The sequence below is a fragment of the Rattus rattus genome, chromosome 5, assembly GCF_011064425.1.
Source record: "Rattus rattus isolate New Zealand chromosome 5, Rrattus_CSIRO_v1, whole genome shotgun sequence".
Classification (NCBI taxonomy): domain Eukaryota; kingdom Metazoa; phylum Chordata; class Mammalia; order Rodentia; family Muridae; genus Rattus; species Rattus rattus.
This window is the reverse complement of record NC_046158.1, coordinates 143,488,675-143,632,096: the sequence shown is the minus strand read 5'-3', so window position 1 is coordinate 143,632,096 and position 143,422 is coordinate 143,488,675. Positions and strand designations below refer to the sequence as shown.

The window sequence follows — 143,422 nt, the reverse complement described above, 5'->3', positions numbered from 1 at the left end:
CCCTTCAAACTCATACCCCAAGTTTGTGTTTAGCATACAAGGAAGAGCCCAGTGTTGACCCCAGCATTTAACACACCATGTATCTGAAATGGACCAAATGAGACATGAATGAAGTTAATTCTGTAACCAAGACTACCAAATACACTAACTATTCTATTATCCAAATTAGTTATACCCAGGTAGGTTAAATTTTATAGTTTACCTCAAGTATGAATGCCAAGAAGGCCACAAAAGGAGTTCTTACCATTCGTATCTCTCTATATCTTCCCAAAGCTAGATGCCTCGACCTAGTAATTAGAATATGCAGATATGGGTGCAAAATAAACCCAGAACTCTCTCTAAATAATCCAAGTAAATATGGAGGCTCACAAATTCCCATAATCCCTCAAAACCATCCAATAAATGTATATTCCAAGATGGAGGCTTGCTAGGCAAATAGAAGACACTCCAGAATTCCTATAATTTTCCAACCCCTCTAATAGCCAATATAAACATTCAATCCAAGGGCCTGATGTGCACACAATCAGAGCAGAGGACAAACTCCCACAATCCCTCCAAACCATCCAATAAACACAATCTAAGATGGAGGCTCAATATGCAAATAGCAGGACCTCTTCAAGTTCCCATAGTCTTCTAATAATCCCCAGTAAACATAATAAATAGCCCAGTGACATGCTGTCCAAGTAGTAAAAAACACAGGACCCAAAATGGAGGCTTGATATGCAGATGGGCAGAACACATGCCCACAAATTCCCGCAGTCCTTCAGGTATCCAATAAAATGCACAATCCAGGATGGCAGCTTTTATACAACTAGCAAGAAGACACTGCAATAAATTCCCATGATCCTCCATTGACCCTCCCCCCCCAAATAAACATACAATAGGAATAAAGATGGGTCCTTGCTATGTCTAGCCAGAAGACAAGCCCACAAACTCTCAGGATTCCTCAAAACTACCGAATGCATGCACAATCTAAGAGAGAGAGAGAGACTTCAGATGCAAACAGCTAGAAGGCACACCCACAAAATCCCATAATCCCTCAAAGCTTTCCAATAAACATGCAACCCAAGATGGACGGTTGGCATGCAAAGAGATAGAAGACACACCTACAATTTCCCATAACCCCTTCTGGACTATTCAATAAATGCATAAACCAAGATGGTGGCTTGCTATACAACTAGCCAGAAGACAGCTCTCCCAAATTTCCACAATCCCTCAAAGCTATTTAATAAATGCACACTTTAAGATGCAGGTTTAATTTTCAAACAGCTAGAAGACACCCCCATAAATTCCCACAATCCCTTAAAACTATCCAGGAAGTGTACAACCCAAGATGAAGGCTTGCTGTGCCAGAAGAAACCCCCACAAATTTTCAAGGTCTTCCATTGACACCTTTTATTAACGTAATAAATATCTAATCCTGTGACTTGCCGTGCAAACAGCTGGATAGTCGGCCAACGAATTCCCATATCTCTCAAAATTATCCAATAAACACATAATCTAAGATGCAAACAGCTAGAAGACACACCCACAAAGTCCCACAATTCCTCAAACTGTCTGCTAAGCGTACATTACATGATGTTGACTTGCTAAACAGCTAGATCGGTCTACAAATTCCCATAATCCCCCCCCCAAACTAGACAATAGGTACATAACCTAAGATGGAGGCTTTCGATACGAATTCCCAGAAGACCCCTCAAATCCCATAGTCTTACAAAGACCTCCATTAACTAACACAATGAACATTCAACCTAATGGTTTGCTATGCAGATAGCCGAATATACCCATAAATCTCATGATCCTCCACCGACACGCCCTATTAACATAATACTCAGTCCGACGACTTGCCCTACAAATAAATGAAAACAAGCCCACAAATTCCCACAATCGCTAAAAATTAAAGTCTAACGTGGAGATTTGCTACGCAAATAATTGCCAGCCCCAAACTCCCGAAATTCTCCCGTAATAAATGCCGAGCACAAGGCTTAGACGCAAATAACCGGAGCAGCCCACGAATACCCACAATCCCTCACAGCCCCCAAGTAAATTCAGACACAAAACTCATCCTCTTGCATTCACCTGAAAACATAAAACCACATAGACAGCTAACGAGAAAGCTAAGGTTGACCCCTCAGATCCTGTCCCAAGTTGGCTTCCTGTAGTCCCCTCCTCCATAGAAATTCACGAGCCTCCCCTGGACAACGAACCAAATCGGCTTCAGAATGGAAGTGCACTTTTCCAGGCCATGGGGCACTTTTGTCAATCGATTCCCTAGAATCCCACCTTAATGGTTAAGGCTGGCCGAGACATCCGGGATGTTCTACAAGGCGGGCAGTACAATTACACCTCCTATACTGTCAACACTGTTCAGTAGGTGATTGTTTGGCGATGGCCGCCATCTTATCCAAGAGTAAGGGAGGCTTAGAGAGACCCCGATGAGGATCTACTGATGGATTAAAATCCTGCTGCTTCACCACGGCCCTACCCTGTTGCCTTAGAAGAAGCAGGAAGACAGGAAAACATTTCCCAGTGTTCTGCCACAATGCCAGTTGTCAGGAGTCCAGAACATGTGACTCCAAGGGGAAATCCTGTAGGGTACCATGGGATTCCAGGATCTGGTGGGAGGGAGGATTCTCTTCCCTCAGAGACTGGCCTTGGCTCTTTCCTCTCTTGGCCGTGGATTTGGTCTTGGGACCCCTTCTCTTTCCCCCACCTTAGGAATCTGCTTAAAACATTTAAAATTCCATTTGCCTTTTGCCCTGGTACTGGATTTACTAATTTGCATTTTAGCAGTCTAATGGAAAATTAATAGTCATTTTCCCAATCTATCGTGACTACATCATACGTGTACTTTTATGTGTGTCACAAACCTATCTGAAATTAGAGTTTTAATAATTCAAAAAGGGTTCAAGGATTTAAGAAGGCACTGGTTTTTTGTTTGTTTTGCTTTTATATATTTTTTTCCAGTGTATTTGTTTCTTTTTGTTCTAGAGCTTTTAGGTATATTGTCAAGCTCTCTCCAGTTTCTTTTTGAAGCCACTCAGAGATATGGGTTTTCCTCTTAGACCAGCTTTCGTTGTGTCCCATGAATATGAGCATGTTGTACCTTCATTTTCATTAAATTCTAAAAAGTCTTTAATTTCTTTCTTTCTTTGTTCCTTGACCGAGTTATCATTGAGTAGAGCGTTGTTCAACTTCCATGTATAGGTGGGCTTTCTGTTGTTTTTGTTGTTATTGAAGATCAGCCTTAGTCGTGGTGATCTGATAGGATGCACGGGATTATTTCAATCTTCTTGTAAAAGCCCTAGAACAAAATACAAATACACCCAAGAGGAGTAGAAGGCAGGAAATAATCAAACTCAGGGCTGAAATCAACAAAGTAAGAACGAAAAACTTTACAAAGAATCAACAAAACCAGGAGCTGGTTCTTTGAGAAATTCAATAAGATAGATAAACCCTTAGCCAGACTAATCAGAGGGCACAGAGGCAGTATACAAATTAACAAAATCAGAAATGAAAAGGGAGACATCACAACAGAATCTGAGGAAATTCAAAAAATCATCAGATCCTACTACAAAAACATAAAAACATACTGAAAAATCTGGTGGAAATGGACAATTTTCTAGACAAATACCAGGTACCAAAGTTAAATCAGGATCAGATAAACCATTTAAACAACCCATAACTTCTAAAGAAATAGAAGCAATTATTAAGTCTCCCAACCAATAAATAAATAAATAAATAAATAGCCACAATTATGCTTATACCTAAACCACACAAAGACCCAACAAAGAAAGAGAACTTCAGACCAAGTTCCCTTATGAATATCGACACAAAAATACTCAATAAAATTCTCACAAACCAAATCCAAGAACGCATGAAAACAGTCATCCATCATGATCTAGTAGGCTTCATCCCAGTAATGCAGGGATGGTTTAATATATGAAATCCATCAACATAATCCACTATACAAACAAACTCAGAGAAAAAAACCACATGATCATTTCATTGGATGTTGAGAAAGCATTTGACAAAAATTCAACCCCCTTTCATGATAAAAGTCCTGGAAAGATCAGGAATTTAGGGCCTATACCTAAACATAGTAAAAGCCATATACAGCAAACCAGTAGTCAACACAAGCCTAAATGGAGAGAAACTTGAAGCAATCCCACTAAAATCAGGGACTAAACAAGGCTGCTCATTCTCTCTCTACTTATTCAATATAGGACTTGAAGTCCTAGCCAGAGCAATCAGACAGTGAAAGGAAGACAAAGGGATACAAATTGGAAAGGAAGAAGACAAAATATCACTATTTGCAGATAATATGATAGTGTACTTAAGTGACCCCAAAATTTCCACCAGAGAACTACAAAGCCTGATAAACAACTTCAGCAAAGTGGCTGGATATAAAATTCACTCAAGCAAATCAGTAGCCTTCCTCTACTCAAAGAATAAACAGGCTGAGAAAGAAATTAGGGAAATGACATCCTTCACAATAGCCACAAATAATATGAAATACCTCAGTGTGACTCTAATCAAGAAAAGAAAAAGATCTGTTTGACAAGAACTTTCTGTGAAGAAAGAAATTGAAGAAGATCTCAGACAAAGGAAAGATCTCTCATGCTCATGGATTGGCAGGATTAATATAGTGAAAATGGCTATTTTGCCAAAAGCAATCTACAGATTCAATGCAATCCCCATCAAAATTCCACCTCAATTCTCCATAGAGCTAGAAAGAGCAATTTCCAAATTCATTTGTGATAACAAAAAACCAAAGATATTGAAAAATATCCTCAACAACAAAAGAACTTCTGGTGGAATCACCATTCCTGACCTCAAGCTGTATTACAGAGTAATGGTGATAAAAACTGTATGTTTTTGGTACAGAGACAGGTGGATAGATCAATGGAATAGAATTGAAGACCCAGAAATGAACCCATATACCCCTGGTCACTTGATCTTTGACAAAGAAGCTAAAACCATCCAATGGCAAAAAAAAAAAAAAAAAAGACAGCATTTTCAACAAATGGTGCTGGTTCAACTGGAGGTCAGCATGTAGGAGAATGCAAATCCATCCATTCTTATCACCCTGTACAAAGCTCAAGTTCAAGTAAATCAAGGACCTTCACATAAAACCAGATTAAACTAATAGAAGAAAAAGTGGGGGAAGAGTCTTGATCATATGGACACTGGGGCAAATTTCTTGAACAAAACACTAGTGGCTTATGCTCTAAGATCAAGAATGGATAAGTGGGACTTTACAAAATTGCAAAGCTTCTGTAAGCAAAGGACACTGTCATTAGGACAAAATGGCAACCAAGAGATTGGGAAAAGATCTTTACCAATACTACATCTGATAGAGGGTTAATATCCAATATATACAAAGAACTCAAGAAGTTAGACTCCAGAGAATCAAATAACCCTATTAAAAATGGGGTACGGAGCTAAACAAAGAATTCTCAGCCAAGAAACATCGAATGACTGAGAAACACCTAAAGAAACATTCAATATCCTTAGTCATCAGAGAAATGCAAATCAAAACAGCCCTGAGATTACACCTCACACCAGTGAGAATGGCTAAGATCAAAAACTAAGGTGACAACAGATTCTGGGGAGGATGTGGAGAAAGAGGAACATTCCTCCATTGTTGGTGGAATTGCAAGCTGATACAACCTCTCTGAAAATCGGTCTGGAGGTTCCTCAGAAAATTGGACACTGCACTACCTGAGAACCCAGCTATACCTCTCTTGGACATATACCCAAAAGATGCTCCAACATATAACAAGGACACATGCTCCACTATGTTCATAGCAGCCTTATTTATAATAGCCAGAAGCTGGAAAGAACCCAGATGCCCTTCAACAGAGGAATGGATACAGAAATTGTGGTACATCTACACAATGGAGTACTACTCAGCTATCAAACACAATGACTTCATTAAATTCATAGGCAAATGGATGGAACTAGAAAATATCATCCTGAGTGAGGTAACCCAATCACAAAAAAACACACATGGTATGCACTCTCTGATATGTGGATATTAGCCCAAAAGCTTGAATTACCCGAGATACAATCCACAGACCACATGAAGCTCAAGAATGACGACCAAAGTGGGGATGCTTCAGTCCTTCTGAAAAGGGGAACAAAAATATTCATAGGAGATATGGAGACAAAGTTTAGAGCAGAGACTGAAGGAATGGCCATTCAGAGCCTTCCTCACCTGGGGATCCAGCCCATATAGATACAGCCACCAAACCTAGACAATATTGCTAAACCCAAGAAGGGCATGCTGACGGGAGCCTGATATAGCTGTCTCCTTAGAAGTTCAGCCAGAGCACGACAAATACAGTGTCAGATGTTCTCAACCAACCATTGGACTGAAAACGGTGTCCCCATTGGAGGAGTCAGAAGAAGGATTGAAGGAGCTGAGGGGGCTTGCAACCCCATAAGAACAACAGCCAACCAACCAGAACTCCCAGGGACTAAACCACTACCCAAAGAGTACACATGGACAGACCCATGGTTCCAGCTGCATATGTAGCAAAGGATGGCCTTGTTGAGCACCAATGGGAAGAGAAGCCCTTGGTCCTGCCAAGGCTGGACACTCCCCCACCCCCAGTGTAGGGTAATGTCAGGGTAAGGAGGGAGGAAGGGAGGGTTGGGGATTTAGCTCAGTGGTGGAGCCAGCTTGCCTAGAAGGCAAGGCCCTGGGGCGGGGGGGACTTAGCAAGGAGGGAGGAGGGGTGGGTGGTTGGGGAGGGGGAACACCCTGATAGAAGAAGGGGGAGGGAGGATGGGATAGGGGGTTTATGGACGGGAAACCAGGAAAGGGAATAACATTTGAAATGTAAATAAAAAGTAATAAAAAAGGAAGAATTTAATGAAAATGAAGGCACAACATATCCCGCCCCCAAAAAAGAAGTATTTGGGCTCGATTTTAAGTCTTCACTTGAATGTAAAACAACATACTTTCTAAAGGTAAGGATTTGTGCCACATTTTATTCAGGGATCTGGGCCATGAATTCCACGCGATGGTTCAAAGACCTTTTGGACTCCGAAATGTAAAAGTAGACAGAGAGTTCTTCGATGGAGGAGCTGGAACCCAGCAAGCCCTTCTGTCCTGTGTCTGTCTGTCCTCTTTTGGCCACAGTTATGGGAGAAGGAAGGACAGCACCCACAGAGCCCATTTAGCCTCAAGCTCCCTCAAGCGGCTTTGGCCGCTTCTCATCCAGTTGATGTGCAAAGTCATGGCACATCTATGCCAACCCCTTTGCTTTTGTGGGGTTTCTGTTTTAGCAGGGGAGAGAGAGGCCTTATTTACCCAATAAACAAGCGAAACATTTACAGCCTCAGGCAAAGCCTCTGAGGGGGTTTAAACAATAGGGGAAAAGAAGAGAAGCTCAGGTGTAGGAGTGTTTGGCTTGCGTGTATGCATGTGTGTGCACTGGATCCTTTAGAACTGGAGTTACAGATGGTTGTGAGCCACCTTGTGGGTGCTGGGGACTGATGCTGGGTTTTACATTCAAATACAAGAGCAGCTAGTGTCTTAAACCTCTGAGCGTCTTGCTGGGCCACAGGTGAGGGTTTTAAAAACAGGAGTGTGAAGGATACGAAAAGGCTAGCCACCCCAGCTCTGGCACTGGGTCACCGTTAATAGCATTGTCGTTATTAATTGCTATTGGATTCAATAGATATTCTTCAAGTACTTGACCTTTGTCGTGGACTAGGACTCCCAAAGGTCTCGAAAGAGCATCTCACTGCCTTTTAAACTCTTGGGAGGGTGTTAATTGTGACTCTGATGGCAGGCCATGTCCTATTATACAAGCAGGAGTTTGAAACTCAGAACACATATATCTACTGTGATGTGCAATATGGACTGTCGCGAAGTCTCTGTTACCGCGTTTCTGCTTTAGAATAGACCCCTGTGTCTCCAGATAATTTTCCTCTATTAAATGTTCAGATTCTGTGAGCAGCTAGAGTTTCCTGGGCCTCGCTATGTACGGCCTTATTGATTAGGGAAGTGTTCAACTGTAAACGAGAGATCGCTGCCTCAGAGGGGCATGGTCAACCCGTCTGTGTCTTGCTGAGCATGAATTCCAAGGGGGCAGGGGGCTCCAGAAGTTCCTCAGCAGCCAGCCAGAGCAGCCCAAGCCTCCACATCTGATAGGCTCACGTGACCGAGAGGAGAAGGAAGCGGAAGTGAATAGGCGGGTCAGTTAACGCTCTTTTCTGTCTTTCTTAGATGCCATTCCTTTCTTTCCTTCTGTGTGAAACACGTAGACCAAGGCGGTTAGATGAAGCTGGCCGGACACCATGATCACGTGTTCGTAATGTGCGGCTGCGTGTACCTTAATGCAAAGACTAGTGTCTGCAGGGGAGCACAAAGCCCACTGACTGCTTACCAGTCCTCAGAGGCTAGTTTGCATAACTCAGTACAAATAATTTAGACGCTAAGAAGACATAATTGTTTAGGAGAAAAAGAGTATCTATCCAAATTGACCCCCACAGACACAAAAATCTAAGCAGAACAGTTCCCGTAGTGGGGGGAATTCCTGATTAGAGCACTCTATGACAGACAGGCTCCTGGCTAGCGCTAGGGTCGGAGCACTAAGGAATGCTCTGGGTACGTATAGCTTCTGTTTATTCCTATAAATGCTAATAGCAGAGAAATTCTGCTCAGAAAACTTACTGAGCTGTATGCTATGTGTATTATATTTAATTTTTTTTATTTAAGCAGGGATGTGGTGCCAGCCACACTTATAATCCCAACACTTAGGAGACTGAGGCAGGAGGATTGTGAATTCAAGGTCACCCCGGGATATCAGAATGTATAGAAATTCCAGATTAGTTTGGCCCATGAGATCTGGTTTAAAAAAATAAATAAAAACAAACAAGGAAAAACAGAACAGTTTGGTTTGTTTTAAAAGGCACCAGGACCATACAGTTTTACAGGAGAATTGTGCTAAGCCTTAAAAGATCATATAATCTGAATGATTCTTAACTTATCCCTAAGTTTGGCAAAAAACTTCAAGTTTAGCTTTATACAGTAAATAAAACCTTGTCTCTGAAGCACACTGTCCTCTATCTTTGTTATGAGTATCAATGTAAATATATTAAAAACACTAGCAAACAGACTCCAAAATGGTATAACAAATAAAACACATTGTGTTATAATACAAAAGTAATAGGAATTCAAGTTTGGCTCAATATTAGTAGATATAGTAATATTTGCCAAATTTTAATGCTAGTTTGTACTTTATAAATCAAATAAAAATAATATTTTCCTAATATATAATGACTGTCATATATATTACATATGTAAAATCCTTAAATACAATATATATATATATATATATGTAAATGAAATATCCTGAAGTCAACATATTAGTTAATGAAGAATCTCAAAATGTTTTTCCACTAGTGTCAGGAACAGGGAACAAGGAAGATTTGCCTCATGCCCCAGGCTATTAATATTATTATAGAGAGAATATAATTAACATTGGACGGATAAAACAAAACAAAGCAAGGAAAAGCTTGAGAACCCAAAAGAAAAATTTCAGACTTTTTTTTTTTGCAGATTATTTAGTTAAATTCTAACTTCCCTCTCCCAAGTACTCCCTAGAGAATAGTTATTAAAATAAGAGGGCCAGTGCCAGAGAGCTGGCTCAGTGGTTACAAGCACTTGCTGCTTTAGAAGACCAGAGTTCAGTTCCCAACACGCACATTGAGCAGCTCAGGGTGGTCTGTAGCACCGCTGCCTGTAACTCCAGGCCAGGAGATCTGACGCCCTCTTCTGGCCTCCTCAGGCACTGCACTCATGTGTGCAAACACACTCACAAACACTCAACATAATTAGAAATTAATAATGAAAGTCCCAGAGAACTGGGATATAAGAGACTCCTGGGACTCCACGCGGGTGACCTTAGCAGAAATGCCCAACAGTGGGGAGAGGACACTTGAAGAGACTGTCTCCAGTTTGATAGAGGTGGAGGGAGGGAGTTACCTTCAAAATTTCTGACCCAGACTTTTTCCTGTCTAAAAGAACTGCAGGGACAAAAATGGAGAAGACGCTGAAAGAAAGGCTGTCCAGTGACCAACCCAACTTGGGATCCATCGTATGGGGGGGCGGGTGCCAAGGCTTGACACTGTTACTGATGCTATGCTGTGTTTAGAGATGGGAGCCTAGCATGGCTCTCCTCTGAGAGGCTCTGCCAGCAGCTCGCTGAGACAGATGCAGATACTTACACCTAATCATTGGACTGAAGTCAGGAACCTCTATGGAGGAATTAGGGGGAGGATTGAAGGAGCTGAAGGGGAGGGCGACCCCATAGGAACCAGCAGTTTCAACTAACCAGGACCCCTGGAAGCTCCCAGAGACTGAGCCACCAACCAAAGGGCATACACAGGCTGGCCCAAGGCCCCAGCACGTCTATAGCAGAGGACTGCCTTGTCTGGCCTCAGAGGGAGAGGCTGTGCCTAATCCTGTAGAGACTCGAGGCCCCAGGGAAGGGGAATTGGGGTAGGAGAAGGGGAACATCCTCTCAGAGGCAAAGGGGAAGGGGAATGGGATGAGGGGGACCAGGAGGAGAGCAATGTGTGGGATATAAAGAAATAAAATAATTAATTAAAAATAAACATTAGTATTAACATGCTATACAAATTAATAAAGGGTCTAGAGAGAGATGGCTCAGAAGCTCAGTGTCTTTCCTCCATGGCAGAGGACCAGAGTTCAGTCCCCCAGACCAACATCAGGCAACGTACAATCTATAACTCTGGCTCCAAAGAATCCGATTCCCTTTTCTGGCTTCCTTAGGCACTGCACTACACACATGCAAACACACACACACACACAAACACACACACACACACACACACACACTTAAAAACTAATAAAAGGACTGGAAAGGTGACACAGTGGCTAAGAGCATTTACTGCCCTTGCAGAGGACCTGAATTCAGTTCCTAACACCAATAGCATGTGGTTCACAATCTCCTATAACCACAGCTCTAGAGGAGCCGATGTCCTCTGGCTTCCATGGGCATTGGATGTATGCAGTGGCCATGAACTCTCTCTCTCTCTCTCTCTCTCTCTCTCTCTCTCTCTCTCTCTCACACACACACACACACACACACACACACACATATACACGCATGCAGACAACAAAGGATCAGAACATGCTAGTGTTCTCTCATCTACTCCCTGCTCCTCTGCTCTTGAGTTACAGCTTAGGGACCATGAGCAAATGGGGTCCTTACAAACTGTACTGAGCAGTGGTGGGGCGGGGCGGCAGTGGTGGGGCGGGGCGGCACTTTGAAGACAGTCCTCAACGTTGTCCATGTATCGGTTCTTAAAGAACATTGAAATGTCCTCCCGGGTCATACGACAGTTGGAACTGGAGCTGCTGGTTAGGGTGTTTGCCTATCATGCATGAAGCTGGGATTCCATACCCAACCTAAAAATAAAACAACCAAACCAAAACAAAACAAACAAAAACAAAACCACACACCATGGTGCATCTGGTAAACCTGAAAGCATCCATATTTCTCCCTTGGTTTTGGTTTTTCTTCCCAATAATCAATCACCCTCCTTGGTTAGGACCCAGGATTCCATTTTCTTGATCGCTTTTCTTTCCCCAGTTGTGAGGGCCCATCTCGGGCCGCACAGTAAGCAAGTGCTGTACCACTGAGGCTCTCCTTCACCTTTAATTTACATTGTTTTCATTGGGAAACAATGTTTCTAAGTTGCGGGGCTGGCCTTGAACTCACTCTGTAGCCCAAACTTTGAAGTTGTAACCCCCAGCCTCCGGTTCAAAGGGCCAAGGTAAGAGGGGAGAAATGACAGGAAAAGCTTTGGGGGCTGTGCCCTTTGAAATGACCTGGGCTCCCAAAGCCCAAAGGGTACTACTCCGCAGAGCCAAGTTTGGCTAATTCTGTCCTAATTTTCCTACCTCACAGCCCCAGTTTCATGATTTTGCAACAGCGCAGCAGTGGGCTGGTCACTCCTATGCCAATAGTAAAGCCAGAAACCCTAGAAATAGAGGCTCCCGCAGACAAATGGTCGGAGGTGAAGGATGAATCTGGCTGTTGGTGTGCGCTGGTATGAGGACTAGAGTGTGTCTTTACCGTCTCTAAGAGAACGGTCAGGATGGCTCCCATCTTTAAGAACAAGAACAAACGCAAAGATGGCCGAAATCCCCCCTTCACCAGTCACCATGAATCTAAAAGCTAGTAGGCAATGCAGGTTAATTCAAAGGGACAGTACAAGAGAGCAAAGTAGTAAGTCTTCATCCGTAAAATTGTTACTTATTGTGTCAAATATTCTTATAATAGATTCAGCAACAGATTGAAGTTGCAGTGGTTGTCATCCCTTGCCCTAAGGCTTATGTTTTCATTAAACGGGACTAGCAAGTGGGAGCTGTCTGGGGGAGCTCAGGGGCTGTGCCTGGAATGATGGTTAAACCTCAGCAGATCCAGTTTGCACAAGGACAAAGAAAGAATCCAAGTTTAAGAGCCTCGTGTCTCTGCGCGTGTGGAGAAAGACTTCGTTCGGTCCTGTGCACCTCCTTTCATGGAGGAAGATGACACAACACGGATGACCTGCTCCTGAGCTCTGTGGAAAAGGTTCACCACAGACTCGAAGGGAGAGTATTGAATCTGCTGACACGGCTGCCACTGAAACTGGTCAATAGAGAGGACGTGGCAGGTGGTTTAACAAGATCTTCAGTCAGAGTGAGGAGAGGATTCGGTGAAGAAACAGTTGGTGTACAAGATAGGAGTTTGGATCCGTGGAGCCCACATAATGCTCAATGTGTTGTCCCCAAATCTGTGTGTACGGTGCTCAGAAGGTGAGGTGGGGGGCGTAGAAAGGAGAGAGCCTGCAAGTTCCTGAGCCAGGTGGCCTGGTTTACACCGAGGTAAGGACAAGAGACTCTGACTCACAAAAGGTGGAGAAAGCCTGGAACCCCAGGTTGTCCTGTGACCTCCACATGCGTGACGTTGTATGTCTGCATCTGTACTCACACACAGAGACCTGCACTCGTTCCTCAAGCCAGAGAGACAGATGTCAGTCATTGTTTTCCTCCTAAGTTACTGGTTACAATCGGACAGAAACAGCGATTTAAGAATCTGATAAACACAGAGCCAGTTCCTGGACAGCCGGGGCTACACAGAGAAAACCTGTCTTGAAAACCCAACCCATCATCCAACCAACCAACAAGCAAAAGACCACGGTGGTAGCGGTGATGCACACAGAATGCAGAGGCAGGAGTTTGAGCCCATCCTGGGCTACAGAGTTCTAGGATAGCCCAGGCTACACAGAGAAACCCTGTCTCAAAAAAAAAAAAAGTGATATAAGGCTGGGTGATTGTTCATTGGGTAGAGTGCTATATCCTAAACACAAGGATTCAGACCCCCACAGTCCACAAGAAAAACGGTTCAGCCTGACTATAACCTCAGTCTGGTGGAGGGACAGGGGTCCATGGGTCTCCAGAGTGCCCTGAACAGCCAGTCAAGTTCAGAAAGAAAGATTCTGTCTCAGAAATGTAGTGGATAGTGGATGCCAACCTCTAGCTTACACACCCTTATGCCACACATATACTTACACCACATACACACATGCTAATACCACACACACACACACACACACACACACACACAAAGTTACCTCTTCACATGTATTTATACACAAACACTTACACCATATACACACTCATACCACATGTACACACACACACACATACACACACGTGCTTACACACACACACACTTACACTACACGTGCACGCACAACACCCACTGATGTACACAAGGCATAGACTGCAGAGGGCGTGCTTGGGGACATATTATTTACTTTTCCTGTTGGTGTGACAATTACTCTGCCAAAAGTAACTTAAGAGGAAAGGGTTCATTTTTAGCTGACAGCTCAACAGGACAGTCCATCATGGCAGGGAAGACACAGCGGCAGGAGTGTGGGGCAGCTGGAGGAAGCAGAGGGAGGAGAAGGCTGCTTTCTGTCTTCTCTGTCAGCCTCCGGCTTAAGCTGTGGATGCTCTACCGTCCATTAGAGCATCCCTTCTCACCTCAATTAAGCTCACCAAGATAGTCTCTACACACAAACCCAGGGGCTAGCCTAGTTCGAAAGGTCCCTCCGAGGAGTGCCTGAGGGCTTGTCTCCTTGGTGATTCTAGACTTGCACAGTTGATATCCACATTAAGCATCATACTCTGCAAATAACTGGGCCTGCTGTTGTGGCCCAAGGGCACCTTACTGACTCACTCCTTGAGTCTCTCTGCCACAAGGAGCAGCAGGGCAAGAGTCCTCCAAGAGCCAAGGCCAAAAAAATGGAGGGAGTGTTGGGGAGAGTTACAATTGGTGACACATCACAGTTGACATTGAGGCACAAGAAAGAGTCTTGGAGGTTTTCTCAGAGAGATATGATTGGTGTCAGAGGACAGAGATTCACAACTTGATTTAAACACCGAAGGAAGAAAGCTGAGTTTGGGAGCACCACCCACACTAGAAATATGTATCACTTTTCTGTTTCATTATACTTAATTAAAATTAGACTAATTAGAATTAAAAATGATATAATCAAAGAAATACCGAACTGTTAATTAAATGAGGAAGAGGTCAGTGGCTCTGGGGACAGGTGGATTTGGGGAGATGGGGGAGCAGAGGGGGTCCTCCGAAGCTGAGGACGTTTGGTCTCATCTGGGATATCACTAGTGAGATTTGCTATGCGAAGATGAAGAAAAGTGAAAGTGCAGGAGCGAGGCAGCTCGGAGGGTAAGGGCACTTGCTTCTGAGCCTGGTAACTCGAGTTCAATCCCCAGGACTCATACAACAGAGGCGGAGAACAGTCTTCTCCAAGATGTCCTCTGACCTTCCCACATAGCACATGGACCCTCCTCCATGTGTAAACTTACGGAATAAGGAAAGACATAATGTTCCATCTAAAAAGAAACAAAGAAACAAAGAGACAAAGAAATTAAGAGACAAAGAAAGAAAGAAGCAAAGAAAGAAAGAAACAAAGAAATAAAGGGAGGGAGAGGGAGAGAGACAGGGGTGAAGGAGGGAGGGAGGGAAGGAGGGAGGGAGGGAGGGAGGGAGGGAGGGAGGAAGCCTAAAGCTGTGGCAGGGAAACCCTGACACTACTTGACGGAAGAGCAGATCTGCTGGGGGTGTAAGAGAAGATGGAGAATTAGGGGATACTGGTTGCTGTGGACGTTGTGTTGCTTCGTGACACATTCTTGTGACACACTAAACCATGCATGACCTATAACACTCCTCATCCCAGAGACACCAAATTTGCCCTGGGGCACTGGGAGAGAAGTTCATGCCTGCACACAGAGGAAGCCACAGGCAGCTCGGTCACTCTGCTCCCAGGACCTGGGGTCAGCGGCCCCGACCTTTTTGCCATTCCTACATCCGGTGTTGCCTTTGCCTTCGTAGCCAACGTAGACCACAATTTTGTTGATTTGGGGGGTTTGTTTGTCCTTTTCGTTACTTGTCTTTACAAAGCTCCAGCTCTTGGTTTTTCCAGTGGGTTTATTTTCTCGGACGGTTGGTCACTTTATTTTTAATTTTTATTTTTTTGAGACTGGGTCTTATGTAGCCTACACTGGTCTGGAGTTCATCATGTAGTCACGAATGACCTTATCCCCGCCCCCCCCACCCCCCAGCCTCTTTGCTTCCACTTCCCCAGTCCTGGAGTTCCTGGTGTGTTCCACCACACCCAACTGGTTTTATGTAGATGATATTTTAAACCCGTTTCATTTCTTTCTGCCCTGTCTTCTTCCTTCAGCTCTCTTGGACTTTCCTTTATTTTCCGCCATTCCCTTCCAGGGCTATGGCGGGTCATGTATTCCGGGTACTGCAGAAAACTCTGTAAGCTTACGGTGGCTGCACCCGCACATCAGGTGGCTTCCGTGGGTCTCAACGGAGTTTGTAATTATTTCTGTCTATTGGTTGTCCGCGAGTGTGTCGTCTGGGTCCCACACCCGTGAACTTTCTCAGATGTCTCCTGTCATTGACGCCTGCTTTCATATCATTGTAGCTGGCAAACATCTTCGCTATGATTTCCATTCTTGCTACCCTTCATGCGGTCTTGTGGTCTAAGGCGGTCTATCTGGTGAAGGTTCTGGGTGTGCTGTGACAGGGGGTTTCCTGCTGCTGTGGGGAGGCGTTTCTCTCTCTCTCTCTCTCTCTCTCTCTCTCTCTCTCTCTCTCTCTCTCTCTCTGTGTGTGTGTGTGTGTGTGTGTGTGTGTGCCTGGAAAGGGGTAACAGCACTTTTCCAACATCAGTACGAAGTGAGCTAAATGGGCCAGAACTAACAACGGCAACAATGAATTGTGCTGTCAGCCAAAGTCAGAATCATATAATTATAGAAAGTGTTAAAACATCTGAATGTGTGAAAATATTCATCAATGGCATGCTAGTTAAACAGAATATGATAATTCCCAACAGAACAGAATCCTACACTGCCAATGGCCTCTGTGCGGGCATGCAGGCGTGTTCAAATGGAAATGGTGGGGTTCTGGCACCGTCTTCTCTGGCATGAGGTAGGAGTCTCTGAGGGAGGGAGGCCACTGAGAGGGAGAGAGTGGCTGCCTTTGTAGAAGCTGGAGGACCTTGGTGGCCAGTTTCAGGTGTGCATAAAATGAGCACCTAGCCTCCCAGTTGCTTGAGTCTTTATGACTAATGAACTTTGAATGTATTTCTGAGGGCTGGAGAGATGGCTCAGCCGTTAAAGGCTAGGCTCACAACCAAAAGTGTAAGAATATATTTCTGAAAAGTCAAGTGAACAAATTCTCCTAAAGTGTGAGTGTTTATTTATGTCCCTTCCCCGAGCATCCGTGTCCCTGCTGACATGGTCCTAGAGAGTCGCCTCCTGTTCCCATCATCTGAGGACACATCAGAAAAGCGCTATCTGTGAGAGGTGATCCTAACGAGACCCAGCACCTTGGCCATGATCTTCCCGACTTTGGAACTGTGAAGAATTAACTTCTTCTGTTGAGCACGGTAGACGTTGAAGACAAACACGAGGTGTTGACGGAGAAGAGCCTTAGGGTGTGGTCCCAGCTGAGGTGACCAAGGTGGCCAGGGAACACCATAAAGCTGGCATTAAATATGACAAGCTGTCCTCTGAAAACTTACTCGTTTGATCATTTAAGTCGGAACGTAAGGGAACAGACAGGCTGGGGAGTTGGCTCAGTGAGTACGAGCTCAGAGAATCACCCGGTTTCGATCCCACACCCATGTAAAAGGCTGGGTATGGCTGCATGAGTCTGTAACCAACCACATTGCTCTGGGAGGCAGGGGCAAGGGGTGGCTGGGATTGTTAGCTTCCCCCCACCTCTAGATCCAGGTTCAGCGAGAGACCCTGTCTCAAGGGACTAAGGTGGACAGAGGTAGAGGAGGACACCTGACATCCGCCTCTGGCCTCCACGTGGGATAGACTCCCATACCAATATATGCGCACGTGCGCGCGCACACACACACACACACACACACACACACACACACAGAGTCTCTCTCTCTCTCTCTCTCACACACACACACATACAGTCTCTTTTTCACAGACAGAATTACACACACAGAGTCACACACGCAGTCTTTCACACACACAGAGTCTCTCTCTCTCTCTCTCCTCTCTCTCTCTCTTTCTCGTGTGTGTGTGTGTGTGTGTGTGTGTGTGTGTGTGTGTGTGAGAGAGAGAGAGAGAGAGGGGGGGGGGTTTGGTAGAAATAGACTTGTGGCCAGCTAATAAGTTGCTCCCTTTCTTGCTGGTACTCTGGAGGACTTCTCCTCTATGGGACAGTCCCAGTAGACCGCAGCATCTCCTACTACCAAGACACTGGACATTCTCCTGAAAGATTTTGCCACTGTCCCTTGGCCACATCTGCAAGTATCAGTAACATCCTTTCCCATGGCTGGAGATATGGCTTGGTAGTTAAGATCACTGACTGCTCCTCCAGAGGGTTTCCACTCCATACACCCACGTGGTGGCTGGTGACCACCTACAGCTCCAGTAGCAGGGGACTCATGCCCCCTTTTGCTCTCTAAGGACACTGCGTGCACATGGTGCATGGACACACATGCAGGCAAACCACTCTCACATATAAAATAAAAAATAAAATGTGAATTATTTTTTTAAAAGGAGATTCCTTTTATATTACTCAGTGTCTAGTGTCTGATTCTTGAATTGTTTCATTCGTGTTTGGGGGGCATTTAAAATAAAAATTCCAAAGGATGTTTCCTGGCATGACTTTCAGGTCTCTTTGATTTCAGAATCCCCCTTTCTTCCTTCCTCATTGCCGTCTGTGTGGATTGTTGTGACTTAATTCCTCCCATGTAGTCTAACATACTTTTCTTCTTCTGTATTTCTTGGAAGCTCAATGTTGGACCTAGAGCGAGTAGGTGACTCTGTCAGGGAAGCTGTGTGGCCTCTGGAAAGGTGTGGATGCTGCCCACCCCACATTTGAAGACACATGTTGGTGCTCAGGCCCGTGGTCGTGAACTCAGCATGTGTAAGAAAGGGTCACACCCAGTTTCCTCAGTCCCTTCCCTTTCTTTTTACTTACTTTTAATTTTTTTAGATTGAAATATAATTACATCACTTCTCCTTCCCTGTCCTCCCTCTGATCCCTCCTACAACTGCCCCCACTCACTCTTCAACTCATCACCTCTGTTTCTTTATTATTGTGATGTGTGTGTGTGTGTGTGTGTGTGTTGTGTGTGTGTGTGTGTATAGATGTATAACCACAACCTTTTGGGTCCATACAGGGTTGCTTGGGTGTACATGATTTTGGGGCTGGCCACTTGGTATTGCATAAGTAAGTAGGCACCTCCTCATCCCTGCTGATGGCTTTCTCCCTGTCCCAGCATTCCTAAGTTGCCTAAAATTTTTTGTCTAGGGTTGTGGCCCTGTGATGGTTTGTATATGCTCAGCCCAGAGAGTGGCACTATTAGAAGATGTGGCCCTGTTGGAGTGGGTGTGTCACTGTGGGTGTGGGCTTAAGACCCTCATCCTAGCTGCCTGGAAGCCAGTCTTCTCCTAGCAGCCTTCAGACAAAGATGTAGAACCCTCAACTCCTCCTGCACCATGCCTGCCTGGATGCTGCCATGCTCCCACCTTGATGATAATGGACTGAACCTCTGAACCTGTAAGCCAGCCCCAATTACATGTTGTCCTTACAAGAGTTGCCTTGGTCATGGTACCTGTTCACAGCAGTAAAACGCTGACTAAGACAGGCCCCTTGAGATTTCTGGCTTCCATGTTGCTCAGGTCTTATGGAGGCAGTCATACTGGTGAAGTATCGAAGGTGAGGCATCTCTGTCATTTCTGGGAGACACAATTTCCCAGTGGGTAGGGAACCTACTTCTGGGTCTCACAATATTCCCTGAGCCTCAAGTGCAGGAGTTCTGTTGTAAATACATCAATTAGAGCTGGGCATCTTCTGGTCAGCTTTTCCTCACATTGTGACCAGTTTTGGCTTTCTGTATTGGTCTCCATCGGTTGCAAAGAGAAGCTTCTTTGGTGAGGGCGAGAACTTCATTTTTCTGTGGAGGTAAAGCTAAGAATTCAGAATAAAGTTAGGAGTTATGGCAGTTTAGTGAAGTGGTAAAGATGCTAGACTTCACTAGGCAACTGACTAGGTTTCCAGTCCCAGGCATGATTTCCCTCTTGTGGACCGGGCCTCCAGTTCAATCGGAGATCGGTCGGTCTCCGCAGTGATGTGTGCCGGTCCTGCGCCCTCAGGTGTATCTTGCCATGCGGTCATTGGCCTTGAGTAGCACCTTCTGGTACCTTGGAGGTTATGACTCGGGGAGGAGGCTCTGGGATTCCATCTAACTTGGAACTTCTGAGTCCAGTGTCTGAAGTGCACGAAGTCTTCAGCAACATGGTCTTACCTTCAACCTCTGGTGGGGTAACCAATGGCAACAAACAGCAATAGCCTAAATTGGGTAGCCGCTTAGTGTTCTCATGACGGGTACTGGAGTTGGCTAGTCTACGGTTCTTGGGGAGGAGCATTGTCTCTTTCCTTCTAGGTGGTTGCCAAGGCTTCTGTAGAAAGTCCCCTGGCATCTGCTCTCTCCTTACTAAATAAGTCAGGGAAAGCCCAGTGGGAGCCTGACTCTCCCCACGTATCTGCTGCTTTTCAAAACAATATATCCGGGATGGCAAGATGGCTCATCAGGCGAAGGTGCTTGCCTTTAAACCTGATGATCTGAGTTCAGTCTCCAGGTGGGAAGAGAGAACCGACTCCAAAAAAAGTGTCTTCTGACTTCTCTATGTCTGTGATTGTATGCTTACACACACACACACACACACACACACACACACACACACACACACACACACAGAGACACAGAGTGAGTGTAATTTTAAAATTAAAGTGATAATATATCAATTCTCTTTGATCCTTGCAATGTGGACTATTGGTTTCCGCTAACATCCTTATTACCACCGTCAGTTCTGGCCCGTTTAGCCTCACAGGGATATCGGTCTTGATCCGTTGCAAGCTCACCTTGTACTGATGGTCAAAGAGTCTTGTTACTTTCCAAAACACTCTCCCCACAACAGCAGGAAACCCCAGTACACCCAGAACTTTCTCCAGATAGACTGCCTTAGACCGCATGACCAATCTCTCGTTTAGCAAGGGTGGAAATCACAGTGAAGATGTTTTCCAGCTGTAATCATATGAAAGCACAAATCATGGATGTGGGACACTCGTGGACAACCGATAGACAAAAATAAATTACAAACTCTGTTGAGACCCATCGATGTGGGAGAACAGGGCACCTAGATGAACAGGTGCACCCAGGCACCATATTCTTACAGAGTGGTCGGTAGTAGATGAGCCTGATGAGAGAAGAAAGTCCCAGAACATTCGCTTCTACAAGCTGTCCTCTATAAATAAGCAGATGTGATAAAAACCTTTTAGTTAGGTTAGGTGAAGAGAGGAGTGACAATTGTATTTCCTACTGCAGCAGCAACAACAAGAATACTAAAGAATTTATGTACGTAACCAGAGCGAAGGATCTATACATCCACAGCCATAGAACATTGCTGAAAGAAATGGAAGGGCCCAGTTGGAAAGAATGTTTCTAAATTATCTGTTCCACTCAAAATGATGCAGAGATCCTGTACAACAACCCCTATCAAAATCCCATGACCTTGAGAGGTAGGACCCACACAAGACCCTCAAGGTGAGAGAACAGAGTGAAATACCGGAGTTGGAGGTGACGCGTGAGCTGACATCAGCATCCAATCCGTGACCCAGCTTTAGTGATAGTAAAGAGTCGCAAAGACATCGGATTTAGCAAGACCGGACACGTGAGCGGCAGAGCGCGGTTGTAAGAACAGTCACGTGAGCGACAGCACTGCCGTAAGAATGGGCGCGCGATTCCACGAATCCCACGGAACCCGGAAAGCAAGTCTTCCACGGTTATTAGCTGATTTTAAAGATGACAGAGTGCCCCAGGTGGAAAGAATTCCAGGAAGTGTAGAACTCATAGACAGAAACGGAGGAGGAAACTCTGTGACTTTGGTCTGAAGAGTGAGGTTTTACAGGTTAACCGAAACCCAGCAGCCCCAACAAACAGAAGGACCCAGGAGCCCATCAAAGCGGAGGCTCCTCAGAGCCGAGGAATCACAGAAAGAAGACAGGGGCAGACCGGGAGTGGGTGCAGCCATCACAGCCGGGGAAACCCCAAGCAGCTCCGATAACTGAACCCAGACCAGAAAGACTCCAGTTTAAAAACGGGCAACGCGCCCTATCAGCCACCTCCCAGATAGACATTGGAACGCAGTGGGTAGATACATGGAAAAATGGTCACCCTTATTCATTAGTCACTGAATCCCAGTCCAAACCCAGGGACACATTATACTTCCTATTGGCTGTTGGTCATTGGTCATCGGAAAGGTGACAGGTGACAGGGAGGGGAAAGCCTTAGAAGGATCGGAAAGTTTGCTCTCCTTTGGCAGGGATGTCAGTCAGCATGGACGGTCTGGAAAACAGCACGGATCTGATTAAAAACAAACAAACAAACAAACCAGTCTGTAGGATGGCTTAGGAGTTAAGAGTTCTGGCTGCTCTTCCAGGGATCCCAGGTTTGGTTCCCAGCACCCACACGGCAGCTCACAACTGTCTTTAAGTCTAATCTCAGAAATCAGATGTCCCTCTTCTGACCTCCGTGGGCACCAGGCACACATGTGGTGCACAGACACGCATGCAGGCTAAACCATACGTGTAAAATTTTAAATGTATTTTTAAAAAATGAAACAGGACAAGTGTATGGCCAGCAGTCACATCTTAGGGTGCATTCATAGCCAAGGGAGATGAATCAGTATATTAATGATGTCTACATTTCTGTGTGTATCACAGTATTGGTCATAAAATCCAAGCAGGAGGGTCAAACCTAACTGTCACACAGCTGGCAAATTAAAAAAAAATAAAATAAAGAAAATGGGTTCAGAGACATGAGGGAGTATCATTCACACTTAAAGGTCAGTGTGATGGTTTGCATATGCTCGGCCCAGGGAATGGCACTATTAGAAGGTGTGGCCATGTTGGAGTGGGCGTGTCACTATATGTGTGGGCTTTAATACCCTAGTCCTAACTTCCTGGAAATCAGTATTTTGCTAGCAGCCTTCAGATGAAGATGTAGAACTCTCAGCTCTGCCTGCACCATGCCTGCCTGGATGCTGCCATGTTCCTGTCTTGATGATGGACTGAACCTCTGAACCTGTAAGCCAGCCCCAATTAAATGTTGTCATCTATAAGACTTGCCTTGGTCATGGTGTCTGTTCACAGCAGTAAAACCCTAAGACAGAGGGTTTCCTGTGCTGCACAACAATCTGGATGAACAGAGGTGTCATATTTCCTGTGAGACACACCACCTCCAAGCAGGTAAGTGGCCACGTGACTTTACTCATGAGTGGACTCAAACTCACAGGTACTGAGTGTATTACCAGGGATAGAGAGTGTGGGAGTAGAAGAACAAATTTTCAGTTAGACACGAGGAACAGCTTTTGGAGATTTCTTTCCCAATGGTGGATTGAATTTAGCTACAATATTCTGCATACCCGACTTCTGCTAAGAGGGGACTTTTAGCAGAAGTGCACACTGCCAAAACTAAATAAATGAAGTGAGGCTTACTTGGGAACTGCTCGTCAAGCTAACATGGGATCCTCAACGTAGATCCCCATCACTCAAGTAAAACCTGCACACAGTGTGGCAACAATCCTAGCTTTGAAAAAACAGAGACAGAAGGATCCCAGGAACTCATCGGCTAGCCAGACTTGTGAATCAGCAAGTTCTGGGTACAGGGAGAGGGAGGTCTTGTCTCAAAAAGTGAAATCAGAGTGGCTGAGGAAGGCACTGGATGTCGGCCTCTAGACTACACAGACAGACAGACAGACAGACAGGCAGGTAGGCAGATAGGTTACACACACACCACACCACATAGGGGAAGAAGATGAGGTAATAGAATGTTAGTTAACTGGAAGTATGTATTTATACTGTGGTCTTGTACAATGAATCTTTGTATCATAGACTCGTGCAACATGTCTCTATGATCGTGTTATATAGTAACTAACAGTCGTGACTGTGAGGAGCTCACGTGACACATCCATTACTATTATGGAGTCACATGACCTATCTCTTTGGAATGCAGACTCTAATGTCTCTGTTTGTAATTTAGACTCACTACTTTTCTGTTTGTCTTGTGAACTCATACCCGGTCTCTCTGTGCCGTTGAATTGTAAAACGCATCTTCTTGTATTGTGGAGAGGCACAGTCTGTGGTCTCATACAAACTGCCTTTCTGAGTACACGCCGATTTTCATTGTGCCGATTTTGGGCATACACCTTGCCTGCCTCACACACCACCTTTCTGCTTGTGTTGCAATCGCACACTAACTTGCTAGTTTTGATTATGCATACAAAATGTCTTAGAACATGCATGTTTACTTATGTTTGAGCCAGAGTCTCACTGTGTAGGATTGGCTGGCCTGGAACTCACTATGTAGTCCAAGCTGACCTCTAACTCATAGAGATCCACCTGCCTCTGCTTCCTGGGTACCGGGATTAAAGGCGTGAGCCACCATGTCCAGAAAACTTGTTTGTTTGCATTGTGGTTTTTGTTGTCAAATTGTACAACTTAGCCATTTGTACCATGGACCATACAACCTATCCATTAGTATCACAGAGTCAAGCAACATATTTGCTTATAATGAAGACTCATGAAACATGTGTGTTTGTATTTTGATCTCGTGCATAGTATCTATTTGTATTGTAGATTCATACAATGGCTATTTTTATTGTGGATTCATACAACACATCTGTTTGTACTGGAGGCTCATGCAATGTGTTTGTTTCTACTGTAGACATACAACCTGTCTTATTACAGACATGCCTGTAATTATCGTGAATTTATATAACATACTCACTAGTATGGACTCTTAAAACATGTCTTTTTGCATGGCAAACACATACAAAATGCCTGTTTGTATTGTGGAGTAATAAGTCCTATGTGTGCATTGCAGACTCATAATACATGCTTATTTGTATGAAGACTCACATCACATGTTTGTTGGTATTGTAGACTCATACAACATGTCTGTCTCTATTGCAGGCTCATACAACATGCCTACTTTAATGTAGAATGGTGCAAAGTTTAGCGTGCACTGTGAACTCATACATGCACTTTATACTGTAGAACATATGACATGTGTGTTTGTTTTCTGGTGTCATACAACAGGTCTCATTCAATAGGTGTTAGCCTGTCACTTGTCTTTTTGTTTTCCAGATCCATACAAGGTGCTGGTTAGAATTAGAGAGAGGGTTATACAACTCCTCTCTTTATAGTTCAGAGTGATACAATGTATATATTTGTTTTGTAGTCTCTAATGACTCATCTACTTACATTGCAGGTTTATGTATCATATGTGTTTGTGAACCCATGACACGTCTGTTCACATATCAAGTTCATAAGACTTGTTGGTATTGTGGACTTGCACAGCATTTTGTATTGTGGATTCATATAATACGTCTTTATATAACACATTTCTGTATTATAGACTCATACGACATATCTGCTTGTATGTAGAATAATACAAATGTATGTTTGTATTATGAACCCATACATGTCTGATCATAGACATCATCATTTATAGACTTTATCCAACTTTATTATAGATCATACAACATGTTTCTATTGCAGGTTCACACATGTCTGCTCGTGCTGTAGAATGATAAAAATTGCCTTCTTCTATCATGGATTTATATATTATATCTGTTTATATAGAGACTCGTCTAACATGTATGTTTGCACAGTATGTTCTTACTACCTCCTTCTTTGTGGACACATAAAAAGTGTATTTGCGTTGTGAACATACATATGCTTGTTTGTATTGTAGGAACACTTGGTGCTTGTGCTTGTATTGTGGAGTTAAACGTGTCTGTAGCTATACTCATTCAGCATGTGTAGTTTAAATGCTTTTATTTAAAAATGTTTATATGATGTATTTTGGTCATAGTCTTCTTCTCCTCACCCCTTCTCCCAGATACTTCTCAACACCACACCTACCCGATTTCATGTTCTCTGTCTCTGACCTTTGTCTTCTCTGTCTCTCCCCATCCTGAAGCCACAAGTAACCTGAAAACACACACACACACACACACACACACACACACACACACAGAACAAGAGAAACTCAATAATGAAAAAAATTAACAAAACAAAAAGCATAATAACATACACACAGACACACACACCAGACACACACACCACACACATGCACACACACAGACACACACACACACCACACACATGCACACACACAGCACACACACACACACCACACACATGCACACACACATACACACACACACACACCACACACACCACACATACACACACACACACATACACACCACACATACACACCACACACAGACACACACACACACACACACACACACCACACACATGCACACACACCACACACACCACACACACACACACTCACACACACACACCACACACATGCACACGCACACACACACATACACACACACACCACACACACACACACACACACACAGAACACACACACACACAGACACACACACACCACACACATGCACACACACCACACACATGCACACACACACCACACACATGCACACACACACACACAGACACACACACACCACACACATGCACACACACCACACACATGCACACACACTGCACACACACACACACACACACACACACACACACACACACACACACACTGTGGTGGTTTGAATGTGCTTCATGCAGAGTCTGGCACTATTAGTAGGTGTGGCCTTGTTAGAGGAAGTGTGGGGCATGTTCTTTAAAACCCTCGTCCTAGCTGCCTGGAAGCCAGTCGTCTCCTAGCTGCCTTTGGAACAAGAAGTAGAAAAAAAAATCTCAGCTTCTTGAGCGCCGTGCCTGCCTGGATGCTGCCATGCTCCTGCCTTGATGATAATGGACTGAACCTTTTCACCTATGAACCAGCTCCAGTTAAACGTTGTCTCTCATAAGCGTTGCCTTGGTCACGGTGTCTTTGAGTCTGCTTTTGTATTGGCGAACTACTCCTGAACTTGGGCCTGCCCTGGAGTCTGACTCTTCATTGGCAAAAACTGCTTATCCCTTTCCCAGTAGATATCAACTGCAAATAGCGTCTTGGTTAGAGGTGGGACTCTGTGTCCACTTTCCCTTCTCCATGCTGGGATTTTGAACCTGTGCAGGTCGTGTGCGTGCTACCACACACTCTGTGAGTTCGTATATGTGTTACTCCTGCTGTGTCAGGAAGATGGTGTTTCCTTGGAATCATCCACCATCTCTGGCTCTCACAATCTTTCTGTCACCTCTTCAGCACAGAGCCTCGAAGGGAGCAGCTGGGTGCTCCGATGTCTCTCACTGTCTGCACATTGTCCAGCGTAGGATGCCTTTGATCCCATCTACTTCAAGAACCCTCTCTGATGAGGGGTGACTGGTACACTGATTGCTATAGGAGTATAGCAGTATTTCCCCAGGAGTCATCTTGTGACTTTGCTCCATTAGCAGAACAATAACAGGTTTTCCCCGAGGCCCATGACCTGTGTGGTCGCAGATTCTTGGACATTTCAGCAGAGTCAGATATGGGTTCCAGCTCATGGATTGGGCCTTTTAAAGGAGTGGTTGGTCACTCCTGTAACATTTGTGTCATTATCCTACGGGTATATCTTACAGATAGGTCACTGACGTGGGTCACAGGGTTTGTAGTTGGCAGATAGTGACGATGGGCGAAACGTCTAGTTGGCCAGCTTGACTTTTCCATGTTTGATGTTATAAGTATGTTTTATATTTAGCATAGGGCCTTATCATCAGGTTGCAGAGAGTAACTCATAGATTTGGCAACAACAGCATGTGATTTGGGGGGACAGTATATGGGACCCCCTTTGGCCAACAATTCAACAAGATATATCTTCTTCTACTATGTGAGTTTGTGTGGTGCATTCATTCAACATATGTGTTCATACTGCAGACTCATGCAATATCTGTTTTGTACCAGGCTCATAGAACCCTTGTGTTAGCACTGTCGACTTATACAAATGTGTGTTTACACTTTGAGTTCATACAAGAAGTCTGTTTATAGTATAGAGCCGTACAATGAATTTGTGTGTAGTCATATGCAATGTGTCTGTTTGAACTTCAGGCTCCTAGACGTGTCTGTTTGTATCGCGAGTCCACACAACGTGTATGCTTTCATTACAGACTCATACGACATACACACACATGGCATATCTGTATTGCATATACAAACAAAACATATCTGTGTTATTGTGGTCTCATGGAACATATCTGTTCACTTTGCGGGTTCATATAGCATGCATGTTTTTACCGCAGCCTCTAAAATCCTTTCTGTTTGCACTGCAGACACATAGAACACATGTGTTTATGTTGTAGGCTTAGACAGCCTGCCTGTCGAAGGCTCAGATAAGCTGTCTCATACTGTATGCGTGGTTGTATCACAGAGTCACACACTGTATGTCTGTTTATATTTCAGGTTCATATAACCTTCCTGTTTATGTGAATTCAGACTCATTCAACACGTGTGTTTGTGTTGCAGACTCTCTGCTTGTGTTGTGGTCTCGTACAAACTATCATTTGTATGTCATGTTCGAACAACAACCTTGTTTTAATTGTGGACTCCTATAGCACGTCTGTCTGTACTGTAAGCTCATAAAACCTGCCTGTGTAGCATACACTCATACCAGTTGTCTATGTCTATTGCAGACTGTTACAACATGTCTGTGGTCACTGTGGCCTCACACGTCTTCTCCATTAGGATTAGAGGCTCTTACCGCATACCTCGACTTCAAGGTAATGCAATGTATATGTCTGTGTTTTAGATACACCTAACGTTCATATTTGTCATTATGAACTCGTGCAATGTTTCAGCGTTCTGTATCATTTAACGGGTCTGTTTGTGAGGTCAGCTCATAAAATCTGTGTAGTGCAGACTTACACAGCCTGTGTGTTTGCACTGTGGACTCATACACCTGTAAATTTGCGGAACTGACTCATACCAATGTCTGTGTGATCACAGGATCATTCAACACAATCGTTCATATGGTAGTCTCATTCTACATGTAAGTTTGAATTGTGGACTCATATGACATGTGTGATTGCATTGCAAACACATATGATATGTTTATCTGTATTGCAGATGCATAGGACACATGTGTTTTTATTGTGGATTCAAACAATGTGTCTGCCTGTATTGCAGGCTTATGCAATCTATCTGTGTGTTTCAAGCTGACACATGTCTGTTTGGACTATGGACTCATATTACATGTCTGTTTTTATTGCAGAGTGATACAAAATGCATGTTTTCATTGTAGGCTTATGTAACATGTCTGCTTTATAGACTTGTGCAATATGTATACTTGTATTGTGAACTTACATGGTGTGTATGTTTGCATTTTGGACTCTATGACATGTCTGTTTTTATTGCAGTCTCATACATATCTGTTTATCTTGTGGATTTATACAGTATATCTGTTGGTATCACATGCTTATACAAACCATAATGCAGATTCATATAGCATGCCTGTTCATATTGTAGACTCACATAACCTGTCTGTGCGCATTGTGGATGAGCACAATACATGTGTGTCTGTTCTGGCCTCAAATATCTGTTTGTGTTGCATACTCACACATACTGTATTGCAGAATTATAGAACATGCCTGTTTATTCTACTGTCAGCTTACACATGATATCTGTTTATAATAAAATATGTTTTGTAGTATGGATTCATATGTTATATGACTCCCACAACATGTTTGTTTTTATTGTGGATACACACAACATGTGTGTTTGTGGCGTAGTCTCAGACAACTTATTCACATTGCAGACACATACAGCGTGTCTGGGTTGTGGAGTCCTAGAGCATGTATTTTACATTATATAATGGTAGGATTTGTTTGTTTCTATCACAGAATGAGAAGAAGTGTCTGTTCACAACGTGAACTTGCAACAGATGTATTTTTACTGTGAACTCCTATGACATGAATTTATATTGGAGAATATGCATGTATGTTTGTGGTATGGACACATGCAACATGTTCGTTTTTCCTTCAGACTCATAAGACACGTCTGTTTAAATGGTGGACTTACATAGTATTATTGCCAGCTCAGACAAATTGCTTGCAATGCAGAGTCCCGCAACATCTTAGTGGATAGGTTGGCTCACACAACCTATCCATTTACATCACAGAATCATGGAACATGCCAGATTAAAGACTCACAGGGTGTTTCTGATTCTGCTTCAGATTCATGCGATATACCTATTTGTATTGTGGATGGATTTACAGCACACGCCTATTTCTATTGCAGAGTCCTATATCATACATGTTTGTGTGGCAGAGCCACACAGTGTGTCTTTTGCATTGCAGACTCATACAACTGTGTACTGTTAGTTCGTATTCATTGACATGTTTGTTAATATTGTGGATTAATACCAGTCTGCCTGTGCACAGACTCATATAGCATAGCTGTGTTCGGATTCATATGTCCTGTGTCTGTACAGCAGAAACATCCAACCTGTCTGTGCTACATTCCACTTGTACTGTAATCTCATACAACGTATCTTTTTTATTCAGAGTCCTATTTTATGACTACTTGTATTCCAGACACACGCAACACGTCTGTTTCTATTATTAAGCCGCACAACATTTCTGTTTGCGTTATGAACCCACACACCACGTGTTTACATTGTCAGCTCAGGGGACATGTGTGTTTATATCGTAGACACAGCACTTGGCTTTGTCCTGTGGACTCATCAAACAGGTCCCTCTGTGCTCACACTCACGAGACACGTCTGTGTTGTAGGCTCACGCGTGCATGTTTATAATGTGAATTCGCAGAACATGTCAGAGTATATTTCAGCTTCATACAGCACCTCTGTCTGCAGTGTGAGTTTGAACAGCGCATCTGTTTTTATTATAGAGTCACACGACATGGAAAGTTGTGTAGACCCCTGCAACACTTCTGCTTTTACTGCGTGCCCCTACATTCGAATATCCATACGAATGTTTGTATCATTTTGTATTGCTGATTCCTAGAGCACATGTATGTATCTACACGGTGGCCACAGTGTGTTTTGCTGCAGAGTCATAGAATATCTGTGTTTGCATCACAAGCTCACACATCATGTCTGTATTGATAGCTCATACGAACAGATTCATATAGCTTTTGCTTTTGCATTTTGGACTCCTACTATATGTCTGCTTGTATTGAGGACTTCTACAACATGCGTGTCTCTTTACATGGGACCCAAACAACACGTCTGTATTTTGTACTCAGACAGCCTGCCTGAAGACTCACATGACATATTTGTCTGTATGGAAGATCCGTATAATATGTCCGCTCCTATTGCCTATCTTCTCAGCACGTCTGTTTGTGTGCGCACTCAGACAACGTGACCGTACATATTGTCTCATGCCACATGTGTGTTTACATTGTAAATTCATATGACCTGTGTGTTTGTTTGTAGATTATACACAACTTGCCCATGTGTATCGTGGAGTCGTGCGACATATCCGTTTGTACTACAGATTAGTATTGCCTGACTGTTTCCAGCTTCAAGCTGTTTGTGTTACAGACTAACACCAAGCTGTTTGTGTTACAGACTAACGCTAATGCCCTTCTACGGTGAGCTCACACACATGACCACTCTCATTGAATTCTCATGCCTCTCATCTATTTGTCTGCAGATTCATATAGGATGTCTGTTGTATTTGAAAACTCAGACAACCTCTTTATATGAAAGTCTAATGCAACCTATCTGTATGCATTGTGGACTCATTGGACATGACTGTATTGTGAGCTCATATGACATGTAGTGTGTTTTGTATATATACACAGCATGTATGTTTTTATTGCAGGCTGACACAGCATGTCTGTACTGCAGGCTCATATAAACTGTGCATAATGCAGTTTATGTAACAGGTTTGTATCATAGGGTCATGGGATATATGTATTTGTACTACAGATTCATATTACACGCATACATTTCAAGCTCTACTTTCTGCTTGTATTGTATATTTATGTAACATGTTTGCATTGTGTATGGAGTTACCCTACATGGTTTTTTTGTAGTGTAGACTCTTAGGTCATGTGTGTCTCATACAACTTGCTTAAGCATGCTGCATCCTCAGGTAAGCTGTTTGCGTTGCAGACTCATACATCATGCCTGCCTGTATTGCAGGCTTCCTCAGGATGTCTCTCTGTGTTGAAGACTCGCAAACATGACTATGGGTGTAGAAACTTATACACTTCTCCATTTGTGTTGAAGGCACAAAACGTACCCTGAGTTGCGGTCTCAGAGGACATGTTTGTTTGTGTTGGAGACTATATAACATGGCTACTTGTCTTCCAGAGCCATACAATGTATCTATCTGTGACCCAGATTCCTGCACCATGTCTGTTTGTGTTGCAGAAGCAGACGGCATGTCTTATTAACTAACAGTCCAGACTCACACAACATTTTAGTTTGTAACGCTGACTGATCCAAACAGCGTGGCTGATGGCATTGATTGAGCTGCAGACCCACGTAACATCTCTGTATTGCAGACTCAGAGATTTTTCTCCCATGTTTTTATGAGAGAGGGGGAACAGAGGGAGAGATCCTCATTTTTCAATTGGGGATGTCACTCAGTGTGTTTTGATTGTGTTCACTTCCAACTCCTCCAAGTTCCATGTCCTTTTCTTTATCCACCCAACTCTGTGTACACACACACACACACACACACACACACACACACACACACACACACACACACACACACTAAAACCTAAGTCCAGTTTGTGCTTCCCATATTCTCTTGGATGTGTGGCCTTGCACTCAAATGCGGTTAAACCACCACAGTCTTAGAAAGGAAACAGACTTTCCCTCTCCTGGCAGCTATTGAATGCTGACAGCTATGAGTGGATGCTATACCCACCCCTCCCTCCCCTCCATGCTGGTATTTTGTCTGGCTTGAACTTGTGTGGGGCTCGTACTGTCACAACTGTTGTGTGTTCCGATGTGCAGCTGCTCAGCTGCATCTGGACAATTTTTCTTGTGGTCACATCTTCCATGGTATCCTCAAGTCTTTAGAGGAAGGAGTTTGATGTAGACCTCCCCCCTTAATCTCTGCACTCCAAATAATTGTGGGTCTCTCTTATACCCACCTACTGCAAAAAAGAAAGTTCTCTGATATTAGCTGAGAGCTGTACTTACCTATGGGTTTAACCCTACATTATCAGAAGTCAGTTTAATATCATGTTCCTTTAGCAGAGTAGCAGCAGTTCGTTCTCCATGAGAGCCATGACGCAGCCACAGGTTCTGGTCTTCAGTTACAGTGTCAGATATTGGCTTTATCTCAGGGAGCATGTCTTAAATACAATCAGAAAGTGGTCGCTCCATGATGTTCATGTCTCTGTTGTACCAGTGGGCATGATCTGCTGGGCCGGTCACTACTGTAGCTTGCAGACAACCAAGCTGGGCAAGACTGATTACTTTTCTCCCCAGGCAATGTGGCCTAGCACCTTCCAACACTATGAGAGCTGCCAGTCTGGATGAGGCTTCCAGGTCAGTACCAGTCTCCATGTTCTGTGACTCATGTATCTTCAGCAATAGCCTTACCTTCAAGTTCTGGGGGTAACCAAGAGCATTGGCAATAACCTATAATATTTGGGGGTCTGTGAGGCCTCACTTGCCAACAATTTCGAAAGAGTAATTCATTTTGGACATTGGACTTTTAACTTGATATTTTGTGCTGCCTACTAGGAGCACTGTTACCCCATTATAAGGTAATTCCATTTAAACTTGTGTGTGTGTGTGCGTGTGTGTGTGTGTGTGTGTGAATGCTTGTGCACATGTGTGTATGTGTGCTTGTGCATGTATATGCACGTGCACATATATGTTCGTGCAGGTATGTATATGTGTGTGTGCTTGTGCATGTGTGTGTGTTTGTGCATGTGTGTATATCTGCTTGTGCATGCATATATGTGCTTCTGCATGTGTATGTGTATGCTTGTGCATGTGTGTGTATTCTTTTGCATGTGTAAGCTTGTGCATGTGTATGCATGTATGTATGTATGTTTATGTATGTGTGTGCATGTGTGTGTATGCTTGTGCATGTGTGTGTATTCTTATATGTGTATATGCTTGTGCATGTGTGTGTGCGTATGCATGTATGCCTGTGTATGTGTGTGCATGTGTGTGTGTATGCGTGTGTGTTCTGGGAGGATTCTGCAGTAGTAGGTTTCTATATGACACTTTTAGACATCTCTTTCTTTTATGCTGGTTACCTTTCCTTGTATCCCTTCCTCTATCCTACCCTTCCACCCTCTACTCTGTTAACCCTTCCTGGTCCATTATTCCCCTTTACATTCCCCTTGAGAGCGTCCCCCACCCCCTTGCTAATTCCCTGACACACCTGCAGATTCAAAGCTACCATCCAGACAGATGAGAGAAACCAGGCAATGTCACCTCTGTAGTCTGCATTGCCATTCTCAGAAAGGCTGCTTCCATCTCCGCTCACTTACCTCTGGGTTTCCTAATTTCCTAACAGCCGAGTAATATTCCATTGTGTATATGTGTCAGGTCTTCCTTATCCACAATTCCCTTTAAACTAGATATGTGCGTACACACGTTTCCTTGTGAGTTTTCAGACATCGATGTTATGTGTTCTTCCCTTCTCTCCCTCTATGCTGCCCTTCCCAGTTTGAATCCTTCTGTGGAGACCGGTTCTACTTCCCCTCGCTTCTGTGGCTACCTCCGGTTGTCGGAGCTAGGGATTCACAAATAAGAGAGAAAGTGCGTTTGGTTCGTCTTCCTGGGTTTGTGTGACCCCCCACTCTGTGTATTCTCTCACTTCTTTCATTCACTTGTGTGTTTCATGATTTCCCTTTTCTCTACATAGAGAATAGAATAGAATAGAACTGAGTAGAACTCCATCTTGCATGCGTACCACACTTCCATCATCCAGCTACCAGGAAGTGAACATGTAGGCTGCTTCTGCTCCTTAGTTATTGTGACTGACGCAGCAATGAACGAATGATCACCAACAAACACACGTGAGCAAATATCTCTGTAGTGGGATGTAGAGTCCTTCTGGGTAGATGCCCAGGAGTTCTACAGTGGATCTGTTTTAACTTCTTGAGTCTTCTGCACCGTGATTCCCACAGCAGCTGCCCCAGTTTGCAGTCCCATCAGTTTGTGAGAGCTCTCCCCTCCCCGCATCTCACTGGCGTCAGTTGTCTGCTGTTCTCTGGATCCAAGCATGTCTGGTTGGGAAGAGATGAGATCTCAAAGTGCCTTTGGTTCGCTTTTTGCAGGTCGCTCAGGATCCTGAACACTTTTAAAGATATCTCTCAGCCACTTATGCAAGACGGTGTCTCCCTAGTAGCCCTGGCTGTCCTGAAACTCGATATGCAGAGCTAGGGTGGCCTTGAACTCATGAGGACCCTCCTGACTCTTCCTCCCCAGTGCCTCCATACTGGGCTCTTGGCTATTTTTATTTCTTCTTTTGAGAACTCTCTAGTTGGATCTGTAGGACATTTTTTTGAAATGGGCCATTTGTTTGAGTTCTTTATATATTCTGGCTATCAGTCTTTTGTCAGGCTGGGATCCTCCCCCACTCTGTAGGCTTCTTCTTCAATTGTATGTTTCCTTCCTGAGCAGGAACTGTCTCGTTTTATGAGGTCCCATTTGTCAATCGTTGGTCTTCCTTCCTGGGCATACGCCATCCTAGACCCAACGCCTTTCCTGCATCTGGATTACGGGTAACATGGTTTCTTCTGCAGTTTCAGTGTTTAGGGTTTCACGGAACATCTTTGATCCATTTGGATCCTTCTGTGTGTGGACACCCAGCTTCCTGTGGTGATGCCCAACTTTCTGTGGATGATGCCCAGCTTTCTGTGGATGACGCCCAGCTTTCTGTAGCAACATCCAACTTTGTGTGGACACCCAGATTTCTGTGGACAGACACCCAGCTTTCCTAGCAGTGCTGTTGAAGGTGCTATGCAGTATTCCCTCCAGTGTGAATTTTTGACATCTTTGTCAAATACCAAATGGCTGTAGTTAAGTACTCTCATGTTTGGATGTTGGGGTCTTCTATTCTCCATCCACCATTGGTCTACCTGTCTGTTGTTGTGTCAGTAACATGGTATTTTTTATTACTGTAGCTCCGTCATGTGTCTTGAAATAGAGGGTTTTTTTGTTTTTGTTTTTGTTTTGTTTGTTTGTTTGTTTTTGCTTAGGTTTCCAGCTGGGTCTTTTATGCTTTGTGTGCACTTGAGGGCTTTTAAAGACTCGTGTGAAGAATGCTATGAAGATCTGATTGAGATTGCACTGAATCCATACATTGTCTTTGACAGGATGGTCACTGTCACAGTTGTACCCACCAGTGAACCTGGGAATTCTTCCCGTCTTCTAGTGCCTCCTCATTAAAGTGTTTCCTGAAGAGGTCTTTAACCTTGGTTAGGTTTATCTCTTCTTTCCTGGTTTTGCTGTTGTTTAAGGGTCTTAAAGGAAGCGTTTCCTGATCTCTTTCTTAATGTCCTTGTCGCTGGTGTGTAGCGAGGCTGTTGGTTTTTTAAAGATGAGTTTGTATCTTGATACTATCCTGGACCTGTTACTTGTGTCCAGAAAGTTCCTGGTGTGATTTTGGAATCCCTGATGTATCATAGCATGTCATCTGTGCATAGGAACGATTTTACTTCAAGACTGAAACAGAGAACACAGTGGCTGTCATCCCTGTCTCCGGCATAACTTCAGTGGGATTGCTTTGTGCTTTTCTCTATTTGCGATACTACTGGCTGTGGGACTTTACTGTGCTGAGAAATGTTCCCTCCAACCCTACTCTCTCTGTGGGACTTTTGTAATGAAGGCATGCTGGATTATATTAATAGCCTTTTCTACATCTGCCGAGATGATATGACTTTGTTTTTATGTTGTTTTATAAGATTATTACATTTATCAACTTAAGTAGGTTGAACCATCCCTGTATCTCTAGGAGAAAGCCAGCTTAATCATGGTGGATTTTATACAAACACACACCAGAACACACCACACACACACACACACACACACACACACACACACACCACACACACACACCCAAACACACACACCCACACACACACACACACACACACACACACACACACACACACACCCACACACACACACACCCACACACACACACACACACACACACACACACACCCCACACACACACACACACCCCACACACACACACACACACCCCACACACACACACACACACCCACACACACACACACACACACAGAACACATCACACACACACACCAGAACACACACCACACATACACACACACACACACACACACACACACACACACAAAAGTTTGCAAGTACTTTATTACGAATTTTTCCATTTATCTTCATTGGTCTATAGTTCTTTTGTTGTTGTTGTGTCTTTACCTAACTTTGATAGTAGAGTAATATTAAACTTGTAGAAGGAGTTTGGGAGCGTTCCTTCTGTTTCTTATATTTTCCTCTTAATATAACTTGAGATTATTGTTCGTAATTCTTCTTTGAAAGTCTGAAAGAATTCTGCTATGATAGATCTAGGTCTTTGTTTTTCTGATTTTGGAGGATTGTTAGGACAATTTAAACCTCCTCATTTGCTATGGATCTGTTTAAGTTGTTGATGTTATCTTGGTTTAACATTGGTGGTTCAGCTGTATTAAAAAATTGATTCATTTATGTTAGATTTTGAAGTGTGTTTTAAAGTATCCCCTTACACTATTCAGAGTTTCTTTGGTGTTTACTGTGATGTCTCCTGTTCATCATTAATTTTTATTAATCTGGGTCTCCTTTCTTTTGATTAAATCTGGTAAGGGTCTGTTGATCTCGTGTGACTTTTTAAAGAGCCACCTCACAGAGTCACTGGTTCTATGTATCATTTGTCCATTCTTCTCTCTAAAATAGATCACACAGTGGGATCACCAGTACAGAAAAATTAAAACGGACACGTATTCTCTCTGACCACAAAGCACAAGTAATCTTGAAATCAGTAGCAAAAGAATTTTTAAAAATTACACAAATCCATGAATATTTAAAAGGCACCCTATTGGTTGATTAATGTGCCGAAAGAAAAAATAAAGGAAAGAAAACACTTTCTGTAAAAAAAAAAAAAAAATGAAAATACAAGATACAAAATTCCTGGGATATGTTGAACACAATCTTAAGCAGGAACTTTTGGGGCTGGAGAGATGGCTCAGTGGTTAAGAGCACTGTCTGCTCTTCCAGAGGTCCTGAGTTCAAATCCAAGCAACCACATGGTGGCTCACAACCATCTGTAATGGGATCTGATGCCCTCTTCCGGTGTGTCTGAAGACAGCTACAATGTACTTATATAGAATAAATGCATAAATCTTTTTTTAAAAAAGACAGAACATTCTGAAGGCTATGTTTTAAAAACACCAGAAAGAGCACAAACAAACCACTCAACAATCTAACTCGAGTGTTTGCTAAAAACAAAAACAACCCACACTCAAATCTGGTACGGCAGAAGAAACGATAAAGAATGGAAGCAGGAATAAAGGAAGCCTAAATACGATTTGCCTATTTGTATTGTGGAATCACACGAAAAGTCTTATTTTGGGTGTGGACTCAAAAATAAAAGTGTATGCTCGTGTTGTAGACCCCGACGACAGGAGTTTTGTACAGGAGCATTGCAGGCCCACATAGCAAGTCTGTCTATCTGTATTGTAGATTCGTGGAACAGGTATATGCACGCTACAGTCTCAACCAACATATCTCTCTGCTAATGACGGCCACACATGTCCGTGTGCTCCGTAGAGTCAATCAACACATCTGTCAGTGTTGCAGACCCATGCGACACGCCTTCATTGATGACCCGTACAGCATGTCTGTTTATGCTATAGATCCCATAACGTATCTGCTGGTGCTGCAGGCTCATAAACGCTGTCTATTGGTGCTGAAGAGCCACACGGTGTGTCTTTGTGTCACAGTGTCATACGCTGAGTCTTGTTGGTACTGTAGACTCACGTAATACAACTGTGCTGCTTACTATGCATGACAGGTCTGTATTTTACTTTATTTTCTGGTTTCAAACTTTATTATAAAACACTTGTAAATAATGATAAGAATAATAATAATAACAATGATAATGATAATACAACAACAACAACAACAACAACAATAATAATAGGAGTCTTCCCCTTCCCAAAAGATATTAATTGTAATTATCTTCTTGGGTAGGGGTGGGACTTCCTGTGTACTTCCCTTCTTTTCTGGGGTTTTGTCTGGTTTGAACTTATGCAGAACGTGTGCCCGCTGCCCCAACCTCTGTGAGTTCCCACGTACCTTAGTCCTGTTGTGTCTGGAGGACACCGATTCCTTGGAGTCATCCATCTCCTCTGGCTTTTCCGTTCTGGTTCCTCTTCTACGTCGTCCCTAAAGTGAAGGGAGGGGTTTGATAAGTTCGATCTGGATGCTACAAAGTCTCTTACTCACTGCACGTTGTTCAGCAGTGGGTCTGTGGGTTAACCCTGATCTCTGGCTGTAATCATACGTCACTAGCAGTCATGTTATTGCTATGTCCATTTAGCAAAATAATAAAGAGTCGGTTTCCTCAAGGGCCCGTGACCCATCTAGTCAGGTCCCTGGCCACTTTAGCAATGTCAGGTATGGGTTCCTCCTCGTAGAGTGGGCCTCAGTGGTCAGTTATCCCCAAAATATTTGTACTACCACTGTACCAGTATATGTTGCAGGAAAATCTGTTTTCTCCAATAAAATGACTCTGAGCATTTTATCTACCCTACAGGGAAAGCCTCATGCCCAGGACTAGCTGGCAACACAAAATGTACTCCATGTTTTAAATAAGTTGTTTTGTTTTGGTCTAGCTAGTGTTTTTTTTTATTTTATTGGGATTTTGTTGTCTTGTTTGTTTGTTTGATTTTTCTTTGTGTGTATGTGTGTGTGTGTGTGTGTGTCTGAAAGAGAGAGAGAGAGAGAGAGAGAGAGAGAGAGAGAGAGAGAGAGAGAGAGAGAGATTATGAAGTTGGCATGTAGGACCCTAGAGAGGATCTGGGAGGAGTTGGAGAAGGGCAGAGACTTTAATCAAAATATGCTTCTTGAAAACAAAAAGAATCACTGTTTTAAGAAAATTGAAGGGAACCTTTTTATTTGCTTGTATTTTTTTTTTGTATTTAATTGTTTGTAATAGAGTCAGCAAAGCAGACTCCAACATGGCTGTGTGCATTGTAGACTCACACCTGAGTCAGTTTTAGAGTCGTGCACCATGCATGCATGCCATACATGTTTACTTGTGTTGCAGACTCTTACAGCACATCTCATTTTGAAGACTCGTGTAACACATTTATTTGTATTGTAGACATACACAACATGTCTGTTTGTATTTAGATACATATAATTTTTCAATTTGTATAATAGACCCATGTGACAGATCTCTGTGCTGTGGACTCTGCAATTTATCCGCCGGTATTTTTAATACAAGCACACATGTTGTGTGTGTTTCCAATATAAACACACATGTTGTGTGTGTCTACAATACAAACACAAGTGTTGTGTGAGTCTACAATACAAATGCATGTGTTGTGTGCATCTACAATACAATACTAACACAAGTCTGTTTGTACTGTGAACTCACATGTCATGTGTTCATATTACAGATACATACAACATGCTCTCCATGTGGATTCACATAATATGCCTCTGTTGCAAATTTCTAGAACATGATTATGTTGTAGAGCAACACAACATGTCTTATTTTTGCTAGCAACTCATAAAATATATCAGTTTTTATTGGATATTCGTAAAACATGTATTTGTAATATAGACACATAGAACATGTCTGTATGTGTCACAGTCCTAAAATGTGTCTGTTAGCATTGCAGATTCATACAACATTGAAAACTATGCAACAGATGGCATTCTAGACTAATACAACATGTTTATATGGAAGACCTAGAACATGTGTGCTTATATTGCCCACGCATACAACATTGGAGAGACATATAGCATGCTTATTTATGTTGTGCATATACATACAACATAACTTCTTCTGTTGGAAAATCATGCAACATATTTTTATACTGCAGACACAGACAGCATATTTTTTTTAACAGGGTTTCTCTGTGTGTAGCCCTGGCTGTCTTGGAACTCATTCTGTAGATCAGGCTGGCCTCAAACTCACAGTGATCCTCCTGCCTCTGCCTCCTGAGTGAGGAGATTAAAGGTGTGTGTTACCACCGCCTAGGTGTAACATGTCTTTTTATATGTAAAATCATGTAACACGTCATTTGGAATGTAGCTTTTCTGGTTGCCATGTGGGCTCATTAAACATGTATATTTGTGTTATAGACTCAGGAAACATAACTGTGTTGCCAATGCACACAGGTAAATGAGTACTGTATACTCATACAACACGTCTGATTGTCCTGCAGACTCATTCAACTGGCTTCATTGTGTCAGGAATTGATTCAACATGTCTGTCTCTATTGTACATGCCTACAATGGGGCTTCTATGTTTGCGGAACCACACAGCATACTTGCCTGTCTGCAGACTAATACAACATGTCTGTTTGTATTGAGGACTTAAACATCTACTGGTTTTGTATGCCATACAACATGTCTTAGTCGTCATGTTCCTTTCACTGTATACTGGAGTCTGAAACTTGTGCGTACCACAACATAGGTTAACTTTGTAGCAACAATATTCTGCTCTCTCGGTGTCTCATTTTTAACCTACTTACCAACTGAGCAAACATTTGAGTTGTTTCTGCTCCTTAGCTATCATACACGATGCTCTTATGAAGTTCACGTCCGTGTTTTTGGCAGAAGAGAAATTTCTGGGTCATGGTAATGTGTAGAACATTTTGATTTTTTATAATTTTATTTTACTTTCTAATGTGTGTGGGTGTTTGCCTGCATGTGTGTTTGTGTACCACCTCCTGTGTGTGTGTGTTTGTGTTTGTGGAGCCTGAGGAGGGGTTCTGAAACTGGAGTTTGAGATTGCTATGAGCTGCCTGCCGTGTGTGTGCTGGGAATTGAACCTGGTTCTTCTGAAAGAGCAGCCAGTGTTTCTAACTGCTGAGCCATCTCTCCAGTCCCTTGTTTAACTGTTTGCGGGACTGACAAGTGGCTGTCTGGTTAGTTACTTCCTCCAGAGAAGCAGGAGGGTTCCAGCTCTTCCACATTCTCTAAACATTTGCTGTCTCTTTTTGGTAGCCATTTGTGTGGATGAAGTGCTGTCTCATTGAAGTCTCCATTTGTATTTCCATGGTGACAGAGGATGTTAAACTTTTCATGTTTTCATGTGCTGTTTGCTACGGGGTTCTCTCTCTCTCTCTCACTCTCTCTCTTTCTCCTCTCTCTCTCTCTGATATTGAAGAATATCTGTTCATCTCTTTGTCTTTCTGTAGAGATGAGGACCAAACAGAACCTTGCACATGCTAGGAAAGTACTTTGCCCACCACTAAACAGCACACCTAGTCCCTGAGCTACTGGATTTTTCTTTTGTTTTGCTTTGCTTTTTAAACATAGCCCAGGCCAGCATCAAACTCCCCATGTAGCGGATCCTGAACTCCCAATTTTCCTGCCTCTGTCTCCCAAGTCCTGGGATTACAAGGTTACACCATGCCTGGTTTATGTTGTGTGTTGGTTGGGCTTTTTTTTGTCAAGTTAACATACACCAGAGTCATCTGGGAAAGGGACCCCCAGTTGAGCAATTGCGTTCATCAGACTGGCCTGCAGGCAGGTCTGTACAACACTTTCTTGATTAGTAATTGATGTGGGAGCATCCAGCCCTCTGCTGTGGGAGGCAGTGCTCACAGGCAGGTACCTGCAGGCCTGTGGTCTGGTGTCCTATACGAAAGCAGACCGAGGGGCCGATCCACCAGGAGCAAGGCAGCAAGCAGGGTTCCTCCACGACTTCTGCTTCAGTTCTGCCTCGGGTTCCAACCTTGAACTCCTCTCCTGGCTTCCCGAAATGATGGAGTGTGAAGTTGAAGGAAACAAACCCTTTCCTCCCAAGGTGCTTTGGGTCAGCGTTTTATCACAGCAGTAGAGGCACTAAGTAGGAGCTGGGGACGCAACCCAGGACTTTGCACAGGCTAAGCAAGCTACCGACCAATGACTCTGGTTTTGTTTACTTTTGCTTTATTAGTGCATATCAGTTTTAAAAAATATATAGGTGTCATTATGACATTTACATAAATGCATACCGTGTATTTTCATTATCTTCTCCCCTGTACCCCTTTCTGTCCTGCTCCCCTCTCCTGCTGGTACCTACCCCTATCATTCCTAAGACCCCCTATTTGACTCTATGTCTCTCTTTAACACTTGTCTCCATGTGGAAGAAAACACATAGTATGTCTTTCTGACCTTGGCTTATCTGACTTAACACGCAATCTCCAGCTCCACCCATTTCCCTGTAAATTTTGTTCTTTATGGCTAAATAATATCCTACTGTGCTCCCTGGTTGGCTAGCTGGTTAGCTGGTTGGCTGGTTGGTTAGCTGGTTGACTGGCTGGTTAGTTGGTTGGCTGGCTGGTTAGCTGGTTGGCTGACTGGTTAGCTGGTTGGCTGGCTGGTTAGCTGGTTGGTTAGCTGGTTGGCTGGCTGGTTAGCTAGTTGGTTGGCTGGTTAGCTGGTTGGCTGGCTGGTTAGTTGGTTGGCTGGATGGTTAGCTGGTTGGTTGGTTGGTTGGTTGGTTAGTTGGTTAGCTGATTGGCTGGCTGGTTAGCTGATTGGCTGACTGGTTAGCTGGTTGGCTGGCTGGTTAGCTGGTTGGTTGGTTGGTTAGCTGGTTGGCTGGCTGGTTAGCTAGTTGGTTGGCTGGTTAGCTGGTTGGCTGGCTGGTTAGTTGGTTGGTTGGCTGGTTAGCTGGTTGGCTGGCTGGTTAGCTGGTTAGCTCATTGGTTGGTTGGTTTTCTCGGTGGGGGAGGTTTTTATTTATGTTGCGAGCATGTCTGAGTGTGTGTGTCTGTACACCGTGTGCATGCGGGAGCCTGCAGAGGTCAAACAGTGTGGAGTTGCAGAGGTTGGACAGAATCTAGATCTTCTTCCAGAGCAGTAGGGGTTAACCACGAGGCCATGTAGCCAGGCCCAGGTTGTGACTTTTCTTGAAGCTAGCCATTTTGACCACGGTGAGAAGGGTCTCAGTGCAGTTTAATTTGTGTCTCCTTCATGGCTAAGGTTGTTGCATTTCTTTCTTGGCTAAGGTTATTGAAGACTTTGGTTTTCTTGACCTTGAATATATTCTGAGCAACAGTCCCCGGCTGTACTGCGTGGTAGAGGCCTTCCCTGTGCGGCTGTCTCTTCCTCTGTGGAAGCGTTTAGTTTGAGTAGAGTCCACTGGTCTGTCCCTGCTGTGACTCCCTGTGCTAGTGAGAAAGTTGTTTCCTATTCCCATACCTTGGAGTGCCCTCCCTGGTCTCTTTAACTCGAGTCAAGTTTCAGGTATTGTATTCAGTTCTTTGATCCATTTTTATTTAGGTTTTGTGCAGGGTGAGAGATAGGAATCTAGTCTTGCTCCTTTCTGGATATCCAGTTTCCACAGCACCGTATGTTGAAGAGTCCGTCTCTTCTCCAACACATTCCGCTTGGCGCCCTCGCCGAGAATCAGCTGGCTGCAGCTGTGTGGGCTTATTTCTTTTCACTCTGTTAGTCCATCTGGCAATGTGTCTGTCTTCACGACAGTACCAAGCTGGTCTTGTTACTAAGGCTCTGTACTGTGATTTGATTGTGATATTATGAAACTACTATGACACTCTTGATGTGTTATGATATTCCCAGGTTTGTTGCTGAGTTTGGGGTCTCTAGTCCTTCAATATGAATATTAGTGGTTTTCCCCCTTCTGTGAATAATGTTGGTGGGATTTTATTGGGGATTACATTGAACATGAAGATCACTTTTGATGACATAGTCACTTTAACAATATTAATTCCCAGGGCTGGAGAGATGGCTCAGCGATTAAGAGCACTGACTGCTCTTCCAGAGGTCCTGAGTTCAATTCCCAGCAACCACATGGTGGCTCACAACCGTCTGCAGTGGGATCCAATTACCTCTTCTGGTGCGTGTGAAGACAGCTACAGTGTACTCGTACATAAAATAAATAAATAATTCTAAGAAAAATTTTACAAAATATTAATTTCCACGAGTGTGGAGGGTTTCCCAGCTTCTAGAATTTTCTTCAGTTTCTCTTGTTAGTGTTTTACGGTTCTGTCTGTGGAGGTCTTCACGCCATCCTTGGTTGGGTTGAGTCCTATTTCTTGGAGCTGTTTTGGATGGGATTTCTTTCTCAGAATCCTCACAGTCAGCTCAGAAAAGCTGCTGGTGTGTGTGAGCTTGTACCTCGCTACTTTACGGAAAGTGCGAGGTATCATACCTAAGCGTTTCCTGCCCTCTTTCATGTGCTTTAAGTGTAAAATGATAATGTCTGGAACAGGAACCCTTGGACTACTTCCTATGTTTGTCTCTCTTACGTGTCTCTCTCTCGGCCTACAGCTTTGGCAAAGGACTCAAACTGAACGGAGAACACATGAAAGACTGGGCAGCCCTGCCCATATCTGGTATAACATTAGACATGGCCTTTATCATCTTGAATTATTGTTTTTTTTTTACTAGTTTCTTCAGGAGTTTATGTCATATGAAAGGTTGAATTCTGTGACCATCTTTTCCCGTGTATGCTGTGATGATCATGAGGGGTGTGTGTGTGTGTGTGTGTGTGTGTGTGTGTGCGCGCGCGCGCGTGTGTTTGATTCGGTTTAGGCAACGTGCTCTTGATTGGTGTATGATGAGCTACACTTTCATCTTTTGAACAACACAGCCTTTGCTTATGATATACATGACCTTTCTCCCGTGCTGCTGCATTCTGCTTAATTGAAAAATCCTGCGTCTGCGTTCACGGCGGAAACTGATTTCTTAGTTTTCTTTGACTGTGTCCTTATCCAGTGTGGGTGGCATATTGTAACGAGCTTCATAGAACGAGTTCTGATGCACACACACCCCTTTCTCCTTCCTAACCAGTCGAGCAGTTTATAGTTAACACTCTGGTAGAATTCCATGGCTAATTTGTTCACGTGGCTTTATTTTCCAAGAGACTCCTCCCTACTGCTTTAACCTCATTGCTTACTATACATCCGTCTAGGCAAACACGTCCTCTTCATCCAACTGTAGGAATTTATATATTTCTTCTATGTCGTCCCACTTGTTGGACTGTATAGGTTTTGAAGTATTCCCAGACCATCCTCTTCTTTAAGTCTCCATTAGCCTCACCGACATCTTTGTTATTTTGGTTCATCTAAAGCTTTGACATGCATTGATAAGCTATTTATCTCCGTTTTGTAAGAAAATATTTTACTTATTTTTATTTCATGGGTGTTTTGTCTGCATGCATGTATGTGCTCCATCTGTGTATCTAGTGCCTGCAGAGGCCAGAAGAGGATGTCAGATCCTCTGGAACTAGAGTTACAGTTGGCTGTGAACCACTAGGTGGGTGCCGGAAGTCAGAGTTAGGCCCTCTGGAAGAGCAGCCAGTGATTTTAGCCACTGAGCCATCTCTCCAGCCTCGGCTCTCTTGACTTTTTTAAACTTATTTTTATTTTTTTACATGTATTGTTGTTTTGATTGAATGCGTGTATTGCTGTTTTGATTGCATGTATGTGTGTATTGTTGTTTTGATTGCATGTATGTGTGTATTATTTTGATTGCATGTATGTGTGTATTGTTTTGATTGCATGTATGTGTGTATTGTTTTGATTGCATGTATGTGTGTATTGTTTTGATTGCATGTATGTGTGTATTGTTTTGATTGCATGTATGTGTGTATTGTTTTGATTGCATGTATGTGTGTATTGTTTTGATTGCATGTATGTGTGTATTATTTTTATTGCATATATGTGTGTATTGTTTTGATTGCATGTATATCTGTGCACTACATGCATCAGTGCCCACAGGGACCAGAAGAGGGTCCCAGATGCCCTGGAACCATGAGCTACCATGCATGGGTTGGTAATCGTACTCAGGTGCTCTGGAAGCGCAGTCAGTGCTCTTAACCACTAAAGCACGCCCCCAGGTTGATTCTGGTACTGCTTGCTCTCTTGGTTTTCCTTTATTGACTCTCATGGTTTGGTTTGCTAGATTGCTGAGTGAAACATGATTAATTCTTTCATAATTCTCTTTCCTTTGCCTTTTATTTTCATAAAATTTATTTTGCCTTGAGCTCTTGCATTTTTGACAGTCTGTTCACTTTCATTCGGTGTGGGGGTCCCTTTCATTCCCTTCTGGAAGGCTGGCTGTTTTCCATCACTTTCTCCTTGTCTTGGAAGATCTTCGTTCTCCACCCGTTGTCAAGGGTAACTGATGAATGTGGCCATTTTACCCGTCAGTTATTTAATCTCATGTCTTGAAACCCGTCTTTCCACACATTCTTTCGATTTTAGGGATTTTGATGAGAGATCTGACATAATTCTGATGAATTTACTTTTGTAAATAATTTGACATTTTTCTCTTGTAGCTCTCAATAGTTTATTTTTTTTTAATTCTGTAGTATGAGAATTTGTGGGCTGGGGATTTAGCTCAGTGGTAGAGCGCTTACCTAGGAAGCGCAAGGCCCTGGGTTCGGTCCCCAGCTCCGAAAAAAAAAAAAAAAGAACAAAGAGAATTTGTAACTATTATGGGATATAGAGAAGTTTCCAAGCTTGGTCATGTGTGGAATTCTAAACACCTCTTACACTTGGATGCCCCTTCCTTCCTTCCTTCCTTTTTCTCAACGATTTGAGCTTTTTTTTTTTTCTGCCAAAATCTACTGAATAGGTTTTCTCTGTCTTTAGCTTGTATCTTAGCTCCGCCTACCCATCATTTTCATGCCCACTCTTTGGCTCTCTCTCTTCCCATCTTGCTATGTATCGGGCTGACTTGGAGCACATCATGTAACCCTGGGTGGCATCCAATTACTGGTCCTTCTACACCGACGTCTGATTACTGGGTTTCTATGATGCCGGGCAGGTTTGGTCTTTTGAGCATGCCTTAGGACTCTTGAAAGTTGTGGCCATGCTTGGATATTTTTGTCTTTGTTGTTTCCTGAATTTCAACCTTGTGTTCCGCTACCGGTGATGTCCTTCCATCTGCTTGCTCTACCCTATTACTGGTGCTATAGCCACCGGTTCCTTCCAGCGGTTGGCCTTATTTCTAGAATCTTCACAGCTTCGATGAATTTCTCATCCATGTTGCTGCCTTTCTCGTTCGGGTCTTGAACTGACTGCCTTACTCCATCTGCTTGCTTGAATCCGGTTTGAAGCCACTTTGTTTTAAAAGCTAAACTTACAAATTCTCTGCTGGATAGATATTTCAACCGTTTCAGTGTCTTGGGTTCCGTTACTGAGGAGTCACGAGGTGCGCAGGAGTCATGTGACCTTGCCTCGTCCTGTTTCCCGTGTTTTTATGCTGGAATCCGTACCCCAGTTTTGCTTCTCTGTTGTTTTAGCCCTCAGCTTCCCACTGGCGCATGGCTAGCACTTCCCACCCAGCGAGCCTGGGTCCGTGAATCTGAGTGCAAGTCACAATGCGTTTTTCTGGTCCAAAAATCATTCCGTGCGTGCTTGCAAACTTAGTCAGGGAAGGAGGCAGGGGCCTTTAAGGTCTGGAGGTCTGAAAATGCAGGGAGTTCAGGTCTTTCTGGCTAAGAACTTTGACAGTAAGAGCGGTGAAGGCGATTCTCCCATGAGCGGCAGGGAGCAGGCTCCAGCACGTGGGACCCATGTCTGTGTCTGCAGCTCTCCTCTGTAAGGCTTGACTTTTATAGGTGCCTGTCCTTGTGCCTGTGGCCCTTCCCTTGCTTTTCCTTCCCTCTTCTCCCCGGAGGATTTCCCTTCTCTCTGTATTGTGCTTACCGTGCTAGGCGAGGGTCCCTGATTCTTTTTTATTTTTTTTCTTTTCTTTTCTATTTTTCGGAGCTGGGGATCGAACCCAGGACCTTGTGCTTGCTAGGCAAGCGCTCTACCACTGAGCTAAATCCCCAACCCCCCTGATTCTTTTAACAATCTAACATTCCCCCCGTTCCCATCTTCCTCCCTGTATCTGCCCGCCTCTCCCTTTCTGTGCCACCCAGGGCAGCCACGGACTTCTCTCTTTATTTCAGATTCATGAAGATTTGAAAGAGCAGGGTGTCTCATCCGCCGTCGTACCTTGGGGCTGTTTTTAAATTGAGTCATTTGTCTTTTTACTGTTGAGTTCTCGGAGTTCTTGCGGACATCGCCGTGCTCCCCAGGACTGCGGTTAGTGGAGAGTCAGTGCCTCTTTTTGGACTGAATTTCCACTCTCTGCGTTCTGTTCTCTGAAGCCCTGGTGTTTTTTGTTGTTGTTGTTGTTTTCCCTTTTAATTAGGAAGTACAGTTTAATAATGTCTCTGTAGCTGATTTACTTTGCCTGTCTTGTCCAAGATGCCGATGGCTAATCTAATTCCACAGCAATTTTTATCTACATTTTCTCTGGAAAATATTACTATTTTCACCCTTTCATAAGGGTCTCCTATCATTTTTCAGTTGACTATTATATATTGTTTAAGAAGAGGAATCAATTTATTTATTTTTTTCTGTTTGTAATAGGATCTTATATAGCCCAGTCTGTCCCCAAACTCTCTACATAGCCACGGATGCCTGAACACCTGGAATTCCCGAGGTACGAAGCCTGCACAACACAGCTGGTTCATGTGTGCTGGGGATTAAACCCAGAGACGAACACATGCTCCAGAAGCTGAACCACCTCACCAGCCCCAAAATGTCCGGGTCCTGCTGGTGTTTGTCAGTGAAGTCTTAGAACCTCTTCTTAGAGGTCAGTTATTCACGAGAATCCATTCCAGTCTTATAATCAGCTTGGGGGCTGGGCTCTTCTGTTGAGTCATGTTCTCGAACATTCAGAAGGCCATTGATAGCTCAGGCCTTCACTTCCTTCACATACAGAACAGAGCATCAAGGTGAGTCAGCTCAGAGTGTTGAGCTTCCTCAGGTCACTCCTGCAGAAGGTCACACCTCTGGCTGTGCACCACCCTGGAGATTTGCTTTCAAAGCCCATGAAACTGCTCGCTCTAGTCTCTTCCTTCAAGCTTCTTGGTGAGCGACTTTGTTAGCACCCAGTACTGTTGGCCAGCTCAGATGGACGTTGTCACAGCCTCTCAGGGTTTCAACACACATGCCAGAGGAAAAGGTTTTCTATGAGAGGCTCCGGGTTCCCAGTCTGTCCAGAGGTGGGATGGTGACTGTGTGTGGGAGCCAGGTTCGAAAGGCTTCCTCTGCAGTTCTGCCTTTCTCTGCTCCCTGTCACGTATGACTTCACCACGTCAAGGTTACTGCCGAGCTCAGGAAGGAGGAAGGGGGATCCAGCAGGCTACGGTGCTGCCATCTCATTGGTTTTAGTCAGTCCAACCATTTCTTCTTGAGTGGACAGTCTCCAGATTGCTGCAAACTGCAGCTAATTTTCAGACTTCTAAAGATGCAGATTCCCTTTTAGCAGGGAACTTTGAAATCTTTTAAGAGTCCTCCTACCCTTCCACAAACATCACTGCTTTAAAGTTTGTTTTAAAAAATTTTTCATGAGATGAGATTTCATGTAGCCCAGGCTAGACTTGAACTCACTGTCTCAGAAAGGATGACCTTGAAACCCCCAATGCATTTGCCTCCACCTCCCAAGTTCTGGGATCATAGGCTCGTGCCACAATGTCTAGTTTTATACAACCTTAGGGTTCCAAACCAGGGTTTCACGAACAACAGACAAACAGTCCAAGTAAACATTGCCAACCCCAAACTCATTTCTGTGTGTGTGTGTGTGTGTGTGTGTGTGTGTGTGTGTGTGTGTGTGTGAGTGTGTGTGTATAGTTGGTTCTCTCCTTTACCTTTATGTGGTTTGGGGACTAACCTTTGGTCATCAAACTTGTGCAGGAAAATGCCCTTACCCCTGGAACTATCTCACTGCTTCCCCCAAACTACTTTTTCCCCCTAAATTTAATGTGTGGTGAAGTTTGACATATGAGGTTTGAGGTGTGGGTGAGGTTTGACGTGTTCATCTTTGAAAGTGAGCCTTCCTGGTGACAGCCGCTGACAGTACTGGCCTCGGTTGTGGGGAGGACTTTAATTGAGCTTATTTGTCACGGAGGGGTACGGTGCGTCCACAGATGTCCACTGCAGTCTTCCACTGAGGCCTGCCTTTAGTATGCCATCCCCTTACACATTATTCCTTTGACATTGCAGGTTGGGCTGATCCTCTGCTGCAAGATAACTAGGTTTCGTAGCATGGAAATCTCTTTCCTTGTCTATCGAGTTCTGAAAAACACTACTTACTGGTGATATTTTCCTAGGTACGGGCTCCACAGATGATCTTTACTGGGGATTTGTGTAGTGATGGAGAGCGTCCCCAACACATGTCCAATTATATTCATCATATATATGTATATATGTATATGTATATATGTGTATATGTGTATATGTATATATATGTATATGTATATATGTGTATATGTATATATATGCATATGTGTATATGTATATACATGTATACGTGTATGTGTGTATGTGTATACGTGTATATGTATGTGTATATGTATATATGTATATGCATATGTATATATGTGTATATGTGTATGTGTGTATGTGTATATGTGTATATGTATGTGTATATGTATATATGTATATGTATATACGTGTATACGTGTATGTGTGTATGTGTATATGTGTATTGTGTATGTGTGTATGTGTATTGTGTGTATATGTATATATGTATATGCATGTGTGTATATGTATATCTGTATATATGTATATGTGTATTTATGTATAAATGTATATGTGTATGTGTATATATGTATAAATATATATGTATATGTATGTATATATGTATATGTATATGTGTATATATGTACATATGTATATGTGTATGTATATATGTGTATATGTATATATGTGTATATGTATTTTTGTATATATGATATTGATTTGTTTTATTTTATGTATATGAATGTTTTGCCTGCACACATGTATGTGCACTATGTGTAGGTCTTCATGAGTGTGTGTGGTGCTGGAAACTGAGGTCAGGCCTTCACAGAGGTCAGAAGAAGGTGTTGGATCCCCTAGAACTGGAGGTATGGGTGGCTAAAAGGCACACGTGAAGATGCTTCCAGTCAAACTTAAGTTCTATGCAAAGTGAGCGCTTGTAACTGCTGAGCCTTTCCTCCAGGCCTTACTTAAATTTTTTAAAAACGTACTTAAACTTTGTTTATTTCTGTGTGTATGGATGGATGTGCGTGCATGTGCGTGTGTGCATGGGGCTGGCGTCAGGGGTCTTTCCTCAACTTGTCTACCTTTATGTTTTGAGTCAGAGTCTCTCACTGAACCTCACCAGTTTGGTAGTATAGCTTGCTAATGCGCTCTGGGTTCCCTCCTGCCTCTGCCCGCCCCCACCCCACGACGGGGGCTGCAGGTGCATGCTGTCTGCTGGGCCCAGCTTTCTCTGTGGGCACTGCGGATCTGAACGCAGCCCCTCACACTTGCACCGCAGGCAATTTACCGACTTAGCGATCTGCCAAGCCTTGTGTTTAAACTTTCACTGATGTGGGACGAGTTCAAAAAGCTGAAAAAACGACTTGTCAGTCAAACAATATCAGTAAAGTCAAGGCGTCTTTGCCACAATATAGGTTCTGCCGATGAGCATGAATTTGCCTTTCTAATTTGCCTGGGGTTATTAAAAACGTTTTAAGTGTACAGTAAAATCTAATTTCCCAACATTTATCATAATAGCTAGCGAAAGAGGGAGCCTTCTTCTTTAGAGAAACTGAAATCCTCTCTCCGAGCTCAAAACATCTCAATAAAACTTCAGAACTTCAACAAACCCTCGGGAATCTGCACGATAAGACGGGTTGAGACGCTCTGCCTGATTTGGATAGAACACCGTGGTACTGAGTTAAGCCCACAAGAGCAAACCCGGGGCTAATAGTGCTGGCTCAGCACACTCGAATTGTTCAGACACTTTCCCGAAAATAACTACTGATAAATGACACAGGTTCCCTTAGGCTTAAGGTCCTTACATTTCTGAAGACGGCATGTGCTCTCTCACTAAGCCACCAGCTGTCACACATCCTAGGAGAGTCCACTTCCGACTAATTAATCTTTTTCTCCGTCCTCCTCCTCCTCGCCTCCTCTTCATTCTGAGTCAGGGTCTTCACTAAGTTGTTCGTGTTTGCACGAAACTATCGACTCAGTGGACTCAAGAGCAGTTCTCTTTCTTTAGTTTTTCCGACGGCAGCATGCCAGGTCTTCAAGTGTATGCGTGGTGCCGGGAAATGAAACCTAGCAAGTTCTTCACCAATGGAGCCCCAACCCCGGCCCCTCTTCAGCTTCTTTAAAAATACCCTCACCTGTTGTTGTCCCATGCAAACTATTCATGGAAGCAAATTCTTCAGCCTGTACTCCGCTGTCAGCACGGACCTCCAAGAGAACAGCTGAACATCAAAGTAGGCCTCATCTTTAAAGGACTAGTCACCATTCTCCCGGCGTGCTGATACTTTCAAACAAGTTTTCTTTTTTTTTCTGGATGCATTTATTTGGCTGCTGCGATCAGATATTTTTCCATGAACTCAGATATACCAACAGCCTTCTTTCTTGAGTGGCAAATAGATGCTCGCAAACTCATTCTCATAGGGGGGTTTTGTCGTTTGTGTGTGTTTCCGTATGATGTGCGTTGCCATGTGATGCGTGTGTGTGTGTGTGTGTGTGTGTGTGTGTGCAGGTTTGTGTGTGTGGTGTGCATATGTATATGTAGAGCGCATGGCATGCACATGTGTGTGGTATACACATGTGTGCCTGTTGTGTGTGTGCATGTGTGGTATGCATGTGTGGTATATATGCTATGCATGCATATATGCATGTGATATGTGTGCATGTGTATGCATATGATATGCATATTGTGTGGTGTGTGCATGTGCATGCGTATATGCGTGGAGGGCGTGGGTGTGCATGTGGAAACCAGAGGTGGACATCAGGATCTTTCCTTCTGTCTCTTCTCTGCCTTCTTCCTTGAGATGTCTCACACACTGAATCTCGAGCTTGCTGTTCTGTGAGTCAGGCTGGCCTACGAGTCCCCCCAGATCTGCCCGTCTTTGCTCTACCCCAGTGCTGATGTGACAGGCATGTGCTGCCACACCCAGGTCTTCCTGGGTTCTGGGGATTTGAACCCAAGTCTTCATGCTTGAGCTGTTAGCTCTTTACTCATTGAGCTATCTCCCCAGTCCTTCTTTTGGTTTCTGTGAAGAAATCTCACCACGATGTGGTCTGCAGTGCTAATGTCTCCAATCTCCAATTGTTTAGCTATGCCTTCATTGCAGAAGAAGCACCACGAACCTCCATGCGACTCCATGTTGACACAAGCCACACCGGCCATGCTCTATGAGCACAACAAAGTCTACTTTGGTCTTTTCTTGCTGTGGCATGAAGGATACCTGCCAACTTTTGAAAGCGCTGTTGGGTCCTTGTAACCGCAGTAGTCACACTGGCTATTCCTACAAGCATAAGAGCAAATCGGCCAAAATACCAGCATGGACAGAGCATTATAAAGTCCCATCCTTATCAGATGAGCCGCTGGCGATTTATTGCTGCCGGGGCAGTCGATTTTCTTCAGGAACGTGGGCCTGAGATGCTGCCTGTGCTCCACACCACCACACAAAGCACCACGGTGACGGGAGGTGGCTCCACACCACGGGAACCCAGTGAGAAATTCAGTTTGTGGGGGATGTGAAGGCTGGAGGAGAGAGCTGGGATAGGGGAAGAATTAAAAGTGGGAGTGACAGAGGAGATTGGATCCAAACACATTACATTCACATGTGTATATTTAAAAAAAAACATTTAATAGAAAACCCCTCTCTGACAGAAAGCAAGTCGACTTCAGATGACTGAAAACTGAACCCTCCCAGGCTTACTCTCCCAAGTGAGTCTGTGTGGACTATGGTGGATCCATCCACCTTCTAGATTTCGCACTTAAGAGAAAGCCTACAGCATTTGTCTTTCTGACTCCAGCTTATTCCACCGGCATGGTGACCTTGAGTTCCACTCTCTTCCCTGCCACTGACACAGTCAGTTCTTCAGAGCCATGGCTGAAGGAGAAAGTGCTTGACGAGATGGAGCAGCTGAGGGCTAGAGACATGCTTTGGCGTGAGATCAAGAAAAGAATCCAAAGATGTCAGAAAGCAAGAACGCCAAACCGGAGCTGCCCTGCGTCTCCCACTCATTCCACTGCTCTACCTCAGTGCGTCTCCCAGCCAGCCTGGGGTTGTCTGTCCGTCTGCCTTGAGGACTAGATCGGCAGGAAGATGGTATGTTGTGAAGTGGGCTCTGACAGGGACACTGCAGACCACATCCCTGACCTCAGTGGAGATGTGCACAGTGGATAACTTGGCCAGGGCGGCCCTTGTCATGTGCCAGAAGCAAAGTAGACTTACTTATCACGATTGGCAGCAAGGCACACGAGCTTATTTGGTTTCACAAAACAGTACGATGCCCAGAGAGCTTTCACCATGGTTAATTAATTAAAGAGTTCCCAGGAATTAAAGCCATGGGTGGCCCATCTAGTCTCTGACCATAAAATAAAGTCCAGATCAACGGAAACGAGGCTTGGATTGAGCAAATCGAAACACAAGGAAGCCAGGACCTATTGTTTAATCTCCTGTAATGGCTTCCTTCAGTGTCTCTTCAGTGTCAGTGGCTGTCAGGGAGTCTTGACATCCACATGAAGATAAAGGGAAACAGCAACATGTACGTGTGAGTGTGTGTGTGTGTGTGTGTGTGTTTCTGCATGTATGTGTATTTGTGTGTGTGTGTGTGTTTGCCTGTGTATCTGTGTATGCCTGTCTGTCTGTGTGCTCAGAAGTGTGTATGTACATGTGTGTGTGTGTCTGTGTGTGTTTCTGCATGCTCAGGAGCGTCCATGTATGTGTATTTGTGTGTGTGTGTGTGTGTGTGTGTTTGCCTGTGTATCTGTGTATGCCTGTCTGTCTGTGTGCTCAGGAGTGTGTATGTACATGTGTGTGTGTGTGTGTGTGTACCTGCATGTGCATGTATACGTGTGTGCATGTGTGTGTGAGTTTATGTGTGTCTGCATGTGTGTGTGCACGTGCATGTGTGTGTGCATGTATGTGTGTGTGTCTGTGTGTACTTGTCTGTCTGTGTGTTCAGGAGTGTGTATGTACATGTGTGTATGAGTGCACGCATGCATGTGCATGCATACATGTGTGCATGTGCGTGTAGGGCACGTGTGTGTGTGCATGTATGTGTCTGTATGTGTGTGTGTAAGTCAGAGGACAAACTTGAATTTCGGTCTTTACCTTCCATCTTGTTTGAGGCAATGTCTCTCTTGCTTTTGGCTGCTAGCCTGCAAGCATCCAGGCATTCTCCTATATCCAGCTTACATCTCGATGTAGGGGTGCTAGAACTGCACAGTTCTAGAGATCTGAGCTCAGGCCCTCATGCTCGTGTGATGAGCACTTTAACCACTGAGCCATCGGCCCAGCCCAGGCTGTAGTCCTTCTTCCTCGTACTTCTCTAAAGAGAAACATGCTCTGGGAGATGGGCATGCTCTGGCCTTCGGTTTACCAACTCCTAGGCCCAAGTCACCACAGCTGTCAGAATCTGAGGAGTCCTAACGTCACCACATTCCACCACTCAGAGTCCCCTGCAGCTCTGACATGAGTGGGCCATGGCTGCCACGGGCAAGCCCATTTCCAGGCTTCTTGGTTTCAGATGTAGACAGACAGCCTTTGTGTTGGGGACAGTCCCTTCACAGCTTTACTAAGATATGGAGTAGGTAGGACTATTGTAGTCACTGCTAAAAGCCTGGAATTCCCCTGATCCCCTTTCCCACCAAATATAATACAAAAGAAATATGGCATCTGTGAGGATTGTGAACATCAGAGAGTTGAAAGGGTTAGCTTGGTGGTTGTGAGGACATTCCAGTGATTCTGCAGGCCAGCTCACAACACAGCACTGCTCCCTGGTCAGCCCACAACACAGCACTGCTCCCTGGTCAGCCTGCAACACCCCACTACACTCATGGCTCACCCCTTAATCCCCGACTCGACCCACACTTCAGCCATTACACAGGATGACAGGGGTTCAGCCATCGGCTCAGTACAGAATTTTCTCTAATCATGGATTCCATCCAGACTACTCTGTTCAACTTCCTGGAGAGAATTAGCAGTGTGCCCGGAAACTGGGAAGGGTGTATATCTGGGTGTGCAAGTGTGCACATGTGTGTGTATGTTGTGTGTGCATTTGTGTGACGACCAAAAGTCAACCTCAAATGTCATCCTTCTGGAGCTACCTGCATTGCCTTTTTAAGGTCTCTCCGTGGTCTGGAATCAGGAATCCCTAGAGCTCCCCCTGCCTCCTCTTCCCCAGAGCTGAATGTATGCCATTCGACTGGACTTCTTATGAGGCTGCTCCAGCTTGAATGGCAAGTGCTTTCTGGCTGAGGCCTCTTCACATCTCTGGAGTGCTTCTTCGATTGGCATCTTCAATAGAGAGAGGATGCCCAAAGATGTGCTTCCGTTTTTGTTCCAGAGCTTGGCTGCAGATCCGGGAGGCAGAGTGTTCTAACATGACCAGGGTAGTAGGAGTTGCACTCTGCAGCTTGGGGTGGGATTACAGCTGGACGCAACTCCGTACTGTTTTCGCTTGGGAAAGGAAGGTTGGAGCATTAGGGGTATGTGTGGGCAAGTTTTTAACATCCATGTCTGTGGGCAAACCTTGGAAGTCCAGGGCTACCAGCCCAGAGAGTCTGGTGTTTTTGCAGCCTGCTGCTTCATTACCGTCAGAGAACGCTGACGGAGGAGAAGGTTGGCTGGAGCACCTCTTGTTCTCACCAGAGGGCGGGACTGACTGGTAAGTTCCATCGACAGCAACATTTTAAATGGAAAGGCATAGGCAAAGATGGGTTTCGTTTGTTCATTTTTATCAAATGCTCTGTACAACAGGAGAGGGGAGGGAGTTGCACACCTGTCATCCTAGGACTCCAGGATGAAATCAGGGAAGCAGGAGGCCAAGGTCATCCTAGGCTGAACGGTGAGATTGAATTAGCCTGGGATTTACAAGGCCCCGGTCTCACAAACAAAGCAAAAACCACAAAAAGAGCAAAATCTGCCCTAATTTTTCAAACTCGTGGAAACGAAGCAAACACCAAAAAATGTAACAGCGGCACCGTCGTATGCAATGCACAGTAGACGGGAGTTGAGAGATCAGAATGTTTTTGCAATGATATATTTTGTAAAGTATAAGTATCTACTTGGGAATTAACACATTTCTACCTAACCCACAAGTTGAAGAAAAGTCACATGGGAATTACAATTATTTTCAAATAATTAAAACGAATGTATAAGCTGTCTGTAGTTAAAGGGTTCTGTAGGCATAAACTTTTTGCAGCCTACTTTTAATAAGGGTTCAACCTTTCCTCCAGCCCACCACCCAACAGAGGTCATGGAAGAGAAAAGTTATTAGGATGTGGGGGAAGTGGACCTGTTCAGGGATAGTTCTTTGGGGGCGAGCTCAATCTTCTTAGGCAGCAGTTCAGTCCCACAGCAAACACCAAATATGACTCAGTGGCTGCATACCAGGCCTCTAGGCAGACAGACACCAGACAGGAAACTGCAACCTCGTGAGCAGTTCTTGGGTGAGTTTCTCTCAATGGCAGCATCATCAAAGTTGACCTCAACCGCGCTCTGTAAGGCAAACCAATACGCGAGTGTCTCTACTGAAGAATAACAAGACAGAGCAAACCAAACCAACGCTCAGTGCTCATCTCCTGCTGTCTGAGGGGTCCTATATATAGTCTATCATCAAACGCCCTTTCACCTGTGTCTGCTTCAGGAGAACAGTCTTTCACACGTTTGCCTTAGCAAGACATCCTTTCACCTGTGTGCCCCAGTGAAACATCACTTGACATAACTGACTTTCCAAAGAGTCAGAAGTTTCCACTTCAGGGTTCCGTTCAAAGCTCAGGGCTGAAGAGATAGCTTAGTGGCTAAAGGCATTTGCTGATGACCTGGGCTCGTTCCCTAGGACCCATTTCTTAAAGCTGTCTTTTGACCTCCACATGGATGTACTTGTGTCGTGACGTGTATCCTGCCCCTTCTGCTCCCTCCTCTCATAAGAAGTATAAAATTTTTACTTCAGAAAAGTTGAGAGTATTAAATTATGTTAGAAAGATATTCAGACAATGGCCCTAGCTCTAAACTTTTGAAGCTATGGAGACAGATGACTCAGTGGTTAAGAACATTGATTGCTCTTCCAGAGGTCCTGAGTTCAATTCCCAGCAACCACATGTTGGTTCACAACCACCTGTATTGAAATCTGATGGCATCTTCTGGTGTGTCTGAAGACAGCTACCCATACTCATAAAATAAATAAATCATAAACCCAAAGTTGTCAGAGAGAAGAAAATAACAAAGAGTAGAATTAAAGGAAATTGACAACAGAAAAAAAAAAACACATGAAATCAATCAAACATACAACTTGTTCCTTGGAAAGACTGATAAAGTCTCTTGGCATGTTTATCGAGACCAAAGAAAACAGGGCTGTAAGGAACATCAGTAATGAAGATTTTTGCACCTGAGATCCGGGATGTCAAAGGGCCATGGAATATTTGCAGCAATATCTGACCAATTAGACAAGGTAGGAGAGTTTATGGAAACCTATGAACTTCCCTAGATGTGCTAAGTAGTCCTATTCATGTATGTTGAAGGAACTCAATGTGTTAGTTTTTAAAGTCCCAGTAACAACAAAAACTCCCCTTGGGCTTTCTGACTACTATGGTGATTCTACTAAACACAGAGGGAACAGAGAACGCAAAATTTAAATGGGGGAATGGCTAAGTGCTTGAAGCCTGTGGCTCAAGCCTGATGACCCATGTTTGATCCATGCATGCCATGGTGGATGGAAAGAACTAATTTGAGGGTTCTCTTCTGACCTCTACACATGTCCTGTGGCTTGTGTATACCTACACACACACACACACACACACACACACACACACACACACACATGCACACACATGCACTTTAAATAAATTTAATTTAAAAAACAATTTTTGAATTAAATTAGAAAAAGCACACAACTTACTGGAAGTTGGATTCAGAAAAAGCAATGCTTAGTGGAAGAAAATGGTCATATTAACTATGTATGAGGACATCATAAATTCTTCTTATAAGAATATTAGATAGAAAAATCAATGCTCTTACAAATTCTTCCAGAAAAACCAAAGAGAACAAAGCGCCACGCGACTTATTTAATGAGGCCATTACACAAATGTCAGACCAAATGTAAACACTAGGAGAAAGAATCTTTCAGATCATTATCCTTCATGAACACAAACACAAAACAGCTCGATGAAATAAATTAAATTAAATTCAAAAGTCATCAACCGTTAAAAAGGATAAAGTCTGGGGCAGGTGAGATGGGAGAGTAGATGGAGGGGCTTGCTGCTAAGGCTGAGAGAATTCCCTATGGTTTTTCTCTAACTTCCACATATCATGCTGGTACACACACACACACACACACACACACACACACACACACACACACTTAAATAAATGCAGACAATTTTAAAGTATTAAAATACCATATCAGGTGAGGGCAGTTATGTTAGGAATGCAAAACTGGTTTAATATTCAAGAATTCACCAATGCAATTCAATTGACCAGAATTGGGGAAGGGAAAGGTGAGTATCTCAACAGAAAAAAGAAAGAAAGACAATTTAGCAAAAGTAAACATAAATGCATTATAAATATTTCTTTGAAAGCTCTTTGCAAGTTAGGAATAGAAGGGGAACTCCGCAGGCCTTCAGGTTGGTTCCATCTCAGCGTGGGAAAAATAATGGGAAGACGCTGTCTTTATCCTCTCTGCTGCTCAGCTCTGCTGCCTGTGTTAAGCAGGGTACTGGACACCACTTGAGAGAGAGGGCAAGAAATCCCGAAACACTATCACGACAAATGTTTGCATTTACAATGGTAAACAACACATTTGCCATCTAGATTGGTAATCAGTAAAACTCTTGAATGATAGATAACACGGTTGTTTACTTAAAAAGAACACCAAGAGGCTTCCATTTATAAACTTCTAGAACTGGTACACTCGTTTAGCAAGGTCACGTTATGCAAAGTAACTTCCACTAGGTGGATTTCTACTCAGCAACGTTGAGTAACCAGAGAATGAAAAATCTCAAGTCCCATTTCCAACGACTCTAGAAATAAGGAAATATACAGTCAAAAATCTAGAACTGAAAACCACTACACTCTGATGCACCCAATACGATGAGACATAAATACTGGTGTTGTTCTTTTCTTCAAAGAGATCTAACTTCGCCTCTTTAAAAAGACAGGTTCCCATTATATATCGCTGGTGGTCTGGAACTCACTCTATAGACCAGACTGTCCTCAGACTCACAGAGATCCACCTGCCTGTTTTCCCGTGGTGGGGTTAAAGGAGTAAACTGCCCTACACCTGGCACGTGTCCCTTTTGGGATTACCTTCTTGGTATTTTAGCTAAGACAATTTTCCCTAACTTGTGTTCACAAAGATTCAGTCTGTGTTCGTGGGAGAGGTTGTATTTGTGGGTTAGAATGTTCAAAACTGTTAAGATGTACATTCTTTCAAAGCTGAACTATAAATCTTGCATAATCAACATCCTAGAAAAGATCAGGCAGAATCAAATAATCTGATTCTCAAACTGATGTGTCAACACTGTGGATTTAGAAATGCCCAAATCATTCTGAAGCAGAACACTTAGGGGACTCAACTCCTCGACCTCAAAAGTTACTTTCCAGTTCTAATGACCAGTCCTGTGAGGTACTGATGTAAGGATGGATGGATGGATGCGTGGAGGGTGGATTAGTGCATAGTGGGATGGATGGGTGGGTAGATGGATGGGCAGGTGGGTAGTTGATTGGTTGGTTGTTGGTGGATGGATGAGCAGGTGGATGAGTGGATGTGTGGATGGGTGGGTGGGTGGGTGGGTGGATGAATGGGCAGGTAGGTGGGTGGGTGGATGGATGGGCAGGTGGGTGGGTGGGTGGCTGAATGGGTGCCTCAGTGAATAGATGGATGGAGGGTAGAGGGAGAAGATTACACAGATATTGCCGATTCATTTTTGACGCAGATGCAACGCAAATCCAATTGAGACGTGATTACCTCCGTACAAATGATGCCAGGATAGTTAGACGTCTTATGAAGAACCATGAGACCTGAGCCACATCTTACGCCATATGAAAAACTAACTCAGATTGATCACAGAATCACAAGACCCAAAAGCCCCAGGAGCCGTAGGAGAAACTGTGTCTTTATAAGCTTTGAGACAGGCATGACACAGAGCACTTGGCCTGTAAAGAAGGTCAGACTTCATCATCTTGTCAGACTTCTTGAGTGTTGCAGTTAAACAAAGAGAAGAGGGTACCGTGTGCTTCTAGAAAAATGTTTGCAAAGCAGGTATATGGTTACAAAAACAAACAAACAAACAAAAAGCCCTGCTTAGGGATATATTGTTTTTAAAACTCTTCCATAATAAGAAAAAAAATTCTACCAAATACAATGAACACATTGTATTGAGCACTGACGTCACAGGCCTGTACCGTCTCACTCAATGTATGACCTGGATGGACCCAACTTCATCCATCTTGCCTCACGCAATTTGATTTCAACAGAGGCTGGTGAATTCATATACATTAACAACCACCATGTCTCCCTCATGTGGGACCTGTTTATCACTGGGATCTGTTGTTAAATCTTCACGTCCACCTTGTCAGGCGCTCACACGGAGTCTTTCTTCACCATGACTGTATGTCTCTTTGTTGACGCCTTGGGTCTTTGAGTTTCCCAGGTTTGCATACTGTTGGATCTTCGAATTTGGGGGTGTCTGCTATGCTCACTTTAGTAAGATTCCTGGTATGATTGCACGTACGCTACCGTGTATGTCTTTGTTTCCATTGCATGCGCCCCACTCATGCTAAATGTTTTCACGAATGAGTTTAATTAATTGGTGAGTTTTAGTTGTCACTTCAGCTTTCCCGTTCATGACTCCTCTAGGAATTCCAACCCACACCTTGACTCAGTGTGCGCTCCTTCAGAACAATGCCTGCTTAGTCTCAGTGAGATAAAGGGACTTCCCCTTCACATAGTTCATTTCGTCCTGCACTTGATGCCAGAACTACATCTGCTGCTGTGTCCGTCTGACATTATAGTAGCCGTTTCTGGTATTCTTCAACTTCTTGTTGTGAATCGAAACTAGTGCCTGAAGAATTGCCTTGTCTCCCTGTAAGGCAGTACTCATTGTCTCCTCTCTGTCTTTGTTCATCTCAGACCTGTCTATCTGGCCTTCCGATTTGATATCCGCTGGGGCTGTGACTGGAAGAGGCACACCTTCACCCAGAGTGAGATGGATGCCTCCACTGCTGTTAACCTTCACTGCTTCTGATGAGCACCACTCTCTGATCATCCTTTCCCCTGTGCTCTCACGAACAGGAGTCAATGCAGGCAGCAAGGCCTCCGAGCCACACGGTCCTGGGTTTAATTTGGGGGAGAAGGTGGTGCCACAACCCATGTATGGAGGTCAGAGTGAAACTTTGAGGGGTCTGCCCTTCTCTTCCGCACTTACATGGGACCCAGGGACCAAACACAGGCCACTAGGCCTGCTCGGCAAACACCTCTAGTGATTGAGCTATCCCAATGGCCCATCTCACATTTTCTTGCCTGACCTTTAGAGACTTTGATGGATGACTGCTTCTCAGTGTGTGAGATGCTCTGGTCCATCCCTAGAGATCTAAAATGCCAAGTTTTGAAAGGTTTTCCCCAATACTTATTACTCCTGCCTTTGAGTGGTGGATTTTGTCAACCTGACTGACACTCTGCCATGCAGAGAAATGGCTTGTTCCTTCCCAGTGAAACAGGGGTCGTTGAGATGAACTTAGCACATGGGGCCGTAAACTCATCGGTAGGTGTTGTTTCTCTGTTTGCTGGACTAGGGCTGAATTTATGGGCTTACGTGTGCTAAGCAAATGCTCTATAACGGAGCTGAAGTCTCAGCGCCCAATTTATGACCTATTTAACACTTCTGTATCATTATTATTGTATTGTACATACATAATATATGTGTGTGTGGGTACGTACATGTCACAAAGCCTGCATGGAGGTCAGAGGGTATATCAGGGTTCTATAAAGTAACAGAACTTATATAATGAATCTCTCTCTCTCGATATAGATATAGATATAGATATATAGATATAAATAAAAGGGATTTATTTGAATTATTTACAGGCTATGGTCCAGGTAATCCAACAATGACTACCTATCAATGGAAGTTCCAAGAATCCAGTAGTTATCTAGCCCACCAGGCTGGATGTCTCTCAGCTGGTCTTCAGTACATACCAAAGTCTCAATCAAGTATGCTCAATGCCAGTGAAGGAATGGACTTGCTATCAAGAGCCTAGAGCAAGCAGGAAGCAGGAAGAGAGAGAGAGAGAGAGAGAGAGAGAGAGAGAGAGAGAGAGAGAGAATGCTTCCTTTTTTCGTGCCTTTCACATAGGCTGCCAGTGTGGTAGGGATTAAAGGTGGATCTTCCCACCTCAAAAGATCTGCATTAAAGATTTGTCTTTCTACCTCAAAGGTCCAGATTAAAATTGGTTCTTCCTTTGGCTAGATGTGGTGGTGCACACCTTTAATCTGAGTACTTGAGAGTACTTGAGAGGCAGGAGGATCTCTGTGAGTTCAAGGCCAGCCAGCTCTACAAAGCAAGTCCAGGACAGCCAGGGCTCTATTAGAGAGAAACCCTGACTCAAAAAAAAGAAAAAACAAACAAAAAATGGGTCTTCCCACTTCAAATTATTTCATTGAGAAAAAAATCCCTGGCAGGTGTGCCCAGTAATTTGAGCCTCATTGAATTCCAGATGTAGTCAGGTGACAACCAAGAAAAGCCATCACAGAAGACAACCCTTGGGAGTCAGTTCTCTCCTTCCGTAGTGGGTTCCTTGGACCTAACTTGGGCCATCAGGCTTGGCCGCAGGTCCTTTAACCACTGGACCATCTTACCAGCCCTCTGGTTGGTTTGTTTTGAGACAGCATTCAGCAAATACAGTTTGTTCTGACCTTGAACTCACAGTAATCCTGACTCAGATTTCCAAATGCTGGGATTACAGGTGTGTGTCGCCTTGCCTGGCTTGTGTTTATATTTTAAACCAACACTACAGATCTCTCACGAGTAAATTATCAATAGATAAGAAATTATCCCTAAATTTATCTGCTTAAAGCAACAAACGTTTTATAACATTATTTCTGTGAGCCAGGAATTTGCAAGCAGCCTGGCTGGATGGTTTGGATTAAGGGTTATGACACTGTAGACAAGATGTCAACCAAGTATGGACGAGGTGTACAGACTCATCTCATGCATACTTAGGAGTTGGAGGCTACACTTTCTGGAAGCTTCTCAGTGGGGCTTTGCATGATTGCAACTGGCCTCCTCTGAAGTGAACAGTCCAAGAGACAGGGGCCAAGATGGAGGTCACATATCTCCGGGTGTCCTAGGCCTGAAGCCTTCCAAGGCCTTTATAATACTTCAACAGAGGGAATGTCAAAGTCTAGCCCAGGCAAAGGTGGTTGAGATTAAACTCCACCTCTTGAAGAAAAGGGGTAAGGGTTCTCCTCATGGATCTTTGTTATAAATCACCATGCTGCTGTTAGGAGAGTGGATGCAGTAGAGCCCAGGTTCTTTTTACACTTGATCTTAGCAAAAGGCCAAGAAGTGATCCCAGGTTCTTTTTAACTATGGAACTATAACTATAACTATAGCTATAACTATAACTATAACTATAACTATAACTATAACTATAACTATAACTATAACTATAACTATAACTGTGTGTGTGTTTCTAAATACATAAATACACCTTGCTTGGTCTGTATGTTTTCACGGCTGACCATTTGTTATTTGATAAACAGTTGGTGCACACTTCCTGGGTAGACCAGTTCTCCCGTCTCTGCTCCTTAGTTGCCTGTAGTTCTTTGGGGGTGGGGGTGGGGTTGAGGCCTCTCCTGTCCACTCTGCCATGTCTCTTGTTGTCCATGTCCAGTTCATGGTTGAACGGTCATTATCTGAGACTTTATGGGTACAGCTTCTGACATTACTAGGAGATGCAGTCTCACAGAAAACGTCCCGATCCTCCAGCTCTTTCACTCTTGCTCGTCCCCCTTCTGATGGGCTACCCAAGCCTTGGGTGTGGAGTTGTTTTGTAGATGTCTCAGTTGGGGCTGGGAACTCAGCCTCTTAGTCTGTACTAGGTCATGCTCTGTCAATGGGTTCACATATCTGAATGTGGGCATTATGCAAAGTAAAGCAACGACGAAAGGTTTCCGAGCATACAATGACTACAGAAAGCAAAAGTAAAATCTGATTTCTAATGAATCAGAGACATTCCCCACAGAACTCACCCATATGGTGGCCTGTCACATCACTCTGGCCTTGGTTCTGCACACACAGTGTGCACCCTGGGAGCCTTCACATGCTTTACTGCACTGACAAAAGCTACCTGTAAGAGTCCACTCCCGTTTAAGACTGTTGTGATATGAACTGTAAATGTTTTCACCATCTAGTTACAGAAATACAATGATCTAATTGAAGGAAACAAAGACAATGTTTTTCTCTGAACATTCCTCAGCATGGATCGGATTAGCATATCTGGGGTTGTGTTATGTTAGTGTTTGATTTTAAGGACTGACGCTGAAGCTGCTGACACGAGTCTCTCTCATGTATACACAGACATATGTATACATACACACATGCACACACAACACACACAAATCTATACATACACACAGACATACACATACAGACACATACAAACATATTTACACAGAGAGAGACACACAAATCTACATACACACACAGATACATACACAGACACATATACACACAGATACCACACACAGATACATACACACACACTCCAACACATTCACACAGACATACACACTTAGACACACAAACATACACACATACACACAAACACACACTTTAGATAAATGATTTTCAAGGTGGGATTAGGACAGAATTTGCTTCAACTCCTGAAATGGCCCCGAACATAATTTTGCCTTTAAATACTATGCATTTATGTAAAGTGGTGTTCTTGGCATTGACAATTATGAAATCGAAATATCAATCAACTCTGGAAACACTTAAAGAACTCTACATCCTGCAGGATCAAATCTTTAGCTGAGATTTAATTTCCCATGCAGAGATTAATAATTACAGAGGTCTTGTTAGCATGCAAGTTTGTTTCCATCTTTAGCGAATGCTGAAATGACACGTATACCAAAGACTTATTTGTTTCTGAGGCAGAGCCTCCCATAATCCGGGCTGGCCTTGAGCTCACTGTACAGCCAAGGGTGACCTTGAGCCAGTTTATGTGCTGGGATTAGAATCCAAGCCTTCAGGAGTCGGGGTATATAACCAGTCTTCCAGCTACACTCCATTTCTGGGCCCTAATGGATTGTTTTAAGATAAATCCATGATGTACTATTGGCAACTGACTTGCATAACTACTTTAGGGACCGATGTACTCAGGTGAGAAGTGACAGTCAGGAACTGTGTCCCAGACCAGTTTGAGCCACAGTGGTCACTCAGGTGAGAGCTGGTATGGGCCTGAACTGAGGTGGTGGCAGAGAAGATGGGGACCTGTAGACAGATGTGGTGGCATGTTTTACCAACTGTACAGGAGTGGAAGGGAACAGAAGTGAGAGATGACTTGCATGTGGCCATCTGAAAGGGCAAAATCTCAGATGAACTGAGCTCGGAATTCTCGTGGAGATGCTGCAGTGCCCTTAGGATCCCTAACAATGAAGCCAAGAGGGAGTTTGCTGGTTAAATAAGGAAGCCCAGGAGCTGACGATGCAAATGAGGGTTCACAGCACATAGTGGTTTGGAAGATAAGGGGTGGGCGAGATTTCCTAGCAGGAGGAAGTGAGAGAGATCCATGTTCAAGTCTCAGGGCCCAAGACTGACAGACCAAGGCACTGGGAACACAAGTGAGAAAGCCCAGGGAGGCTGGTGCTGCAGACACCCTCCCCAGCTCCTCTCCCTCTGACTTTAGATTTTTACTGTAAACGTAAACAAACTTTAAATAAAAATGTGCTCAGTGCGGGAGGGGATGAGGGGACAAGCTGTGGGGGTTGTTTCTCTCCTTCCACCATCTGGAGTCCAAGCTTCAAAACCAAGTCCCCAGGCTGGGGGCAAGTGCTTTACCTGCTGAGTCCATGTCCTGTCCCCCCCCCCGTCCCACTGTCAACATGACCTCATCCTTCAGCTTCAAGACTTAAGTCTCAACATTGCCTGGGAAAGCTTCCCATCTAAGACAGATTCTCTTTTCTCCCTTCTCTTTCCTAGTGATTGACAGGCCGGGTGCCCCGATCAGGTAGGTCTTAGCCCAGGCTACTTGGGAGGCACTCACCGAACATTTTTTTAATGGATCACCTGAGACCAACTTCTCACTCCCACGGACCTCCTCCACCAGAACTATTAGCCAAGGGAACAAATAACTTTTAGAGGATTAACCTCGGGTAACGAAGGCTAATGAAATCGCACTAGACGTGCCTTTCCGGGAGCACAGGCTAGAGATCAATTATTCTAGCGACGGTGACGCAGGCCGGACGCAATGCTTCTGTTAGGCTTGTCAACCGGTTTCATAATAAGCCATCTATTGGTTACGGGAGAGGTGAGTTAGACAATCCCTGCGTCTGTGGGTGCTGCTAGCTATTCATACACGAATCTGCCTGCTTTCCACCCAGACAGTATATTCCTTTCATCTACGAGCCATGGTTGGAGTTTAACAGACATTTGTTATTTCCAACATTTTCAGAAAACAAATAAAAATGAGCCTGAAATGAACCCAAAGCAGGGCCCTCCTGAACTGAAAACACTTCCGTCCATTGAGTGGAGATATGTAAAATGGCCCCCTCCACCACCTGCAAAGAAGTCTTTCAGAGTTGTGACCTAATACACTTAGGACCTAATACACTAATAGGACTTCCGAGTGAGACCCTGTCTTAAAAAGGAAAATAAAAAGGTGTCCTGGAAGTTTTCTACTTAGATGTAAAGCTCTGAGACGCACAGTCTTGCTCTTGAGAAATCCTACAAGGTGTTCCCCCTCCACCGAGAAGGCCAAAGCATGGGCCACGCCCCCTGTGTAACCACGCCCCTCACCAACTCCGCCTCTCCAGCCTTGCCTGAGGCCCAGAACCGCGCATGCGCTCTTTCATTTGTTGTGTCCGCGCACGCGCAGTGAAGTCGCGGCAAATATGGCGGGTCCAGCGCCGGGTACGATTATGGGAGAAGACTACTTCGGGAATGCGTCTGAGTGGGGTGAAGAGGCGGACGGCGGCCAGGTGAGAAGGCAGTAGGCGTTCGGCCAGGAAGCCGGGTCTCTGCCCTGTCCTCGCGGCGCCTGCGCCGGCCAGAACCGGGTACAGGGGGGCGTCAACCCTTGACTCCCTGACCTCCGACCCCGGACCCTAGCGAGGCGGGCCTTGGAACCGCACTGAGGGGCTTCGGGCCGGTCCTGCCCCATTAGAGACCTCAGTTTTCCATGCACTCCGATTTACAGTGACACCTGGGGCTGACCTCTCTGCCAGGTAGGAGCCATGGTGCCTCCTGGCCGGAGGGGCAGAACAGACTCCAAGGAAGAAGAGGGACACAGTGACACAGTGAACAAACTCTAACTCCAAACTCCAGCAGCATCCCGAGGGAGGGAAAACACTCTCCGGGGCTGGACAATCCAAACTCTCTTTTCACTTTTGGATGATTTCATCCATCCTTAGAATACAGGACTTAAGATCTTGTAACCCCGACTGTCCAGGTTTTGGGTGAGAGATGGGGAACTGGCACCATTCAGTGTCCCAAAAAACATCAGGGTTAGGAAATCAGAGGTATATGATTGACAGGTGTATGATTGACTTAAGCCTCCCATGTTCTTCTGGACAGTGTGCGGGGACCCCGGACTGTTTGCCTTTTCTACAGGAAGCAAGATGAACTTTGAATGAATATAGGATGCAGTGAGGTATACCAGTGGAGTGGTCTGTGGTTCAGTGAGGGCCGTGGAGGAAAGGTGAGGGGTTTCCGGAACTGAGGGAAGTCCTCTGTGGTAGGCTGGCTGGTTGGTTGGTTGGTTGCTGGACCAGGAGCTGTCAATCATCAGCGCAGCCTCCCGGGAGCCTGTAGATTTGCTGACCAGTACAACTTAAGACTCTGGGCGTCCTACATCACTTGGAAACTCAGTGGCAGATATATGGAGTTGGATTTAGCGAATTTGGATGTCGGGCTAAGTGCTTTTGTGTAATAGCTCATTCTAGGCCCTAGAGCAGCAGTTCTCAGCCAGTGGGCCATGACCCCTCTGGGGGTCAACTGGTAACATATTGGATATCCTGCATATTTACTTTACAATTCATAACAGTAGCAAAATGCAGTTGTGAAGTAGCGACGAAAGTAATATTATGGGTGGGGTCCCCACAACATGAAGAACTGTGTTAAGGGGTTGCAGCATTAGGAAGGTTGAGAACCTCTGCTCTAGAATTCCCATTGAGTGTTAATTTGTAAGTCAGGCAAAAAGACTCAGTAACTTGCCCAGGGCCATAATGGAGGAAGGAAGGAAGACTCAAAATGACGTCCGTCGTGTCTGTCGCCACTTAAGTGACTCAGTCACTGAGGTGGTCCAAATGGGAGAGGTGTGAGGTGTGGGGGATGGCACACAAACAAACACCAGGCCCTAAGTTCAGAAACTGGCGCCCACATAAAAAGTCACACGCGGCAGCCCTTGTCTGTAACCCAGCACTGGGGGATCCCTGGAGCTCCCTCGCCAGCCAGTGGGACCTCATCAGTGAGAACTTCCTCGACCTCTAACATCTACACACAGACAGTGTACACACAGGATCACCTCAGGAGACCACACGGGCACGAGAAAGTACACTGCAGATTAGCTAGGTGGTTGTTGTCTGTGTTTATGTTTTGTGACTGTGGAGGGTTAGGCGTGGCCTGGCCTAGAGTCCACTGAATTTCAGTCTGAATGGCTGTGGTTTGACCTGTTGACCCTAACTCGATCTCCCCAATGAGAGTGATGAGCTATCGGAGTATGAAACCCGCGACTTAGGTGTCCTGAGTAACCGAGCGTGGTTCAGCAGATGGGAATGTGGTAGTGTGAAAATACTGGACACCCCTGCACACGCACACTTTCTTCATCTCTGTTCTCTGACTGTACTTGAAGGGCACGAAAGTCCAGAGGGATGGAGGATGGAACCTTGAGCTGGGTCCATCTTCCCTGGTGTGGGGACAGGAAGAGGTGTAGGGAGCGTGCAGTGCCGTGGAGTCCGGATGATGGAAGCTGAGAGCAGTTGACTTATAGACACGTAGATGAGTTGGCCGCAGGTTGTACACGGAGCTGAGACTGCACAGGTAAGCAGGGCAGAGTTACTCTAGACCTTGGGATTCTTTTCCTCGCTGAGGGAAACCGGAAACTAAGCAGCTAGGTCAGATCTGTGACTTAATGAGGGTAGCATAGGTGTGAAAGGTGATCTCGTGGGGTGACAGATTGAGGCGTGTGGAGGTGTTGCTGCGGGAAGCATACAAGAAAGAAGAGGAGAGAACCTGGACCCTCATAAGGGAGATGGAATGCGGGGGATGGGGCCTGCCTCCAGCAGGAGGTAGGAGGAAGGTGAGAGGACACATCCAAGGTTTCTGGGTGGCTCATGGATGATTAGAGGAGTCCTTTATTGAAGTATTGTTTTGCTGGCTGATCCGTTTCCAGGCAAAGACAGGGTCAGTTGAACTCGCAGAGTTCAGAGTCCTGCTAGAATATGGAGTAGAAAGAAGAGTGTTGCCTGCTTGAATCTGATGTGGTCAAGACAGGTCCAGCCAGGTGAAGCTGTAGACAGGGGAGCAGCTTCCTGGCCTGGTGTGTCAGAGAAATATTGTTGGTGGGCAACAGGGTCGAAACCTGGCGATGCAGACACGTGAGCGACTCTCAGGGTGAAGGGCAGCCTCTGTGAGCGCCCTTTACAGGTGCAGTCTCAGAGAATAAACCCCCGTGAGTCGTCAGAGTGAAGTTGGTGGACTCTGCTCCTAGCACATAGCTTTCAGAGAGTCCGGACCACTGGGACAGAGTGCTTGTAGAGACACACTGTGTATGGCTTAGGTTGTGTGGGGCTGTTTCACAGCTATCGACGGATAATGATACACGAGAGTGGATATAATCCTGTTTCGATAAAGTTTTATTTACAAGAACAGGAAGAGGATTGCGTTTGGCTCTTTTGATGGTTCCTGGCCTGGCTCTTACCTCATTACGTCAGTTGCCTGAAGGTTGGCCTCCTACTCTGTGAATTCCTTCCATGGACACACCGGTGTCTTGTAGTTTTTTAGGTTCCCAGACTTGGTGCTGTCACTGTTACAGAGCATCTGCTCGCTGTTATGACGACAGCTTTGCAGACAGACAGACCTGGGGTCACTCAGTCCACCATACCATGTCAGCAGGTCAGACAGCCTGCATGGGTGGTGTCCCGCTAGAAGTAGGTCTGATCTAGCCCAGGCTGTCGATTGGAGGGGTGGTGATTTTGACTTTCTAAGTGTAACTTGGTGGGTCTTACTGTGTGAATCACTCTGTCAGTCTTTGTTGGAGAGCACTGGGTAGTGCATGCGGAGCAGCAATGGTGGCTGGCTGTTGAGCTGAATGTCAGCTGTCATTCCTGGGCCTCCCATGTCCAGCTCATAGACTACACTGCTGACTGGAGTGAAGTCATGAATACCTTTGTTTAAAGAGGATGCCACACACGGTGTACTCGACTCACCACTGTGGGCTGGCCAGACAGCCTGCTCGGTGTGGCTCCCGACCCCTTTGAAGCCACCACCTGTCCAGCTCACATCGTGAGGTTGTTATAGGGTCAGATGAAATCATACGTGGATACTTTGAAAATGGTCCTTGAAATCTCTAAAGCCAAATTGCAGGGCATTTAGATATTAAGGGAGCCTCTCGGCCTCTTGCCTTCCCAGCATCAGGAAGACGATTCTGGAGAAGGAGAGGATGACGCCGAGGTGCAGCAGGAATGTCTGCATAAGTTTTCCACCCGGGACTACATCATGGAGCCCTCCATCTTCAACACTCTGAAGAGGTGCGTGGGAGCAGTGTGCACACTCGGGGACTCGGGACTCAGGGAGAGTTTTGTAGTATGTAGAATGTGGTCTTGGCAGGGAAGACGGCTGGAGTCCTTGGCCCCTTAGAAGAATCCATAACCCCACTGCCTGTCCCGCCCACCTGTCTACCCCAGGTCCTCTGTGTCCATTCGGTGTAAAAGCCGACCTTTCATTCTTCCCAGGTATTTCCAGGCAGGAGGGTCCCCAGAAAATGTCATCCAGCTCTTATCTGAGAACTATACGGCGGTGGCCCAGACTGTGAACCTGCTGGCTGAGTGGCTCATTCAGACAGGTGCTTGGGGGCATGGGGTGGGGTGGGTAGATCCTGTCCTAGTCACTTATACATCTTGTTTCCTTTTTCATTTGCAAGTGTGTGCGTGTGCGTGCGTGCATGTGTGTGTGTGTGTGTGTGTGTGTACATGGGCATGTGTGTGGATGCACACCCATATGTATACACATGGGTGTGCATGTGCATGCATGTATATGGGGGTCCAAGGTTGAGTTTGGGGTCTTCTTGGATTGCTTTATTACCTTATTCATTAATGTGGAGCTCAGTCAACCCCAGGGCTTGTGGAGATGGCCAGTCTCATTAGCCAGCTTGCTGCAGATCTCCTGTCTGTCCTGCTGAGTGCTGGAGTTACAAGTTGACCACTATGCCCAACTGGTATTTTTGCATGGGTTCTAGACATCCAAATTCTGGTCCCCATGTTTGTACGAGAAGCACTTTAACCACTGAACCATCTGGCCAGTTTCTGCTCATGTCCTTCAAGGGACCTTTGGGTCCTTACAATGCTGATAGATTAGCCTTCGAAACATTCCTGGCTTCCAAGGTTCAAAGGCAGAAGGACTGAGTTCCCTCCTTTGTGTGCTCAGCTCTGAGCTGTGAGTCAGTTGCTGGGTTTGCAGGTAGCCTGCAAACTGATTCTCACCGAGCAGCTTCCCCAGCCATAGAGTTACAGGGTTCCCCGGAGTGTGCTCAGTGTCCCCTTTCGAGAGGTCTGCTACAGCCAGCACTAAATGATGGATAATTTAGGACTGGCTCTGATGATGGCTTTTAGCTAATGTGATCAGAACAGAGCCTTACTGTAAATCCACTGAATTGGGTACACTGACGTCATTCAAGCACTGTCCGGAAACCAGCTGCCTCACGGCTGTCAGGGTGACTGGATCCTAGTGTGGCTCTTGCTACACCTGCTCTCTCCACAGGGCCAGAGTGTACTTTGAGCTCCTCACCTGGGCCTCTGTCTTAAATGGGTGGGAGTCTGAAGATGTCTTTCTCGGCCGACATCCCGTGTGTGTCTTCCTTTTGGGGTGTTACCACTGAATAGACCTAGAAACTATTTCTACAGGGTCCAGAATCTTCGCCACCACTGCTGTGGTGGTAGAGCTCTGTGACACTGGTAGACTGGCCATGCTGTTTTGGGAGCAGGGAGGGGGTGCAGCTTCAGGCAAAGCCTTGTTTTCTCCCAGGTGTTGAGCCAGTGCAGGTACAGGAGACTGTGGAAATCCACCTCAAGAGTTTGCTGATCAAGCACTTTGACCCTCGGAAAGCAGATTCTATCTTCACTGAAGAAGGGGAGGTGAGGACGCTGTCCTCGTCCGAGCATGCCATGGCCTTTGCCAGCTTCCTCCCTGCACCCTGGGGAGTGAGGTGCTTGCATGGGAGGTTCCAATGCTGAGGCCAAGAGCGCCCATTGCCTCCCCCAACTCCTGCATGCAGGTCTGGTTTGAAGGCTGCTGGGGGCTCCTCTGAGACGCAAGCACTGACACCCATTAGACACACAGGGAACATGGGGCAGATCTTGTCCAGAGTCTATAAATCCATCAGTTACACGGGGAGCCAAGAAACACACGTTCATGGGTGCTGAACGTGGTGATGGGCAGAACCGCCCGTGCTATTCCTTTTCTCTCTCCTGCCAAGGGCAAAGGGCTGGGTAAGCAGGAGTTAACTGCATGATGTGGCTCCCAGGGATACATGCTTCCACAGGACTTTTCACGTGTCTCCTAGGAAGCATGCTCTGTACCCTCTCCGGTTAGGCACATCTTCCTAAAGTTGTGAACAGGCATCCAGGAAGTCAACCATTCAGCTAAACTGTGTGTCCAAGGCGAACCCTGCGTCTCCCGGAGCTGGGGCCGCCCACAGGTCTCTTCCCGTTGGAACGATTGCTTGTGCAGCACAGACTCCCGCGTCTGAGTCTTTGGCCTTGGCCTTTGTCTTTGGCAGACCCCGGCGTGGCTTGAGCAGATGATCGCACACACCACATGGAGAGATCTGTTTTATAAGTTGGCTGAGGCCCATCCTGACTGTTTGATGCTCAACTTCACTGTGAAGGTAGGGAGAGCCCTAGAGTCCAGGAAAGGCGAGCAGAGGTCAGCTCTGCAGTCTTCTCGGGAGTTTGCACTGACAGGAGGAGCAGAGACTGTGTTTAGGGCGGCACTGACTGCTTCAGTGTGGGACACTGTAGAGCCTCGATTGCACATGTGCGCTCACAGGCCTCAGACCTGACCTGGCTGCCTTTTCTCAGACACCGAGGCCCAGGAGACACCTGAGCCTGGGCGGGCAAGCCCTTGATGGTGGCCCAGCATGAAGCCTAGGAAAAGTTGGGGTCAAGAGCAGTTCTGGCTTGGCTGGCCACCACTCTGACAGGCGGGGGGCTGAGCCTGGGTTTTGGGTTTTGTGGCAGCTCATCTCTGATGCGGGCTACCAAGGTGAGATCACCAGCGTGTCCACGGCCTGCCAGCAGCTGGAAGTGTTCTCCAGAGTGCTGCGGACCTCTCTAGCCACAATCTTGGACGGAGGAGAAGAAAACCTCGAGAAAAATCTCCCTGAGTTTGCAGTAAGTCCCTCTGAATCTCAGACTACAGGGGCCTGGCTGAGGTCAGTCTTCTGAGTGTGACACGTCCTCACTCTGTAAATACAGATTCTCCAGGTCAGAAAGCCCTTTATCTGTACTTACCGCTGTGACCTGAACGTTGTCTCCATGCAATTTTCTAGAAGATGGTGTGCCATGGGGAACACACGTACCTGTTTGCCCAGGCCATGATGTCCGTACTGGCCCAGGAGGAACAGGGTGGCTCTGCAGTGCGCAGGGTCGCTCAAGAAGTCCAGCGCTTCGCCCAGGAGAAGTGAGACATCTGCGTGCCCTGCTCCCGCCTCCCTCCCTTTCCTCAGAGACCCTAGTCCTAGGTCCACAGCCCAGCCTCCAGCTCCATCCGCCCTAGGCATGTTTACCCTGTGGAGCTGAACTCGGTGTAGCTTCTCGTTCCTGGGCCTTGTTGGCCTTGGTGGTGGCCACCTTGCTAAGGACACGATTGCTCTGGTGGTCTGGGCATGCGCACTTGTGCACACATTGATAGGATGAATTGACAACACAATGGGCCAGCCCGGGCCTTCAGGAGCCCAAGGCGCTTCAGTGTCTGCTGCCGAGGCTCCCCTGCTGACATATGCAGGGTGTGTGGATCCTTCATGGAGGCTGTAGCTATATCAGGGCCTTTTGTAGCTCACCATGACTTGTTCCCGAGGTCAGTTTGTCCAAGGAGTGAATACCGACTGTGGGAAAGCACAGGGGTCCTACCAGCTCAGTCTGCGATGTTCAAACGTAAAAGAAAAGAGAAAGCTGCTAGTGATGCTGTGTGCTTTCCCAACCAGGGGTCACGATGCCAGTCAGATCACACTGGCCTTGGGCACGGCTGCCTCCTACCCCCGTGCCTGCCAAGCCCTTGGAGCCATGCTGTCCAGGGGAGCCCTGAATCCTGCAGACATCACGGTCTTGTTCAAGATGTTCACCAGCATGGACCCTCCTCCTGTGGAGCTCGTAAGCTGCCTGCGCTCCAGTGAGGCCGGTGCCCCACGCCAGGTGTCGGGGAGGATGCGGCGGGGGGGGGGGCCCTCCAACTTCCCTTCATTCTCTCAAGGCCATGCGTGATGATCTTTGTTGAAATAGTTTGTTTTGATGCTGTTAGACACAAGGTCTCACCCTCTGGCCCAGGCTGGTCTCAAACAGAACCAGCTGTCCTGCCCTAGCCTCTCTGAGTGCCGAGGTTATAAGTATGGCCACACCTGGCACAAGCCCTCCTCCTAACCTTTCTGGCACTACTGCAATTGAAGCCGGGGCCTGTCGCATTCTAGGCAAACCGTTCACCACCCAGGTCCATCCTGTGCCGTTAGACTGTCAGTTTCTGTTCAGCCTTCCCGCAGTCAGCGCCCTATGGTTGGGAGATCCAAGGCCTCCCTTCTTCCAGCCCACTCCCAAGTGTACCTCTCCCTAGATCCGGGTGCCAGCCTTCCTGGACCTGTTTATGCAGTCGCTCTTCAAGCCAGGGGCCAAGATCAACCAGGACCACAAGCACAAGTACATTCACATCCTGGCTTACGCTGCTAGTGTGGTTGAGACCTGGAAGAAGGTACCGTCTGGCTGAGAGCCCACAAGCTCTCAGACCAATGGCCTCCCCAGCTCTGGGACTGTGTGAGGATCTGGGCAACAGATAATCTTGAGCCTGCCTAGTACCGGGAATGTCTTCACTATTGTGCACGAGATAGTGAGAGCCCAGTGCCTGCAAGAGTTGTGTGGCATCTCTTACACTGGGGCTTCCCTGGACCACCCAATCAGCAGCCTCTGGTTGGTTTCTGTGGGCTATGCAACTGTGTAGTCTGACAGTTGAGTGGAATTTTGACTGTGGAGACCCAGAAAGGGACTTGGGGAGAAAAGAGGCCATGCTGAGATATCCCACGGCAAGGCCACACTCCTATCACCCCCTCACCAGCTTGTATGCTTTCAGAACAAGCGGGTTAGCATTGGCAAAGATGAGCTCAAGTCCACGTCAAAGGCTGTAGAGACCGTCCACAATCTGTGCTGCAATGAGAACAAAGGGGCCTCTGAGCTGGTGGCTGAGCTGAGCACACTTTATCAGTGCATTAGGTGAGTGTGACACCCGTCATGTCAGTGCATTAGGTGAGTGACACCTGCTCCCCCACCCAGTCCCGAGTGCCAAGGCCTCCCCATGGTTAGAGCATGCACTCTCGCGCTGAGGAAGGAGGAGGAGCTTGGGTCTCATCTTAAGCACACATGGGAAACTTAAGCAGCTGCTGCAGCAGGAGGACTTCATTGGCCAGAAACCTGCCCAGCAGCCCTTCACAGAGGGGACTAAAGAAAGGACATCCAGGACTAGAGAAGCTGGGTTCATCTGTACTCACACTGTTAAGCCAACACTGCCTGGACAGCAATGATGTGTGACTAAGTACAAGTGTCCTGGGGACTGTACCCTCTTAGGCGCTTGCCTCTTTCCCATTTCCTGGGGACTAAGGAAGGGTCTGAAAGAAAGGTAAACTGGAGCCCAGGCTTCCAGGCACCACACTCTGCATGATGGTTTCCTGACTACTGTGGTGTTTTGAAGGAGCTGAGAATCAGATCCCTTCTGAGAGGACCTCATCAAACCACTTCTATCACGAGCCGCTACCTCAGCAGAATAAAGGCGGTGCCACTGTCCTCAAACACTGCTTTTCTTGATTCCCTGCTGTTGACTGCTCTTTGGCATATCTCAGCCTCAGTTTCCCCACTCGTTGTCAGAGGAAACCTTGTACTTGTCTGCCTGTAGGTTTCCAGTGGTGGCAATGGGCGTGCTGAAGTGGGTAGATTGGACTGTGTCTGAGCCAAGGTACTTCCAGCTACAGACTGATCACACTCCGGTTCACCTGGCCTTGTTGGATGAGGTAAGAAGTCGGAAGGAGCACTTGTGAGATGCCCAGTGACCTGTCAGTGAGGTCATTGGGTGCTTACCCCAGAGCTGGTAGTTTATGTCTTACCAGCTTTTCCTTTTAAGGACCTAGTTTTACCAGGTGTTAGGGGAAGGAAGGAGGGCCTTGAGGCTGACAGTGGTGTCCCCATTGGCAGTGAGCCACTTTGGGTGGGCGTGACAATCCTGTGTGCCCCCCTGCTCCACTCCTAATCCCAGAGGGCTGGCGGGCGGGCGCGGCCCCTCAGTGATGCTCTCCCCGATATTCACAGATCAGCACCTGCCACCAGCTCCTGCACCCCCAGGTCCTGCAGCTGCTCGTCAAGCTTTTCGAGACCGAGCACTCCCAGCTAGACGTGATGGAGCAGGTGAGCCGCACCCCAGTTTCCCCATGCTGTTCCTGGAGAGTTGCAGCTCTGACCTGCCCTGTCCCTGTTCGTCCACAGCTCGAGTTGAAAAAGACGCTGCTGGACAGGATGGTGCACCTGCTGAGCCGTGGCTACGTCCTCCCTGTGGTCAGCTACATCCGCAAGTGTCTGGAGAAGCTGGACACTGACATCTCACTCATCCGCTACTTTGTCACTGAGGTCAGCAGTGAGCGCACCATGGGGTCATGTGTCACTCTCCACTAGCCCAGCCTTATGTTTGTGGTAATTGTGTGCATCTCAGCTGTGAGAGCTGTGTTCTCAGCCGTGTCCTCTGCCTTGAGAGATGGAGGCTGGGGTGTCTCCAGGAAAGCCCTGGGGCAGGCAGGGCCTCTCACACCTCCCTGCCTGTTATGGAGTGCCGTGCCCCACACCAGCAGGTGTAGTAACCCACGGTCTCCCCACTAGGTTCTGGACGTCATTGCCCCTCCATACACCTCAGACTTTGTGCAACTTTTCCTCCCCATCTTGGAAAACGACAGCATTGCGGGCACCATCAAGGCAGAGGGCGAGCATGACCCCGTGACGGAGTTCATTGGTAAGGCCTTGAAGCTCCCTCTGCCATGACGGTCCGTCCCCCTTACTCCTCACCTGTTCTAATGCAGTGGCCATGTATTTCCGTGCAGCTCACTGCAAGTCTAACTTCATCGTGGTGAACTGAGAGCATCCATTACTGAAGCCAAACCTTAGCCAAACCCTCCGTACCCAGCTCGGGAGGACAAGGACTGGTCCAGAAAGCCGCTCTGTGAAGAGGCTCACCCAGCCTCCTGCAAGCAGGGCCTGCTGGGAAGGAGCAGGCAGCTCAAAGGTAGCTGCTATAGTGCCAGCCCCTCTGTATTGCAGCGTGGCTCACACGCCGGGTAGGTGTGTGCCGCCTCTGGAGAGGAGCCCAGTGGGCCGCTGGGTGGTGGGTGTCCAGCAGCTGGGTCACTTCCATGAAGGGTTTCTGCACCTTCCCTTCCTATGACCCAGATGGTTGGTCACTTTATTGTTTATGCTACTCTCATGTAAATAAAGTACACAGTGTGGTGACGCCAGATACTTTACTCGTCTCAGGCAGTCTGCACTAGTTCCCCTCCCGTGGACTCCAGGGCAACACCAGAACTATCCTAGACCATAGCTGTCCTCTCTGGCGGCTGGAGGTAGGCCTGCAGGGCACGGTGGAGGAGGAAGCAGGTCTGTGGGTGGAGGAAGCAGGTCTGAAGGTGGAGGATTCCAGTGCAGTGGGTGGAGGAAGCAGGGCTGAAGGTAGAGGGTTCCAGTGTAGTTGTGGCTCATCCTTTCCTATCACCTCTCGGGGTGCAGCCCACACTCTGGTCCTCATGTCCACATGAGGGCCACTGTTTCTAGCTGAATGGACATATCCAGTGTCGATAATCACCCCTCCCCATCATGGTTCACAGTGTTGCTTCCAGGGACATCTACCTAGACAATGGGGTCCCCAAATGTGCAGGCCTCCTCAATGGCGAGGTTGTAGCTGGAACCTGTCCCTCCCTTATAGGTGCTGGTCACAATCCTCATCCAGCCTCGCTCACCCTGTAAAGAGCAAGACTTCATTCAGCATTAGTGTCTCAGGACACGGTCCTCACGTCCTAGAGCCCCGCCCTCAGCCACCATCCTCAGTTAATGCTTAACCGGAGCTGCTCTACAGGCAGCTCAACAATGCAGGAAAATGCGACTGTCCCCTTGTTAGTGCCCGGCCTGTGGCCATTCAGCAAACACGGCTGGCATTTTATCATCCCTTTTGTCCTATTTCAGGGTATTCCTCTGTCTGGAACAATTAATAGTTAATACTGTGCCCTAAAAGCTAAAATCGGCGCTTTTCCTCTCCTAGACTTTTGACCCAGCTCAAAAGTATTCTTGAAAATCATGGCAGGAGCAAGGATGAGCTGGTCCTCACCATCGACTACTCCACCCCAGCCTTGCCTGCTTCTCAGAGCACTGGGGCTTGGGGAGGAGCCACTGGCACCTCAGGGGCGTCTGACACCCAGTGATGCACAGGACGGCACCAGTCCTGCGCAGCTCTGAGGTTAGACCCCAGAGGTGGCTTGTGTCCTGGTGACAAAGCTGCAGCCAGCCCTCCATGACACTGACACTGAGGAGGGTGTGGACCCTGGTCTAACCTTAAGAAAGGGAAACTGTCTTACCCAGGGCTCGCCCCATGAATTGCGGACAATCCAATACTCGATGCCATCGTTGCTGACACCCCAGCCGGCTACAGAGATGATGTGGTTGATAATGGCCTGGTTCTGGTACTCAGTATAGATGCCTCCAGTGTAGTTAGACATCCTCTCGGTTGCCATTATCCCGCAACTGTGAAAAGCCATCAGTTGTCAGTGTAATGGTGCATTGGTGACTCAGGCTATCGTAGTCCGAATCCTGCTTCAGTGGTCCCACCAAGCATCCACATCCACCACAGCCAGGGGCTCCTAGCTTACATGGAAGGTCCTGGGGGCAGACTGGCTAATGTTCCTGTTTACTTCTGAGAAAGCCGATGCCTGTATAGGCAGAGAAGACTGTGGTGCTCGAGCTAGGGGGTCACACTGGCCAGGTAGGGAGGGGAACAAGGTACATGCATGTGCACAGACCTAGCTGCAGTTCACCACTGCCTGAGGAGACCTCTCCTTTACCTGATGGGACCATTGGCGTAGATCTCTGCCATCATCTTCTCCCTCCCGGACAGGGAGCCATAGTCACCCACTCTCCAGAGGGTATAATTCTGGACGGTGTGGCACTCTTTGAATTCAGTGCAGGTCCCACACTGGTTAAACTTGTCACAGTCTAGAACACAAGAAGTCAGCATGACACCATCTCCTCATTAACCACTAACGAAGCCCGCCCCATCCTCTCCACTTTTCTAATTTAGCCTGCCATTCATTAGCTGATGGCGGAAGCCACCGAGCTCTCAGGTGCTGTTTAATTATGTGCTTCTCCCTGTCAGCTGCAGAGGAGAGCAGCCCCCTCCCGCCCCCCAGGCCTCGGCAGAACAGAAAGAACAAGCAGATTAGCACATAGCAGGACCCTCCGAGTTGCCCTTCTCTTCCCTCACAGCACGTTGGACTTGCATTCAGTGAATGCAATCAGATTATTAAAATTAACCAGGCAATCACACCGAGGGCTAGTGGCTGAACAGGCCAGAATACATCTTCCCTCCTTACTTGACTTAAGACGCCTCAGAATTTGGTTTACAGGAACAGCCGAAACAACCTCAAGGATTAAGAGCATTGCTAGAGGTGGCATGCCCACTACAGAGCAAAGGTGATCAGAACTAGTGCTTACACAATGACAGACGGGTGGGCAGAACTGCTAGACCCTTAGTTCATGACAAAGCAGGCAAAAAGATACATGGGGAAAAAGCCCAGTCAACCAACAGTGCTGGGAAAACTACATATGCACCTATGAAAAATAAAGTTAGATGTGTGCCTTTTATCCTGTATAAAAATCAATTCAAGCGGGATCAAAGGCCTCAACTTCAAACCTGAAATGCAAACTTCTAGACAAAATTATATGGAATCCCCTTAAGATACAGCGGTAAGCTGGAACTTTCTGAGTAGAACATCAGTACATGGGGATTAGCTCCAAATAACAGCCGAGACCACCCGGAAACGTGCTTCTGCACAGCAAAGTAAAAACCTGCAGAGTACACGACCCGCAGAATAGGAGAAGATCTCTACCAGCTACACTTCGAGCATGCAGAATCTACTAAGCTCTTCAGACATTAAATAGCAAGGAAGTAAAATCACCAATCAACGAATGGCCACATGTGTCCAATAAACAGTTTTCCAAAGAAGAAACAAATAGCCAATAGTACATCTGAGAGTAGGTCTGGGAATGGTGGCAGACATCTTTTATCCCGCACTTGGGAGACAGAGGAAGGAGGACCTCTGAGTTTGGGGCCTGGTCTACATAGTGAGACCCTGTCTCAAGAAGAAAAAAACATGTTCAATATCCCTAGTCATGGAGCCATCAGGGAAATGCAAATTGAAACTACTTTGAGAAACTACCTCATCCTTGTCACAATGACTGTCATCAAGAAATCTGACTGCAAATGTTGGAGAGGATGTTTTAGAGAAAAGGAGTCCTTATTCACTGCTGGTGGGGATGCAAATTGATACAGCCATTATGGAAATCCGTTTGGAGATTCCTCAAAAAATTAAAAATAAAATTACCATATGACCCAGCCGTTCCACCCCTGGGTGCAGACCCTGAGAACCCCATATGACTCAGCCGTTCCACCTCTGCACGCATACCCTGACCCCATACCCCTCCGGGGAGTTCTTTGCACGGCTAGGTTTACTGCTGCTCTATTCACTGCCGCAAAGAGTGGAGGGAAACTAGCCGTCCGTCCACAGGTGAGTGGATAACCAAGACCGAGTACGTGTAAAACGATACTATGCCGAAGGAAAAGAAGATCGCAGAATTTGCAGCAATAATGAATGGACTTAGCTTGTATAATGTTAAACAAAGTGACCCAAACCCAGAAAGCCCTGTTCACGTTTGTATGGAGAGCCTATCCCATGATGCATGCAAGAAAACAAATGCCCATGTGCGCACAGTGTAACATTTGGAGAGAACATGAAGGGCAATAATAAAGGGCAAAAATGCTCAGCCGTGACATCACATAGCTAGGACACTTTGTGTAAGCCCTTTGTTCTGTCACGGAGGAGTAACATATTCTTAGTGCAGTCTGTGCCCCTAATGTGGCCGTGATTTTACGTGGGGCCATTGCATCACTGGGAGACCTGAATTGTAAATTATTTTGTATTGAACACTCCTGCAGGACATAGCTCTTTTAAAAAATCACTAAACTTTCATTTGTTAAACAAAAATTACTTTCATTTGTTGTCAGGGGGGTTGGGGATTTAGCTCAGTGGTAGAGCTCTTGCCTAGCAAGAAGCACAAGGCCCTGGGTTGGGTCCCCAGCTCCAAAAAAAAAAAAAAAAAAAAAAAAAAAAAAAAAAAAAATTACGGCTGTCCAAATAACAATGTGAAGTTTGCAAAAAGTATGTTGGGAGTAATCCTAATTTTAGAACTTCTCAGAATTCCTGGGAATTCTAAGATAAAACAGTGACTTATTAGACCCAAATCTCAAAGCATGACATGCTGGAATTTGTAAACCTGCTTATTATACTGTATGTTATAATTCTACAATGTATCACTGTTGCTGAATAAATGTACTTTGGTTTAAAAAAAAAATGAAGGAAGAAAGAATTAGGTTTTCAGGCTGGGGAAGTCAGTCAGGCAGTAAAGTGCTCTTGCAAGACCCGAGTTCAGATCCTCCGCACCCACGGAAAGTCAGCATAATGCCACGCGTCTGTCCTCCCAGCCCTGGGTGGCGAAGTCTAGTGGGTCTCTGAAGTCTGCTTGCCAGCCAGGCTAGCAAAACAGATACACTCTAGGCTCAGAGAGAGAACACGGTGGAAAGGGACACTGAGGCTGGTCTCTATTGAGCCTTCCCTGGGTCAGTAAACTTGAGGATTAAATAACTCATTCAGTCCCTCAGACACCAGTCCCACTGTGAGTTTCACCAGGAACGTGGTGGCTCTGGGAAGAGGAGACTGAGCAGTGGTTCTGATGACCCTAACCACCGGTGAGGGTCAAAGGGACCTAGCCTCAGCTGGATGACACTGGTTTGGGAACAAAGGACAAGGGATAAGGCCCTTGGGACATTCCACAAAGCAGTGCATTGCCTTCCCTCGACCCTACCTGTGTCCTCCTGGTGGGGTCTCTAGTCCCTGCTGGGTTTACCAATCCAGAACAAAGGACACACCCAATTAGATCAGAGAATTCTCTCTGTAAGGCTCGTGAGGTAGGCAAGAGGCACCAGCCGAAGGGGTGTTGCTTAGTGGCCAAATGGCCTCTCAGTGTCTTCTGAGTCCCTCAGAGCATCCAGCACTAGCCATGAGGGAGGTATAAGGATTGACGCTTAAAGTCACCAAGGACAGGTTTTGTCTGGGTTTTTTTCCCCTTTGGTTTCCAAGGAAATCAGTCCAAAAGGAATGTGCCAACCCTGGGTTTCTGGGGCAGGCTGCTCTGCCCATTACGGATCTGTTGAGGACTGATGAGGCAGGAACCAGGTAGGAGCTACATTTCAGCTGGACTGGATAACTTGTAGCTCAGAAAGCAGCCACACCACCTGCTCTGTGCTCCAAATTCTAAGGATGCTTCCACCAGCTGCCTACCGATACCCCCCTCCCGCCCCCATAAAAGACCCATAAGACCCTCCAGACGACAGGTGTGAGCACGCACGCCACATCCAATCATGGGAAGCTCTGCTTATTTCTAAGACGAGATCGAGCCCAGGGCCTCACGTATGGTAGCCAGCACTCTACCACTGAGCTAAATGTCCAGTCTGGACTTGTTTTCTTGGTAGTATTCCAGGCTGAACTAAACAAGGACCATCAGGTAAGCCCGGAGCCAGCACCAGAAACCATCCAGCTCTTCTTGGGGGCTGCAGTCTCCATCCCAACCCACTGCAGCATCCCCATGTAGTGGGACAGATACAGGGTAGAGAGGTGGGCTCTCAGCCACCCTTCCTTGGAACGAGACAGGTACACAGCAGCGCAGGGACATAGGCAGGGCCTACCTTGGTCCTTGGCCTGATAGTTGTTGCAGGTCTCATCGGGGATGCCATGCTTGTGGGCATACTCCCACACCGGAAGGTCATTGCCCCCCTCACAAGAGCCAGCATTGCCGCAGTCGATGACATTCTGCACCGACAACAGGGTGGAGGGCCACGCACCTTTTCTCTTGATGTTGATGCGATCTGTAACAGGCAACACCCTGGTCAGCACCCAAGTTCCCCCAGCACCACGATCCCCCAGCAAATGCTGCAGGACTCTGCCCCAGGGTCCTTCGAGCTGTGGGGGCCTCAGCTCAGCTGTGGCTTCAAAGACCTTCTCTGGTTTTCCTCAGGCACCATGATGTCTGCATGTCTTTCTGCAAGTGCCATGAGGCAAGGGCAGATCTAGAAGTCCAAGAAACTTGTAAGGCTTCACTATAGGATGGCAATGGAACCGCTTGCGTGAGGAAGCTAGAGACCAGACACCACAGTGAGAAGGGCAGTCTAGGGGAGCCGGACGAGTTTCAGTGAGGGGCCAGACAGCAGCACTCAGTGCTCAGGTGCTGGGCTCACACACTGAGAGACAGCTAGAATCATCACCACATCCACCAGGGGATGGCCAACCTGCATCATGAGAAGCCATCTTGCTTCTTCACGCCCACGCTCTACCCACGATAGAAAGCAGCCGTGCACCCCCAGGCCATTTCTCCTACAGCCTCACCCACTCCTCCCCTAAAGCAGAAGCTTACCTTTGTTTTCCCTCTATCGAATGGCTTTCAGCTCTGAGCCATCTCCCGTACTTTGCCACTGTGTTCCTGCTCCACAAGGCCACCATCTAACCAGTCCAGAACCTTCTACAACTGCCCCTCGCATGCCCTACTTGTACTCTATCACCTCAGAGGGCTTGTCACCAGACAGTGCAAAAGCAGACCTCGTCTTGACACCATTTAGACCCATTTCTGGGCCTAGAATGTTCTTCTGTGCCAGTGGCAAGCAGACTCCCAGCTGCCCAAGGCAAGATGGACCCTCCCTCCTCTCTCCTTCCCCGAACTTGGTTCCCTCTAGCCTTTCCCTTCTGCATCCCCAGAAGCAGCTCACCTCTCAATGAGGGGCACCCTCAAGCACAGACCCCTTTCCCAGAGTCCAATGGCTCCACGTCTTCCCTCTCAGCACTGGGAGAGGGGGATCCACCATTGCCTGCATGCCTCTCTTTGGCCTTTCAAGCTACCCTTGTCAGAGTCCTTATCCCATCCTATCCAAACCCCTTCTCCATCCTCATCCCGCGGCCTCTTCCAGAGAGCAGCCAGCAGAGGGGCCACCCCAGCCTTCTGCAAGCACCTGGGATGTCTCTTCTGCACTTGGCCCCAGCGGTGCGTTTCTCAAGACCTCTCCTCAGGTCTCTTCCTCTGGTGACCTCAGCTAAGACCCCGCTGTCGGGGCTGCCTGGATACTCTCAGGCCTGGCACCTTCTAGACTTGACTTAACGTCTAGTTTCAACCTGACCAATCAACCGGCTCCAGACCTCACAGGCTTCTTGTGATTGCTCTTCCACACAACTGCACTCTGCCTCCAAGGCCTCAGCCATGTATCCTATCTCCATTCACACCTTCTGCAAGCTGACAGTACACACAGTAGGAATGGCCAGCAGGAGCGGACCACGCTCCTTTGTGTGGCATGGAGGCAAGGCGGTGGGCAAGCAGGACCATACTGCAAGGAGATGTTTAGGGGAACATCTGGGGGCTACGCTATCACGTACACAGCCTGGGAGACGTTCACCCGTGGTGGTTTGAATGAGAATGGCTCCCACAGTCTCTCATATTTGACTGCTTGGTCTCTGGTTGGTGGACTGTTTGGGGAAGAATTAGGTGTGGCCTTGATGGAGGAGGTGTGTCACTGGGGTTGGGCTTTGAGGTTTAAAAAACCCACACCTCTCTACCGGATGGCCGCGTGGATCAGATTTAAGTTCTCAGTTACCGCTCCAGCGGCAGGCCTGCTGCCACACTTCCCACCATGACGGTCATGCTCTGAAACTGTAAGCAAGGCCCCAGTCACACGCTGTCTTTTGTAAGTTGCCTTGGTCATGGTGTCTCATTGAGGCAATAAAATAACCAAGCCGCCATCCAAGGAGAGACTCAGGAGGATGTCAGGGGAGGTGAGGGGTAACTTTCGTATGAAAGTGACTGTCCCTGGCCTGCTGACGTGAGGACAAGAAGGAGGAGGTGCCAGACTGTGCAGGCTCTGGAAGAAGGAGAAGGACCTGTCTTTGGTCTTAGAGGAATCCTGAGATGGTATCAAATAAAGAAATAAGATGGGACTCAGGTTTAGCAGGCATACTGTAGGAATCTCTAGTCCAAGACCGGACAGGAGCCAGGGTGTCGGAAAAGACACCACGTATTCCCATCACTAGGGACTAATGAACACCTAAAGGACCTGTGACCAGTTTGCAGGAGGAACATAAGGTGGGTCTGATAACCTCTACGCTTTTGCCTGAGTATCCTCAGGGGCAGGATGGACTTGGTGAATAAGACAGTAAGATGATGGGAATGTCGGGCTGAAGGCTGCAGGGATGGATGCCAGAGGGTAGACAGGACAGGAGAGTTAGGAAGAGGTCACAGCTGAGAACACAGAACTCAGCAGTGTGGGGACTGGGGAAGCAAAGGACCTAGGAGGGAGGCGGGGCCAGGTGTGGTATGGTGAGGGACTCGCTTTACCCCATCATTAGGATGTTAGGAGGCCAAGATGGCCTGACTCGTGAGGCTCAAAAAACAAAACAAAACAAAAAAACCCCAAAAACAAAAACAAACAAACAATAACAACAACAAAAGGGGGGGCAATTTGGAAGTGAGGCAGGCCATGGACAGAGAAGAGCAAGTGGGCGGGGGACGGGGGCTGGCAACTGGACAGTGAGAGATGGGTGGGGCCAAGGGTCTCTTGGTCACCTACCGGAAGTGACTGATCAAGGACAGGTCGCTTGGATGCTTAACCACTTCAACCATTTGCAGATGCAATAAAACTCTTCATTAAAGAACCCACACATTCTTTAACCCAGAGATGGGGAAGGCAAACTGGTCCCCTGCTCTGTTCCTGTCATGTGACCAGGGCCTTATGGAAGTCCCCTCTGGTGTCTGCCCATCGAAAGAGGAAGCAAGGCCTCGACTGCTACTGACGAAGATGTCTGAGACTTAAGAAGAATGAAGCAGTCATTTTCCCCCAAGGACACTGGCTTCTAGCGATGGGGAAGATCCAAACTCAGTAGGGCCTAGAGCTCACCCAAGAGGTGGAGGTCCCAGAGCCTGCAGCCCTCTCTCCCGCTCTTGTGATGTTCCACACCCTCCTCACTGCACGGTTGCATGAATCTTTTCCACTCCCTGTCACCCCACCCTATGCTCTGCCAAGAAGAGCCTTCCCCTTCTCCTTCCCCTCCCTACACCAGTCCCGGCCACACCGTTCCTAAGTGCTCTGGACTTTGCTCTAATCTCTGCTATGGCTGCCTACCCCCTACCCTCTGTCTGCCTGATAAGCACCTTGTCAGCCCACCTTCCCTCTTCCTCTTTCTGAAAGGTCAGCAGTACGCCCCAGCCCTGGGAGGGTGACTGTGCAAGGGGCCACAGCTACACCTGCCTGAACCTGGCTAGTTCTGGGGTACAGACTGCCCTCACACAGGAACTCCTCACCCTAAAAAGAGAGTCCAGGCTGATGGGCTCAACGGCAACTGTCATTCACCTCACAGTGCAGTCTTTCCGACCTGACCAAGGCTTCCTAGGCTGGGGACTGAGAGCCAACTGGTGGGCTAGAAGCCTACATGAGCCCTGCAGGCAAGAGCACTTCCATTTCACTAATGAGATTTCATTTTGCTAACCCTCGAGCGAGGCTCCACCTACAGCAGACCTTGGAAGAAAAAAGATACCTAATCAAGAGAGGACACTGCCAGAGTCCCACTCTCAGGCACGAGACTCCCTTCCCCCTTGGTTTTCAGGCACCACCACTGCAGAAGGCAAAGCTGAATGAACATATTACAGGTAGACTAGCGCTCCTTGGCCCCCGCTTTCTCTCCAAGGAAGGGCACAGCAGCCCTCTGGATGGTGTGGATCTCGGCAGGCCTCTCTCTTCCTACTGAGCCTTCTACTTGCCCCCTCAGCTACCAGGCTAAGGTTCAAAGAAGAAAGCTGGGGGGCCATTTCAAAACTGGGGAAGACGTTTACCCCAAATACCAACTGCTACTGAGAAGCAGTTTCACTTCCGCGCCCCACAAACCAACTGTGAGCTCAGTGATTTTGCAACATGGGTTCCATGGTTTTCAATGGCTGAAGTCAGAAGCTGCGAGGAAGGGAAGGTTCCTGGAAGTCACTTGTCATCAGATTCCAGTCTGACTCTGTCCCAGGGAGTCCCTAGTAGGCCCACAGGAGAAGACTCCAGAACGACACAGCCACCTCACTCTGGCTGAGGGGAAAACCAAGTCTGAATCCAGGTACGGGGTCATGGACCCCTATAGCGCTGAGCTATGGCTACCATGGCTCACCTAGCGGCATCGTGGATGGTGAAATGCAGCCATCCACTTGGCCAAGGTACCGGCCCTGCCCTAGGCTTGGCATGGAGCTCCAGGCTACCCACCTGCCAAGGCACTGGTGCTGCCGTGGGCCCAGCAAGAACCACAGTACTGTGGGATATGCTGATTCCTCGTGACGCTGGCATAGTTGATACCGTTCGCATTCCTCCAGTCCCAGTTCTTGGGGAGATCCGCTGGGGACAGGTACTCATGTGGCCGAGGATAGGTCCTGGGAAAAGGTCAGGGCAATGGAAACCAACCCTGGAACGCATGGGGCCTCCCCTCCCCCACCAGGGCCACAAATCCAATCGTTTCTCCTTTAGCCCTCTTCCCTTTCCCAAAATGTGGAAGTTTCAGAGCTTGACCCAGAAGAGCCACCAGCAGAGCCCAGGACTATTGGAAGCTGACTGTGACAGAGCGTCTCCGAAATACCCTAGTGCTCACCAGCAAAGTTCAGAGAGGCGAGAACTACCCAAACCAGCAAACCCCACAGTTCCCTGGATGTGAAAGTTATCCCAAAAGGTAGGGATGGGATTTGTGCTTCCCAGGCCTAACGACCCTCAAAGAGGCAAGGTCCCAAGAGTCAGGGGGCGCGCGCCTGGCCTAGAAGATGACCCCTTTCCTCCCTAGGCACAGCCCCGTGCCCACCTGCGCCCCAGCAGAGCCAGGTGGTCCCTGTGAAGGGGTCGGTAGCAGGTCTGGCCCGGGCGGAAGTAGAGGCTGGCCCGTGCCGCACCGGCCAGCAGCAACATCAGCAGCACCAGCCGCAGCTGCTGCACCGATCCCGACGACGCCATGCTCCTGCTCCGGGGGCCAACTTGGATCCTGGATCACGCACAGCACCTTCAACCTCTTGACCCGATCTGCAGGCCCACGCGCTCCGGACGCCCCGCCCGGTCCTTTAGGAGGCGCCCAAGTTGAACACACCCCGAGGGCGGGGCCTTCCTCGCTGCTCCTGCCCCAGCCCCGCCCCGCCCGGCAGCCCCCAGGAGAGAATCTGCCTCCCTAGGGATCAGCGGGAACAGCAGAACCTGGGGTCACACAACCAGACCCCAGATCTGACAGTTCCACCAGCCACTGTGATAACACGGACTGACAGCACAACTTAAGTTTACTACCCAGAGACCCAGGCATCCTGGGACAGGGTAGAGCTCAACTGGCTTCCATGGCCCACTCAGGCCAGATTCTTTTGTCTGCTCTGGAGTGATGAGGCCGCGTCCCATTGGGTTAGGCCTCCTCTAGGAGCGCACAGAGATATCCTGAGGCTGGAAGAATGTGTGGGTCATGCCCAGCATGGAACTCTAGCCTGTCTTTCCGAACCCTATTCCCCCAAAAGACCCAGGCTGTCTCTGAAGAGACGGCTCTCCTTCACAGAGAAGGGTCCTTCTATGATTATTCCTAAAGGAAAATTTCACCTGGCACAGATGTCGTGAGTCCCTGGGGTTCTAGAAATGGTCTCTGTTAACCAGACTCTTCTGAGATGGGGAACTGAGAAAGAAGCAGGACCTGGCCAGTCTAGGTTTCATAATGGAAGAATTTCCCCTTCCTCATGTGCCCTGTGAGTTATAGTTAGCAGCCTCGGGCCACAAAGCTATCTCTTCTTTGGTAAGAAAACTTCCCTAGCGTTTTGTCTGAGGCTCTCTCCAGGTGGTGGGTGTGGGATTCCCGATGCACAGTGGTTAGCTGGGCTACTACTGTTCCTCTGTTCCTCACCATTCCTTGGTTCCTCTGCCTGTGCATAGGAGCAGTCGGAAACCACAATGGCTGCCATGCTGCCTGCCTTTGCAGATCACCCAGAATTCCAAGAGGACTCAAAGCCTGCTAGTTCCCTCCTGTCAGAGAGCAGAGCAAGACCTCAGAAGCAAACTTGGGGCTAACCCTTAACAGCGCAAGAGTTTTGGTCCCTGTTGCTATAAAGTGGTCGCTGAGGCAAATGAAAACTGGGCACCTGTCTGTTGAAATCGTTCATCTTGGGTAGTCATGGCAACCCCTCTCTTCTGCTGGCGGTAAGTAGGGTGGTAGGAATGAAGGTCCAGGAAGAGACCCTCCAGTCTGAGCTCCCTAAGCTAATTCTCCCCAGAAGTGACCATGCATTCACCTTAGAGCCCTTCCATCCACTCTGGGGGAGGGAAATGCCATCTCCCACATGGGTTCCTCTCTCACAGGAAGGGGAAAATAGGCCTGGGCGATTCTAGGACGTCATACAGGCAGTCTTCACTCTGGTGAAGAAAACAACAGAGCTCTAGCGATGCTCGTCGGGTGAGTGTGTATTCAGTTTGCTCACGGTCCCAAGTTCAACCCCTGGCACAGATATTGAGTAAATGAATGGCGGTTTTTTTTTTTTTTAATTAAAAAGGATGCATTTTTAAGTAATGTGTCTATGTGCGTCTATGCGTCATATGTGCCTATGAGTCCAGGTGTCCTTGGAGGCCAGAAGAACAGGACCGGACCATGGAGCTGGGGTTACAAGATGTTGCGAGTCAACAGATGTGGGTGCTGAGAACCCAACTCTGGCCTTCTGGAAGGGCAGTCTGTGTTCTCAAACTTCTGAACTAATTAATTAGTTACAATGAATGGAAGGAAGGAAGGAAGGAAGGAAGGAAGGAAGGAAGGAAGGAAGGAAGGAAGGGCTGAAAACCCTTTGTGAGCGACAGAAGTTGTCTCCACCCCCCGGAAGCCAGCCAGGGTCTTCTTGAGGGTGTAAAGTCCACCCGCACATTCCAAGGCCTTACAGTCCGTCCGGAGTCAGCAGGCAGGCCAGCCGCAGACGGAGTGCGCATGCGTCATGATGGTTTACAGGCATCACGATGCTGTGTGAACACACCCTCAGCTTTCCAGCTCTTCATCTGCCCGTGCGGTGTGGGCAGCCCTGGGGCCGCTGTGAGCACTCTTTGGCACCGTCACAGCAAACACTTGGAAGCCATTTAGATATGACGGGCCTGCCGTAAGGACATGTGACCACCCACCTCCCCCAGTCATGTAGGTCCATAAGCTTAGGAGGGAAGCCTCACTTTTCCTGGGCCCAGAAAATTGCATAGCGGGTGTGATGATGACCTTACTGTCACCTGCCTGGCCTGCAGGAAGCTATGGAGGCAAATAGTCACCCATAGTCTTGCTCTGTAAGCACTGTCACAAGGAAGCATTTATCTGACGAATCTCGCTAAATGCAGCTTAAAGGGGTGGGGGGAGGGACTGCAATGTTACAGGCTAGTGAGGTATACGTTGTCCAAGATGGGGGTGAGTTGAACCTCATTGGAGTTCCCCTAATGGAACTTGGGAGGCGATGAGAAGAGAGGTTGGTTAGAGAGAAGGAAAGGGAGCCCGTGATTTGCAAGCCAAGAAGGAAATGGGACCGTGACTCACTCTCGGTGTGTTATTTCAGCCCCTTGTGACGGCAGCGCAGCCGAGCTGCCAAGGGCTCTTCACCTTGAAGCTTAGCGCTGCTTGAGGGATATTTAACCACCCTGTTTTAAAGACCGCACTGGCTACACTGCTTTCTAATTTTCTAGGACCATGCTAAAGGGGATCCCTTCCCACAGGTCGTTTTTGTTGGTGGTGGTGGTGGTGGTTTTTTGGATGTGTGCGAGTGCGCATGCGCACCTGCGCGTGTCCTGTTGCAGGGGCAGCCACCAAGCAAATTCCATTATTTACTGCTCATTCTTGAAGGGCCTTATTCCTAAGGGCTTCTCTGAAGGGCACATGGGTCAAGGGAGACAGGTGCTAGAACCTGGAGGTATATGACATGTGGTCTACCTCTGCCCTCATCCCATGCATGCAGGAGGCTGAGTTCATCCCCAGAGCTCGCTCTCTCTCTCTCTCTCTCTCTCTCTCTCTCTCTCTCTCTCTCTCTCTCTCTCTCTCTCAGCAGACTCACTGGCCTGGCAGCATGGAAGCACAGCCTGAAAGGTGTGTTCCCTTTTGACATCACATCAGGTGTCAGGGAGGTCATTTTGGGCACAGTGACTCATCTCCGACTCTGGATAGGAAAGGATTTGGGCAGGGCCCGCACCTTACTTGCCTTGGAGGCCCTGCTCACACACGTGTGGCTTCTAGCAGCTGTTTTATGAGCAGTCGTGTGTCTCTGCCACCCAGGCTTGGGGCAGTCAAGCAGATGCTCATGAGCTGGTATGTTTCCCGGAAACTACTGTACAGTTCTCTGCCTGAGTAACTGGCGGTGTGCCCTGGGTTGTTCTCGGGATAACTTGAATCATCCCACTTTGGCCTGTTGCCGGAGCAGGTAACCTGGTCCTGTTTCGATCCTTCATCCTCTCCTGACTGGGAAGAGGTAGATATTATTACCCCACTTCACACGTGGGAAGACGGCGCTTCCAGAGAAGCCAGAATTTTTAATGGCGGCTCCCGGGTGCAGATCTAAATGTGAGGTTTTTTTTTTTTTTTAATATTCCATAAAGTCTCCTGGCAAACACATGATCCAAGGCCACAGACACAAAAGACTATTCATTTCTAAAAATAAGGTTGATTTTTTCCCCTCGTCCTAATAAAGAACAACATGCGTATTTTTGATTTAGGCCAGGGTCAGCCCACCTTCCTAACCCAATGGGAGGGTGGGCTAGAGTTCTGCATGGTGGAGCGGCCTCAGGATCTTTTCTCTCTTCTTCCTTTGTGTGGTGTTGTCTGGCTCCCGCCCTGGCGAGCTACACACATTTCCTATTATTGCACATTCCTGAGCGGGGCCACATCCTGGAGACAGCGTTTGTTTTGATGGCTGCTGACAGTGTTCCAGAATCAGGCTGGTTTTGCAGGGCACCGCGGCCTTCTCACTAGCCACAGGCCTCTCCTTTATCCCCATGATCAATGGCCAAAAGCCTGTGCTAGCTTGCAGACATCCAGGCAGAGGATGCCTTCTGATTGGGCGGCTCCGCTCTTCCCCGGACCCTGCCACTGTCCCCAGGACCTTCTTCCTTCACATCCTGACTTGCCGTCGTCGGCACGTGCTTGCCGTGAAAGTAGTTTCCTGGAGTCATTCATACTCATGAGGTCGGTTTCAAGGCCGAATTTCCAGAACACGATGCCTGCAGCTGGGCACCTAATATATGTATAGCTGACACTTGAATCCACACTTGAGTTCTTTCAATAGGACACTTCATTTTTCCTGCGATAGAATTCACTTGCCCCCTAAAGGACGGATTCTAGCACCTATTGGGTGGTATTTAGTATGTGACAGGCTTCTGTTTTCAGCCCCAGGAGGGAGTAGGACCATGGGGGGAGGGGGAGGGCGGGGAGAAGCTTGCATTCTGCCAAGGAAAATGTATGGAAAAGTAGAATGTGCTCAGAGTCTGTGATGGCCATTCCCACTGTCAACTTGACTACATCTGGAATGAACTACAATCCAGAAACGGAAGGCTCCCCTGTGATTCCAGCTCCTGAGGCTGGAAGACACAGCCTTGTGATCAACATCCTTAGGCATAGTGGCCCAGGCAAGGTGGTACACGCCTTTAATCCCAGGAGGCAGAGGCAAGCAGATCTCTGAGTTCAAGGCCAGCCTGAGACAGAGCAAGTTCCAAGTAAAAAGTTTAGGTCCACGTGGTACACACCTTTAATCCGGGCCGTACCTCCTGCTGGAAGACAGTGGAAGAAGAAAGGCTTCCTTCTCTGCCTGCTTGCACCTGCTTGCCAGCACGTCTGTTGGAACCCACTTCTGCAGGATTCCAGCTTATACAGAGGATCAGCTGAAACACCCAGCTTCATGGGACTTGGCAGCTATTAGGCTCTTGGACTTGCCATTCACAGCTGCCCATTGTTGGGTTAGTTGGACTGCAGACTGTAAGTCATCACAATAAATTCCCTCACTATATAGAGACCTTCCACAAGTTCTGTGACTCTAGAGAACCCCAAGTAATACAGAGCCGGTGCCAAGCCAGTGGGTAAGGACTTGAAATCCATCCCAAGCCCCTCCCCCCAAAAAAAGAAAACCAGAAGTCTGTCTATGATGACACTTTTGCCATCCCAGTGCTGGAGAGATTGGAACAATCAGACCCCTAGGACGTGCTGATCAATCAGCTCAGCCTAATTGGCAAGTTGGAAGCCAATGAGAGATCTTGTTTAAAAAAAAAAAAAGATAGATGGCACCTGTCCTCCATGCACATCTGTGTTACGCACGTGCATGTGCGCTCGCACACACACACACACACACACACACACACACACACACACACACACACACACGAGGAGGGAGAAAGACTGAGAGACTGGGGTCTTTTGGAACCAATTTCAATGACCTGAATGGTGAGACTATAGTCGTCAGTCACTCTGGAGGAAAAAACATGTATTCCTCGGTGTGTGGAAAGCACTGTCAGGTACGATGAAGCAGAGGGTGCTTATGGGGAGGCAATAGAAGGGTGGACCTACCTCATGGGATGGCTAATCTTGTCATGGTCTACTTGACATGCCTGGGAAGAGCGAGCCTCTGTTGAGGAATTACGGCCATGAGATTGGCCTGTCAGCATACGCACGGAGCCTTTTCTCAATTGCTTATTAATACAGAATGAAAGATCCCCGAAGGGAGACCCTTACTCAAGTCTCGGGAAGTCTCGGACCCCAGACACAGAGAGACCATTTTGGATGTAATATGCAAAGGCGAGGTTTATTATGGAGATCTATTACGGAGATCTCCAGGCCGACACGTATCCCACGCAGGAGACAGAGGTGTCGACCCCGAGTGGCTGGGAGAAGGACTTTTTAAAGGAAGAAGTCACAAGCTCCATGAGATGGGGGGATGTCAAAAGGAAATACCAAAAATGTCACAAGGGGAAACTCTCAAAGTCACAGAATTGTTCTTAAGACTCTAGGGTTTAAATGAGGGGAAAGGTCAAGCTCTCATTCTCCTGAGAACAGATCCTGATTGTCCTTTAGGGTAAATGTTTGTTAGAATTGATGAAGCTCCTGCACCTGATAAACATCTGGATAGGCTTTGCTCCGGCTCCCCGGAACTCTATCTGTAGGACACAATGACTAGAGCAGTATACAATAAGGACTTAGACAAACATCACAGGGGTAGGGCTGGTTACTCGTTTACTCACGTCCGGAGTCATTCGGAGGGCCGGTGAATGAGTCAGTACCAGATGCCCTGAAATTTTTAATTTTTTTATCTGCCTTAAGACGCCATCTCTCAAGAAAGCACCAGCCCACCATGGGCGGCACCATCCATATGAGGGTAGCCTTGTGCTGCATGGAAAAGAGAGATGAACTTGAACCTGGGAGAAAGTTAGAAAGCAAGATTCTTTCATGGTTTCAGTCTCAAGCTTCTGCCTTGGGTCCCCTCGAGAATGGACTCTAATCTATAAAATACAGTAGGCCCTTTTCTTCCCAAAGTTACTTTGACCATGGTGTTTATCACAGCGGGAGAAACCAAACTAAGCCTGGTTGCCACCGGTTTCAGGAAAATGCTTAGGGATATGTCTGGTAGCTGTTGAGGAAGGGCGCAGTCTACGGGGGTCTGATTTGAATGTCATGTACGAGAGAGCTTTGGAGAGAGGTATGATGAAATGGGGGTGTTAGCATATTGTGAGCACTCTCAGCTCCCAAGGTTCCTGATTGGAAGACCTCTCACTAGACTGTCTTCTGACACCTTGGACTAAACCCTTGGCTGGATGGCTCTGAAGACATGCCAAGCTATTCTGAAGTTGTGGTGAGCCAGTTTCTTCCCCAAGCCCACACTTCAGGGTCGGAGAGAGAGAGAGAGAGAGAGAGAGAGAGAGAGAGAGAGAGAGAGAGAGAGAGAGAGAGAGAGAGCTTGTGCTCCAGTATGTGCCGCAAATCCTTGGAGGGCAGGATCTTCTCTAAGGCCCCTCGGATAATATTTGCCGGGTAAATAGATCATTTCTAAGACTCAGGTGGCAGCTCTCTCCGACAAACCCCAGACTTGAAGAACTCAAGAAGTGTTTTTGTTCGGTTTCTGGCTGCAGGTGCTAATGGCCGTGAGCGTATCTCTGTCTCCACCGTGGATCACTGCTTATCTGCAGCTGCACACTTTGGGAACTGAAAGTATAACTGGGAAGGCTCAAGAGACATTGCCACAGATGTCACAGCAGCTCGTGTGTGTGCGTGTGTGTGTATATGTGTGTGTGTGTGTGTGTGCATGCATGTGTGCATGTGTGTGTGGTGTGTGTGTGCATGTGTGTGTTCATGTGTGTGTGTTCATGAGTGTGTATGTGTGTGTGTGGTGTGTGTGTGCGTGTGTGTGTGTCTGTGTGTGTGTAACACATGCACTCATAATTCTGTCTTTTAGTAAGAGAAACCTTGGCTTAAGAGGCTGCCTGTCAAGGTACCTAAGCACTGCCTGAGTTTCTTCATGGTCTCTCTGGGACTCTAGGCCACGTGAGGAGGAGCCCAGCATGGTTTGAGCTCTTGCAGCATTTCAGCTTCAGGAGAACAAGATGGCAAGTTCCTTTGTAGAGCTAGAAAATCATCCACATTCCAGCCCCTCTCTGCTTGAAGTGACCTTTTCTTCCTGGAACTTTCTTTCTGACTTAGAGGAAACCGAGGAGGCATGATGCAGGAGAGTGGAGCTCAGCTCCTCAGAGGTGCTGCCCACACCTGCTGAGTCACTCATAATGGCCTCTCGGATGTCATTTTCTTGCTGAGACATTAGGGGAAATTTCTGCTCCTGAATCACGAGCAAACAGTGTAATTCAACAATCGTCTCTGGTTATTCAAGGAACTTCAACGCATCCGACCAACCAGGGGCGGTGAAATCAATGAGTCTTCTGAGTACTTGGGTACATTTCATCTGCTAAGTGGGAGTCTGGGAGTTGTGTGTGACCCCCGGGGGACAGCTCCCAGGGGGGGAAGTCTGGAAGTGGCTGATTGGGGTCTTCGTGTGACACTGCTCTTTTCTTATCTTCTAGGTTCCATTCCCATAATAGATCCCAGAGTCATCCCGGAAAAGGCTTGCTACAGCCATGGTCTTGTGGCCCGATGATTGAGAGCCTGCAGGGGGGGTGGGAGGGGAAGGTGCTGCCTGTTTCGTGTTTAGGAATCTCAGTGACTCTGAGTTCCACCTTGCATTCTAAACAGAGCCACCTCTCCTGCCCTCCGTGCCCCCCGGGAGCAGCGTCAGGTGAAACTTTGCACCTGAACTCAGTCGTTGCTAACCTGACCTTGCCTTATCCATTCTCACGGGGCCAGAGAATGACTTTGTCATTCGTCACAGAGGGCCACTCTTCCCCACTCGCCACAGTTCAGGGCAAAGGGGTCAGACCTGAGAGTGACATGGCGCTCTCTGGGGACGCTGCTCACCTGCATCTTGAACGGGGCGCTTCCATCGGTCTGAGAAGCTGCCCCATGTTTCCCCTGTTGACTGGCAGTTGAAAGTCCTTTCCCTGAGAGAGCAGGTCCTTCTCATAAGCAAGGACCGAGAGATGACGGGCTATGTTTCCTAAGTTCTATGTGTGTATTCCCATCCCTGCCAGTGTAGCTCAACGCTCCATGCACCTGAGTATCAGGGATGACCAGGAGGTTGTGTCCATGTGCGGTATCCATGCAGACAGCTGCATCTAGTCCTCCACGGAGTTTGAGACGCCTCTGAGGTGTTGGGGTTGGTCCTACTGCTAAGTCCTCCAAAGGGACTTGTGACTTTGAGACTGTTAATCCATTTTTTCAGATGAAGATATTCTCAGTCTGAGAGAAGATGGGCCCCTCTCAGGGGCAACTCTGGGAGCCTGCCAGCCCTCTCCTGCCCAGCATCTACCTCCGCCCCAGCCTTCTTGCAGTCAGCATCCAAAGTTGAGCACTGGGCCGAGACTGAGTAAACACTGTTGATGATACAGGAATCAAAGCAAACAAGGACTCTCTTTTTGCCAACTGCCCCATTAACAGAAAAGCCTTTTAAGGCCCCATCTGGGAGTCAGGCTTTCCCCTCCCTAAGCAAACTGAGATGACCAGGAGGAATGCGCTCGAGTGAGGGCCGCTCTGGGGGGACCCAAGCAAACTGGGTCCTGGTCATACTGTGAAGAATGAACACAGGGAGATCAAAAAGGGTCCTTGGATCCAGTCCCGAGGTCCACACAGCAAGGCAGCATGCAGCCACACGGGTCCCTTTCAAGGCTTCTGCTCAGAAGCCCGGGCTACCACCGACATGGCTTCCCACAATAGCACACTGTGGCTATTCCCCGCCCGGGTGAGACTTATGGCCAAGTTTCTTGGAACACTGTCTACTTTCAGCTTAGACCGCCTCTCGGGGGGCGGAGGAAGGTGTCCTTGAGCACGGTGTCTCTATCCACCATTGCAAGGGCACACTCTTGAAAGAACCCATTATGGGCTGGAAGGAAATCTGGACTCTGAGTCCGGCTACGCAAGCTCACCCAGCTGCTGGTGAGCTGCTGCTGGGGACCCTGTTGTGTATCGGGCACTTCAGGGTCTCAAAGCCAACGAGAGGCCAGCGGGCCAGGAGGGAAGGCATGCCTCTGAGTAATTAGCAAACAGCTGCCCATGGCCGCTGTGTACTTCTGTGCTCTAATCCTGAGGATGTGAGGGGCTTCGAGGACCCGGCAGCTGCCTCTCAGCCACCAGGGTTCCCAAAAGCAATCAAGAGTGAAGTGAGAGGGAGGCGAAAGGATACGCCGGCTTCCGAATGGATGCCACAGGCACTTATTAGATTAATTATATTTTACAGATCGATTTTGTAAATCACGGGAGGCAGGTGCCACAGTGCATGCAGAAGTCAGAGGACAGTTTGTGGGAGTTGATTCTCTCCTACCGTATGAGGCCCTGGGGGTTGAGTTCACATTGAGGAGCTCAGTGGAAGGCACCTATGCCTACTCGTCCATCTTCTTGGCTCTTACTTAATACCTTTGGAACACAACCTCACTATGTAGCCCACCGTGGTCAGCTCTAACTTGTGGCAATCCTCCTGTCCCGGCTTCGCCAGATGACGGGATGACAGGTGTATACCAACACATCAAACTTGTGTGTATCTTTTCTTTCTCTCTTTTTTCTGCCCTTTCCCTGTGTACGCATACGGGGTACATGTCTGTTTTCCTGTGTGTGGTTGTACACGTGTGTTTGTGCACATAGATACCTGATTTTAGTAGCAGGGATCTTTCTCGATTCTTCCGCCTTATTCTCTGAGACAGGGTCTCTCGATCAAACCCAGAGCTTACCAGTCTGGCTAGTCTTGCTAGACAGCTTGCTCTGGGGATCCCCTATCTTCTTTCCAAGGCTGGAATTCCAAGTGGGTTTCCACACCCCCCTGGCATTTTCCACGGGTTCTGGGGATCTGGTCCTCTGTGTATACAGCTCTCTAACTGCTTAGCTGCCTCCCGAGTTTTACACGCCCTCCTCCTCCCTGCTGCTCCGTGGTTGGGACAAGTTCATCTGAGAATCTTGTGGTCAGCCAGACCTCTGAAGTAGGTCCTAAGGCTACAGAAAGGAAGCCCACAGTGACGTTGTGGAGAGCCCCCTCTCTGGTGGCATCTTGACAACTTCGGTCAGTGCCTGTTGCATGTTGTCACGTCTGTAGTTCCATTAGACGGCCGGTGGCCAGCTCTCCAGTGGGATATCTCTTACCACTCAGGGACCACTACACCAAAGACAAAGCTAAGACCAAATGCAGATATGATATTCCATTCAGTGTTCACAGTCCGCATTTGCATTTGTAAGCGATGCCAAGTTCACCCATTCCCGCAGCTCTGTCTTGTGCTGTGGAACCCTGTTGGGACTGGGGTCTGGGGGAATGGGCACCCTGGTCAGAATGTATTTAACCTGGCCCTCTGGAGACAAGGTCTTTTCCAGGGCCACTCTTTGGTTTGGAGTCAAGCCTTTTCCACAGCTGATTCAACCCCTGTGGAGGGAGAGACTCATCTCCTCTCTGGGCCTTGTTAGTCACCTCCCTGTGCACTGGGGGCCCCACTGAGTCTAAGGACCCAGCCCCTTGCACAGGCCCTGGGAAAATAGTGTCATGGTTTGTTCCCATCCGTGTAGGAACGAGTCTATGTGAGCAGGCAGCAGGGGCATGAACTTCCAGCCTTTGATCTAGCATGGTACTCCCCTGAGTCCACATCCCATGAGATGGCTTCTCTGGCCTGTTACAACATCAGGTTTCCCAGATCAAACTCTGGAAAAGGGGCTGGAGGAGAATTTGAGACCAGGTAGCCCAGGTTGGCCTTGAACTCACTACGCAGCTGAGGACAATCTTAAACTTCTGATCTTCCTACCCCCACCCCCGTGTGCTAAGATTGTAGATGTGCACCACAATGATCGTTTTATGCGGTGCTGGGGATCCAACTTAGTGCTTTATGCACCCTAGGCAAGCACTCTACCAAACTGACCCGTAGCCCCAGTCCCACATTTTCTCTCTCAAAGATGATTTATTTCTGTTTGAAAGATTTATTCTATTTTTAATTATGCATCTGCGCATGTATCTGGGAGCGGTGTGGGCACCTATGAGCGGCAGGTGCCTTCCGAGGCTGACGGTGTTGCATTCCTTGGAACCGGAATTGCAGTTGGTTGTGAGCCTCCTGACCTGAGTGCTGTAAACCAAACTCTGGTCCTCGTGCTTAACCGCTGAGCCGTGAAACAGCAATGTCTCGAGCGCTCAAGATGTCCGTGTCACCTTCTCAGCTTTTGCCAGGTATAAAAGGGAGCTTAATTTTATGACCATTTTACTGTTATAAGTAGTAGCTATTTTTTTTTTATTCTTAGTTTATTTTAGTGTGTGTGTGTGTGTGTGTGTGTGTGTGTGTGTGTGTGTGTGTGTGTGTGTGTGCTTGTGTCTGCCTCACAGCCCATGTGTGGGGATCAGTTCTCTCCACTATATGGGTTTCTGGAATTGGACCTTGGTCATTGGGTTTCATGTCAGGTCACTTTATCAATGAACCATCTGGTCAGCCTAGTACTTGTTTATACTATTAAAATTTGTAATTTAAGAAGGAAAACTGTCCAACCACATTCCCGAGGCCCGAGGCTGGCTCCCAAATTGCTCTGTAGGCCATGTGGCTGAAGACAGCAAGGCAGGCCATAGATAGACAAAATGGTGACTTGGGTATGGAAAGCTCTTTTGGGGTGGGGTCCAGTGGCCCCATTCAGCCATAACTCATGGATGTCACCCATAACTTGTGGATGTCAGTCAGTGACACTACCATAGCTCAGAGGCCATTGAGACCAGGTCTGTGAGAGGGGCCAGCTCCGGGTCCCAGCCACACAGAGGAAGCCTCAGTTGGATGCATATCTAGGAAATGACTGAGCACAACTCAGGAGAGGAAAGTGCCCCCTCTTACCCTGACAGTGGAAAGCAGGGAAGGCCTGGGGTGGGGCCTTCAGCCAGACACGCCCTCGGGCCAATTGGGAGAGCAGCTGGGTGGGCTGGTCCCACCAAGACCATGAAACTGCACCCAGCTCTCACCGGGGACCCAGGCTCTTCCAGTCTCTTCGACCTAACTGACCCTTGGGTTCAAGGCTAGGATGCGGGAAATCGTGCACATTCAGATTGGCCAGTGTGGCAACCAGATCGGAGCCAAGGTAAGTAAGGGCAGAGCAAACCAGCTTGGTGCCCAACCAACACACACTCAGGTCCCTGGGAGGAAGCTGGGCCTCTCAGGTTTGCAAATACTTGCTAAATGGGTGGCTTGTTAAAGAAGGTCTTTTAGCAAAACCATTAGAGTTAGAGTGTTAATTAATGTTAATCTTGCCTGTAATTACACATGTAAATGGGTACAGGTGCCATTTTGCTTTTAGTGTTTTAAAATGAGCTTTCCACATCTAAACCCAGTAATTTGTTTCAAGCGTTTTCTGAAGCTTTTTGGGAAATTTTCTTAATTTAAATTGTGTTTATTATAGTTGTGTGTGTGACTATGTATGTTTTGGTGGTGGTGGTGGTGGTGGTGGTGGTGGTGGTGGTGGTGGTGGTGTGTGTGTGTGTGTGTGTGTGTGTGTGTGTGTGTGTGTGTGTGTAGCATCCCAGCATACATTTGGAAGTCAGGAGACAATTTTCCCAGGTGGTCCTTTCCTTCCACTGTGGGTCCCTGAGATCCGACTCAGGTCATTAGGTTTGACCACAAGCTTCTTTTCCTTGTTAACCATCGGCAGAAGCAGGGCTTTAAAATGTTTTCCTTAATTTGAATTATTTATTAGAGAGTGTGGGTGCCAGTTGTGTATTTAGGGTGATCACTGCACAGCCTGCTGGAGCTGGTTCTCTCTTTGCATTATAAAGAATTGAACTCAGGTCTTTAAAGCTTGCTGGCCAGCTCCCTTACCCTGCTGAGCCATTTCCTCAGCCTTACCAGAATGTTTCTCTGTTTGTTTGTTTTTGTTTTTTGTTTGTCTGCTATGTCACTGTGTTGTCTTTCATTCCCAAAGTTCCTCTAAAAACTCATTCTTTGGCAATTTTACACATACTTATTGCTTAGCTCCACCGGGACTATCTACCTCCTACCAGTTTCCCTAGACAGTCTCTCTAATACATCCATATCCTCCTCCTCCTCTTCCTCTTCTCCTTCTTCTCCTTCTTTGTCTCTCTGTCTTTCTCTGTGTCTGTCTGCCTCTCTCTCTCTCTCTCTCTCTCTCTCTCTCTCTCTCTCTCTCTCACACACACACACACACACACACACACACACACACACACACACACTTTATAATTCATGGAGTACCCTCAGTGCTGCCTGCTGGACTACTGAGGAATCTTGGCTTGAGCCGGTACAGGCAGCCACAGATTCTGTAAATTATTGAGTGCCATGGTCAGCCCATGTCTGGAAGACGTCTGCCAGCACTCCCCCAAGTCTCCGCCTCTCGAATCTTTCTGCCCCCTCTTCCTCACTGTTCAGTGAGCCATGATGGGTCGGGTAGAGTCTACGTTTATGGTACAAAGAATCTTAATATGCGATAGAAAATTAAAGTGACAAATACAGAGATAAGTAATTAAAACATTCTGGTATATGCATAAGCTCTCCTCTCTACTTCCTTTCTCCTGCTGCACTTCTGAGTGAGGTTCTTGACTCCTTCTTCTGTGCAAAGCCAGGAAGGCAGGGCCTGGAAGCTAGGATCTGCACTCCTAATTTTAAGACCAACAATGGATTTGAAGCATCTGTGGAGAGAGCTCACTGTGCTAATTGGAAATTATTTTTATGTGTACATATATGAACACAGTGTGTCCTGTTCATTATGAATTCAGTGAACTATCATGTAGCTTTAAAAAGGAAGATACAATGAAAAACTTTTGGGCACAGTAAAATGTATGCTACATGAAGCTTTCCCTGTCGTCTTTGCGTGCAAATCCAGTAGTAGTGACCATGTTGTATAAACCGCCCCCATCGAAATAAACGGCATACTGCAAAATAAACGTATGAACTGCAAACTCTGCCCCGCTCATACAACTGCATCTCTCACTGTCTTCCCTGACAACCGCCATTCCACCTCAGGTCTTTGTGCACAGCTGCCCTTCCAGGCACCTTGAGGGGATCCATGTGCTAGCAGGGGCAAACCCCGCCCCCTGCATTTTGAATTGGGCAGTAGCTGTAGCTCACTGTGTGTTCAGACCACATAGTGTTTGACCCAAGGATGGGCGCTGGCCTCCTCTACTGTAGGGAGTGCAGCTGGGAAAACCTGAGGGCCTTCCCACTCTCCTAATTTTCTTGTCTACGATTACATCGTCAGATCTGTTCTGTATCTTTAGTACGTTCCTCCACACCAAGTCCCTATTACCCTTTTACTCCCCCACTTTTATCTTGTATATGCACACGTTATTCTATATGACTATATTCACAAATGGGGGAAAACATATTTGTCTTTCGGAGACTGGCTCAGTCCTCACAATTATCTCCGGCTTCGACCGTTTTCCAGAAAGTGACAAAACTTGGTTCTTTGAGGCTGGAAAACAAAAACCCCACTGTGTATAGTCGTGTTTCCTATCCGATACTTCACTTGGGAGACCGCAGAGTTAGTTCCATTCCTTAGCTCTGACCAATGGTGTACAATCTACACGGATGCGCAAGTGTCTCTGTGCTGTGTTGACTTGGAGGCCTTTGGGTGAGTGAACACCCGGAAGAGCGAGGGCTGGGTTGCCTTGAACTGCAGGTCTTTGAGTCTAGGGCAAACACTATTGCTGCCTGAAAAGCATCAGTCACCCTTACGTACCACAGGAGTCCGGTCAGAACTTTGTAATCACCAGAGGAGTGGGGGTGGGGAGGGCTAGGGAGACTGTGCTGACCTTAGGTGATAAGGTGGGGAGAGGCCTGGCGGAGGAAATGAACGGAAAGATAGGGGATGGTCGGCTCCTGCAGCATTTGGGGTTGTACCATCTGGTGGGTGGAGTCCCAGCAATGACTTCCTCTGGTGGGCGGAGTCCCAGCAATGACTTCCTCTGGTAGGCGGGGTCCCAGCAATGACTTCCTGTTGTGCCTTTAAGAATCTCAAGAAATATTGTAGGCTGAAGAGATGGCTTACCTGAAAGAACTCTTGCCTTGGAAGCATGAAGACCTGAGTTTAAATCCCAAACACCCATATCGGGGGGGCAGGTAAATGGTCACAGGTTTGGATCAAAATCAATGAACTCCAGTTCAGTGAGCAACTCGGTCTTTAAAAGTAAGGGTAAGGGTGATGGAGGAAACCACCGGGCCTCGACCTCTGACCTTCACGCGCACGTCCTAGCAAGTGTATGTGCACCTACAGGCATGAGTGCACACAGTCATGTGCACATACATAAGACACATTTCATCTCCATCATCTCATAACTTCCTCGAACTTCCTCCCCCGCTCTGTAAAGCTCATTCTAGCACAGTGCGTTCTTACCCAGAGGTGTGGCCGGAGCAGAGGTGCCGCTCACAGAGTAGGCTTGGGGAGTTTATTACCCTTGGAGGTTTTGGACTGGAGGGGATGTATTTTCCATTGTGCTTTAATATGAGAGCTTTTCTGAATGGCCTAATGAGACCATTCCAGTAGTTCCCTGTGTTAATAGATGCTGTGGGCTGGCAAGATGGCTCAGCTGGTAAAGGTGCCACCGAGACTTGAGCTCCATCCTGGGGGCCTACCTGGTTGAGAGGCCTCACTACCACTGATTGTTTTTGCACACATCAGCCAACACACATGGAAAAGTAATGAATGAATGCAAAAATAATGAAATGCTTTTTTTAAAGTATAGAATAGAGTTTATTCAGGGCATGGAGAGGGGAGTTAAGTAGTGGGGGTGAGAGAGAGAGGAAGGAGAAGAGGAGGAGGAGGAGGAGGAAGAGGAAGAGAAGAAAAGAAGAAGAGAAGAGAAGAAGAGTAGTAGAGGTGTAGAGGCCGGCCATGAGCTTGTGGAGAGAAGGGGGGAAGGGAATGGGGAGAGAAGGCACAAAGGGGGTGGGGTAAGAGGGGAAGAGCAAGAGTGAAATGCTTTCTTTACTCGGCAGGGTATGATGGCACACCCCTTTTAAGCCAGCACTCAGGAGGCAGAGTCAGATCACTGTGAGTTTGTCAGCCTAGTCTACAGGACAAGTTGCAAACCAGCCAGGGACACACAGTAAGAGTCTATCTCAAAAAAAAAAAAAAATGCTGTATGCATGATTGGAAACGTAGACTATTCCAAGACAACAGCTATACCTAATTCTGAATTGGAATTAGGTTGGATGGTCAAAACACATTATGTCAAATTGTGCAGAAGGGCCCTGGTTGAAGGCTTTTGGAGTGAATTTCATGAAGGAAAACTTCCCAAAGCAGAGAGGAGACACTGTTGTGAAATAAATAAGAATTCAGTTTGTTCTCATTTCCTGAGATCAACACTTCTCCAGCTCAGACTGAGGCAAGGTGAAATTCCAGCTCCCTCAACTGAAGTGAGATTTTAAAAGGACCTGCTCTAACGAACCGGGGTTAACAGCAAAATTCAATGTAATGCTATGTGTGTCTGACGTTTCACTTCAGGAGCTCAGAGGGATCTAGCACAGCCTTCTTAGTCACACACAGTGGAAGAGGACATGTTGGGCAGGGTCAGGTATCCTCCAGGCCACCCATTCCCTCACAGGGGCCAACTCTCCCTTTCAATGACTTTTCTTCTCACTACATCTATCTGTCTATCAATCATCTATCTATCTATCTATCTATCTATCTATCTATCTATCTATCTATCTTCTATCTATCATCTATCTATCTATTTATCTATGTATCTATCTATCATCTATCTATCTATTTATCTATGTATCTATCATCTATCTATCTATTTATCTATGTATCTATCATCTATCTATCTATCTATGTATCTATCATCTATCTATCTATGTATCTATCTATCTATGTATCTATGCATCTATGTATCTATCTATCTATCTATCTATCTATCTATCTATCTATCTATGTGTGTCGGTGTGCATGCCCATGCAAGAGGGTGTACACATGCTGTGGTGTAAGTGTGGTGGTCAGTGGACAATTTGGGGGTAGTTGGTTCTCTCCTGCCACCACGTGGGGTCACAGGGATCAAACCTAGGTGGTCAGCCTTGGTGGCAAACACCTTTCCTGGCTGAGCTCTTCAGCCTGTGGACTGACTTTATTCTCTCTGCCTGCAGTTCTGGGAGGTGATCGGGGAAGAACATGGGATTGACTGCGCCGGGAGCTACTGCGGGACTTCTCCCCTTCAGCTGGAGAGAATCAGCGTTTACTACAACGAAGCCTACGGTAGGGCTGCCTGCCTGCTGGGTGAGCTCTGGCCTGCCATCTGGGCAGCCTAGGTAGAGAGATGACCCTAGTGTGAAAGAACGAAGTCCCAACAAGGAACAACAGGTGGGCAGGCATGCAGGGCTTTGGAGTCTGCACGGCAAGTGGCCCACTCCAGTTGCAAGGGGCAGGGTGAGGTGTTCAGCCACATTAGCCAGCTATTCCCCCACGGGAAGGGCAAGAAGCCATGTTCTTGGTGAGACAATGACCCAGACACACAGGAAAGAGAGGAGCAGAGTTTTCGAAAGGTATTTTTACAGGCTCATGTCATGGTGGGCTGGGTCAGATATGGTCATAGATATTGATGTCTACTTAACCTCTTCTCTTGCTCTTTCCTCTCTGTTCCTTCTCTCCCCATTCCCCTCGCCCCTCTCTCTCCACATGGCCAGCCTCTACTCTTCTCTGTGTCTCCTCTGTCTGTCTGTCTGTCTCTCTCTCTCTTTCTCTCTCTCTACACACACACACACACACACATACACACACACACACACACACGATACTATATATTCTATACTAAAAACGAACGAAAGAAAGAAAATGTCTGTTTACTAAAGGCCTCCGTGTAGAATACTCATGGTTTTGGACCAGCATACCAAGGATCCATTTCACCTGCTGACTTGTTCCGACTAATCTGCACAGGTAAGAAGTACGTGCCCCGAGCCGTCCTTGTGGACCTGGAACCTGGGACAATGGACAGCATCCGATCCAGCAGATTGGGAATCCTCTTTCAGCCTGACAGTTTTGTTCACGGTAGGCTTTTTTTCCAGAAGCTTCTACCAGGAAGAGCTGGATGTCTTCCAGTGGTTCTCATCTTACCTTTACCCCCTCCCATATTTCTCCTGCTCATAGGTAACTCTGGTGCTGGTAACAATTGGGCCAAGGGCCACTACACAGAGGGAGCGGAGCTGATCGAGACGGTCATGGATGTGGTGAGGAGAGAGAGCGAGAGCTGCGACTGCCTGCAAGGTTTCCAGATCGTGCACTCTCTGGGTGGAGGCACAGGCTCAGGCATGGGCACCCTGCTCATGAACAAGATCAGGGAGGAGTACCCGGATCGGATCCTTAATTCCTTTAGTGTCATGCCGTCCCCCAAGGTGTCAGACACCGTGGTAGAGCCCTACAACGCGGTGCTGTCCATCCACCAGCTGATAGAGAACACAGATGCCTGCTTCTGCATCGACAACGAAGCACTCTACGACATCTGTTTCCGCACCCTGAGGCTGACCACGCCCACTTACGGGGACCTCAACCACCTGGTGTCCTTGACCATGAGTGGGATCACGACCTCACTGCGCTTTCCGGGCCAGCTCAATGCAGACCTGCGCAAGCTGGCAGTGAATATGGTGCCCTTTCCTCGTCTTCACTTCTTCATGCCTGGCTTCGCTCCACTCACAGCCCAGGGTAGCCAGCAGTACCGAGCCCTGTCGGTGGCGGAGCTCACCCAACAGATGTTCGATGCCCGCAACATCATGGCTGCCTGTGATCCTCGCCGTGGCCGCTACCTGACTGTGGCTTGTATCTTCCGGGGTAAGATGTCCACCAAGGAAGTGGACCAACAGCTGCTGTCCATTCAGACAAGGAACAGCAACTGCTTTGTGGAATGGATCCCCAACAATGTCAAGGTAGCTGTGTGTGACATCCCACCCCGGGGGCTGAACATGGCGGCTACCTTCCTGGGTAACAATACAGCCATTCAAGAGCTCTTCACCCGGGTCTCCGAGCACTTCTCAGCCATGTTCAGGAGGAGAGCTTTTGTGCACTGGTACACCAGTGAAGGGATGGACATAAGTGAGTTTGGGGAAGCGGAGACAGACATCCTCGACCTGGTGTCCGAGTACCAACAATTCCAAGATGTCCGAGCAGGGCTAGAGGACATCGAAGAGGGTGGGGAGGAGGAGGCAGAGATGGGGGCAGAAGACAAAAACCATTAGCTAGGAGAGAAGCTAGAGGGCAGCCACTTTCAGAAGTTTCTCCAAAGATCTGTGGCTGTCCTGAAGCCCTTAGGGCTCATCCCTCAGCTCGGCATAGCAGTGAGAGCAGCAAGGCTTTCGCTCACAGTTCCTAGACAGGGCTTGATAGTCAAATGCACATTGTTCCTTCTTTCTTTCTTTTCTTGTCTTTTCTTGTCTTTTCTTGTCTTTTCTTGTCTTTTCTTTTTTTTCCGGAGCTGGGGACCAAACCCAGGGCCTTGCTCTACCACTGAGCTAAATCCCCAACCCCCCTTCTTTCTTTTTAAATAGCAAGTGAGTTTACTGTAGGGAGCCCTACTTATTTATTTTTTTACAAGCTGGAGCGTAGACATGCAGACGAAGTGTGCAAGTTTGCCAGGAGCCCTGTAGCAGCGTTGCTGGGTACCCAGCACCCAGGGCAGCTGGGGTGCTTCAGAGTCCTCGTTCACAAAGCCGTCTGAACAGCATGTGGGAGGTTCAGGGCCAACGGAAGCACGAGTCCGCCTCCGTGGTCAAGCCGCGTGGGCCTTATGCACCACTCGACAGGCTGACTGGAAAAAGACAAAGGGAGTCTGGAAAAACCACATCTCTCCCGTCGGCTCCCAACGTCCAAAAGACCATCAAGAGGGAGGCATTCCAGTCCGCGGGCCTTTGTTTCTCAGTAACCAGCTTCCAACCTATTTCTCCGCGTCTTCTTATTAGAACGAGATGCCAGTAGTTCGCTAATGATTGTCCTTGGTTTTCCTCTTAACGGCCGAGAATGTCCTTTTCACTTTTCGCTCACTCCCCGCCCCCTGAAGCTGCCGAACAGCCTCTCCGCTCTCTGGAAAGGGCACGAGGCATGCTCAGCAACCATCTGAAGGCAGGAACGTAGCCGCGATGCCGCAGCGTCCTCCTTGGTGACAGTGGACACGGACGGTCTCATTAGGGAACTTTTATAGTTCAGATTAATTTGCAGAAGTTGCCATAGACATTAGCAGGATGACACAGCCTTGTAATGCCACATTCATTATAGCAGGACTGAGCACGCGGGCACCTCTTACAGTTTTCCTAGGTCTGAGGTGCACAGGGTCTTTGTGATCCGCTGAAATTATCCAGCTCTCCTGTCTGACCTTCTAAAGGGAGTTATTTGCGTGAAGCTGGAGTCTCACGTCTCGGTTTGTCTCCAGGATGCTGGGGATGGAACCCAAGGCCTTGGGATGTGCTAGACAAGTCCTCTGTCACCAGCTATTGCCTTGGGCCTCAGTTTATAATCATCGACGGTAAGGCAGCAGGTGGAGGCACTCTCTTCGTATGTGCGCTGTGAGGAAATGCTTAAAGTGAGAAAACCAGGCCCTATTGTTGATATGACTTGCCAAGCTCCTGTTCATATGATTGAAAAAAGCGTCAAGTCTTTTAAATACTTTCCACTTTGGTGTGGACTGAGAAACACTAGCTTAAGTGAGGTGCGAGCACTTCTCCACTCCTGGATAAACTTCCTTATAGTTCACGACTCTGCGGGTGTCAGCTGCACGCTTAACCTGGACGCTTTCACTGTAAATCTCAAAAGGCAATTACATATGTGCAAAAAAAAAAAAGATTGTAATTCTTTTGAAAAAAAATTTTTTTTGCTTTTTAAGACTGTGAAGACTTCCGTTTGTTCACTAATAATCACTAAAATGCAAATAAATTCCACTTTAAATGACTAAGTCATTTTATCTCTGACTCCTTTTCTTGGAGCCCCACCGCTCAGACTGATGCATCTCACCTCCTGTTCTATAAGGCGCGGGTAGATTGAATCACCAGCTGACTAAAATGCCCAGGGACACCTGGTCCCTTCAGTCCTATGGTTGCCATGGTGACGTTGGTGCAGCTCAAATTAACAGGAGTCCGTTTCAAAGCTCCCCGGATCCCTTTGTTTTGCACATAAGGATACATTTCTGCCTCTGATACTAGTTAGTCACATGTTGATAAAGGGGCTGGGCTAGCCTCCTCACTTGGCAAGTTGTCCTGTGTTACCCCGAGGGGCTGGTCTGAGTCTATTTGATCCCGGTGTTAATTCAGTATTTTTGTTGGATCAGCTGAAGACTCTCATTTGGTTGTATTTGTTACTTTAATCCATATTTCTGAGCCTCACCTCTAGTCATCTCTCTGGCTCCCTTAATAAATGACTCCCTAAGCTGGAGTTACTTAGCTCGTTGCTTAACCAGGTGTTAAGAAGGCCTATGAGTCTGCTGCCCTCATCCCTGGTCATGGGAAATGCTTCCTGGGACCTAAACCTAGGGGAAGGTGGTAGAGAGATGAGTGCTACAAGTCCATCAGAGGACTTCAGAATCTGGGCAGACACCAGGGCTCCTAATCTTTCAATCTGCTGGTCAGCCTTGAGCTGAGAATCCAGTAAGACCCAGATGTGAAGTGTACCGAGGGCAGGAAGTCAGCCCTAGGGGTTGAGAACAGAGGGGCTTTCTCCCTCTTCTGTCTTCAGCCTCAGTTGAAGCAGCAGGCTGAGCAGGGGGAGGGGTGTGTTCTAGTCATTTTCCTGCTCTAAACTTTTCAGTGGTTCTGCTCAGCCAAGAGTGGCCATGTTCCAAAGAAAGGCAAGAACGTAACACTTCATTCCTGAACATTTAATGAATGAATGGCCACCCAAATATCATCAGACTCTCCTAATCACTGTGCCTAGACTGGTCATTAAGAGTTGCAGGTTTTAATTGTGGTTCAGCCATCGACACAGGACACAAGGTATTGACCAGCTCTGACTCATTCCCAGTGAGAAAGGCGCCCAGAAAATACAGATTAATAGAAGTGGACAACACTTTGTCTAGATAAATTCTGATGTTAATGGCTCTGCTCTACAGGTTGCGGGAAGCAAGATGAGTTACAGGACCTGTCCCTTTCTTGTGTGCTGTTTCAGTTGGTTTACCAGCTAATTGGAACCACCTAGAACCACTGCTTCAATGTGAATGCCATTCAGGGACTAGGAACAACACTGTCAGGGGCAAAGACACCATAGGAGAAGCTAGTAGCTAGCAGGAATCTTTCCTAAAATGGATTTCTCCTGGGCTTCGCCTACTGTAGCAGGACCCACCTCAGGAAGATCACCTGCTAGTTATTAGCTTCTCCTATGATAGCTCCTGACACGACACAACCTCCACGACAGTGCCGAATTTTCACCCATTACTGCCTCGACAAACGGAACGTTCACTTTGACACGTGTAAGCAGGGGTCCCTGTAGTCCACGGTCAGTAGGTATCAAGCCCTTCCCTCCTTTTATAAACTCCTGGTTCCAATGGTCAAACTGACATCACTATGTGGAAAATTCCTATTACAAAAAAAAAAAGTAGACCAGACACAAAGCGCAGCCGAGAGTGAACCGTGTTAATTTATTGGCATAGTCAATTCATCAATAAGATGGGTGTCTGTCTCCAGGAGGCACGGCTGACCTCCATCTGCCGGAACAGGTGCCCACATGCTTCACCTGGAAGACTCCACACGTCAGGCTTTAGTCAGGCTCTGGGAAGTAAAAAGAAAACACAACAGTTGCTAGTCTGCCAAGGCTCCCTCAGACTCACCACGCCCAAGAGAAGCTTGCATCTGCCTGCAGCCGACTGTGGCAGCGACCCACAGGGGCCCTGAACTTGCGATAGGCACATCCTTGAGTCAATCACTGTGGTGACAGAAAAAGCCTTTTCCTCAAGATACTATGACCCTCTTCACACTTCCCAACATGCTAGGTTCTCCCTGTTGTAGAGATGCCCGGCCAAACCAAGGCTCTGAAAGGTCCCAGGAGTAAGGCTAAGGCTAGCATGGTGTGACCGTGGGCAGGTGAGGGGGTGGCCTCACTCAGCTCTGTGGTGAGAAATCAGTCCAACAGAAATCAGGTGTTTCTGGTCCAAACTCTGAGATTAGACAAACTCCAGGAAAGGGGCGCCATTCACAACCCTGCATGTCCAGGTTCAGAGTGAGATGTCTGCTCATTCGAGATGAAGATGGATGGAGAGTACTTAGGGGAGAGCTTCAGTCAGGCTCAGAGCACAGGGTCATGGGCTATGCTACTGCAGAGTCGACGCTCTTCCAAAGCAAGAAAGTGAAATCTCAGGAACGTCTCTCTGATACCTTGAGGTGCTTATCTTTGAAATAACAATGTAAATGAAGTAGCTGGGAGATAGAAATCAGTCTGGAGAACTGCAGTCTGGGTTCACTGAACCACCTCATCCTGGCAACTTCTTACACCCCCAACACCTCTGCACAGGTAAAACGAGCCAGCCTCTCTGACCCCATAAGGAACTCAGTAGCACAGGACTCACCTGGGGTTAGAAGCCCTTCCTGCCCGGATGCACTGGGAGAAGGGATGCATGAGGACACTAGCAGATATGGGGGAGAAACATGGGAAGCACTGCCATCCGTGTCTCATGCTCCAGACCGTTACATAACTCCAATAGCAATGACAGAGTGGGGAGGGGGCCTAGCCTCCCAATTACTTGATTTTTGTGCAGATAAATGAACCAGGTTTAATTAAAATAAGATGGCTTTCTATCTCAGGGTTGCTAACTGCACCGAAAATCAATGTGCCAATTATTCTGTTCGTCTGGGCTGCACAGGGCTCTCCTTCCTCATGCCAGGAGACGTCTACCACCCCCACACTCGGAATCATCACCCCAGTAACCGGCGTACAAATCTACCCGCAGAGGGGCAGACACTCAAAGTAAAGTTTTTGAGTTCTGGTTTTACGGAACTCTAGGACTTGAAGAGGCGACTCACCGGCTACTCCTTCTTTACTTTCACTGTTTTTATGCTGGTGCCCGAAGTCTTCTCAGCGTTCGCTTTGAACTCAGTCTTCAGGGCATCCCTCACTGCTTTTGCACAGATCTGGGAGAACCGGATGTAGCTGGCAAAGTGAGAGAGGATATGGCTGGTTACCGACAGCTAGACGGTGGTGTCATGAGGTGTGATACCCTGGTTTTCTTTCCACGCTCTGAATTTTGGTTGGTTACTCACTACGGTAAAACTGGATGGAAAACCGGGAAATATCAAATAGAATCTATGCAAAGGAAACGATCGGGAACGTGTCCCCCAGATTAGCTGGTGCTTGGCTGGGAGATCACAATTCTTCTTGGCAGTGTTACCTTTTTAGGACGCAGTAATTAAAAATGAAGTGTTTGTTATTTTAAAGTCCCACAGTGAAGGAAAGTTTCCTCAGCCCATTTCTGTATTTGTTTTAATTACAGTATTCCTAATGTATATTTGTGTGTAGGAAGGCTATTTTGAATTAAAAAGTGATTGATATGGTCAATAATTTAAAGGTGTTGCTGAAAATACTGGATTTTTGCCTCCTGTCTATCAGTGGAAACACCTCCTACCCAAGGTTTCCAAACTCAACCAGAAGTTCTTGGAGAACATTGACAGGATTCACCTGTCAACCTTTTATTATCCCAAAAGATGTCACTTTTCACACTTTTTGAAACCAGAGATGGGGTAGAGGCTGTCTGCTTCCCCTGCTTTAAATCTGTTTGGGGTTTAACTTTTCTGTTCCTTATGCACCTCCAAGACAACAGAGTGAAAACTGCTACCCTGCAAGGGGCTGGGCGGAGGAAAAGTGAGGTGATGGACGCCCAGGGAGATAGCTTAATAAGTGGCATCTACTGTGACCCTACCATCCTTTTGTTCTCCACAACTTGGTTTGAACTCTGTCAGTATCTGAGCCTTCAGATACTCAGGAAGGTGTTCCTCCACCCAGTAGACTAACAAAGTGTACTACCTGGAGCATGGAAACCATGCATCACTCCTAGGCCCACAGCTCCCACCCATCATAGGGTGGGTGCTCACACGGGCTCCTGCAGGGCTCTCCACACTTTAGAGGGCTTTCACCTTTCTTCACGACTGGGAAAGGTCACTAAGGTCACACTTGAAAAATGAGCTTGTGCGCCCCTCCCTCTGTGCATGTGAGGAAGGCCAGTGTCAGTGGAAGCCCTGTGCACTTGGCCGTCAAGGCGACCATGAGGGTTCTGTAGGTTTCCTCCAGCGAGGAGCGGCCACCTCTGTTTGGGGTCCATGACCCCATGACCCCGCGGCGTGCCTTGTCCACCGCGACGCCATCTTGGCGGGTGGCCGCGTGGCTTGGCCGTCTCGCGCGGCCTGCTGACGGCCGGCCGGGCTTTCCCAATGCTTCCCGGGAGTACCTGAGTCCAGCCTGTCGCCAGTACGCCACCATGGTGTCTCGAGCGGGGCGTGTCAGGCAGAACCGCTGGGTCGCTTCAGAGTAGCCTGAGCCCGGTCCGGCAGCAGAAAGGTCAGGCCTGGGTAGCGGAAGGGGTGGGGTACGCGGACCTGCCAGTCAGTGCCTCGCCCCGCCCTCCCAGGGCCATGAGCCAATAGGAGCGCCAGTCGCGCCTTGTTCATTGGCCGAGCGGCTACCGGAAACTGCGGTCGTAGGGATACCTGGGAAAGTGAGGCAGCTGCATGCCGGTCACCTTCCCAGGTGCAGCGGGCAGAGGGCGGGGCCTCCTCGAGCCGGTGCTGAGTGACAGCGAATGTTCCTATCCGCATGTACACATGCTGGATTCCATTAGTGCTCAAGCAGTACTCGTGAAGGAACCACATTGCAAAGTCAAAAATTTATATACTTAAAAAATGATCAGGGCGTCGGGCCCTTTCCGGGGCAGGTGTAACTCTTAGGAACCGTACCCGACACTTCGTCCAACAATGTTTAGCTGGAATTAACACACCACTTGTCAAAAGTATTTGTTTTTTTCTTCCTTTTTAAATCTGCTTTTACAAAAGTCCAAAGAATTCTTAAACTGAGCAACTTTTTAAAGTAGGAAGCCAGGAATTTGAAGTTGTGGTTTTGTATGCATGCTAACTGTCTCTACAAGAAAACCCAACTAGTAGCCCACCCCATAAAAGGCAATAACTATTCACCCAGACAATACTGTACATGGCAAACAGCACTTAGACGATCTCTGCGGCTGTTTTGCAGCCATCCTGAGTCCCCAAGGGCTGCAATCCCCTAGGACTTCCCTCTGACTGCCATGTTCCTCCCAGGCATTTGCTTTGTTCTTCTCACCCAACGCTGAGCTAAGGTGAGAGAATCTGGGTCCTACGTGCCATGAGCTGTCTCAGACGATGGACAGCTAGCTCTTCAGTAGAAAAGACGTTTTGTGGTCATAATTGCCAAGAAGTAATCATATCACAAACCATGATTCTGACATGTGGCAATGTTGAGTCCATGTGACATGCCCAGGGATGGGAAGAGCTGCTCTCCTGTCTCAGCGCTCTGTTTCAGGTAAAGACTTTATTCTTTCAGCTAACATAGCCAGTCCACAGTACAACACATGAAATCACAAGGTACAAATTCAAGGAAGGGAATGCCTTTACTGAGTCACAAAATTTGGCAAATCAATATAGTACCCGTTAATACAATAGAATACTATTTTTGCTGGAGTCATATATCACCTTAGTGCTAATTTTCACTCCAAAAATATCATTTAAGAACCAATCCAAACACTGGTTTCCAGCAGGGCAGGTTATTTTATACAAATTAATGTCACTTAAAATTTTACAATTTCTGTTTGTGAAGTGAGTTCCTCATGCAGTCGGTTCTGGTTCACAGCAGCGGGCAGCTGTGTGGACAGGAGGGTGGCTGGGCTCTGTTATGCTTGGTCCGCAGCCAGGTAGTGTTCAGTATCAGGAGCTTTAAGAGACTCCAGATCAACACCGATTTCTTCTAAGTACTTAAACAACAACAACAACAACAACAACAACAAACCCGTTAACTGTTCACATGAACACAGCCTCTCCCAGTCAGTCCTCTCAGTCCTAGCCTCAGAGGATCCCTTTGATTTAGAAGCTCTGGATCTTTTGTTTTGATCCAAAGTCACAGCTTTACCCCAGCTCATAAAAAAAACAAAACAAAACAAAAAAAACTACCTAAAATAATTGTCTTTTAAATAACAAATGATATGATGCCAGCTTGAGAGTCCTGGGGCCCCGAGGCTGCACACCAATTTCCACTGTCATTTGTCCACTAATGCTGCTGCCGCCGCCATTGGTGTCCTTATGCTTCCTCTTGCTGATGCTGCCAACTCTTCAATCTCAGCGTTCAGTTTATGTATCACCCACTCCATTGCTTCTCGGCCCTTAAAAGTGCAATGCATTATTGTTACCAATAGCGAAGGTGTGACCAGCTTTGGGGTGGGTGGTGTGTGTGTTTCAGGCTAACTAAACCCCAGGGACAGATCTCTTGTCCTTGCTGTCTTTCTCTTTTCAGTTTTATTTACCAAATACCAAATGCCTTGAGCAATTGGCTTGATCCAGAAACCAGTTTTATTTTGTATGCAGAAGATGTTCTCAGAATCATGTACAACTGAGTGGCAGGCTGTCTTTCTGACTGACTGGTTAGTGTGGTCAAGCCCCTTTTCTTTTCATATCAACACTGTACATCAATCATGTACACACTTTGGGATCTGGTCCTTGACACGTCCACCTCCCACCCCCACAGCCACTCGCCCTCTTCCTTCCTGTGGCTCTACAGTTTCTTGAGGAATGAAGGAGCACTTCATGCTTCCTGCTGAAGGGCCTTTGCACGTGCAGCAACCCCCACTCGAATGTTCTTCCTGGATACTGCTTGCACCAAGTCCTTTCCTCTTAACACTTGGCAAAAACACCAATTAGCAAACGTTCATTACACACTCAGGCCTGCCTCTACTTTTCCTGTCCTAACGGAGTATGATGAACGCCTCCTCCTGGAGCCCTGTGAGGGCTGAGTGCATTTGTTTGGCTGCCTGTACACTTCAATGAGATGCCTTGATAAAATGTGCTAAAGAAACAACATGGCAGGCGTCTTTCCCCCTAAACCTCCTGTGAGCCTAGGGGACAGCTGCATGCAGCACAGGCCCTTCCAGGGAGTGAGGCGGGTGGTGAGTCTTGAGCTGGAGACTGGCCCACTTACTTTGTTAGCATTGGAAGATATGGTGCTTGCCATGAGTCCTTCAAGGTAGCTGCTAAGGCTGACCCCCTTCACAGTGATGAGGGCTTCCTGGGTTAAGACAGTTCTGGCAAAACAACACACAGCTTTAGGAGTCATGTTTGGTTTGCAAAAAGCAATCCACCCAGAAACAAAGAGCCTCGCTGTGAGTCCAGTGCCGGTCTTTACTTACTTCTCTGGGTCCTGAGGGTGTGGCTTGTAGGTGAGCCTCTCGTCCACTGAGACCATATTTGTAAATGAGATCTGCAGGTGGGAAGTCAAGCCGTTTTAGAAAGGAAGACTAGAGATTTCCAAACCAACACAACTTAAATCTTATTTGCTAAACGCACAGAACAAAACACTTAAGACAAACCATCCTGGTACTACTGGGTAACTAAACGCACAGAACAATCCACTTAGAACAAACCATCCTGGTATTACTGGGCAACTAGAATTTAATTTTCAATATTTAAATTTAAATTTCACCAAACTTTTACCTGGAAAGAGAGGTGGCTCTGCGTGTGGGTAAAGAAATGTGTTTCCTGTGGTTTGAACATGCTTGGCCCATGGAGGTGGCACTATTGGGAGGTGTGGCCTTGCTGGAGGAAGTGTGTGTCACTGTGGGGTGGGCTTTGAGACCTTCCTAGAGGACAGTCTCTCCTGGATGTCTTTGAATAAAGATGCAGAACTCTCAGTTCCTTCAGCACACTGCAATGCTTCCTGCTATGATAGTGGACTGAACCTCTGAAACTGTAAGCCAGCCCCAATTAAATATTTGCCTTTGTCATGGTGTCTCTTTACAGCAATGAAATCCTAAGACACCTGCTGACCTGAGTTCTATCCCCATAAATCCTGGGACGGAGGGAAGCAACTTGCATAGCAAGCTGTCTTCTGACCCTTCACATAGTTTCCTGAGCATACCCACCCCTATACTCTAATTGTAAAAAGAAAGGAAAAGGAAGGAAGAAGGGAAGGAAGGAAGAAAGAAAGGAAGAGAAAAAATGAATTTAGGAAATGTCTGCTACCATCATGCACAGTGCTGTGCTCACTGTCCTGAATGCTGGCACCTAAAGAGGCAAGGCCATGTGGCAAGGAGGCTGCATAGGGTGAGGAGGGAGACCCTGGAGCATGCAGCGCCTTTCCTCATTTTTAGTATTTATTTTTAACTTTGTAGTATGCTGGGCAGGTGCTCTGTTATACCACCAGCCTTTAAAAAAAGAACGAAAAGAAAAAAAGAAGGAAGAAGGAAGAAGGAGGGAGAGGAGGAGGAAGAAGAGGAGAGGGAAGAAGAGGAGGAAGAGGAAGAGGATGAAGAGGAGGAGGAGGAGGAGGAAGAGGAGTAGGAGGAAGAAGAGGAGGAGGCCCCTCTCTATGCTGCCCCAAGCAGCCCTGAATGCAATCTAGACTAGGGTGTCTTTGTCTGTGATCCCTGCTGAGCCTTTAAAGCAGCTGGGATTACAGGCATAGGCCACTGGGCCCAGCCTTCAACAGCTAGTATATTCACACACATTTTATTGTAAGAAAAGAGACGTTGGAATTAAAACAGAAGGCAGGACTCACGTTGGTGGACTTGAGCTCCATCGTCCTTCTTATCGGGTCAACTACAGAATGCTCTTGCACGTATGTTTTCGTTCTTGCTGCACCAATAAGCTGCAAGCAACACTCAGTTAGCAATCAGTTTCCAGCCAAGCATCTTTCACTTGAAGGCACAAATGGGATCATTACAATGAACCAAAACCTACTGGAGGCAACAGGGACTCACGCACAGAGGAACCCAAGATGGCCACACGCCCTACTGGAGAACCTTCCTCAGAGGCAACCAGTAACCAGCTCACTGATGGTGTGACACTGTACTTGCCATGACGTGACACTATTTGCTGAGGTATGACAGTGGGCCAGGAAAAAGTATGTCTGGAAGTCATAAGACCTGGGGAAGTAGGAACACTGCCCAGACCAGCCAGTGTCTCAGCCAGCCCAGAGAGAAGCCCTGTGCCCCTGTCATCCACATGAGCAGGAATCACAGCTGGGGCAGGGGACGGTAGCCAGTACCCCTCTCTGGGTGTGTCCTAGAGGCCCGCCCTCCTCAGCTGTGGTGGAACGCAGGCTCATCCCTACTGTGAACAGAGCAACCTTCGCTAAAGACAACTCGGAAACCTGGACTTACACACCACAGTGGTTGTATCCTCACTGACTGGCATTCTGATTTCTCACTACCTCTCTCAGCTAACTAAAGCTTGGTCGTTTGTTATAGAAACAGAACTACTTCTAAATGCAGACACCATGGCCTAAAAGTGAAAAAAAAACCCACAGCAAACAGAACTCTTGTCACTTAATGTGCACAACCTACAAGAGCCCAGTGTCACCCAACAGCCAGGACCTGACCATTGTAAATCTCATCATAGGCCTCAGGCTGCAGCAAAAACAGGACGAGATGTGACTCCTGCTCTAGAGCTGGCTTCCTGAAGGAAGTACATGGTACCTTTAGGAAGACTGAATGGTATTTCTATTTCATCACGTGCTCCTACCTCCTCTTTTAGAATGCAATACCAGCCCAAGCAAAAATCACACATGGCATTTGAACGGAAACATGGCAGAATTCGCTAGCACACTTACAGACTTCACAATGGAAGGCAGGCCCCACTCTGTGCTGAGCAGTCTGTGGCTGTGCAACTTTCCAGAGGGATCGACATGTCTGTCCAGCACATCAACGCCAACCACGCTCGGGTTCATGGGGTTTGGGTATTTCTGCATTGCAGCTGTAGTAACTGTTTCCCATGGATGGCTGCAGACAAACCAAAAACTCAATGTGCAAAACTTCGGATGAGGTAAACCATTCTTATACCACGATGAGGTAAACCATTCTTATACCACAGCGAGTCATGCCTTATGATGTCGATAGGTTTTTTTGTGTGGAAATAACTTTGAAGATGATGAGTGATGATGATTGTAAATGTCAACAGGCTTCAGTGATTTCCAGAACACAGAAGGTATGACACATCTGATATCTACGAAGCAAAGCACTTTATAGAGGCGCACTGTGATGACACTCTCATCCTTACCACTCTCCACTTCCACAGGAGGGAAGAAAAAACAGCCCATGAAAATGCATTAAAGAAATTATGCTCATAGAAACAAGTGGGAAAATGCCAGCCTACTGCTTATTCCTGCATCTAACACAACTGTCTAGCTTTAAGAAGTCAAGGGCCTGGGATAAGAATTAGGAAGGTCCCACCATCAATTTACAATTAGCATCTTCCTTACCAATATGGTAAATAACACAGCTCCTTTGGCCATTACCCATTGTTTTCCCCATGTCTGGGTTCTGCTCTGCAAAGGTTGCTCAGTAGGAAATGCAGTAGGCGGGGTTGGGAATTGCAGAGGCTTGCCCAATGATCTTTCCCCAGCCCGAGAAAAAAAAAAAAAAAAAAAAAGAAAAAGGGAAATGCAGAGGCCCCTGATCTTTAGCCTGAGCCCTGCCTCTGGGGGAGCAGACTGTGATTCTTCATCCAACCCATCTTGGATTTCTGGGGGACTTCTGAGACATGGCATATGTATGGTTGGCTCAAGTGTGTGTCACTTTTGAGCCCCCCAGCAGCTGAGTGTACAGTATGTCCTAGGCACTGCTCTGGACAAGTCTGAGATAACTGCTGCCATCTCTGTCAGTGATCAGTGTTCCCATGTACAGGAATGAGATTGGACAGGCCAGTCAGCTGTGGCCAGGGTCTCCCAACTCCACTTTGGTGCTCTACAAAAGTCTGCCAAGGTCTTCTTCACATAGTTATGCTATGTTAATGCAGCTAAAGCTAATTGCTGGGACACTAGTTATCATGGATGTGCCCTTGGTGAAGTTGAGCTAGGTCAACGGTGATGTTTTCCTGTTGGCCTGAAGAGGAGAGATATGGAAAATCACACTGAAGCACAGCAGCCCCAGGCCGTTTATTAATTTTCAGAAGTGGGGGAGGGAGGGGGGAGAGATAAGTGCATGGAAGGCAGCTAACCATGCTTCCTGACTGGATGAGGGACCAAGAAGGGCCTCCTCTGATTTTCATTTTAGATAGTTGCCATGGTGACAAGAAGAGGCCTTGGCCTATATCACTGCCATTTGGGGGCTGTTTAGATTTATGAAACTTCCACTTACAGACCTGTGTTGACTGTGGATAGGGCTTGAGATTAAATACAAATCAAGGCTCATTTACGCACTACGCAGAACTTGAAATCCATCCTCAGAAAGCACGGACACACAGTACAGGAAGCAGTGGGGTGAGACTACAGGTATACCAACAGCTTTGGCACTGACTGGTTAGCCAAGGCTTATCAAGGGAGTGCCCAAAAAACCCAAGATGGGTTGGATGAGGAATGGCCTGGGGCCCTGCCTAAGAGAGCAATGTTCTCAAGATGGAACCCTGAAAATGGTAGCAAGACATCAAGAGTGTGGTTCAGGAGGGGAGGGTGGAAGCCCAGTGTGCTTCTGTCTCTGTCACTCTGTTTTGAGATGTGGCCTTGCTGTGCAGTCCTGGTTGCCCAGCAGAAATATATGTACCTGTATGCTTAGGCTAGCCTGAAATTCACAGCAATTCTCCTGTCTCAGGCTGCCAACGGTTACGGGCATGTAGCACCATCCTGGCTGACGTGATCCTGGTGCCAAAGTGTATGGGACTTTGATTGGGTGGCACAGCCTATCTGGGTAGAAGGCCCTACTGGGCTCCTCCCAGGGTACAGCAGAATGCATTTGTGTATCTGTGTTCTAGGTGACAGGTCCTGCGGCTTTCACGGGCTCTTAGAGGTCTGTGACAAAAAAGGGCCAAGAGCCTGGATGAAGAGTAAGACAGGAAGGCCAACAACCAACTTTCACTGAATACGCACCCTGAAAGAGGAGGGATGGGTCCAAGGGCAGAGGAGTGGGGTGAGGAGCCACGCTGAGGAAAGAGAGTAGAGGACCAAAAGGGAGGAGCGAGTTCTGAGAATGGGACTTGTTGCAAACGACTCTGAAGCAAAGCCTTCAGATGCAGAGGAGGACTGGGGTCCAGAACCCCTTGTTCTATCAAAGGATGTTAAAGAGCAACCTAAGGACAACATTCCCACAGTCCTGAGTGTTACACGTGTTGAGATTCTCTTCTTAGTTCTAGTATTCTGTCCTTCCTGGGACACAGCAGATACTCAGACGCATCTGATCTGTTATGTCAAAGGTTTAAAACTTCTTTTAGATCTTAGAATTGCCTTATGTAGATTGAAACACAACACAAAGCTATGCTATTGAAACAGTGTGGCAAGAAAGGCAAGGTTTAGTGAAGGAGCTCTGATCATCCGGAAGTGGATTCAAATGTAAGTCAACAATAATTATGATAAGGTGACACTGTATAATAGAGAACAATAAGTCAATCAGAAAGGAACGCAGGAACAAGGCGTTAACCAGTTATGTAGGTAGAAAGCCCTGTGGTTCTTGTGTGTGGCACCTTGAACCTGGGTGGTATAATTCCCAACACCTCACTGACTCTGGTCCTGTTTCCCATTGTAAGTTTAGAGAACCATGAAGCTATGACTGGATGTGATAGCAGACACTGGCTATCTGGTCAGCTGTCATGGCTCAAAGGAATAGGAAACTAAGGTCACAAATTATCTGGAAAAGCAGGCCCTGGTGTCTAGAACTCTGGCTCTGCTACCCATGTTGACTGTCACCAATGCTTGGCATCATGGTGGCATGAGCTGAGACCAGGAAAAAACTGGTTGCCCAGCTTCCTGATCTATAACATGTGGCATCTCAGTCTGAACACCCCAGGACACTGTGATCCCGTCGGGGCTCAGGACATCTCAGGCTATCATAGCATCACTGGGGTTCAGTCAGGACATTGTGAGTCTGTTAGGTATTAGTCAGGGCACTCCAGGATACCCTGAGGCCGTCGGAGCTCAAGACACCCCAAAACACTATGAAGCCAGCAGGCCTAGTGCTCTGCGACCCCTGGAGTCACTTCCGGGTCAGGTTCGACGGCCGGCTTTTGTCTTCCGTCAGTGGCGGCGGAGCGGGAGGGATACCCAGGCCCAGGGTCACGGAGCCCTAGCTCGGGTTGGGGTCGTGACCTTGGCGGTCCCCGGAGACCCGGGCTCAGCTCCGCTTGCCGCGCTACACCTGACGCCAGGAAGTTCCCCGAGGGCGCCGGAGGCGGTCGCCGCACCCACACTCACTCAAAGACGTGCTCCGAAGTCCAGATCTTCATGGTGCCAGCCGCCTGCCCGGTGTCCCTCAGTGTCCAGGGACAGTGAGGCACAAAAGTTTGCAGCCCCGCCCCGTCCGGGCCGGCCGGCCTCGCGATGCGCAGGCGCCGTCGGACTTGGCGCTGGGACACCCGGAAGTGCCGTCCCGCGGCCTAGCCGAACAGGGCTTGGCCCCGCCCCTCGGCGCAGTCAGGCCCCGCCTTCTTGGCGCAGCGCAACTAAGCCCCTCCCCCCGCGCTCGGCGCAACCAAATTCCGCCCTCGTGAAGGCTCAGTGCGCCGGCGCAGAGCCGCATAGCGCGGCGGCCAGCGGGCTGGCGCCGTACTGCGCATGCACGGGCTTTGGCGGCGGGACTTTTTGGCGGGTTTGGCCGGTTGCTGAAAGGTTTCTAATGTTCCCTTTGGACTTGGCTGAGCCTGGCGGCGTTTGCCAGAGCACAGTTTCGTGGTGTTGTCTTAGATAGTTAATCCCATCTCTTCAATCTAAGCAATGGGAGAGGGGGAGGGCGGCCACAGTCAGTTCTGTCCCCTTCTTGTCATCCCAGGGATCATGACCCTTGGTGTGACAGGCTGCCTAGACAGGGCTGGACCAATTGCCCTGTGGTCATAGGTCATCTCCATCACCATTTCTTAGTGCTGCCCACGCCCTCCCGTGCCTCCATCACAACTTCCTGTGACATATTCCTCAGTAATTACCACTCTGAAGTCATCTTGTTTATCTGTTAGCTCCCAGTATAAGTCATCCCCGAGAATGCCAGCCCTGGCCTGTCTCCATGATGGCTCTCTGTGCCTCTGGATAGCAGAGATTGAAAGGTTATTGAACATGAAATAGTTATTTGAGGAATGAATTAATTAAGCCATCTAGTTTATCTGCTTGACTTCTAGTCTGTTGGCACGTGAGGGTGAGGCTCTTGCTAGGCTTGTTCAGTGATTTCCTCCCTGTACCTAATAATTACCGATGACATTCGTGAGAGAGTGACTAAGAAGTGAGGGGGCAGGAGCGGATGGCATGTGGTTCTATTCAGAGACGTGTCGGGTAAGATGGACGAACTGCTTGGCTTGGGTTTCAGGTGTGGCTTCCCACCTCTGTGCAACCCGTTCCCCCCCATCTGTGCCTCCCGACAGAGCAATTTGCCATTTGAAATGACAGTTGGAGGAAAATCTTTGCATCTTGGTACTTAAAGAGCTACTTAGAATTACCGTTTGTCCCTAATTTGCTCAATTGTTAAAAACAAACTAAGCCAGGTTAGTTTAGGAGGGTGGATCGTTCTTTTTTTTTTTTTTTTTAATAGCCAAAGCCGTTTATATTTCAAAAGATAAAAAATTACATTAGATAGGAAGGAAATAATATGGTTGGTAGCTTCTAAGTACAATTTGTGGTATCTGGGTTTTTTTTTCTTTTTAATATTCGTATTTTGAGTAATTTCTTGGGGAGGTAATGCTTTAAGGGCTGCTGAGAGGGCCCCAGCCTTGGTTAAGATGTGAACTTAGTGTTGCTGGGTATTACTGACTCTAGAGCCGTCAGTACAGAATAGTCAGTCCCTGTTGCCCTAGAGGTTCGTGAAACTAGCTAGCTGCCCAGCCTCCTCCTCTTCCTCTTCCCCTTCCTCCTCCTCCTCTTCTCTCCTCTTTCTTTGCCCTCTAGTTCAAGGTTTTTATTTGTCAAAGTCATACCAGAAAACTTACTTCTTTTCCATTGCTCTCCAAACACCACTGTACTGGTCTACTGATTTTGCTTCCTATATCTGGAGTGATTGGGATGGAGTGATGGGTGGATGGAGGTCTGGGGTCCAAGGGTCTTTTCTGTGTCTCCCTGTACTAAAAACGCTAATCTCTTGGGTTGGGAGAGCAAGGTCTTCTATCACTGCCTCCTAGATACACACTAAGAGGCTCGCTAAGGGAGCAAAACAAGATATTTAGATCCTTAAGCGCCATGTTAGTGATGGTTCCTTTTACCAAGAGAGAAGCCATTAGGCCATTAACATGATTTGGAATGAGGTGACTGGATCTTGTGGGTCTGGCCCAGGGATGGCACCTGTGACTCCCACCCGCCAGGAACTGGTTTGTGGACAAACCAGAAGTGAAGAGAAAACTAGAAAGTATCCAGAGAGAAGGCTCTGTGTCAGGGAGACCATGGACTGTGAGGAGGAGCCTCAGACCTCACTGAGATTGCAAATGGGACAACCGCAGAGGTTGGGGATCCTGCAAGCATTGGTGTGAGCGGGCTTCAGGGACAAGCCCTGGCTCTGACTCTGACCGGGCCTCTTTGATTTCAAAGCTTTGCTCATTTGTCCTCCACTTGTCGTATTTTGTGTCACTATTTCATCTGATTCATCGATACTTAAAATTCTGGATTGCTGTGGTATACAATAATCCACCTTACCCATAGGTTTGTTTTCCATAATTCTTCAACCATCCGTGGTCTACTGTAGATACTAAATGACAGACCGCAGAAGTAAATAATTAACAAGATTGAAGTTGTATACTATTCTGAGTGGCGTGAGGAATTCTTGTTGCAGCTCGGTCTCCTCTGTCCTGGACATGCACCCTGCTGTGTCTGCAGTGTACACCACCCATTGATGTAAACCATTCCTCTCCAGGGCGTCTGTACTGTACCACTGATGTATACCATCCTTCTCCAGGGTGTCTTGGGTTATGTACACTCCCCACCAACACAGACCATCTCTCTCCAGGGTGTCTGTGCTGTATGCACTACGCATCTATGGTTCCAGGAACGCACTGTGGGTCTTGAAACACATCCCAGAGAATAAGAAGCCACTATCATAATGATATATGTATTTGGTACTTGTCCCTGGTTTCTGTCACAGAACTCCTGACCTCTTATGATTTCCTGAGTCATGGTGAGTTCCTTTCGATGTCTCAGTTCACAGTAAGGATGGTAATAAGATGGTGTGAATGCAATACTGGCCTCAGGGTGGAACCAGATGTGGGAAAGACTGATTAGAGGGCTAGAACCTTCATCTGTGTTCCCAAACTTCCTAGGGCGGCCACAGCCGGAGATTGAGCTCCACAAAGCATCATGGACAGGGGGATCTGATGGCTTTGTGGGTTGGTGAGCACATGCACAGGCTGGAGGGTATTATGCTCACTCCATGGGGACAGAAGCTCTTGTGTACTGGACCCTTATGAACCCCACCCCGTGAACTTCTCCATCTGACTATCCATCACTGTCCTCGATTATAATGACAAAATGAAGGGTTTTCCCCTTGGGGCCTTTAAAGACATCCTAGCAAGTTGTAAAAGAGGAGGGTGTAGACAGAGACATAGTTTATAGCTGGCTACTCAGGAGTGCAGGTGACCAGGCAGAAGTTGAGATCAGAGGTCCAAAGATGGTGGGGGTAAGGGCAGTCCTGGTGGACTATGTGCTTAGCCTGTGGGGCTTACTCTATCTCCAGGCAGAGTGTCCTCTGCAAACTGCACATGTGTGCCCTCCTCTCACATTAGTATGTTTCTGTGGAGAGACCAGTAGGAAGTGACCGTCAGAACTAGCCCCTTGCACAACTACCGTGCTTCAATAGACAGCCAGTGTCTGCTTCAGCATGGGTTAAGTATGTAACTCCTGAAAGGAAGCAAGGCCCACAGGCTTGCTGATGGCATGCCACATGCTCTTCAAGTGTCACTCACTTTGGGACAGCCTGGTGCCCTCCTTCACCCATTCTTTAGACTCTCATCTGATCTCACCTGATCCTTTGGGCAATGCCATGAAGGCTTGGACTTCCTCCCCTCCCCTTAACATGTACCTGCTATAATCCTAACTTCTTTTTTAAATGTGTGTGTGTGTGTGTGTGTGTGTGTGTGTGTGTGTGTGTGTGTGTGTGTGTATGCAGAGGCTCAAGGCCAGTGTCAGATGTTGTGATAGTTTGTATATGCTTGGCCCAGGGAGTGGCACTCTTAGGAGGAGTGGCCTTGTTGGAGTAGGTGTGTCACTGGGGGCTTGGGCTTTAAGACTCTCCTCCTGGCTGCCTCGAGGATCTAGCAGTCTTCTAGCAGCCTTCAGATGAAGATGTAGAACTCTCAGCTATGCCTGCACCATGCCTGCCTGGACACTGCCATGCTCCCACCTTGATGCTAATGGACTGAACCTCTGAGCCTGTAAGCCAGCCCCAATTAAATGTTGTCCTTGTAAGAGTTGTCTTGGTCATGGTGTCTGTTCTCAGCGGTAAACCCTAAGACAGATGTCTTCCTATATCATTCCACACGCCTCTTTGGAGGCAGGGTCTCTCACTGAACCTGACCCTTACTAAGTGGCTCTGCTGGTTGTTAGCTTCGTGCCTGACATTTTTACTCGGGGGTTGCTGGGATACTTGGGTCTTTGGGCTTCTACAGTAGGAACTTCATTCACCAAGCATTTCTTCAGCCCCTGGACTCAGCGAGTCTCCTGTTTGCCCTTTCCAGTCTTTCATCTTTGCTCTCTGACTTAATTCACTACGGGCATTGCTTCTGGCAACCTCTAATAGAGGCCGTTGCTCTCCTCCCTTCCTCCAATAACTGTTCTTGCTTTGAGCAGCTTCCCCACGCACGAGGCACTGGCCAGTTTGGAGACATGGTTGGTTGCCTCTGTTAGCAGTGTGGTTGCTCTTGGCACCCAGTGAGCAGAGGCCAGGATGGCTGCCCAGCAGCTCCTAAGCACAGGATGGCGACAGGTATCCCACAACAAAAAGAATGTAGTTCCAATGTCAGTGAGGTCCCAGGGTGGAGATCCTGGTGTGTGGCTGATAGACTCTGGTAACATGGTCCTTTTACTTGGCTAGCTCGGATCTTCTGTCCCTCACTTGTCAACCATGCTGTACTTTATTGTGGCACAAGCAACCCGACACCTGTGGCCATACCCCTCCACACCCTTGGACTTCGAGCCTGGGTTTTCTGTACTCTCCCTGTATTTACCCTTAACAATCTTACCTTTTTGAAGTTCTGTTCAAATACTCCACTCCCTAAAGGCATCCTGGAGGTGCCTTTCTCGGAACTCTGCGTGAAGCCCACTTGGCTGGTACACTGCATATCATTCATTACACAAGGATCAAACTGCCCACAGCCACAGCTTAGAGGACAAATGAAGACATCCCTGTCGTCCTTCTTACCCTCTCTTCACCTTTCAGTCCTTGTCACAAGCCGCCACCAGGAAGTAAGGGTCATTCTGACGTGCACACATTCACTACCAAACAATTACCAACTTGTGCTGACTTACTTTTCTCACTGCTGTGGTAAAATAATTGGCAAGAAACAAAGTAAAGAGGTGGGGGTGGAGGCTTAGTTTATGTTTCCAGGTTGTAGTTCATGTAGTAGCAAGTCACAAGGGCAGGAGTTTGAGGCAGCTGGTATCACATTGTATCACATTGTATCATTGTATCACATTGTATCATTGTATCACATTGTATCATTGTATCACATTGTATCATATTGTATCACAGTCAAGAAACAAATACATGAACAAAAATGTAGAAGGGCTCAGCAGGTCAAAACCTTTGCTTCAGAAGCCTGACAACCTGAGTTTGAAGCCTGGAACTGATGGGAAAGAGCCGGATTTGGTGGCTTGACTTTGTAATCCCAGCATTCCAGCAGCAAGATTGGAAGTGGAGACAGGAGAATGGCCCAGAAACTTGTGGGCTAGCTAACTTAGCCGGAAGTACAAAGCAGAAACATGAGACCTTGCCTCAGTCAGATGAAGGGTGAGAGAGAGCATCTACTCCAGAGGGTTGTCACTGACAGCCAGATTAGCATTATGATGTGTGTAATATACATGCACACACTGGTGCACATGCACACACAGATGCATACATGGTACACACACATGCATACATTCTCAAAAAGTCAATTACATACATAGATAAATAGCAGAGAGCAATGAGTGCTGTGCTCAGCCCACTTTCTCCTATTCATGCAGTCCAGGATGAACGGTGTCACCCATAGTGGGCAGCCCTTTCTACTTCAATTAACCTAAGGGAGAGAACCCCTCAACAGGCATGCCCAGAGGCCAGTCTCTAAGAGATTCTAGATCTCCTCAAGTTGATGATCTGCTCCAGAATTCCATTGTCCTATAGCAAGATGGCAGTACCACTTAAAGAGGAAGACAGGGTCACCTCACCCCCATCCCACCCACACAAGGCACAAGACTAGCATGCTGTGAAACAATCACTTGAAAGATGGCTTGGGAGAGAGCTTCAGGGAAGTGAGTCAAGTCTTTGGATGTTTCTGCAAAGACATCCATGATGGTGATTGGCCTGTGAAATGCGAATGGATGGATGGCACAACTTTGCAGTTCTGTGGGGAAGGGGCAGATTATGGCAGAATTGGCATTGGACTCATGCATGTAATACAGATATGTAACGTTTCAATTCTAAGTTTTGATTGTTTATAGGTCTCATATATGTATACTATAATACGTGTTTGTACTACTACATGTATGTATCATACATGTGGATATGTACTACCATAGTTTTATACTTCACTCTTTTCATGTTAAAGTCTCAACTAGGACTTTTTTTTAAACAAAAATTAATTATTTTCAATGTTTGTTTTTGAGACAAGGTCTCACTATGTAGACCAGGCTGGCCTTGAACTAAGGGATCTGCCTGTGTTAGCTTCCCAGTTGATGGGATTGGCGTGTATACCACTATGGCTGGCAACAAGATTAAATTTTAAAACCAGAATACAAATGAACACATCTTCACTATGACTTCTTTCTACACGCACATCTCTGTGCCTGCTTCCCCCTCATCCTCCAGTTTCTTTCCCTGTTGGCCTCCCTTAGCAGAGTCTATATTGTTTCCCGGCTGTGTATGTGTATCTCTACAGGTAAATCTGGTGTATCCAGGGTTCTCCTGAGCAGTGGTTCTCCACCTTCCTAACGCTGTGACCCTTAATACAGCTCCTCATTTTGTGGTGATCCCCCCACCAGCCTAAAATTAAATGTGTTGCTACTCATAACTGTAATTTTCCTATGGTTATGAATTGTAATGTACATATACGTGTTTTCCAGTGGTCTTAGGCAACCCCTGTTAAATGGTTGTTCAAGCCCCCAAATGGGTCATGAACCACAGGTTGAGAACTGCCATTCTAGAGAAACAGAGTTTATAGAGTGAATCTATATAGCCACACAGAGAGGGGATTTGTTAGAACAGCTTTGGGCTGTAGAATAGCTAGTCCAACAAGACTGTGTCCCAACAGAAGGTCCAAGAATCCAGTGAGTGGTTGTTCACTTGACATGGCTGGATGTCTCAGCTGGTGTTCAGTATACACCAGAATCCTATACCAGTGAAGGAGTGGCTTTTCTAGATTTGAGTGTATCTTCCCACCTCAAAAAAATCTGGGTTGAAATTGATTATCCTATTTCAAATGATTTAATTAAGAAGAAACACACACACACACACACACACACACACACACACACACATGTATATCCAGCTGCTTGGGTTTTAATTAACTCCAGATGTAGTCAACTTAACAAAAGAAGAGACATTGGGTCTGGACTCTGTGTGGCAGAACATGGGATGTTTTATCACATGGGGTTTTCTTAACTGGATCGTTTGAGATGAGAAGCCCCACCCTCAATGTGGGCCTCGTCTTCTCGTGGCAGCCCACATAAAAGAACATGGAAGAAGGGGGCTTCTGCTGTTTGCCTGCTTGCCCTTACCCTCACTGGCAAGTTCATCTATCCTATTGCTGAGGCATTCCCTAGGGCATTAGAACCTATGTCTTTAGGACTCCAACATAGACTGAAGACCGGCTGAGACATACAGCCTCCTGGGATGAACTAAGAAAAATAGATTCTTGTCCTGTCCATCAGGAGAAGGCCGTTGTTGGACTGTTGGACTGCAGCCTGTAAGCCTCTCTAATAAACCCCCTATATACTCTTTCCATTGGTTCTGTCCCTCTGCCCATTGTCCTCTTTTGTCCCCCCCCCTTTAGCCCCATTCCTTCCCTTCATTTCATATATATGTGTACAGTATCATACATGCTATCTGTATGTATATATTCAAGTCCAGAGTTCAGGAATGAGAGCAAGCATGCTGTCCTTCTTGTTGAGTCTGGCTGACTTCTCTGGCTATGGTGCTTTCTGGTTTCACACATGGAGATGATATAACCTCACTTTTCACAGTTGAATAAAGCTTCACGGCCAGCCCCTACTTTTATACACACTGACTTCCGTGTCTTACCCTTAGGTAGTTAATAGTATCATTCACGAGCAGTGAGGTGTCCTCTCTGCTATCCTGCATTCCTCTCCCCTTCCGTATTTACCTCCCTCCCTAATTATAGCCCCCCATCTTTCCATTTCCCTTATCAGATCACTGGCTGGAACCCCAATATCCCCTCTCTATTGCTGCTCTTCCTAACTTCCCGACACTGCTTCCCTGTTACTTCCTTGGCTTCTGCAATTACCCCAGGAGATGTGTGTGTGTGTGTGTGTGTGTGTGTGTGTGCACACACACACACACACACACACACATATAGTTACATCTGGAGATTTGCGGCGTGGAGCCTCATATGAGAGAAAGTATATGACATTTTTGTTTGTGTGTGTATGGGTTACGTCACTCAGTAAAATCTTTTCTGATTCTACCCATTTACCTAAAGATTTCATTTTTCTTTACAGCAGAACAGTATTCTCACTGTGTATATGTAACTCACTTTCATTATCCATTTGTCAGGGGAAGAGCAGACCAATTGGCTGTCCAATACTAAATGAGCAGCTCTGAAAATACACACAGACAAGTAGCATTACACACACACACACACACACACACACACACACACACACACACACACACACACACACACACAGTAATAACAAAGAAAAAGAAACCATGAATTTGAAAGCAGGTACAGCAAGATCCATAGGAAGGTTTGGAGGAAGAGAGGTAGAGCCAGGGAGGAGGGGGGTAAAGGGGTGGGAGACTGGGGGAGTGGTGATGATGTCATTGTATTCCAATCTTTATAAAGTGTTTACAGAAACCTCTGTGCTGGTTAGTTTTATGTCAACTTGATACAAACTAGATACATTGAAAGGAGATAACCTCAATTGAGATCTGGCTTTAGGGGATTTTCTTAATTAATGATTGATGGGGGAGGGCCTAGCCTATTGTGGGTGGGGCTATCTCTGGATTGGTGGTCCTGAGTTCTTTAAGAAAGCAGGCTGAGCAAGCCACAGGGAGCAAGCCAGTCAGCAGCACCCCTCCTGGTCTCCGCATCAGCTCCTGCCTCCAGGTTCCTGCCTTGCTTGAGTTCCTGTCCTCACTGCTTTCAGTGATGAACTGTTTCATGGAGCTGTGAATGAAATAAACCCTTTCCTCCCCAAGTTGCTTTTGATCATGGTGTTTCATCACAGTGCTAGTGACCCTGACTAGGACAACCACCAATGTGGGACACTGGAAGGAACGGTTAGAAGAGAGATGTAGTGAGTGCCTAGTGTGAGGGACTTGGAGGACTGAGCCTGAAGGAAGGGGTGGGAGGGCAGGCAAATTCAGGCAGCTTTCCTGGCAAAAGAAGACTCCGGGTCTCTCTTTTTCTTTGACTTCCTGGCCCAGGCGCTCCATGCTATGCTGAGTCCCAGAGGTGACTAAGAAGAATGCAGGTAGAGAGTACAACAACCCTCTAGTCTTATTTGAAGTGTTCAGGCAGCTGGAAGGAATGAGTGAATCGGGAAGCTTAGACAGAGGCTAACACCCTTCCAGACCTGTGTCGAAGCCACAAGCCCTCCCCCAAAGAGACCCATCCACCGCAAGACTCTCACGTTGCTTTGGTCTACTGTAGTTGGGGGGTATAAGAGGGCTCCACAGCTAAAGGACTTGCTGCCAAGTCTGATGACCTGAGCTTGATCCCCAAGAACAACACATTCCCAATCAATCAACCAACCAATCAAAACATAGATAACTAATTCTTTAAAAAAAAAAAAAAGGAAAAGAAACTCTAGTCAAGCTCAACCTTGTTCCCACCAGTGGCCTCATAGTTCAGGCATGTGTCCAGAACTTTCTGTCTGTCTAGATAAGACTTTCTGTCTGTCTACTGTCTCACACCCCTAAGCAAGTTATTCCTAAATTCCTGCCTCTTAGCAATCCCAGCAACCCCTCATCCTGAGAAACACGGTGGAACTTCTTTTGTGTATGTTGGTGTGCACTCAGGTGTGTGTGTGTGTGTGTGTGTGTGTGTGTGTGTGTGTGTGTGTGTGTGTGTGTGTGTGCGTGTGTGTGTACAGCATGCAGGCTCAGTGACAACCTAGATTATTATTTCTCAGGGTCTGTTCAGGTTGGTTTTTGAGACACGGTTTCTCTCTGGCTTGGGGCCTCCTCGAGTAGCCTCTGCTGGCTGGTCAGTGAGGCCCATGGGCCATCCTGCTCTCGTTTCTCTAGTACAGAGATGGCAAAGCAATGCATATATATATATATGTATATATATATACATATATATATATTTCTCCTTCAAACACAAGTTCTCAGGACTAAGCTCGGGTTCTCATGTTTGTGAGCCAAACAAGCCATTTGCCTGCCAAGCTATCTGCCTCACCACTCACAAAGGGGGTAATTTTTAAAAAGCTAATCCAGTTTGCCTTATTACAGTCATGAAACATCAGGTGGTGGGCTTTACCAAAATTACCTCCCTCTTTTTCTATGCTAAAAGCATTTTCCAAGAAAAGACTCTTTTACCCAGGGGTATATAATTTGGCTAAAATTCCTTACCGGATGCTAGAATGTCACATTGTGTGTGTGTGTGCCCTGAAGGAACTGTTCCCACACCCCTTTGTCTCTCTTATTCATCTAATTGGTGTGGTTTGGTCATTATCTCACCAGAAACATTCAGGGACAGGAAGAGTTCCAAAGGCAGCCATCAGGTTCTGGAACACCTGAGGAGGTGTAGGGAGCACGGGGAGGGGCAAGCACAGAGCTGCTTCTCTTCTTGTTTCTTGTTGGAATGATTGGAAGTCAGTCAGAGGATGGCCTGCTGTTTGATGGCCATGGCTGCAGGTCTTTCATGGCTCCAAGTGGGAGAGCATGGCACTCTGTGAGCCATTTTCTTTGTAAGAATGTAATTAGGTTTGCATAGCTCGCCTGTGGAACTTGGCAGTTCTCTCCATCCAAGTGGAGGCAAAATGGTTCTCTAGCCATGCTGGAGGAGAGTGGACCAGACCAAGTCTCGGGCCTCCACAGGGGACCTTGGAAATGGGCACATTAGTGCTGCGTGTTGTCTGGGGATGGGTTCAGATGGCTTCCTGTTCTTGCTGATGCTTCTTCTCCATGAGCCATGAGATCTAACAACATCCAGCATCCAGTGGGATGACTGGGGGCAGTTAGAGCAAGTGCAGCCATGAACTATTTGCCAAGAGGGGTTCAACTGCCCACAGTTTCAAAGGATCAAACTGTCACCTCTTTCATACCTGTGGCCCAAACCCTTTCCCCAGTGAGTGCCTGGGAACCATCTGGGTTAGTCAGTGTCTTGTCTTTCTCTACAGTGGCTCCAAACTGATCTCTCCATTCAATGACCAGCCAGCATGGAATCTTTGGATGAAGAGAAGAGGCACCATTATCCCCACATCAGAGCTAAGAAGCAGAGGCAAAGAGATTCAGGGTGACTTCTGTTTGATTCCTTCCTGTCAGATCCTCTTATCACTGGGTTGTTGTGACTTAACTACAATACAAATTCATTAGTTGGGTGATAGCTGGTGACAGGGTGACCTGCTAAGTAGCCCTTACTCACTACTGGGTAAGATGGTCCACACCATGCATTGCTTTGAGCACTAGTGAAAGTGTGACAAATCCTGGGCAGATTCTACTGAGAGAATTGGTGGTAAAGGGCCGGCAAGGTGGCTCAGTGGGTAGGGTGCTTGATTGCAAGCCTGATGACCTGAGTTGATCCCTGGATCCCACATGATGGAAAGAGAGAACCAATACCTTCGAGTTATGTCCTTTTCCCCACACACTCGCACATCCCTCCCCCAATAAATAATAATAAAAAAAACCCATCAAAATGTACATAGAACAAAAGGGTAAGTTGGTGTTTTAACTTATCGTGCATTTCCTAAAATCCTTTGGAAGAAACGTTCTGTGTATGTTTCAGAAACTTTTTCAAAGGCTTGAGGGTGGAGCTTGGCTGGAAGAACCCTGCCCTTACATACAACCAGGTTATGGGTTTGGTCCCCGGTACCACATAAACTGTGCAGGGTGGCATAATCCAGTTATTCCAACACTTGGGAGAGGGATGCTGGATGATCATCAATCCCAATGTTATCTTGATGTAAGTAGAAACTTTCAGGCTGGTCTGGGTTACATGAGCCTAAAAGAGTAATGATGATGATGATGATGATAATAATGATAAAATCAACAAATATTAAACCAAAGAAGCCACATAAAAAGGAGGAATTGTAGAAAGAAAGTCAGTAGCCTGCCATTAACCATCTTTAAAGGACTGGTCTGGTAACTTAGTATTCTACAGACAGAGCCTCAGAGCAGCAGGGCAGCCTGACATGTGGTACCATGTAGGTACAAGGTTCTTACACGAGGCCCTCAGAGGTAGTTCTTTTCTAAGACCCTGGGGATCACCACACCTTTGAGGATGGTTGCTTGTAAGCCTAGCAGACTGCCAAGGGCCCCCTCTGAGTATATCTAGTCAAGTAAGGGGCAGGATGATAGCACGGGCTATCCGTCTCACTTCCATGGTGAGGGACAGGGCTGCAGGTCTCACTGCTATGCTGAAGCCATTGGCAGAAGCACCCGGTGGAGGGAAAAGTTTATTTTACCTTGGCTCATATTTGCTATGCAGATCATTGTGATAGGGAAGGTGTGGACGTAGGAGCTAAGGTGTCAGTCATGTGTCTATAGTCAGGTCAGCAAACAGGAAGAGGGGGAAGGTCAGGGATCAGGGAAGAAAGAGGGACGAGGAGTAGAGAGAGGGAGAGAGGGGAAAAGACAGAGGAGTGAGGGGCAGTTTACTGCCTCCTTTTAGTTCTGTTAGGACCGCAGTCCATGGGACTGTGATTTCCACATTAAGGGTATGTCATCTCAGTTAAATCTCTCAGGAAACACCCCTACAGACATGCCCACTGATATGGCTCCTAGGTGACTGCAAATCTGGTTGAGATGACATTCACAATGAGCCATCGAAAAGACTCAGTGGGATTATTGATACCCACCATGGCAAGGAGACTGTGGCTGGCCGGTTTTGCCAGTGGGCTGTCATAGGCTTTGAATACCCAAGTGTCACCTGGGACAACACGTGGGATGAAGCGGCATGAAGACATTCTTTTCCACTCCCATTGCTTAATCGCTGATCCATTGCTGTGAAGAGACACCATGACCAAGGCAACTCTTACAGAAGAAAGCGCTTAATCGGGGGCTTTCTTAGAATTTTATAGACTTAGTCATGGCAGCACACAAGCAGACATGGTGCTGGAGATGTAGCTGAGAGGACAACCTCATCCTCATCCACAGGCAGAGGAGAGAGAGAGAGAGAGAGAGAGAGAGAGAGAGAGAGAGAGAGAGAGAGAGGCCCCAGTGACAGGCTTTCTCCAACGAGGCCATACCTTCTAATCCTCATCCTTTCAAATAGTTCTACTTCCTGGAGACTAAGCATTCACATATATGAGCCTATGGGGGTCATTCTTATTCAAACCACCACACCAATTGTGTGTCCTCTGTCCCCATACATCCTCTCAGAGCAAACCAAACCAAGGCAAACCAAACCACGACCACATCCCTCCCAGCTGTAAACCCACTTGTCACTCTGTCACTTGTCCATTTAGCTGCTCCAGCAGCATTCCAGGGATGCGCCCAGAGGACTTTTAAAAATAAAATATCAATCAGTAGCATCCAGACAATGAAGCAACCTGAAGCCGATCCGAGAGATCCAGAAGCCTGCAGGGGTCTAGGGTCATGACCTTCTCAGGCCTGGTGTGAGGTAGTGTGTGGAGAGAGAGAACACCAGGCTATACGGTGTGCAAAGGTGATCTCTGTCATTTGCACATGTGCCTAGCACAGTGCCAGGCACACAACCTCTGCTCAGAAAGCCATTACTGACTTGGCATGGAGTCAGCTGAGACTCCATGAACATTTGAGACTGACTGAACATTTGAGAATACCTGGTCTGGCTTAGCTATGGAGCTCAGCAGTGTAAACAGCCAATGAACTAATAAACAAAACTTGGAATTCATAAAGCATGCCGTGAAGGTCCCCAAACCAGGCAGAATACAGTTACAGGCAGAGCACCGGCAGGTATTTAGATCTGACCAGCAGCCTCACCAGCTCCCTTGGGCCCAAGAGCATGTCTAAGGAAACCAGAACTGAGAGCTGTAGGGTTGTGGTCCAGTGGAGCTCAGAGCAGGTCCTGGGGGGAGGTTTGCGCTCACACTCAAATGGCCTCCAGTTCGGAGAACAGCTGTTGTGTTCAGGTCCAAGGGAAAAAAATGCTAATCCATATGTCCTTGGTGTGTCCCAATTAGAAGTGTCCAGATGATCGATCGGACAGTCCCCAGCCAGCTCTGGAGCATGGCCATAGTGCTGAAGGTTGGTTCAATGTTCAGCAGCATGTGCCCAGCTCCTTCTCTCTCCATTGCTCATCAAGGGAATATTTGATAAACGGCTTTGTTGTTTCTGCTGCGGATCGGGGCGTAACTGAGTAAAACGTGTTCTGAAGAGCTGGGACTCAAAAGAAAAGACAAATCTAACTGGAAAAGCCCCCTTCACGAATTGTTACATTTAATGTATTGTTATGTTAACAATGACGATGAAAACCACAGCACTACTGGACTGAGGGCTCCCAACAGACGACGACGACGACGAAGATGATGGTGATGACAGTGATAATGATGATAATGATAATGATGATGACAGTGATGATGATGATGACAAAGAAGATTATAATGATGATGATGATGATGACAATGAAGACGATGGTGATGACAATGACAATGATGATAATGATACGATGACAGTGTTGATGAGGATGACAATGATGACAATGAATGATGATGTCATGACAATGATGATGATGACAATGAAGATTATGACGATGATGATGATAATGATGATGACGACGATGATGTCAATGAATAATGATGACAATGACAATGATGATGATGATGACGATGACAATGATGATGACAATGACGATGATGATGACGGTGACAATGACGACAATGATGACAATGATGGTGATGGCAACGGTGAAGATGACAATGATAATGATAATGACGATGACAGTGAGAATGATGGTGCTAACAATGATGATGCACGTGGGCATTCATATGTGAACACATGTATGAAAGCCAGACGACAACCTCAGGTGTCTTTTGGAAAAATGTCACTCACTTCCTTTAAGACAGGGTCTCTTATTGGATTGGAGCTTACTGACTAAATTAGGCTGACTGGCCAGTAACCCCCAGGACATTTCCATCCCTGCTTCTTCAGTGCTGAAACTATAGGTGTGTGCTATTGTCCCTGGCACTTTACTTGGGTTCTGGGATTGAATTCATGACCTCTTGCTTACAGTGCAAGCACTTTAGTGAATGGTCTACCTCTCCAACACCATCATGGCGTCTTAAGTCTATACAGACCTTTGTTCTAATCACACGCAATGGCAGCTGGCAGATAGGAAAAGAGCCACGTGTACTCATGTGTTGAGGGTCTTTGGAATATGGAGAAGGAAGAGGACCACAGTCAGTGCCTAGTCATTTTCCTTTATTGTTTCCTGTTTCCCAGAAGGAAATGCAGGAAGGAGTGCATTTTCTTGTCTTCCGATGGCATCTGTGACGGTTCACGTTGGTCATCGACCTGATGGAATTTAGAATCAGCATGGAAACAAATGTCTGAGTGTGTCCGTGGGAGATCGGATCCCCTGGAATAGGTTAACTGGTGTGAGGAGACCATCTCCAAAGGTGGCCAGAGCCATTTCATGGGCTGTGATCCCATGTGGATAAAACGGAGAAAGTGAGCTGAGTGCCAACCATCACTCTCCCTCGCTTCCTGTCTGTGGATGGGATGTGTGACGCCAACTCCCGCAGCCATGCCTTCCCTGACTTGACAGCCTTCATGGCTGCAACATGAGGCAAAATAAAGTCTGTTTTCCTTGAGGTGCCTTTGCTAGGTGTCTTGTTGCTGTGACAACACAAAACTACTAGAGCAGTGTTAAATGTAGATTGGAATAAGGTGGGCCTCATGGAGCATCTGTTACTGACACCAACCCCTTGGTTCCTTCACTGTAACGGCGTTCAGGTGTCTGCATTTTAAACACAGCTAACCAGCCCACGGTGTTCTTTGTGTGTCCACTGAAATTACAGTTGGGAAACCAAGTATTTTTTTTTTCAAACTTAATAAAATATCTTTTATGACCAGGCATGGTGGTGCGTGTTTTCAATCCTAGTGCTCGGGAGACAGAGGTAGGTGGATTTCTGTGAGTTTGAGGCCAGCCTTGTCTACAGAGTGAGACTCTGTCTCAAGCAAAAGAACCCAAATCACCAGCTTTTATGTTTGATTAAAAATTAACTGAAAACCTTCAAACTTGACACATTCAGTTCATACCCAGCAGTGATCAGATAATTATCAGATTAAAAATATCAGATACAAAATTCTGTCCAAAGTGTGGATTTTCTGGGAAAAAAATTCTTAGCAAGAGGCATATGGGATCTCAATCAAAGCAACCAGAAGTAATTTATTCTTAATGCCTCTCTCCATCTCTCTCTATCTCTCCTTTTCTCTCTCTGTCTCTCCCGCGCTCTCTCTTCTTTCTGTCTGTCTGTGTCTCCCGGTGTGGGTGCTGGGAACTGAATGCTGGTCTTCTGCAGGAACAGCAAGTGCTCTTGATCACGGAGCCATCTCTCCAGTCCTGTGAACATTTTCAAAAGAACGTAACAAGAGACTTGACTGCAAGAAGGCACGCCATGCTATTGGGCAGAAAGAGGATATTTCCATCTTGTCAATTATCCCTAAACGAATCTCCATAGGACACACTAGGGACCTGGGAGAGCAATTCTAACCCTCACTCAGAAGGCTACATGGAGGAGGATCTCCAGAACGTCTCTGAAAAGGAGAAGAGAAGGTCCTGCCCCAACGGATGTGACACCATGGAATGTTGTCTCAGCTTTGAGAACACTGTGGTACTGGGTTAAAATAATGGGCAGAGAGAAATGGGTAGCTTTCAACCCAACCTTGTGTGGTGTCAAAAGGTGGTTTACATCAGCCTTTTGAGTCCAAAGTTAGAGGAGGGAATGAAAGGCTGGGATAGTAGCGAAGAACCCAGGAAAAGGGGCGCATTGGATCACCCCAGGCTCTATGTCAAAATCAACCCAGATCAACCAGAGAGAAAACATTGAAAGCCAAATGCTCTGTGAAGACCCAAGTGAGTATTTAGAACAAATATATATTCAGACACACGAGAAAGTATGAAAAAGTAATAATAGAAGGGAAAGAGGGCGTGCAAACAGGATTGTCTGTTTCTGCTCAGGTGGTGATGGTGCGTGCGGCTAATCCAGGTGCTTGGGAAGCAGAAGTAGATGGACCTCTGCGAGTTCAAGGGCATCTTGGTCTACAGAATAAGTTCTAGGACAGCCAAAGAGAACTAGTTTTGTATTGTTTTCAA

The 143,422-nt window shown here is 46.9% G+C and overlaps 5 protein-coding genes across 5 annotated transcripts; 2 read left to right on the top strand and 3 right to left on the bottom strand.

The window, feature by feature from the left end:
- Positions 1-68,933: 68,933 nt before the first annotated feature.
- On the top strand, positions 68,934-80,041 carry Nelfcd (negative elongation factor complex member C/D). Its single transcript, XM_032904687.1, has 15 exons — positions 68,934-69,054; positions 72,704-72,822; positions 73,027-73,136; positions 74,315-74,424; positions 75,069-75,176; positions 75,529-75,681; positions 75,840-75,970; positions 76,494-76,659; positions 77,114-77,248; positions 77,624-77,763; positions 78,440-78,554; positions 78,850-78,945; positions 79,024-79,164; positions 79,411-79,540; positions 79,629-80,041. The coding sequence occupies exons 1-15, from the start codon at positions 68,968-68,970 to the stop codon at positions 79,661-79,663; spliced, it is 1,776 nt and encodes a 591-aa protein (XP_032760578.1). The 5' UTR covers positions 68,934-68,967; the 3' UTR covers positions 79,664-80,041.
- A 190-nt stretch (positions 80,042-80,231) lies between these two features.
- On the bottom strand, positions 80,232-91,015 carry Ctsz (cathepsin Z). The gene is made up of 6 exons (XM_032904686.1): positions 90,759-91,015; positions 90,176-90,339; positions 85,589-85,768; positions 81,633-81,783; positions 81,150-81,315; positions 80,232-80,538 (listed from the first exon to the last, which is right to left on the bottom strand). Exons 1-6 carry the CDS (start codon positions 90,905-90,907, stop codon positions 80,428-80,430), a joined length of 921 nt encoding a protein of 306 aa, XP_032760577.1. The 5' UTR covers positions 90,908-91,015; the 3' UTR covers positions 80,232-80,427.
- A 12,514-nt stretch (positions 91,016-103,529) lies between these two features.
- On the top strand, positions 103,530-110,677 carry Tubb1 (tubulin beta 1 class VI). Its single transcript, XM_032902452.1, has 4 exons — positions 103,530-103,586; positions 108,599-108,707; positions 109,386-109,496; positions 109,596-110,677. Exons 1-4 carry the CDS (start codon positions 103,530-103,532, stop codon positions 110,675-110,677), a joined length of 1,359 nt encoding a protein of 452 aa, XP_032758343.1.
- A 3,358-nt stretch (positions 110,678-114,035) lies between these two features.
- Atp5f1e (ATP synthase F1 subunit epsilon) lies at positions 114,036-117,001 on the bottom strand. Its single transcript, XM_032904684.1, has 3 exons — positions 116,854-117,001; positions 115,436-115,562; positions 114,036-114,187 (listed from the first exon to the last, which is right to left on the bottom strand). Exons 1-2 carry the CDS (start codon positions 116,883-116,885, stop codon positions 115,439-115,441), a joined length of 156 nt encoding a protein of 51 aa, XP_032760575.1. The 5' UTR covers positions 116,886-117,001; the 3' UTR covers positions 114,036-114,187; positions 115,436-115,438.
- Positions 117,002-117,946: 945 nt separating this feature from the next.
- Prelid3b (PRELI domain containing 3B) lies at positions 117,947-125,971 on the bottom strand. The gene is made up of 6 exons (XM_032904683.1): positions 125,817-125,971; positions 122,250-122,418; positions 121,197-121,286; positions 119,830-119,900; positions 119,622-119,724; positions 117,947-118,809 (listed from the first exon to the last, which is right to left on the bottom strand). Exons 1-6 carry the CDS (start codon positions 125,846-125,848, stop codon positions 118,687-118,689), a joined length of 588 nt encoding a protein of 195 aa, XP_032760574.1. The 5' UTR covers positions 125,849-125,971; the 3' UTR covers positions 117,947-118,686.
- Between the last annotated feature and the right edge of the window lie 17,451 nt (positions 125,972-143,422).

Excerpts from the sequence above, each read along its gene's own strand:
- Nelfcd (XM_032904687.1), top strand. The coding sequence starts at position 68,968 with ATGGCGGGTCCAGCGCCGGGTACGATTATGGGAGAAGACTACTTCGGG. Across the intron at positions 75,177-75,528 it reads TGCTCAACTTCACTGTGAAG|CTCATCTCTGATGCGGGCTA; the intron begins GTAGGGAGAGCC and ends GTTTTGTGGCAG. Across the intron at positions 78,946-79,023 it reads AGCTAGACGTGATGGAGCAG|CTCGAGTTGAAAAAGACGCT; the intron begins GTGAGCCGCACC and ends GTTCGTCCACAG.
- Ctsz (XM_032904686.1), bottom strand. The coding sequence starts at position 90,907 with ATGGCGTCGTCGGGATCGGTGCAGCAGCTGCGGCTGGTGCTGCTGATG. Across the intron at positions 90,340-90,758 it reads CTGGCTCTGCTGGGGCGCAG|GACCTATCCTCGGCCACATG; the intron begins GTGGGCACGGGG and ends ACCTTTTCCCAG. Across the intron at positions 81,316-81,632 it reads TACGCCAATGGTCCCATCAG|TTGCGGGATAATGGCAACCG; the intron begins GTAAAGGAGAGG and ends GGCTTTTCACAG.
- Tubb1 (XM_032902452.1), top strand. The coding sequence starts at position 103,530 with ATGCGGGAAATCGTGCACATTCAGATTGGCCAGTGTGGCAACCAGATC. Across the intron at positions 103,587-108,598 it reads GCAACCAGATCGGAGCCAAG|TTCTGGGAGGTGATCGGGGA; the intron begins GTAAGTAAGGGC and ends CTCTGCCTGCAG. Across the intron at positions 108,708-109,385 it reads TTACTACAACGAAGCCTACG|GTAAGAAGTACGTGCCCCGA; the intron begins GTAGGGCTGCCT and ends TAATCTGCACAG.
- Atp5f1e (XM_032904684.1), bottom strand. The coding sequence starts at position 116,885 with ATGGTGGCGTACTGGCGACAGGCTGGACTCAG. Across the intron at positions 115,563-116,853 it reads TGGCGACAGGCTGGACTCAG|CTACATCCGGTTCTCCCAGA; the intron begins GTACTCCCGGGA and ends TCACTTTGCCAG.
- Prelid3b (XM_032904683.1), bottom strand. The coding sequence starts at position 125,848 with ATGAAGATCTGGACTTCGGAGCACGTCTTTGA. Across the intron at positions 121,287-122,249 it reads TGCCTTCCATTGTGAAGTCT|CTTATTGGTGCAGCAAGAAC; the intron begins GTAAGTGTGCTA and ends TGTTGCTTGCAG. Across the intron at positions 119,725-119,829 it reads CACCCTCAGGACCCAGAGAA|AACTGTCTTAACCCAGGAAG; the intron begins GTAAGTAAAGAC and ends TTGTTTTGCCAG.